Source organism: Hibiscus syriacus, unplaced genomic scaffold (assembly GCF_006381635.1).
Source record: "Hibiscus syriacus cultivar Baekdansim isolate YM2019G1 unplaced genomic scaffold, ASM638163v2 tig00112159_pilon, whole genome shotgun sequence".
Taxonomy (NCBI): Eukaryota; Viridiplantae; Streptophyta; class Magnoliopsida; order Malvales; family Malvaceae; genus Hibiscus; species Hibiscus syriacus.
This window is the reverse complement of record NW_024063263.1, coordinates 1,841,365-1,957,692: the sequence shown is the minus strand read 5'-3', so window position 1 is coordinate 1,957,692 and position 116,328 is coordinate 1,841,365. Positions and strand designations below refer to the sequence as shown.

The 116,328-nt window shown below is 35.4% G+C and overlaps 8 protein-coding genes and 5 pseudogenes across 10 annotated transcripts; 6 read left to right on the top strand and 7 right to left on the bottom strand.

Annotated features, from left to right (window-relative positions):
* The first annotated feature begins 7,983 nt into the window (after window positions 1-7,983).
* Window positions 7,984-11,227, top strand: LOC120175045 (annotated as a pseudogene).
* Window positions 11,228-15,866: 4,639 nt separating this feature from the next.
* Window positions 15,867-17,742, bottom strand: LOC120175119 (heme chaperone HemW-like). Its single transcript, XM_039181820.1, is given in 5 exon segments — window positions 15,867-16,245; window positions 16,248-16,786; window positions 16,875-17,321; window positions 17,323-17,575; window positions 17,578-17,742. Coding segments are annotated over 5 exon segments (1,410 nt in total). The 5' UTR covers window positions 17,663-17,742; the 3' UTR covers window positions 15,867-16,159.
* A 10,897-nt stretch (window positions 17,743-28,639) lies between these two features.
* Window positions 28,640-29,606, bottom strand: LOC120175202 (annotated as a pseudogene).
* A 43-nt stretch (window positions 29,607-29,649) lies between these two features.
* On the top strand, window positions 29,650-32,738 carry LOC120175041 (annotated as a pseudogene).
* A 1,859-nt stretch (window positions 32,739-34,597) lies between these two features.
* Window positions 34,598-39,391, top strand: LOC120175201 (annotated as a pseudogene).
* A 4,148-nt stretch (window positions 39,392-43,539) lies between these two features.
* Window positions 43,540-49,092, bottom strand: LOC120175142 (4-coumarate--CoA ligase-like 9). Of its 2 annotated transcripts, none has more exons than XM_039181839.1 (6): window positions 47,984-49,092; window positions 47,206-47,395; window positions 45,195-45,340; window positions 45,047-45,114; window positions 44,050-44,152; window positions 43,540-43,775 (listed from the first exon to the last, which is right to left on the bottom strand). In XM_039181839.1, exons 1-6 carry the CDS (start codon window positions 49,022-49,024, stop codon window positions 43,650-43,652), a joined length of 1,674 nt encoding a protein of 557 aa, XP_039037770.1. In that variant the 5' UTR covers window positions 49,025-49,092; the 3' UTR covers window positions 43,540-43,649. The 2 variants fall into 2 exon arrangements, with proteins under 2 accessions (XP_039037770.1, XP_039037769.1); XM_039181838.1 differs by having other exon boundaries at window positions 45,047-45,117; window positions 45,198-45,340; window positions 47,984-49,091.
* A 5,444-nt stretch (window positions 49,093-54,536) lies between these two features.
* LOC120175143 (WD repeat-containing protein 74-like) lies at window positions 54,537-59,241 on the top strand. Its single transcript, XM_039181840.1, has 12 exons — window positions 54,537-54,662; window positions 54,741-54,856; window positions 54,946-54,975; window positions 55,079-55,215; window positions 55,405-55,575; window positions 55,691-55,754; window positions 55,846-55,953; window positions 56,407-56,560; window positions 57,235-57,324; window positions 58,043-58,098; window positions 58,203-58,260; window positions 58,994-59,241. The coding sequence occupies exons 1-12, from the start codon at window positions 54,581-54,583 to the stop codon at window positions 59,227-59,229; spliced, it is 1,302 nt and encodes a 433-aa protein (XP_039037771.1). The 5' UTR covers window positions 54,537-54,580; the 3' UTR covers window positions 59,230-59,241.
* Window positions 59,242-60,868: 1,627 nt separating this feature from the next.
* LOC120175145 (mitochondrial pyruvate carrier 1) lies at window positions 60,869-62,935 on the bottom strand. The gene is made up of 5 exons (XM_039181841.1): window positions 62,802-62,935; window positions 62,063-62,185; window positions 61,865-61,919; window positions 61,636-61,771; window positions 60,869-61,047 (listed from the first exon to the last, which is right to left on the bottom strand). The coding sequence occupies exons 2-5, from the start codon at window positions 62,156-62,158 to the stop codon at window positions 61,008-61,010; spliced, it is 327 nt and encodes a 108-aa protein (XP_039037772.1). The 5' UTR covers window positions 62,159-62,185; window positions 62,802-62,935; the 3' UTR covers window positions 60,869-61,007.
* A 2,998-nt stretch (window positions 62,936-65,933) lies between these two features.
* Window positions 65,934-68,590, bottom strand: LOC120175144 (annotated as a pseudogene).
* An 18,682-nt stretch (window positions 68,591-87,272) lies between these two features.
* On the bottom strand, window positions 87,273-89,815 carry LOC120175100 (transmembrane emp24 domain-containing protein p24beta3-like). Its single transcript, XM_039181804.1, has 4 exons — window positions 89,497-89,815; window positions 88,404-88,590; window positions 88,090-88,197; window positions 87,273-87,551 (listed from the first exon to the last, which is right to left on the bottom strand). The coding sequence occupies exons 1-4, from the start codon at window positions 89,704-89,706 to the stop codon at window positions 87,418-87,420; spliced, it is 639 nt and encodes a 212-aa protein (XP_039037735.1). The 5' UTR covers window positions 89,707-89,815; the 3' UTR covers window positions 87,273-87,417.
* Window positions 89,816-101,273: 11,458 nt separating this feature from the next.
* On the top strand, window positions 101,274-103,654 carry LOC120175054 (protein IQ-DOMAIN 14-like). The gene is made up of 3 exons (XM_039181764.1): window positions 101,274-101,634; window positions 101,795-102,031; window positions 103,082-103,654. Exons 1-3 carry the CDS (start codon window positions 101,305-101,307, stop codon window positions 103,649-103,651), a joined length of 1,137 nt encoding a protein of 378 aa, XP_039037695.1. The 5' UTR covers window positions 101,274-101,304; the 3' UTR covers window positions 103,652-103,654.
* Window positions 103,655-105,737: 2,083 nt separating this feature from the next.
* Window positions 105,738-110,192, top strand: LOC120175090 (40S ribosomal protein S3a-like). 2 transcript variants are annotated; one of them, XM_039181794.1, is made up of 8 exons: window positions 105,738-105,854; window positions 105,958-106,005; window positions 106,115-106,220; window positions 107,187-107,327; window positions 107,425-107,610; window positions 107,747-107,947; window positions 108,088-108,205; window positions 110,174-110,192. In XM_039181794.1, the coding sequence occupies exons 1-7, from the start codon at window positions 105,844-105,846 to the stop codon at window positions 108,181-108,183; spliced, it is 789 nt and encodes a 262-aa protein (XP_039037725.1). In that variant the 5' UTR covers window positions 105,738-105,843; the 3' UTR covers window positions 108,184-108,205; window positions 110,174-110,192. The 2 variants fall into 2 exon arrangements, with proteins under 2 accessions (XP_039037725.1, XP_039037724.1); XM_039181793.1 differs by lacking the exon at window positions 110,174-110,192 and having other exon boundaries at window positions 108,088-108,306.
* Window positions 108,686-114,561, bottom strand: LOC120175089 (protein NETWORKED 1A-like). The gene is made up of 3 exons (XM_039181791.1): window positions 114,367-114,561; window positions 109,946-114,063; window positions 108,686-109,857 (listed from the first exon to the last, which is right to left on the bottom strand). The coding sequence occupies exons 1-3, from the start codon at window positions 114,467-114,469 to the stop codon at window positions 108,721-108,723; spliced, it is 5,358 nt and encodes a 1,785-aa protein (XP_039037722.1). The 5' UTR covers window positions 114,470-114,561; the 3' UTR covers window positions 108,686-108,720.
* Between the last annotated feature and the right edge of the window lie 1,767 nt (window positions 114,562-116,328).

Here is a 116,328-nt window from a genome sequence, read left to right as displayed (position 1 = left end):
GAAAGGACCTGTAATGAAAATTCGAACGAGTTGGCAACTCAGCTTTAGAGCATTTGGATTAGCTGCAATCAGATTGATTTCATCAATTTTAGATTTATACGTACTTGAAACATTAGTACATGTTCAAATCTCCAGTGAAACTTGGACATTAGTTGTTATTATAATGTTAAATTCATTATCTAATCGGATCGGATTGTAAAGATATAGTATGAGGATATTTTATAATTTATTCTATGGTATATAGTCATCTATGTATTCTAGCGATTTCATTTTCACACAATTATTTTTTGAATCATACCTGAAATTATATTTTGTTTTATTTAGTCACTGACTGTTAAAAGAAACAAAAATGCTGGCTTGACAGTTCATTAGTTAAATATAAATACGTGCCGAATATATCACTTTTCAGGAAATGATGCCTGAATTTTTTGAATCATACATGTGCCTGGCATTACAACGTTATTACTTTAGGTACATCGATCGTAACGATGTTATAAATCTCGTAAATGATACGTTTCACAATCTTAGAATTTTGAAATTTTTATTTAAAAAAAAAACAAAATTCTTCCCTTCCCCCAACCCGCGTCTCCCCTTGCATGCTTCTCACATTTCCATGGGCAAACGACCAAAGGTCAAACAGTCCACTAAACGGTCGACCAAATGGTCAAAAGGCCAGCTATTACAGTCAGATATCCAGTCAATTACCACAATCGACCAAAGGAATTTAAGGGATTTGATATTTGGGATATTAGGGATTGAAATGTAAGAATTTAGAAATTTTGGGTTTTGAGTTGTTAGCAAGAGTTGTGATCGGTCAGTGGGTGGTTGACAACGTATGAGTGACCGTTTGCAGGTGAATAAGTGGTCGGAGATGATCGACAATTAGAGTAAATGGAACCAGAATAAGAGATTTTAAAAGTTAGGATTTTTTTTCATATTTTAGAAAAAATTGAGGGCTTTTCGAAAATAAATTATTTTTGAGTTTTTTTAAATTAAATTTTCAAAATAACCATATTATGACATGGGGTTACTTATAGATTTTTTAATGGTCATTACAACCAATACACCTAAAGTGTAAATTTGTAACATTAGACCTTGGATGATTCAGAAAATAGTTTAGCATCAATTCATGAAAAGCAATATAGTTTGAACACTTATTTTATATTTAAACCTTATTTTTCAATAATAATATAATAATATCACACGTTAACATTAACATTAATTCTTTAATGATTAGTGAAAAAATAAAATAAAAATATAATATTATGTATAATTTTAAAATAAAATAATTAAATGATCAAAAAGGTCTAAAATATATAATTAACTAAGGCCATCTCCAGTCCTCATCTCTACTCTACATCATTTCTATCTCTACTCTAAAGATGAAACAATAATTCATCTTCAACCATATCTCTACATTACCATCAACACTATTTTATTCATAATATTTAACTATTATAATATTAATTTTACAAATATAAAAAAATTACAAAAATTACAAAAAATCCGAAAAATTATAAAAAAAAATTAGTATGATTATTTATTTAATTTTAATATATTTTTATCTATCTTATAATTTAATATACTTTAATTAAAAAAAAAACTAACGCTAGATGTGGAGCGGTATTGTAACAATCTCCACAGTAGCGCCATATCTAGCGCAGGGTTGAAGAGCTGTGAGCTCTCTACTTTGGAGAAATTCTCCAATGTAGAGAAGCAATGGAGATGCCCTATGTACGTAGTTCAACCTTATTCTACATTAATATTTGAAATATCGATGTTGTTTAAGAAATAAAATTACCGAATGTTGGTCGAATCTTCTTTGATGTTCCTGCTACAACCTACGATTAAAATCAAAGATATTAGTGAAACAAATGATGAAATGTGGAAGAACAGATCAGTAATTAAGGTACCTCGGAATCCATGGCGTCGGTGTGATGAAAATCGATTCCTTCGCGCTGGAATTAAACACCGAAACCCTAAGTTTCAAATTCTGATTGAGGCTAAAATGGAAGGAGAAAATGGCGAGATCGATGAAATTCCGAAACCTTGAGCTTTTCTGGTCCAAATCTGCTTGAAGAGTCTCTGGTCAAATCTTGGAAGGAGAAACAAACATACATTAGGGCAAAAATCGATTCGAATAAGAAAAACATGAAAGGAAACTGATACAAAAGAGGGGGAGATACAGGTTCAAGAACGGGAGTTTCGTGGTCATCATGGCGGAATTGATTTGATTTGCTCCTCGATCTTGACTTTTCGCCGCTTCTGTCCATGAATCGGCTGCGGTTGGCTCAATTGATGTGATTGCGATGATTTCAAAGGATATAACAAGGGAAGCCGAAATAGAAGCCGCCATGGCTCGGAGCTCAGAGGTAGAGCGTCTTGTGAAATGGAGGGTCAATAGCTTTATGCACATTTTTTTTATCTTGGATAAACGATAAGAATGGTCATTTATATTTTAGTTTGTTCACTTTTGGTATCTATTTTCAAAAAATTCCGTTTAGGTAACTCACTTTAACAATTTATTATTTTTTTGATCATTTACGTTATCGATTTGTTAATATTGATCACTAATTCATTAACTTATGTTAGCTTGATGATACAAAACATTAGTAAAATGGGCAATTTATAATTTGATCTCTAAGCTTTTGATAAAATATCAATTTAACCCTTAGACTTTAGGTAAAATATCATAACCCCAAAATTTTAGTATTTATAACTAAGTGAACATTTTTGTAATTTACCTTTTTATTTTTTCCCAAAAAAACTCCTTTTGAGTTTAAATATAATAATTTTAAATAGGAATTTGGATCCAAATTTTGTTTTCCAAGTCGTTTAAGGGTTTCAGTTGGAATTAATATTTCTATCATTCATTTACAAATTAAAGTATATTAAAATTAAAACTTCTACTATACTCCTAATTAATTCAATCAAGTATTATTATTCTAATTCAGAATTCATTTAAACATTTTAGTATTTAAAGGGAGGTTATTTTCCCTAAAGGTCTCGTGTTCAAGCAGGACCCTTATGTGTATACATTATCAGTTGATCGAGAGAATTTCAAAAAGATATTATCTTATAACCACTCTATAATTTACACTAATAAAAAAAAACTATTCTAATCAAAATCGAGCTAATTGACTTGAAAAAATCTAACCTAATGCGGAACTATTATTTCACGTACAAAAAAACATATTTAATCAATTCTTTTTTTTTGGGTTGAACCAAATAGATCACAAATAAATAAATGGGAAAATCACACAAATTGTCCTCTGACCATAGAACTGCTTTATTAAGTTCCTCGACTATTAAAGTTACAAATAGTCCTTGACTATAGAATGTCATTTTTTTGAGTCCCCGACTATTAAAAGTTACAAAATGGTTACCCGACTATTCATTATGTCTCAAACTCATTCTTTCGTTAAAATTTGGCGATCTCCTGAGTGAAAGTTAACCTGCTAATTGTGATATGATCAAATTTGATCCCCAAATTTCAAATGATTATCATATCTCAGTACATGTGACGTCCAAGACAAATCCACTTTTTTAACAGAAAAGACGAGTTTGGACATAATGAATAGTCGGTTGATAATTTTGTAACTTTTAATAGTCGAGGGACTTAATAAAGTTTTACTTTATAGTTAGGGAATATTTGTATACTTTGCCCTAAATAAATTTGGGAAAAGACAAGTAAAAATATTAATAATTATTATTCCATAAAATCATCTTAAATCTCTCATAATTACACAAATTCCCATCTTTTATGGTATAAGAAAATTTGTAGGAAAAATGACAGTCAATAGCTTGCAACCTTTCTTCCCATGCATTAAAATATTTATAGTTTAGGCTTAGAGAATATGGGGGAAAGGAATCCATATTTTCAAGGGATGAAAATATTTTCAATAAAAAATACAAAAAAAATCTAAAATATATGATGATTTAATTTTTTTACAGGCACCGACTACCCCCACCCATCCCCTTAAGTCTATCTTTGATTCAAAACCTTAAACCCAAAACCCTAAACCTTGAATTTATAATTCTAAATCCTAAGTCCATACACATTAAACCATAATCTAACCCTAAAAGATAAAATTATGTAAATTAAATTTACACACTTGGTATCATTTTTTTCTTTCAAATATTACAATTATGGAGACAAAGTTTACAAATCACATTTCTACTTGACTCAACAATACTACGAATTATATGCTTACCTGATATAAAGGAGTAAATTAAGCATGACATAAAAAATAGGTTTAATAGCAAGTAAATAGTTAAAATATATCATCTTTTACATTTAAGTACCTAAAAATAGTTTTTGATTAATAAAAAAAAAGAACCTAAAATATTTTTTAGTCAAAATAAGTACCTAAAAAGTTATCTTTCTGGTCAAAATAAGTACTTAAAGTATTTTTTTTATCAAAACAGGTACCTAAAGTATTCAAATTTTGTTCATCTAAATACCTAAAATATTCTTTAATTAATTTCATATGTCAACATTTTCAGAACTCATTTTTATTAATATGAGATAAATTCAATGCATTATCTATTCAAAGATAACTCTTAACCATTTGCTATTAAACGCTCACAACCCTAACATTTCTGATGCCCGAACCCAAGACCTTAAAGAATAACGATTTTATATAAATATTTCACCTACACCAACTTATAAAAGACTTTGTATATGTTTAAGGAAACAGACAATCAAAGTTTTATTTATATTCAAAACGTCACATCGCTATCGTGTCTAAAAGTAAATCATACGACCAACAATAAGTTGATCTAATCAGATAAAGTAATTAATTTCTTAAATAATGTGAAATATTCAAATATTAATATTACAAAAAGAATAAATTAAATTAAAAATGTCGCCTTCATTAATAGATATTTTTAATAGGCGAAATAATTTATTCAATTAATAGATTAAAATTGGTCATATTATTACCTGTCATATTGTTATGGATCGATACATTTTTATAAAGTATCGACACTTTATTGGCGCTATAACTTCTTCTCTTTTAAATTCCAAAAGTGTCGAAACTTATAATAAATTATCGACACTTTCAACATATCCGGTAGAGCTTTAGCTGTTTTGTCATTACGAGACCGATTTTGTCATATTTTTACCTGTTATATTGTTATGGATCGATACATTTTTATAAAGTATCGACACTTTATTGGCGCTATAACTTCTTCTCTTTTAAATTCCAACAGTGTCGATACTTATAATAAATTATCGACACTTTCAACATAACCGGTAGCGCTTTACCTGTTTTGTCATTTTGAGACCGGTTTTGTCATATTATTACCTGTCATATTGTTATGGATCGAGATATTTTTATAAGGTATCGACACTTTATTGGCGCTATAACTTCTTCTCTTTTAAATTCCAAAAGTGTCGAAACTTATAATAAATTATCGACACTTTCAACATATCCGGTAGAGCTTTAGCTGTTTTGTCATTACGATACCGATTTTGTCATATTTTTACCTGTTATATTGTTATGGATCGATACATTTTTATAAAGTATCGACACTTTATTGGCGCTATAACTTCTTCTCTTTTAAATTCCAACAGTGTCGATACTTATAATAAATTATCGACACTTTCAACATAACCGGTAGCGCTTTACCTGTTTTGTCATTTTGAGACCGGTTTTGTCATATTATTACCTGTCATATTGTTATGGATCGAGATAATTTTATAAAGTATCGACACTTTTGGCGCTATAACTTCTCTTTAAATTCCAAAAGTGTCGAAACTTATAATAAATTATCGACACTTTCAACATAACCGGTAGCGCTTTAGCTGTTTTGTCATTACGAGACCGGTTTTGTCATATTATTACCTGTCATATTGTTATGGATCGATACATTTTATAAAGTATCGACACTTTATTGGCGCTATAACTTCTCTTTTAAATTCCAAAGTGTCGAAACTATAATAAATTATCGACACTTTCAACATAACCGGTAGCGCTTTACCTGTTTTGTCATTTCGAGACCGGTTTTGTCATATTTTTACATGTTATATTGTTATGGATTGATACATTTTTATAAAGTATCGACCGTTATTGACGCTATAACTTCTTCTCTTATTAATTCCAAAGTCGATATATAAATTATCGACACTTTCAACATAACGGTAGCGCTTTACCTGTTTTGTCATTTCGATACCAGTTTTGTCATATTTTTACATATTATATTGTTATGGATCGATACATTTTTACAAAGTATCGACACTTTATTGGCGCTATAACTCTTCTTTTTTAAATTCCAAAAGTGTCGATACGTATAATAAATTATCGACACTTTAACATAACCGGTAGCGCTTTACCTGTTTTGTCGAGAGATTTTGTCATATTTTACCTGTTATATTGTTATGGATCGATACATTTTTATAAAGTATCGACACTTTATTGGCTCTATAACTTCTTCTCTTTTAATTCCAAAAGTGTCGATACTTATAATAAATTATCGACACTTTCAACATATCCGGTAGCGCTTTACCTGTTTTGTCATTTCGAGACCGATTTTGTCATTTTTACCTGTATATTGTTATGGATCGATACATTTTTATAAAAATATCGACACTTTATTGGCGCTATAACTTCTCTCTTTTAAATTCTAAAAGTGTCGAAACTGATAATAAATTATCGACACTTTCAACATAACCGGTAGCGCTTTACCTGTTTTTTCATTTCGAGACCGGTTTTGTCATATTTTTACATGTTATATTGTTATGGATCGATACATTTTTATAAAGTATCGACACGTTATTGGCGCTATAACTTCTTCTTATTAATTCCAAAAGTCGATACTTATAATAATTATCGACACTTTCAACATAACCGGTAGCGCTTTACCTGTTTGTCATTTTGAGACCGGTTTGTCATATTTTTACATGTTATTGTTATGGATCGATACATTTTTATAAAGTATCGACACTTTATTGACGCTATAACTCTTCTCTTTTAAATTCCAAAAGTGTCGATACGTATAATAAATTATCGACACTTTCAACATAACCGATAGCGCTTTACCTGTTTTGTCATTTCGAGACCGGTTTTGTCATATTTTTACCTGTTATTTTGTTATGGATCGATACATTTTTATAAATTATCGACACTTTATTGACGATATAACTTCTTCTCTTTTAAAAAAGGTAAAATTTATCTGATATGTTGAAAGTGTCCATGTTTTTTTTATAAAAATGATCTATACTTTTTTTAAAGTTATGTAATTTATGTTTCAATTTTTTTTAATAGTGTTTCATGTTTTCCACCAACAATATTAATTTAATAATTTCATTTACAAAAAATTATTTGATTGTTTTGATATTTTATAAAATATTATTTAGAATTTAAATTTAACAATATGTTTAGATAGAAAATGTATTGACACATATTTAGGTAGTTATTGTACATACCTAAATATGTATTGCGAATTTAATGTTGTACCCACCCTTTAATTACCATTACCAATACCACATCCTATTAAAAGCAGCACGATTGAAACATGTTCAAAATGAACATTTGCTTACATCTCCATCAACGAAGTGTCGATCTTTATATTAAAGTACCGACACTTTAAATATATTCGGTACCGCTTTACCGGTTTTATCATTTCAATACTGGTTTTGTCATAGTTTTACCTGTTATATCGTTGTGGATCGATACATTTTAATTTGGATCGACACGAACCGCGCTAAACGAATTTATTAATAAATATCTTTTAATATCTGGTAACGCCGTATATTAACCGTATATTAACCCGCGTTCTGAGACATTCCGTACATTATCTATTTTTAAAAAATGATCTTATAAATTAAATTAAATCAAAATTCATCATATTCAAATCAAATATGTATATTCTATCGAGTAATTTCATGATCCCTACTTATCACTTCATCTATAGTCCCAATGATTAACATTCATTAATTTAAAATAACTTTCAAATAAAAAAAAAGTCAATGAAGAACTCTCTTCCTCACCCTTTTCTATCAATCCCTCAATTACTTAGCCCAATCCTAATCCAAATCAAAACCCTAAATCGAATTTCAATTCGATTCTTACACTGTAAATTTCAACCTACGTCCAATCTTATTATGTAAGTGATCAAAATTCATTCTTTTTCTTATACTAGAAAATTTTGCGAATTGGATTCCATTTTCCCCCTTTTTAATGTCAAAGAAATTCTGCGAAGAAACAAGACAATGTTCAATGTTTCTCAGGTCGCAAGAGGAGTTAGCTAGGGAAGCTATAAAACACGCTTTGAAGGCGCTGAAGAAACGGCATTTACTCGAAGAAGGAGCTCATGCTCCTGCATATATTGCTCTTTCCAGGCCCATCATCTCTCAGGTTTTTTTTCTTTGGTTTTTGGGTTCATTTTTTTATCATAACAATGTATTGAGTTGCTATTTTTGAAACGAGAAGTTAATGTTGAAATAGGAGTTTGTGATTATTATGTTGCAAGATTGTGAAAACAAGTGGGTTTGGATTAAAGAATTGGATAAATCATTGGCTTCCCATTAGAATAGAAAGCCCTATACCATGTTTTCGGTCCGGTGTGATACGGGTATGTGTCATTCGAGTCCATTCAATTATTCTTTAAAGCTTTTGCATGTATTGGAGGGTTATTTCCTACACCATGTCTGGTATGTGTGAGACACGAATACTTAAAAGTAAAATGAAGAGTCGGCGCAATACAGATATTGGGTATTTGACTATACATGGATGTAGGCGTGAGTGGTGGATACATGTATGTGCCAACACAAGTATCTAAAATTTTTTCTAAGTTTTCCATGGATTTTCGGATGTATTATGTACATTGAACACAAGCGTCAGAGATGGATACTTAAAGAAAATTGAATAGTTGGAGCAACATAAGTAATTGGTGAATTTCTTTGTAGGGTTCAGAATGGAAAGATAAAGCTGAAAACTTGGAACTGGAACTTCAACAGTGCTACAAAAGCACAGTCTAGATTGTCCGAGCAACTAGTGGTTGAAGTAGCCGAGTGTCGAGCTTTAAAAGTTTCTCTACAAGAGAAAGAAACAACTGTCACTGAATTGGAGAGGAATTGACCCAAACCAGGTTCAGTTTGTCTTTTTAGGGTTTGGTGGGCAAGAGTGTCAGTTTTTTGGATTTGAAGTCGCTGTGAAATTAATAACTGATGGATGTTTAAATTGGCAGGGATGAGTGCTCTCAGTTAAAAACAGATTTAGAAGAAAAATTAGAGCTATGGAATTGGTGATGATAGAGCACCAGGAAATCAAAGCTCAATTAGAACAAGTGGCTATTAGAGTAAAGATTTAGAGGCTGAAAATAAAATGTTAGTTGATCGTTGGATGCTTCAAAAAATGCAGGATGCTGAACGGCTTAATGAGGTATGGTATATTGTTATTACAGAACAAGGTATATTCCGATTTGTTGACTTGGAGAATGATAAATAGCCAGCCATATATACTTGAACTTTAAGCATGTTGGGTTTAGATTCATTAAGAGTTTGTTCATTCATACAATGTAGCTAAGTTTGAGCATTATCAAATAGTTCTGTTGGCATTATTTGTGGCTTTCACGTTTCAATATCGGATGGAAAGCAAAAAATCTTAAACAACTAATTTCGGTGGCTTAGACCCATCAGTTTACTTGGAGCTGGGCCGATTTTGGGTTTGGACAAGAGAGCATATTCTTTGCTCGTGTCTTCTTGAGTAACTAGAGGAATTAGTGGTAACTTATTTGTTTTCATCAACTTCTAGGATTGGTTTTTCTTATATTCCTTCAACTTTGTCACAAACTAGAGGAGAAAATGAGCAATAATGTCATTTAGAGTTATAGAACACTCCAGTAAAAGTTAGAAACCTAAATGGCAAATATTAATGGATGATTTTTTTTAATTCCTACTCCTTAGTTGTGAAAGGGTGTAATTTGTTTTTAATATGCCTGTTTGATTACAAATATTAGTGCTTAACTTTAGTTTTCCTTTAATTAATTTAGGCAAATGCACTTTACGAAGATACGATTGAACGGGCTCAAGGCCAGTGGTTTAGAAAACTTGCCCGAGAGCAAGTAGATGGTATTGTCCGTAGAAGTGAAGAAGGTGCTGAGTTCTTCGCAGAATCAACTGTTCCTTCTGTTTGCAAGCACAGGATCAATGCCCATGAAGGTGTTGTGCTTCGATACTGTTCGAGTATAATTCTGGAAAATTGATCAGCGGGGGACAGGACCGATCGGTCAAAATGTGGGATACTAGCACGGGATCTTTAATCCAAATCTTTCTGGCTGCCTCGGTTCCGTCCTTGATCTCGCAATTACCCATGACAATAGATTCGTAATAGCAGCAAGCGGTTCAAACAACTTGTTTGTATGGGATGTCAACACGGGACGAATCCGGCATTCTCTCACAGGTCACAAAGATAAAGTTTGTGCTGTGGATGTGAGCAAAGTTTCGGTCGTCATGTTGTGAGTGCAGGGTATGATCGGACGATAAAAGTGTGGGATTTGCAGAAAGGTTACTGCACCAACACTATAGTTTTTCACAGCAACTGCAATGCTCTTTGCTTCAGCACAGATGGACTGATATGCTCGGGTCATGTCGATGGTAATCTCCGTTTGTGGGATATTCAGACCGGAAAGTTAGTTAGTGAAGTTGCAGCACATTCACTTCCCATTACATCTATCTCCCTGTCTCGAAACGGAAATGTTGTATTGACAAGTGGCAGAGATAATTTGCATAATTTATTCGATGTACGATCTTTGGAGTTTGTGGTACATTCAGAGCAACCGGAAACAAGTGGCATCTAATTGGAGTCGTCGTGTATTAGTCCGGATGACAATTATATTGCTGCGGCTCTGCCGATGGATCCATCTACATTTGGTCGATATCAAAAGCCGACATTGTAAGCACTCTGAGGAGCACACTGTTCCAGTTATGTCTTGTACTTGGAGTGGACTCGGAAAACCATTAGCCTCTGCAGATAAGAATGGGTTGTCTGTATCTGGACATGATCCACTGGTATGTTCAATATTCTCTATGTTATTTTATGTACTTTGAGGGTCCCTGGAGGGTTATATTCCAATGCTCATGTTCGAATATGTCTTGTCCATGGGTACATGAAGAGAAATTACAGTCAGAGTAACATAAACATGGAAAACCGGTATAGTTGTATATATACACGTTTAAAATGATTTTATGTATGGAATTCGGTTTTGGTGGTGTTCTATTGAATCTGGTTTGATTTCGATTTCAACAATAGTTAACATATTCGACCAGCTTGGCATTATTTCATGAATGAATGGTATAGACAACAGAATTCAGCTGCTGATCTCAATAAACAATCATGGAAACGAAATAATACTGTAAGGTTTAACTAACATACTGTTTCTCAAGAAGGCTTGCACAGAATGCCAGATCGAACCTCTCTTCCGGTGGATCTCTGATGCAATCGAACACGGCATCCACATTTAAGAAGTCTTCATCGGCTGTGTAACTGCAGCCACGGGACCACTCAATGTTAAACATGAATTGCTAATGCATGACATTGACATTATAGGAAAATCTTGCCATTGGTTGGTAAGAGTTTTCTTAGTTCTCAATTTCCTGTTTTCCGGTTGTATATGGTTGAACTGTAGGACTGGTCGGTGAAAATGGACGTGCAGCACCGGATCTTCTTTATTTCTCAAGTAACAAACAAACCTACGATTCAGGGGACATTAGGAAGTAGGATACGGTAATTGTTAGGGTACATAAAAAATGGAGTCTTGAAATTTAAAAGCAGTGGCAATATGTACATTTTATCATACATGTCTTTTGAGAAGTTAATAACCTCGTGAGAAGTGGTATCAGAACGACACTTTTACTGTTTAATTTCACGTTGAATGTTACAATGGGTGGAGTAGATACTATGGATAACCATAATGATAGTCCGCTACAAAAGTGTCACGAGTTAAGTGAGAATGTCGCATCTTAAAGAAAAAGCGGGTCACTAATCTTGAAGAAGGTGGATAATTGTGTCGCAAGTGTTGCGAGATTGAGTGTGGGAGAATGCCATATCTTGAAGAGAGAGAGAGACGAAGCACTGATCTTACATCAGAAAAGAAAATAGAGATCCTAGAATTTAAAAGCAATGGAATTATATGATAGTCCCATGACAATTGCAGGCGATTGATGCAACCAGAAAAAGGCAATGGAAACCAATTTAATCATCTAATTCAGCCTATAATTTACCAGCACAAATGTCTCATTTAGTAAAGGAATTTACCCGCTCTGTCACTATGCAAGCCATTCCAGCAGCTTTGACAGCAGCAAGTCCTATGGCACTGTCTTCTACAACGACACAGCTTGCTATTATATTGTATCATATCACCATAAATTAATGGTTCAATACTAAAATAAAACATAACGTTATGTATAATTTTAGAAAAAAATAATTAGGCGATTAAAATAGATACGGAATAGATAGAGTACCAAGCAGAGAATTAACCAAAAAAAGGTAAATTATGCGTTTAGTATCTAGACTATCAGATTTAGTCTATTTTAGTACCTAAACTTTCAATTTTTTCAAATACGTAACTAAAGCTTAGTTTTTTTCATATTAGTACCCGTCGTTAAAATTTTAGTTTTTGTTTATTTTAGTTCCAATTTAAAATTTAACGTTAATTTTTGAAAAAAATTAAAAGTTTAAGTACTAAAACGAACCAAAATTAATAGTTTAGGTACTAAATGTATTAAGTTTTTAAGATATGTACTAAAATGAAATAAAAACTAAATGTTAAATAAATTTTAAAAAAAAATTAGATACTAAAACAACTAAAATTAATAGTTTAAGTATTAAAATGCGTAGTCTATAAAAAAAACCTAAGAAGAGATTACCTTTCTTTCCCACCACCAATTTTGAGCAACTCTCCGTACAAATCCACATCCCATGTAACGCCCAATTCTTTCTGCAATTTGCACCATAAAAAATCCCTATGAGTAAAAAAACAGATAAAAGAATGAAAAGAACATGAAATTTACTTCATTGAAAGTATCATTGAACGAAACCCGGTGGCCATCCTTCTCGTATCAACGAGAACGCCATTGCAGTCAAAAGAAGAGCAGAGGGAAGAGTACTCGAAGACGAAGAAGAAGAAGCCGATAAGCATTTGATACTTAAAGAAGTAGAAATTCGCTTTGTTGCTGAAAAAGTAAACAGTGAACTAGATGGTGAGTTCTTTGCAATGAATAAACGGCGGTGGCCGAGAGCGGAAGCTTTGGGTTTAACGGTAGCAGAAGAAGAAATGATGATGATGAAGGAATTGTTGGCGGTAAAAGAGAGATAGCGGTTGAAGCCATTTGAAGCTGTGATTTTTGCTCTCAGAAGATTGATTCCGTTGGTTATGATTGGTTGGTGTTTTTTAATTTTTTTTTCTCAGCTTATCCGCCGCAATTTCCCACGTCGGTCTTTCAACCGGAATCAAACCGGATCGGGTCTAATTTAGGATATGGTAAACTACATCCCATGTCACTTTTGTTTTGGTTTGTTTTATTTTGATCATCATTTTTTAAAAGTTATGTTTCGGTCATTATATTACCAATTTATTATATTCTAGTCACTTAGTCATGAATTCTCGTTAGTTTGATGATGTAGCCTTAAAAAATGATAAATTTTTATTTGATCTCTAGACTTTAGAAAAAATCATTTGATCTTTAAATTTTCTCAACCTCTCTTTTACCTCACATCGTCATTGCTTACTGCAATACTACTCCAATCACCTTTTCCGACAATGATGAATCTGAAAATGTTCATCTTCGTCTCCTTTTCTCTACTCTCCTTAGAGAATAAAAGATCGTTTCCAGTGACCAACATATCAATTTAACACTTCTTCAACTCATTATTTTAACTTTTCAATCCACTTAAAATCTTTGTAAACTAATATTTTAAAAAATTAACTGACCCTATTCATATAATGGGTAAAGGGAGGTAGGGTAGTTGGTTACCCCACCGTGAAGACCAATTGAATTTGTTCAAACATTGCAAAAAAAATTCAAAGTTTTTAAGTTTTTAAAAGGTGAAACAAACAATTTTGGGTATGGTTTCGAAACCCCTCAAGAGGTTTTGAAACCCCTAAGGCAGAATGTAAATCTGGCCTACAGGTTTCGAAACCCTGTTCAAATAGTCAAATTTTTAAATGAAGGTTTCAAAACCCTTTTAAAGGTTTCAAAACTCTGGGCATAATTGCAGATTTTTCAGCTCACAACGACTCCAAATCTCCCCAATGGTAGAAACGGCTAGTAACTCATTCCAACATATAAAAATAAGTTGATGACACTTGAAGAAAGTTACCAACACCTATCCAAGCATTCATACACAAGAGAAAAAAATTCAATCATTTTCTTTTCAATCATTCTTTTCTTTCTTTGTAAATATTTATGTTTTGAGCTTAATTGTATATCTTTAGATTTTGTTTTATGAGCTAAATCTTTGTAAACACCAACCTAGAGAGGTCTTATTGTTTACACATTTTTTATCCTTTGTAAAGAGGTTTTGGTTTTAGTTTGGTTTGAAGTTTAACCAAGGAAAAACTTGGAGTTGTAATTACTATTGATCATTGAAAAAGAAAGAACAAACTAGTAGATTTGTTGGAAAATCCTAAGTGATGAGCTTAGGTAGTGGATATAGACTTCTTTCAGGAAGTTGAACCACTATAAATCATTATGAGAATTTTCCCATCTTTATACTCCTTACTTTTTAAATTTCAAAAAGTCAATTCACCACCTGTTAGCATATTTTGATTGATCGATTGAGCTTCATAAATCCTAACAATCTTCCATGACAAATATGACTTTATCGCTGCAGAATTACATGTACTAAGATACACTCAAATATAATGATATAAATTCTTGAAGACCTTTAAAAACATATTAATTTTTTTCCAATTATAAATTCAATTATCAGGACCTTTAAAATATAATAGAGTTAACCAGACTTTAAAAAACAACATGGAATGATGTAAAAGTTTTAAAGTTTAAAGATCAATTTAAAACGAGCATAATATCAAAATTTATTCTTAATATTTGAGAAAATAGTCACTTTAACTCTTATTTTTTAAAATATTTTGTCCTTGTATATTGGTTGTGGGGTAAAATATTTCTGATCAAATAAAATTTATTAGTTGACTGATAATCAACGTTTGTCGCTGACATGATAAGTCTTATGTGTCCAAAGTGACGACATGACATGTACCATGTCATCACTTATTATACATGTTATATAAGACCTCATCACTTATGCAAATATATGTGCCACCTCCTCACTGCACACATGATATGTGCCATGTCATCATCTACATAGATATGATATATGCCACATCATCACTTATGTACATATAACACTTTACCTCGTCGTCATTTTAAACAGTACTACATTTTTTTGGACATATATGTTTTTCATGTTAATGTCAAGTATTAACTATTAGTCAACTAATAAATTTCATCCAAAAATGAGTCATTTTTCTCAAAAAAAAAAAAAGAGTTAAGGATTAAATTGTTAAAAAAATAATTCAAGTGACTATTTTATCAAACATTAGGGGTATTTTTTGATATTATGTCGAAGTCATAAATTAGGGATCGACATAAAATATTTAAAAATTTAAAAATCAATTTAAATTATATGTCATGATTCAAAGACCTCCTACGCAATTAATTCGGTGCATATTGCTATCCGATAATCTTTGATCCGAGACATAACGTTCTAGTAGGAGCCGCATACTATTAAATTGCAGTCGAAAAGCAATGTAACCGTTGTATAGTAACGTTATTCAAGGTCATTGTAAATCACATATGCAATATAAATTATAGTTATTTTAAAATATAAATCACACCGTAACGTTTGTAATACCCGTAATTGCGATACCGCAACCGTAACCGTAATCATAATCGCGACCGCAATTTACTATTACGGTTAAAGGAGAGGAGGGAATGTCGATTCTTTTTCATAGGAAGCTGATGACATAACAATGACAATGCCTCTAGTTTGCTTCTCATCTCTGGCTTTGTTGAATATTCTTGTAAACCCTTCAGCCATGGCTGCATTGCTGCTGAAATCATATTCTTCTATTCACTCACCCATCAAATGCAACGCAAACTATACAACATGTTGACATTTGAAACTCGGAACTTCTACAGAGAAATAACCCCAAATGCAGTAGATATCAATTCGTTCGATAATAAAAAGCCATCCGGATCACTGAGACGAATATAAGCCAATCCTCGTCCGCACTATCTTCATTCAACAACAAGGCATTGTATTCATCGGCAGTTAAAGTTGTTCTTTGCTCATTTAAGCAAAGCACATGCCCACTTTCAACATAAGGCTTATAAGCCTCACAAAGAGAAGCTACAACCGAGTTTCCAAATGCACATCGGAAAGACTTCAAGTCGAGCCCTCTTGCGGTTCTAAGAGAGAGCATCACAACATCTGAGGCCAAGTCTCTAACATTGGTATCGGTATCGCCGGTGTAATCAGCTGTGCCATTCTCCAAGCTCTGAACAAAATCGATGTACCCTCTCATTTTTTTCGGTCTCGAAAACCTCATTCCACTTACATAACTAGCAGACCCTAGGCCAAAACCATAAAATGGTTTGTTTTTCCAGTATGTAAAATTGTGCTTACATTCGAATCCATCTCGGCAATAACTGCTGATTTCGTAGTGGTTATAACCAGCATCGGAAAGCATTCTTGATGCCGTTCTATAAAAATCGGCAGACTGCACATCCGAAGGTAAAGGAAACTCGCCCGGTGTGTACCTACAAGGATTCAAATATTAAGATAATGCTCCAAAACTAGATATTTCTACACACAAATTCGAATTCAGAGTATCATAGTAATGCTTACAATGTTCCGAATTTGGTGCCTTGTTCAACTTGCAAGTCATAAACGGAGACGTGGTTTGGCTGAGCTTCAATGGTTAACCGCAAGCTTTCGTCCCACATTTGTGGGGTTTGATTAGGAAGAGACGAGATGAGATCCAAGCTCCAATTCTTAACCCCACACGATTTCACCATCTCAATGGCCTCGTAAGCCTCCTTAACTCCATGAGCTCTCCCACAAGCCTTCAACAGCTCTTCTTGAAACGCTTGAACTCCCAACGACACTCTATTCACTCCCAACTCCATCAACGCCTCCATCTTCCTCACGTCGAAGGTTCCGGGATCCATTTCCATTGATATCTCGGCATCCGAAGTCACCCCAAATTTCACTCCCAACAAATCAAGAATCGATGAAACCAACCTCGGAGGCACGAGAGACGGCGTTCCACCGCCAAAGAAGACGGTTTCAAGGTGGATGGGACTTGAAATTCACTTTGGAAGCATTGATTTCTCGGAGTAGTAATTGGATGTAGTTCGATATACGGGGATCGTCATCGTCTTCGTCGGTTTGTGTCGGTGAGTGAGAGCCGAGAGCGACGATTGGGAAGTCGCAGTAGTAGCAGCGTTTTCGACAGAAAGGGAGGTGAATGTAAGCCGAAGTCGGAGCAAGTTGAGGGGCTGTGAAGATGTTGGGTGAGGCATTTTGTCGAACAGTTGCGGGGTTCAAATTACCGGAGATTGCACGAAGAAAGTCTTGGATATTGGGTTTGGCTGGAAAGTGGAGAAGATTGGAGTAAGGCTTGATTTGAGCATTACTTGATGAACAACAAAGAGATTATCATGTAATGGAGTGGACTGGTGGTGATTCTGGTGAAGAAGATGAGAATTCTACAACACCACCAGCTTGAGATATAGATGTTATATGGTCCAAGGGAATACGGGCCGGACCGATATATGTTCAATGAAATTAATCCAATCCGAAATTTTATAATTGTAATATGATTTTTTTAATATTGATTAAATAAACTTTTGATCAAATTTTGATATTAAATTACTCAGAAATTAATTATTTCCATTAAATTGATTAACAAATTTAATTCGATCTTTTTATCATATTATCATTTACACCTAGATTATCTTATTAGTATCGTAAATTGTTATATCAATATAATATATTGTAACGTCAACTTTGTTAAATGTTACCTCAACAAACAAAAATAACTTGACAATCTCTCACAAATAAGCTACAAGAAGGATAAAGTCGGGTTTACTATGGAATCCTATGCATTGTCTTACATATTCCACGAGTATACTGCTCGACAGAGTTTGCTAAAGTGTTTCTAGGCTATCTCTAGTAAGAAACTTGATAGTAAAATGCTACAACAATACCTCTCAGTGTAAACAACAACAAGATTATATCGAATAAGTCCTATTCATTTTAGTCGTTTAAATCATAACCTTATATGTAAGGCGAGTTAGGGTTTTACTTCCCATCTCAACCCCATTGTTCACATCGATCTAAACCTAACTCTCTCGATATTAAGCATCAAACATAGATATCATATATCTTTCAAAAGCTCTTACAAATCTAAGCATTTAAACAATGAATAAAGCAAACATTTAAACACGGAAAATATTAAATCATTCATTCAAACAAAAGCATATTCTTCCATAGCAAACCCACATTAAATAAGTTAGTTCATGGTGGGGTTGAAATCAAACATCTTCATGGAGCTTATAAGAATGAAAATCAACTAAAAAAAAGAGAAACTCCTAAGTGTGCGCTGCCGTGAACCACCTTAGCAAACTAGCTTCTATCAAAAGTCTAGCTTGCTATCCCCATGGAGCTTGGCTATGGAGAACACCACGAAATAAGGAATAAGGGAAGAGAAATGGAGAATTTTGTGAAGTCACCTCTTCATCTTTCTCTTATCTCATACTTTCCAAAACTCCTAAGGTATCTTTATCTATTTATATTAAGGGCTCCTAAGGTTTTGTGCCCAAGTTCCATTTGTACCCTAAGGGATCATTCTATTTACATGTGTGGGCTGGATAGTGGTAAAGGGAATTCATATGATGAAACAATAAAACATCTTCAGATTTTTGTCATTTTCTGCACTCAGGAATGCCGTCCAGAATTCTGCAGCATTTTTAGCCTAAGAATGCTATCGAGAATGTTGCGGCATTTTCCAATTCTCCTCCAGCCTCATTCACTTACAAAATTCACCGCCAAAAGACCACATTTCCCCTAAGCAACACCAATTTCATGAATAAAATGTTATAGCAAAACAAACATCACAATATGCAACTGCATGGGTCTAAATGCAACTATATGCCATTAATTGGGCTTTTAAACAATCAATAACCTAAGTAAAAATACACAAAATATAGTCTTTTTACGGGTTTATCACACCCCAAACTTAAGTTATTGTTTGTCTTCAAGAAACGAATAGTGATTGACAGAAGAATTACTATGGTAAAGTTCAGTCCAAACAATTGCATCCAATCTATGCTTAACAAAGTTAGAAAGTTTCTAAGCAAGTTCTCTATTTTACCTTAGTATTTATTTAAAATTTAAGCACACAATTATTCCCATTTCTTTATAAAATATTCATTGCTACAAGGGAGTCATCATATCACAACTATTTTCTTAGACTTGAAAATGAAGTGGAGCAAACACCCATTCCCTAGTCTATTGAGCAGAGTCATCCCGTGACTACTTTTATTCACTCATATGGTATTACTACCATTTATTCAAGAGGGGTTTCCAGATAATACAATGCAAAGAGAAGTGTCCCTCTACAGTTTATGCCATAGAATTTATTCATAATTCAAATTTTCAATAAGCATAGGGAGTTTAATTTAAGTCTTTTATGCTACCATTTAACATTAATTGTTCAATAATAAAGATTTATACTAAGGCATGCAAGAGTTCTTTCATAAAAAAAATTCTAACATGAACATGCAATCGTGTAAGAGTTAAATCACAAAGAATCAAGTCCTAAAGTTAATTATACCAATCTCACCAGTCATGTATATTCAATCACGACCATAATTTTTTTCATCATCAGACATCATCAATGTATTCATAAAATTATCTCTAAAGTAAACAAATGTCATAGCAAAATTCTGTTAACAATTACGAATGCAAATGATTAATTATGAACATTACCTACCCTAAACTTGGAGAAAATATTTTCCTCAATCCATGAAAACTAAGTTAAAACTAAGATAAATGAAATACATTGCACTGCAAAGTACCTTGGCTAAGTTTACTTTGGTGGTGGTGGGGTTGTCGTGTGCGATATGTGATTGACATGCCTTTTTCTTACGTAGTAATAGGCTAGTTAGTCTTGACTGCAAGAGGTGGTGTTTCTTCATCGGACTCCTTAGTGGGTGGTTTCCAAACATGATCGATTGTCCTCTTCAAGCGACACTTGGTCAATGGTGTTGCACTTTGCTATGGCATTGAAGTAAGAGGGGCATTATCATTCATCTCATCATTTGCACCAACAACGAATGAGTCTTCTTAAGTGGGTGCAGCATCCATGGGGGCTTTACCCTTGTCCACATGTTTGAGAGTCTGTTTTGCTAAAAAAACTAATATTAAAATTAACAATAAAGAAATAACATAAAAATTGCTATAGAAAAAATTAGAGAGGGTTAAAAGGGATACAAACTCTTAAAATCTTGAATTGATATAACAATTTTTGTCACGTTCGATTGGAGCACCAATATCGGCCAAAATTCCCCACACATATAGCAGTTCCACCTTTAGTATATTTTGCTTGGGAATTTAGCGTCTTCCATATATGTTCCCCGTTTATTAGCATTTATTACAAGATTTATAGAAATCTTTGTGGATCCTTGAAGAGTGTAGGCCAATAGAACTCAGATTTTGAGACCTTTGCAGTAGCCCTCACTCTTCCAAAGTGTTCTCCACATAAAGCTGAATGACAGTGGTATAGGATCTAGTTTTTCTCTTCTTTGGGGGTCACATCTTCTAATCATGTGGTCATCACATTTTTTGAAGAGGTAGAGGTCATCACAATGACAGTAGCAAACATCGTGCATGAACTTGTTCTTTCCATGGTTATTCACATTAGGAGACAAATATAACTAATGAGAAAATTAACAATGTTAGCATACCACAAAATTGTTATGACAAATAATAGTTTCTCATTAGGAAATTCATCCTTAATTTCTACTTTATTCCTTAGTTCTTTCATAATTTCTAACCTGGAAAGATGACCATCTACTTGGTTTACAGTGCCTTTCAAATCAATAATGGACCAACCTAAAGCCTTTTTATGTTGAGCTAAAACATTAACCAAACTACTCTCTTGCTCAAGCTTAAGATTACAAAAAATAATCATAGCCAAAGTTTCATTGCAACAAATAAACACACTTAAAATGTAAATGTAAGGGTTTTAACTCTAAAGTGGGCGGGTATAAGTGAGGGTTTGGAAGGAGTAAATTAAGTGAAATTTAAGGGTTTAAATTACATACTTGGTCTAGTTGCGAGTGAGATAGACTGATACATCTCTCTTGAATTTTCTTTGTGCTCCTCATCATCTTCATCATCAAGCTCCAAGTAGTCTTCGAATTTCAAGAAATTGCTACAACAAATTCTACTTCCTCTTTTGTTGGTGGGGTTTTTTCTTTTGCTGTGGAATTATGATTCCTATCTTCATTGGGTTCACTCGTTGAACCCTCAGCTTATTCTGCATAAGAGGTAAATCCTCACACTCTTCAGACTCTTTTGCATAGTTTTGGGTTGGGATCATAGAGTTTCTTCCCCAAACTTGTTTTATTTGTTAAGTTATGTGCACTCCTTAGGGTGAATGCACTACAATCTATTTTCATTGAGCCTTAGTGACTTCAATATCACTTGGTAAACTGCCTTGTGGTCATACATGTAATGCTTGATCAATTTGACTCATTTGGGTTCCTAAATCTCTTAAGGATTAACTATAACTTTGCAAAAATACCCTTTGGCTTTGTAATAATGCTCCTTAGCTCTTAATGTATATGGTGTGATATTGCAAGAAAGCCTTCGGGTCACCATAAAATCTTGGAGAGTAGCTTCTAAAGAGTTGGTGTTCGATGAAGATGTCGACCCCACGTTGGTATTTTACCACGACATATTTTGTTGAAAAACTAGGGGTCCAATCAGATGTTGTTGTCGATGCAAGCTGTTGGCATTGTGCGTTTCTTGATTCCCCCAAGAAAAATTAGGATACTAATGTCATCTGGGGTTGTAAGTGTTCGAGTAGGGGTTGTTGTTATTCCTATTGAAGTCCCCATGTAGTTGGTAAACTCATGATTTTCAGGGCACTTGCTCACATGATGATTGTCATGGAAAAAACACAAGAAGAGCTTGTAACCTTGACTTCCTTCACCTTATTATAACGTTGGAGATTCTATAACATGTTGGTAATTGTCGATAATTGAGCTAAGACAAAATCTTTAGCATCTAACTCAAATGTTCCTTGAGTTTTCCTCCATATTCTTAGCCTCAAATGTTCCATGATTTTATTGAACCAGATGGAACTCCACTAAGCCATGTCATAGCTCGATCTCTCAAAGAATATGCAAATAACTTTAATTTCAGAACATCTTTATGCACACCTTGTTGTCGAAAGAAGCCACACATCTCTAGAAACGCACGAATATACTATCTTGTATCCTCATGAGGCGCACCACAAAACTGTCCAATCGAGTTCAATATGTTAAACATCACCGGTTTGAGCTCAAAGTGGGTTGTCTGAATTATTGGAGCTACGATTCTAGGGTTGACATCGTCCAAGATGAGTGCTAAATAATCCTTAATAGTTTTTGTTCAAGCTATAACCCCGTCATTGCGAATTGTTGCAAACCCACACCAAATAAGTTAGTTCATTGTGGGGCTAGATAAAAAATCTTCAACATTTGTTTCATTACAAACCCACAAGCAAATATGAATGAAAATCAACTAAAGGATAAGAGAAACTCCCAAGTGTGCACTGTAGTGAACCGCCTTAGCAAACTAGCTTCTATCAAAGGCCTAGATTGCTATCCCCTTGGAGCTTGGCTATGGAAGACACCACGAAAAAGAAGAAGAGAAGAAAAATAAGAATTTTGTGCTGCCACTTCTTCATCTCTCTCTCTTATCTACTTTCTAAAAATAAATTACATATCAAACCCTAATTGAATAATAAGTTTTTAACGATGATTAATAATCAAACATCTTAAACTATAATTTTAAAAGGTTTAACGATTAAGATGCGATTACGTATCCTATACGACTGTTTTAATAAAGATATGGTCACTTTCGTTTCATTTTGATTAAGATGTGCTCACATACCCTAAATGATTGTTAAAGGTTTAACGATTAGATGATATGACACATTAATAAAATGGTTTAATTTTTGTTTCAACCCTTGAATTTTAGATAAAATTTAATTATGAACTTTTTTATAAATCTAAAGCAACTTAGGGACAAGTTTGCAATTTACCATTTTTTAATATGCTTTACTTCTTAATTCCCTCTTGAATCGCACACCCTATCTCCTCCTCCTCCAGCTATGGCAGTTGGGGAAAGCAATGGCTTTTCGTCATTTTTATCATATGTTCTGTTTCAGTGAATTTTGAGCCTGCAACCACATTAGAGCAAAATTAAAAAACAGATCTAATAGTTTGACGGAATCAAAGGTAACTTGATGACAAAATGACAGAATAAGAGATTCTTGTTGGCGTTATAGAAGCGCAGAAGATGGGTGAATGTAATAGGTTTCTATGAGTTTACAAGTGGTTATGAGTTAGTCAATAGGTAGTTGAGTTTCTGTTATGAAGCTGTTATGCTTCTGTTTTCAATTCAATTGTGTATGCTCATAAAGCTATAAGTAAGCTTTGTTGTAACTAGAGATGTATCTTCTTGAATTTGATTCATCAATAAAGTTTTTGAGAGCCTATTCTCTCATATATGTTCTCTTTGTTCATTAAGTTGTGTTTATGAACCTTGACATGGTATCATTCGCCAATCCTGGTGGTTGTTTCTTCCGCTGCTAGTTCGTTTCTTGCTCGTCATGGTTGATCTAACTTCAGATTCGATTTGAGGTTTTAAAAATGTGTCTTCAAATACTTCTCTCGTGAGTTCGATAACAGTTCCGTTGGGGGTTAATGGGATTCAGTATCCCTAAGCATATATTGTTAAGCTTACCGAGAGCACCTACCTGCTTTGGAAACATCAAGTTGTGTTGATAGTCGATGGCTATGGATTGACAAGCTTTATTTCCAATGATACAGTTCTACCAGATGAGTATATTGCAAATGTGTCTGGTCAGACTGAGGTTAATCATCTTTCTTGATCCATAGGTAGCAAGATAAATTGCTAGCCTCTTGGTTGCTCACCACGATTGGGACTGAGGTTCTTCTCACCTTACTGCCTTACAACAAGCTCTTCCATATGGTCTGCTATCTCTCGATTATTTGGTGCTCGATCTGCTGCCAAATCACAACCCTTCGACATAGCTTACATACTTAAAGGAAATTTGGACTGACTATTAGTGAGTATATTGCAAAGATTAAGTCAATATGTGATTTACTTAATGCTTCTGGCAGTATTGTTACTGAACAAGAACATGTGAGTGTTGTTCTTGCTGGTCTCTCAATGGAGTTTGAGTCGATCATCGCTATTGCATCTCGTGATAGTTTGTCTTTAGAAACTTTGACTGATATGTTAATAGATTGTGAGGCTCGACAGAAAGTATTCCTGAATGAAGATGCTATGGCTAACTTGACCTGTTTACCTAAGAAGGTAAATAACGTTGAAGTGGATGCTAAAGAGAGCAATGCGTCACAACTCTTCAAATCAAAATTGAGACCAACAAGGTGGTTATCGGGGTCGAGGCATAGGACGGAGTTTAAAAGACCTCAGTGCCAATTGTGTGGTAAGTTTGGTCATGTGGTGTAAAAGTGTTATCACCGCTTTGATCGTGACTTTACTGTGTAACTGGAGGTGAGGAGCAGACTGGTGATGTCCATAAAAGTTTGCTCGAATGAATTCAGTCAAACAACAACCTGGAGGGCAAGTGTTCTCTCATACTTTTCAGCCTTTCTCACCCTTCTCTCATCCTTTTGTTCCTTATTCTCATCCACCAGTATTTTACTCGGCTGGTCCTAGTTCATCAGGGATGACTGGTGTCCATCATGTCTCAGGGTACTATTAATTTCCCGTATTTTCTGGACAACCAGTCTTTGCTCATGCGGCTCCTACAACGTTCAATTCTTCTTTTTCTTATAATTTAGCTCGTCCATTAGTACCTTCAGAGACTGCCTGGTATCCTGATATAGGTGCTACGCATCATGTCTCGAATGATCTACAAGTTTTTGACTCAGGTATAGTTTATACTGTGTAAATACCTTACTCATGGGCAACAGCGAGGGGGTCAAAATTGATCATATTGGTCGAGGTCTTTTGCCTACGAAATAGAAGCCTTTAATTTTACAAAACATGCTGCATGTTCCTAATATTAAGAAGAAGCTATTATCTGTCTCACAGTTCATACGTGATAATAACGTTTTTCTTGAGTTTCATGCTTTTGAGTGCTTTGTGAATGATGCTCAGACCAGAATGCTTCTTCTTCGAGGGAAGCTCACGGATGAGGGGCTATATTAATTGTTACCATGTGATGATCAGCGGTCATATGACAAAAAGGAGGTAGGTTTTCAAGTCATATTGTTTCTGGTTCACAATATGTTTTGGAGCTATGGCATAGGAGGCTAGGTCACCCCTCGTTGGATGTTGTCTTGTCGGTTATGAAAGCTTGTAATATCTCTTCAAATAAAACTAAACTCAATCGTGTTTGTACTGTGTGCATGCAAGGCAAAGCACACAAATTCCTTTTTGTAAGTCTTTGACTGATATAATGAGCCTTTTAAATTGATTATGTCTGATGTTTGGGGACCTGCACCAGTTTTTCTTCAGATGGATTTGTTTATTATGTCTTGTTAATTGATGTTTATTTGCTCAAACAGAAATCTGAAGTCATGCAATGCTTTCTTGACTTTGGTAAAATGGTTGAAGTTCAATTTGGTCATAAAATCAAGATGTTGTAATCTGATGGAGGTGGGAAATATCAGGCTTTGCGATCTTGGTTTAGAACGAATGAGGTGTTGCATAGTGTATCTTGTCCTGGAACCTCTGAACAGAATGATAAAGCTGAGAGGAAGCATAGACATATTGTTGAGAAGGGTCTTGCTATGTTGTCTCAAGCCTCGTTGCCACTTAAATTAAGGAGCTATGCCTTTGTGTCAGTAGTGTATATAATAAACCGACTTCCTACCAGTGTTCTAAATGGTTGATCTTCGTTTGAAGTACTTCATGGGCAATCTCTAGATTATTCTCTGGTTCGTGTGTTTGGTAGTGTGTGTTTTCCTTGTTTACACACCTTTAATCAGCACAAATTGCAAGCTCGCTCTAAAAAATACGTGTTTCTAGGTTACAGTACTTCTTATAAAGGTTATAGGTGCTTGGATGATTCAAGCAAGATTATACTTTCTCGACATGTTATCTTTGACGAGGAGGATTTCCCTTATAAGAAAACAAGTTGTGTGGATTGTTCATGTAATCAACGTAAATCTATTGTAACTACTGCTGTGCTGCCAGTTGTTGTTCCTAGTATTACTGATAACTCTACTCCTGATATTGGTCATAGTCGGGAAGCTGCTCCATCAAACAGTACAGGAGTACTACCTTGTAATGATGATAGTTCATCTACAACAAGGTCTCTTACAACCCCTGTGATTTCAGAATACGTGGTACCACCTACTGAAATTCCTCTTGTAGGTATTATGTTTTCTGATCATGTGGGACATTCATCTGTTGTGTATGAGCCCATTCCTTCAATTGTTCATCCAGCTGTTGAGTATGTTTCAAGGTCAGTACCTACTTCAGAGGACAACATATCTGCCTTAGTTAATCCTCAGCTAACCACTCAGAATTCTCATCACATGCTTACGAGAGGGAAAAACGGCATTCAAAAACTGAAGGCACTTCAGGTTGCCTGCCTAGAGAAGGAACCATACTCCATAAAGGAAGCCATGCTTAGTCCTCACTGGGCTAAAGTTGTGCAAGAAGAATATGAGGCTTTAATGAAGAATGGGACTTGGTCATTAGTTCCTCTTCCAAAGGGTCGACAAGTTGTTCACTGCAAATGAATCTTCAAGGTAAAAAAGAAATCCCGATGGGATTGTGTCTCGCTACAAGGCTCGTCTCGTAGCTAAAGGGTTCCTTCAGCAGGTTAGAGTCGATTTCCATGAGGTATTCAATCCAATAGTTAAGCCAACCATTGTTCGTGTTATCATCTCACTTACCTTATCCAAGGGATGACAGCTTCGCCAAGTCGACATCAATAATTCATTTTTGAATGGTGTGTTGACTGAAGAAGTTTACATGAAGCAGTCGCCTGGGTACGAACAAGGAAATGAAGGGTTGGTGTGCAAACTCAACAAAGCAATATATGGCCTGAAATAAGCTCCTCGTGCTTGGTTTGATAGTCTTCGAATGTACTTGATTTAGGTGGGATTTGTTTTGGCACGATCAGATTCATCACTATTTGTTCGAAAGTCATCTGTTAGCATAATGTATGTGTTAGTATTATGTCGTGTTAGTTTATGTCGATGACATAATACTAACAGACAGTAGTGCAGATGAAGTTCAAGAGGTGATTATTGACTTGAATGGCGCTGATTACTGTAGCATAGTAGGTGACATTCAATATGTCGTAGTATACCATCCTGATAACGCTTACTCAGTGAACCGGGTATGTCAATTCATGCAGACACCATGTAATACACACTTTCAGGAAGTCAAGAGGATCCTGCGTTATCTTCAAGGTACCGCTGACTATGGACTACGATTTTCTTCATCGCCAAGGTTATCTTTAACCGGGTTTGTTGATGCTACGTGGGCCTCTGATGTTGATGATAGGAGGTCCACTTTGGGGTTTTGTATTTATTTTAGAGGGAACCTCGTTGCATGGAGCTCTCGTAAGCAGCAAGTCGTTGCACGATCTACTGCCGAGGCTGAATATAGGAGTGTTGCCTCTGCTACTGTTGATCTGGTATGGATTATGGCTTTGCTCAAGGAACTTCACGTTGACGTGCATGGTCGAGCAACCTTGTGGTGTGATAATAAGAGTGTCGTCGCTGTTTGTGCTAATCATGTCCTTCATTCAAAATTCAAGCATGTTGAGCTTGATTTATTTTTTGTGCGTGAAATGGTTGTTGCTGGAAAATTGCAGGTGTATGAGGTTCCAACTTATGAACAAGTTGCTGATGTGCTGACAAAGCCCCTTTCAGCTCCTATGTTTGTAAAGCATCGGCAAAAACTATTGGTCACCCAATTGTTTAGAAGATTAGAAGAGTATGGGAAATGTTAAACCTCAATTTTTTGTTTAGAATATTGGCAAGCATGAGGAATATTGGTCCTCATTCTGCTGCTTAGGAGGTTAGAGAAGCATTGAGAATGTTGGCGTTATAGAAGTGCAGAAGATGGGTGAATGTAATAGGTTTCTATGAGTTTTCAATTCAGTTGTGTATGCTCATAAAGCTATAAGTAAGCTTTGTTGTAACTAGAGATGTATCTTATTGAATTTGATTCATCAATAAGGTTTTTTAGAGCCTCTTCTCTCATATCTCTTCTCTTTGTTCATTAAGATGTGTTAATGAACCTTAACAATTCTTATCCAGCCTACAAACGAAGCCATTATATTTGTTTCAGTTTCACTTAAGGTAACGAACACTGCCTTACCATTTTAACATGTTGATGACGTATTTGGGCATGTCGCCGCCGTCAAGTTGTTTCTTGGACATTCAATCGCACTTAATGGTGATGGCGACCCTGCCGATCTTCAATCCCACCATGCCCACTCTGACTTTCGTCCGAGCCTCCACATTCACCTGGTAAACTTTTGCTTCATTACTGAACCTTGAACTTGTTTCTGACCTCGTCAACCACTAACTTGTTACTCATCTTTGTTTCTACCCTCAAACTCCTCGTGCTCTTTTTCCGCATAGTAAACTCTAACACCAAAATCGTTCCCAAATCGGTCTCATACACCTTCCCCCACGGTGGCATCAACCTCCGTGTTGTCGTAATAGTAAGTCAACTTTCAGTTTCGGTTCTTCACTTTCAATCTCGTCGTCGTTTCAGCATCGAGGTAGGTTCTATTGGGTCTTTTGGTCACGTTGATGCGGGAGATCTAGAACGATTGGATGTGAAATTCAAGTAATTTAAGGTTGAACCAAAGGTAGAAAACGGCGGCGAAAATGATAATTTCGAGTAATTTCGGAACGATGAGCCATTGTTTTCCCAATTGCCATAGTTGGAGCAGGAGGAGACTAAGAAGAAAAACATATTAAAAAATGGTAAATTGCAAACTTGTCCCTAAACTACTTTATATTTATAAAGAAGTCCATAATTAAATTTTATCTATAGTTCAAGGGTTAAAAAAATTAAACCATTTTATTAACATGCCACATTATCTAATCATTAAACATTTAATGGTCATTTAGGGTAAGTGATCACATCTTAATTAAAACAAAACAAAAGTAACTACGAATTAAATTTTTTAAATCGAATAATCATATATTTATAAAAAAAAAACAACAAAAATATCAACTCTGTAATTTTACTAATTTAAAATGTTAAATATACAGTGATTACTTATTTTTTTTAATTAAACCTCACATAAAAGAAGAGGAATATTTCCATCGCGAATATAAATATAGCTCCCGAGTGAGTCCCGAACATTTCTATGTTCCGCTTTCCTCCTCTCGCAAGCAAACTCTAAACGAAGCATAACTCGTTTCATTCCAACTCAGTGGTTCACTCGATCTACTCACCAATGGACGCGCAAGACGGAAATCAGCAGTCGCAGCAACTCATCCTCGGCCATAACGTCTTCCTCCTCAAGCACTCAGATGTCCCTGACATAGAGAAGGTCCGCCTCAAGGACGAGGTCCTCAACGCGGTCAAATCCAACGGTAACTCATCCGATTTGACTCTTCTCTTTTTTCCGAATCAATTATTCCGGCTCATCTCTAACCCAATGCTTCGCGTGTTTTCTTCATGGTTGTGGCGGCTGTAGAAATGACTCCATATTACGAAACCCTAGTTGCTGATAAAGTGCTGGAGCTGGATCAGAGCGTTTTGGACTCGATGCATGCCAAGAATGAAGACGAGATTAAAAAGCTCGACGAGAAGTGAGATTTTATTCAGTTTTCTTCAATTTTCTCATGTTTGCTTACTGGTTACTTAGGATTGACCGGAATTTTATTATATTTAGGTTTTATGGTTTAATTTTTAATCGGAAGTGCAAGATTTTAGGTTTGGGATTTTTCCAGTTATCTAATGATGTAGAGCTTTTAGCCTAAAGAGAAGTTAGGAGAAAGAGACTGTTTCTCGTGCCTTTGATCAAACATTTGTGTTTGATATTTTAATTATAGTGTTGTGGGTGGATTGAATTTTAGCCTAGAGAGAAGTTAGGAGAAATTAGGGTTTTCCAGAATTGAGAATTGAGATTTTAATTATAGTGTTGTGGGTGGATTGAATTTTAATTTTATTTTCGTGCCTTTGATCAAACATTTTTGTTTAAGAATTGTTACCCTGAGAGGTGCTTTATGATTATGGTTTCTTGTTTGGACCAAAACCATTTTCGAGCTGTGAATTTGAACATATTGTATTTTTTCTATTCATACAAGAATTTATTTACACCTTCCAAATTCATGACTCATTTTCAATTGCATGAGTGTTGTGCTTCTGATTTTCTACTTTTGTTAGAATACCGATTCCTGGTGAAAATAGGCTGTGTTCCGACACTTATTGTTTGAAATACTTGTGTCCAACATGTATTTTGACATAAGTATGGCTATAGGATATTATTCTTTACGATCACTTAAAATGTGTAGAAAAACTTGGGGAAAATGGAACATACCTGTGTAGAATGTATACCTGAATCAGGCACATCATTAGACTAATGATGCTGTCAATTAGACAACCAAAAGTTATAATCAACTACATCTCAGCAGTTTTTCAACACTTTGATCCCCTCTTTGAAAAGGAAAGAAACACATCTTGACGGAAGATGAATTGTTGTTGTTTCGTTTTCTTTTTTAATTATTTTAAACCGAAGCATGTCTGTTACTCTGTTGGCATTTTAGGATTGCTGATGCTGAAGAAAACTTGGGTGAAAGTGAAGTTCGAGAAGCTCATTTAGCTAAATCCTTATATTACATTCGGATTGGTGAAAAGGTAATAATAATTGTTGTTTATTGCTCTTAAAGGTGATGTCTGCTTGTATAGTTACACTTGAGTGCTATATTTTTCAACTTGACTCGTACCCATCTTGAATCTAGGAGAAAGCATTGGATCAATTGAAGGTGACAGAAACCAAGACGGTTGCTGTTGGGCAAAAGATGGACTTGGTGTTCTATACATTGCAGATTGGTTTTTTCTACATGGATTTCGATCTTATTTCCAAAAGCATTGATAAAGCGAAGAAGTATGTAATCATGTTGATTAATAATATGCCATTGATTCTAACTTTTCCTGAACTTGAGATGTATGCCTTTAAACTTGTTTCTCCTATTTTGATGCCAGCTTATTTGAAGAAGGCGGTGACTGGGAGAGAAAGAACCGTTTGAAGGTGTACGAAGGCTTATATTGCATGGCCACTCGGAATTTCAAGAACGCAACCAATCTATTTTGGATTCCATTTCAACCTTCACTACTTACGAGCTTTTCTCTTATGAGACATTCATATTTTACACTGTGCTTACCAGCATCATATCGTTGGATAGAGTTTCCCTTAAACAAAAGGTATTTTCTTCTGAGTTTTACCTCAAAATTGTTGTCCTATGACTTGTACTACTTTGTATTTGGGGCAGGCAGATTTACTGATGGCTAAATGTTATAGGTTGTTGATGCTCCCGAGATCTTGACTGTTATTGGGAAAATACCACATCTTTCGGAATTCTTAAACTCTCTTTATGATTGTCAGTACAAATCATTCTTCTTAGCATTCGGTATGTATAGCTATAGAATTGTCACTTTGTCCCAATATCTATGCCTTTATCTAGTCCCACTGCTTTCTTAACATTTGATAAAAGCTAAAATTTCTTTCATTGATCGATTTGTTCAATTTGTTCCGAATCATTTATCAGCTGGCTTGACGGAGCAGATAAAACTGGACCGTTATTTGCACCCACATTTTCGGTTTTACATGAGGGAAGTCAGAACTGTTGTTTACTCTCAATTTCTTGAATCCTACAAGAGTGTTACCATTGAAGCCATGGCAAAGGCTTTTGGAGTGTCGGTTGAATTCATTGATCTGTAAGTGTTTGTATCAAATGGTCATCTTATTCGGTTTTATACCCACTTTTTCTGTTTCTTATCATTGCTGCTAAAATCTCTATTACTTGGAATCTTCATTTTCTTTATATTATCTTATCCAACACCCCTGGCCGGTCTGTATCTGGAGTGTGTTACATTGCCTGCCCTGGCATGAGTGTTCCGTTTCTCTTCTTGATTCCAGGGAGCTATCGCGGTTTATTGCAGCGGGGAAGCTTCACTGCAAGATTGACAAGGTTGCTGGTGTTCTCGAAACTAACCGCCCTGATGCGAAGAATGCGCTTTACCAGGCAACCATTAAACAAGGAGACTTCTTATTGAATCGCATCCAGAAGTTGTCTCGCGTAATCGATCTGTGAATCAGTTTAGCACATCTTATGAATTAGAAACGGATGACCAATATTGGCAAGTTTCAAAGAAATATGGGAACATACATTCATGCTTTTTAATGTTTTCTCCTATCATGGTTTTCGATACACACTTTAATTTCTTTCCTCATTAGGCCAATGGATGTTATGCTACTGAAGTTTCGAAAGTTTCAAATTCGGTATTATCTGTTGTGTTCTTATTGCGTCTGTCTCTGATGATTCGGGCTATGGATGAGTTCGATTCGATATTAAAAATTGAGTCGAGTTTGTTCAATTACGTAAAGGATCCGAATGTTTCAGAACCACATATGATTCCCGTTATTCAAAGGTTCTATAATTTTGGGTTGGTCTCATTTACTTCGGATGCCTATTTGCAATTAAGTAATTAAGCTAAAGCTTACACAAATCAGGCAAATGTTATGTATTTTATTACATAAAACCCTTACTGAGAGTAGGAAAATTCGTACGATATAAGGGAGATTTCGAAAAGAACATACCACTAATGTCGCACAGTAAATTACTAATGAAAATAGCAAAGGATATTGCTTTACTTTTCGTCGTTGTTTGAGGGTGATCGAGAGTGGTGGTTGCAAGAGTCGATTTTGATTGGTTGAGGGTGAGTGTGATTCAATAGGGACCCAAGACGAGAGATACTTCGGTGATGATGGGCTGGCCGGGGTGACGCTTTTGGGTTGGTCGACAGTGATTGTTGGAGTTTGAATGGAGGGTGATGGTAATGTGGTGGTTGAGAGTTGAGATCGATAAACGATAATGGAGGGGGGATTTAGCCGATGGGTGCTCATGGTCGAGGGATTTAGTCTATTTTTTCTTCTGTTTTGCAGCTTATATGAAGGATGAAAAATCCATGCACGACCTTGGTGTGATGGCTTGGTCGGCTTGGGCCCGGGGCAGTAGTGGGACGCGGATGGTGGGATTACTTTTTTAATTTTTTTTTTAGAGTGATCAATATGGTTCTAACGATCCACATCAACATTATGTTATCTACTTTAATCGTTATTAAGATCGAGTGACCGATTTATTATAAATAAAAAATATTAGTGACCAATTTGTTACAGTCCGGTAATATTAATGACTAATTTGTTACTTTTGAAATTACAGTAGGTAAAATGAAATTTTAATCAAACTTTAGTGACCATTTGTGAATTTTACCCAGTATAAAACCTTTAACATGGATGCGTTTGGTTCACGGAATGTAAGATTATCAGTGGGAATAAAAGATTACCAGGGAATAGGATTACTGGGAATGTTGTATTTTGTGTTTGGTTGGTTTAGCAGGAATGTAAGATTACCGTGTTTGGTTAAAGGAATAAAAGATTATTGAAATGTATATTTGACCAAATTGTCCTTATTATATATTTGTATAATATTACAAATTGTAAAATATTTATATATTTTCTTTAAAAAATTAAAATTCATAATATTTATATAATTTTTTTATAAAATAAAAAATATAAAAAAGGTTTAATGAAAGGATAAAAAAAATTTTAACCCCTGAACTTCATATAAAATTTTAATTATATAATTTTTTTTGTAAATCGAAAATAATTTAAGGATAAATTTGTAATTTAACCTTCGAAGAATTTTTATTATTTAATAACAGAAGAAGGATATTTTTTTTAAAAAAAATAATAATTTAAGGGCATTTTAGTCCAAAACGCCGGTAATATTATAATACCTAAGGGAAGTGAGGCAATGACATTCCCGATAATATACTCAAAAAATCTACTATTGATAATAAAACATTACCGAAAATAAGATTCCCGACCAACCAAATATGAAAATGTCCCACCACAATCCTTGAACCAAACACCCCTAATAATAGTTAACTTTGAGCTTATATTTGAAATTTAGATGACTCCGCCAAGTCCCTCATTATTTTCCTTCCGTTTTAGATTCAAAACTTAAATGCCTCAAAATCATAAGATTTCCTTTCCATATCCTTAATAAATCCTCCCCCCTCCCAATCAATCCCTGTCTGCTTTCTCAAATGGCAACTTCAGCTTCAGCTTTCAAGTCAACAACTAGGAGAGCTTCCCTCGCAAGCCCACCCGCCGACTCTTTTTCCTCGAACCGCTCCTCCTCCGTCCACCGCCGCGCCAGGAGTCTCAGCAGAGTCCCCCGGCGGCTTCCCGGATCCGGCGACGATGACGCTACTCCGGTTCCGAAGAGCAGGGGAAGGTTCGTTAATACCGTTAGGGGAGCGGGGTTCCCAGAGATTAGTCTCGATGATCTCTCTATCGAGCTCTTCGACTCTTCACTCAGAGGATGTTACGCTTCACGGATTGATGACGTCACACCTCGCAGTGGTAAAGGAGGAGGAGGAGGAGAGAATGTGACCCAGAGAAGAGGACGGTCGGTGTCCAGGCAAGAATTCAGGGGTAGTGCTGGAGGAAGGTTAACTTCGGACACCGCTAGCTCCAGGAGGAGAAGATCGGTCTCTGTTGTTCGGTATCAAATTAGCGACTCTGAGGTGCTAATGTTATCACCATCATTATCTCCATTACTGTTGTTTTTATTCTTATTGGTGAGCTCATTATTTAGATGAATTCTCTGCTCACATCAGAATGCATAGGGATGTTGTAATGAGACATCATCTGTAGACTGGACTTAACTATCTGCTTGACGCTTGCTTAATTTGGACCCAAAGATCAATTTGTGTGGACAAACCAATTAAAAATTTAATCATTTGTGTCATGCACTTGTTACATCTCCTCAATGGCTTGCTTCGTTTTTAGTTTAAAAATTGGCCAAAATGAGAAAAACATGGGAGATGGGAGTATTTGATAAGGACTTCTGATTTCTCCTTTCCAGTATTCAATGACTATCAAATTCTTTATGGTATTGCAAGTGTCATTGCTAAGTTTATGTTCCCAATTTAGAATTATAAGCTCTTTCAGTGGCATTTGTTTTATGGGTGCCATGTTGCTGTGACTATTCATTTTCTTCTAGCATCCGTGTTTGACACCCGTGTTAAACACGTTTTTTTCGTACATGGTTATGGGATACTACCTTTCAAGTATGTGGAAAAGCTTTGAAAAAATTGAAAATACCCATACTAGACATATCCACATTTTAGACACTCACATCTGAGTCCAAATAACATTGTATAAATGTTCTTGATTTAGATCACAAATCATTTTCCATAATTGAATTGTAGTTCATTTTCTATACTTGAATATTAGGTAAATGTTCTTGATTTAGACCACAAGTCATTTTCTATACTTGAATAGTAGGTAGCCTTTTATCATTTTTGGAATAATTGTGTTGCGTTTGATGAAAGTAAATGAGGAACTTTAGAATTTTTGCATGTCAAATGTTTATTTTAATAATTAAAATACTAACTTGTTGATGCCTGCATTTTTTGTTTCTTAAATTGGTAGAGTGATCCAGATCATTCACAGAACTCAAGCAACCATGCTAGTACAAAGAGTTCTACTGTTGGAAACAATCAGATATCGTTCGCTTATAAGCCAACAACTTCAAATAATAGACAAAGCCTAAGAAGGTCTCTCAGCCAAAAAGACGTAAAGTATCATGATGGCTACCCTGTAAGCATTATCTATCTCTTTGAAAAAATATCATTCTAACTTTTATTATTACCATTTATGTGTGTGGAGTTTTTATATAAGGATGCTATTTTGTGGTTGGGGTAATCCTCACTGTACCTAGATATCTTTTAGAATCTTTCAAACTCATTCATTTTTAAATTTATTTTGCTTGCTTGATGAAATCAGAGCCACTCTTCTGCTATAACCGATGATGAAGGGAGGGGTGCTGGTCTTTCCAATAAAAATGGAATGGAGAGGACAATAAGAACGGTTTATGCGCAGAAAAAGGTTGCTCCTCTCTTTTAAAAAATCACAACTCTGTAATAACAACTAGGGGATGTTTTGCTAAATCTTACACGTTTGTGTTTCATGCCTGGTAGGGGGAGCACACCATCGGGGATGATGTGAACGGTGGGTTATATGCTGCAATGCGAAATGAGCTTAGACATGCTGTCGAAGAGATAAAGACACAACTTGAACAAGTTTGTGAATTTTTTAGTGAACACGTTTAATGCTTTATTTGCTCCTGCATGAGTGTAATTTGCTTCATCAATTTTGTTTGCTAAAATTTTTGGATGGCATCTTGGTTTATGCAGTCAATGGTTAAAACAAGGAAGCCTGGCATAACAAGCGATGATAGCTTGCGACCTGACAGTTCTGATGTAAATCAGTCTGTTTATGCAGCTAGAAGGAAGTGTACAACAAAATTGGAGAAGGTACAAAGTCATATCTTAAACTATTTATGCAACAATCTGCCTTCCAGTTTTAGTTACTTGTACCGGACCAATCCACCTTCCAGGTATCGTTGGTTCTGCCTTAAGTTAATACTATTGGTTTAAGATAAGCCTGAACAGATACTTCTTACGGTTTTTACTTTATATTGGAAACCAAAAATAAGGTTTCATTTTAGTTGCTTTTCATGAGAAAAGCAACTTTTCCTAGTACTTTTCATGCATATTAACATGGTTTATGCTAGACATGTAGAAGATGATTATTAATATAATATTAATTTTTTACTTTAAATCTTTGATGCTATTTATTTCCTTAATTAAACTCTGCACTTCATACTTGAAAACATTAGTGATTGGTTTTTATTTTTCGATTCGACAGTCTGAGAAGCGTAGAAAAGATTTATTAGCTGAGATTCTGTTGGAGGAGCAGCATGGGAGAGAGCTCTCTAAAATTGTCAAAGAATTGCTCCCTGAACCAAAGAACACTAACGTTGAGAAACCATTACGAGCCCGAAAGGTACAACTCCGTTATACACTCACTGCAATACTGCATGACTTTGCACTCTATATGGTTTTTTTCGAGTCCAAACCATTTTCTTTGTTAAATCCATTAGACTCTGATGTTCTTTGTAAGAAAGGTGATTTGGTCTTTCTTTTTATTGTTTAAACAACATATGAATTGTTTTCCAGAGGAGCAATGACAGATACAGAATGTCCCGGCAATTGACCGAGGAGGCCGAAAAGTATATCGAAGATTTCATATCAAATGTTGAAGATACAGATATTTCATCATTGGATGGAGACAGGAGTGACACTAGTTCAAGTATAGGGGGGATGACAAAGACACCGATTTTCTGGAATCCGGCGGCGTAAATCTGTCCCTGTTGAAATGGATGGTGTAATGCTGCCTTGGTTACAGTGGGAGACTTCTAATGATGGTTCTCTTTCATCTTGCAAGAATAAACACAATCTTTCCCAGGTAATCTTATGCTCTACTTAGACATGGTAGTTGATAGTAAAAAGTTGAATATCGAACACTATTCGATCCGTTTTTTTGCAGATTCAGATGATTTTCGAATTTGGATATTAGATTTGTTATCCAAATGGATTATGAGATGACCATTGGCTTTGGATGTTTATTATTTACCATCCAAATTCCTTTTCGGCTTTCGTTCAAATAGTGTTGGATATTCAAATTTATTAAATTACACTACAGGTCATTGAACTATGCTCAAATGATTGTCTTGATCACTGAACTTTAAAAATTACAAAATGGTTATTAAATTTATCAAACTTTTACAATTTGTTATAACGTTGTAATCATAATTTGTTATCAACCTGTGTTGTAACTACTTTTTATATATATGTTTAATATTTTGTAACACTTCCAAATTTAGTGATCATTTTATATCTTTTAAAATGATCAAAACGATCATTTTAACATAGAGTTTCATGACTTCTAGTATACTTTATTTTTTTATTCTTCCAGTCCATTCTATTTATACAAATAATGGATTCGGATATATGAATTCGGTATCCACTTTTGTGTTGCTACACCTACTACATTTTCCTTGAATTAATTATGTCTAAAATCTATTATATTCGGTTAATTTTCTAATATGGGTATGAAGTTGTGATGCATACAAGGACGTATCTAACAGTCCAAGTCTGAGTATCATTTAGGGATCGATATCTGACCTGAATTCGATGGGATCGGACTCGATTTTATAAGGTTAGGTTTTCTTTAAAAAGAGTTTAGATTGGATCGGATTGAATTTTTTAAAGAATAAGATTAAGTTAGGTCGGGTACAAATTTATGGTAAATAATAATATAATTGTTCTTTATATATTTAGGGCCCTATATATATATTTTTCAATTAAGGGGCAGTTTGAGAATGGTTATGAAAGTGCTTTTAGTCCAAAATATGTTTGAAATGAAAAAAAAAATCCCAAACAATTCATTTTTAGCAAAAATTTCACATTTGAAACGTAATTATTGACTCAAATCAAGTAGTTCGGATGGGCCAAAAACCTAGCTCGGTCCGACCCATGATCACCCCTAATGACATTGTGATGTTTGCTTCCAATTACCAAGTGACTGAGAAATGCAAAGTTGAGTTGATTGTGTGTTGTATATGTATACTGCATTGACATGATATAGGAAGCGTCGAGTGCGCAAGATATAAGTGACCGATTGACGAGCAGCAGCCGAGGGAGTTGGAGCCCTGAATTTAGCCACTGTCGACCTTCAAAAAGTATTGCAGAATCAGGCGGTGTAAATTACCAAACCCAAATCTCTTCTTCAAATAAGAAGATGATGAAGTTGGATTTGGATGATTATGTAAAGCCTAATTGTGACGAATCTTTACTCCTCGAAACGTGGAGTCAACGACGTGCAATTAATTCAGGTACGCTTCTGCTTTGTAACCAATCTTTTAGTTAAAGTCCCAGTTTTCTATATTATTTATTTTGTAGGTTAGACTTCAATAATAACGCTGTAATTTACGATTTAATAAGGGTTACTGTTGAAGGTATAGTTTTAATGTTATTTTGGATGGAAATTATAATGTATAGGGGTGTAAATGAGTCAAGTCGAGCTCGAGTATTGTTGAGCTCGACTGATTCGAAAAACTTTAAAATGGCTTAACTCGACTCGAAAATTCGCGAGTTTAAAATTTTTAAGTTCGACCCGAACTCGAAATCCTGAATTGAAGCTCGTGAGTAGCTTGAAATGAAAAAAAAAATCTTAAACTTAATTAGTTGAAGCCTCGAACTCGAACCTGAACCTTAAATACATGAAAATCTTAATATATTTTTTAAAAAATCAATACATAAATGTTAATATTATTAATAATTTATTTTTTAAAAAAATAAAATCTTAATTTATTATATTTTCAAGCTGCTCACGAGCTTTTCGAGTCGAATATTAAGTAGTTCGTTTCGGCTCGTTAAGAACTCGAGTCGAGCTCGAATCGAGTCCATTTGATCAAAGTATATATCGAGCCTTGATCGAGTCGATCTCGAGTAGTTCGCGATCTGTCGTCTTATTTACAACCCTAAATTATAGGTGTTGAGGAATGTTAAAGAGATTTGTTGAGTGAAATTCATTTATTGATCTTTCAATAAATTTTGAATAGGATATATAAAAAATTTAGATTTAAATAAAAATAATTTTGATGTTGCATGTATTAATTGATTTTTGATTTTGTATTTATATTGTATTCGAAACATCGTTTGTATATAATTATTATGTAAGGGTTCTATTTTTTAAATTCATGTTGAAATTATATTATATTTACTAATTCAACATTATTATGTTTTATTAAATTTTTAAAAAATGTGACAGTTAAAATAATGACTTATGTGTGATGGATGAGAATCCATAGGATAAATATTTTATATTCTTTTTATTAAAATAATAATTTATCTTCTTCTTCTTCCTCCTCCTCGTCCACCTTCATGTATAAACCTAGTTGTTCGAGAGATTGAAACTTCCCAACTCTTTTTGAGAATGACTTGGGCTAGTCGTCTCCTCCATGAAATCAGGCACACTTTCACCGTTGGTTGCCCTAAGCATCTCTAGGTCTTCCATAAATCGACCGTTCTCGTTGATGTCCACTGTCTTCTCCACCTGCAGATGGCATAAACCTTTATCGATACTGAAGCAACCGTGTTTGACTTACAAGGACTACGCATACATGAGAAAACAGCAAAAATAATTGAATATACCAATGAAGAATACCCACACCCGAGTCCGATAACATTGACTGACAACATGGCACCACCTCAGCTTATACATAGTATGATATCTTGATTTACCTTTAAAAGAGCCCGACGTGCGGCTTCTCTCTCCAGCTCCCTATAAAAAAAACTGGTTCGGATTATAACCGGTTTGGAGGCCCGGATGATGTAACCGGTATAATCGGTTTCGGTTTGAAAAAAATCGGTTTTTAATCCTGTAAAAAATCCGGTCATTCAATTTTTTAAATCCCAGACCGGATTTTTAAACCCCATACCGGATTTTTTTTCCAGATAAAAAACCAATTTTTTATCCATTTTTTTTTTCAAACCGATTTTTAATCCGGTCGTCCAATTTTTTCTCAAACCGGTTATACTATCTAGTTTTAAAATATCCGATCCGATTTAAAAAAAAATCGGTTTTTCGTAAATCTGATTTCGGATATTTTTTTACGCAAAATCGAATATTCGGATTTTTTTGTGCAACCTCCAGCTTCAACAACAGCTTCAGCTTCAGCTTTTTTCTTCGCCTCTTCTGCAATTTTGGCCTCCGCTTGCAGTCGTGCTTTTTCTGAAATCGGAGTAAAAGGTATCATTTGGGGTGGGGAGGGGGTAGAGAACCTACATTACCAAATGAACATTAATCCAGGAAAAAGGTCAACCTTTCTCTGCCACCTTTCAAGTTCCTCCCTCTCCATCCGCAGTTTCTCCGGATCACCTTTCTCACCCTGGGCTCCATCCAGGAAATAGATGTTAATTTTGGCTCTTTGACCATGGTGCACCTACATGCATAAGGCTAGTCCTGTAAACAAACCGATTTACAAACCGAATGTTCAGTGAATAGTTCGGCGGAAAATTCGTTTATGTTGATTTATTAATTAAACGAATGAACATGAACAAGATTTTGTATTCGTTTAATTAAATGAACGAACATGAATAGATGGCTCATTCGTTCATTTACGTTTGTGAACGTTCGGTAATATGTTCGTTTATATTCATTCGTTTATGTTTTTTTGTTTATGTGCGTTCATTTATGTTTAACTTAATCTCTCTGGACTCATTTAAAATATTAAAGTCTAATAAATTTTAATTTGATACCCATAAATATTTTAATATTCAATTAATTTTAAATACAAATAAATAAAACTCAAAACAATTAAAAAAATATAATCCTAAAATTGAAAATAAAAAAAAATCTATTTTCATTTATGTTCGTTTATATTTATTTATTGTGTTCGTTTACGTTCGTTCGTTTATTGTGTACGTTTATCATTTAAATGAACGAACACGAATAATAAATTTTTTATTCATTTTTGTTCGTTCATTTATTCGGTTAAACATCAATTGAACCTAGGGTTCACATTCACCAAATAATAGAATGTTCAATTAAACCCTAATGAAGACACCAAAATTATAAAACTTTCTTCATAAGTTCCAAATCAATTCCCTTTCAACAAGCCCTAAAGCTATTTTACTTCCCTTTCTTTGCAGCTCAAAACCTCAAAGTTGACTTCTTCTTTTTCCCTCGTTATCAAACAAATACTTGAAACGAATTGGTCTCGGCGAGGAGGAATTATTAGAGAAAATATGAAAGATTCAATACTTACCAAGTACAGAAAAAGGAAACTATAAAAAAAAAACTAATCTAAGCTCATTTCGAGCATAAACCCTTTTGAAATGCGATCGGATGAAACCAAAAATCAGCTCCACCACAATCTCGAATTTCAAAAACCTGGATTCAGCAAAAGTGCCGCTGATTCCCTCAAACAGAAACCCTAGAGAGAGACTGAAATTCCCCCTCCCCCTTCTCTCTCATCGACGAATCTTGGATTCGCAGAGGAAGCAAATATAGAGAGAGAAAGTGAGCGAAAATGAAAGAAAGAGAGAGAAATTGCGGAAGTTGATGGGCTAAGCATTCGAGTTTTCTCTGCTAAAAGGCCCAAAAACCTGCTCTACCCGCTGCTATTTCAACTCATTCCCACCATTGATATAGTTGATGAAATCTAACGGTTAGGCAATTTTTTTTATTTTCTGTATCTACGGTGGGGATTAAATCCTACAGCTGTTATAATCTTAGTCATTCTTTTTACCAACTAGTGACATCTAATTTATAAATCCATTAATTCTGATCAAATAATCATTAATCTTACTTAAAAGATTTAACGCCTTATTCTACTAGAAATCCTTGATTATTTCATGCAATTTTTATTAATTTTTTTTATAATTTAAACTTGAAAGGTGATAGAGATTTACGAAGAATTATAACAGCTGTAGGATTTAATCCCCAATAGGATGGGCATGGGTCGGGTTGGGTCGGATTTTTGGTCCACCCGACCCGACCTGAGAACAATGCCCGAAATCTGATCCGACCTGATCGACTTTCTTGAGATAAAATCCGAACCCGACCTAAAATAATAAAAAATATTATTTTTATTCATTAAAAAAAATGATTTAATTAAAAATAATAATATATAGATGGGTATTATTGTAATTATTTTTAAATATATAAGATAAAATTATATTTTTTTCGGATCGGGTGGATATTTTCACCCTGAAACGGATTCCAACCAGACCCGAACCCGAATTTTTTTTAAATACCCAACCCGATCGGGTCCAAATCCATCGGGTTTAGATCTCATTCTCATCCCTAATCCCCACCGTAGATACATAAAATAAAATAAAAATGGTGAAAAAAGAATCAAGTCTGGGGCCCGATTAATGGTGGCCTCTGTGCTGCGTGGAACCTTTTGGGTTGAGTTTTGGCTTGGCTCTGTTTTTTCTATTGCTGGTTATTCTTTGATTATTTGTAAAGGTTGGCTGTATAGGCTGTAAGAATTCTTCTTTATATGGTGTTTTGTGTTGGAATGCACTGCATGTATTCATCTAAATATAACATGAAAACATGAACTTCCGATTCCATCGAGAACTTATTGGTGCAATTCGTGCGATGCATCTAAAGAGATATGGAATGGGGTTCAAAAGTTCCAGATATGGATGGTATTACAGTTTAGACACACCACCAGATAATGAATGATTTATCAGTTCCTTCCTCAAGATCTTTCCGGCCGGATTTTTAGGAATCGAATCGGTAAAAGCAACACGCCGGATCTTCTTGTACGGCGCTACCTGCGGGAAACGGAATCAATGTCCCGGAATTAGATTCGCCGGAAAAGTTCAATTAAGTAGCCAAAGACTAATTCCCTCTTGTTATCTTAGAAACATGTCCGTTTTAAGGACCCTTGAAAATTTAAAATTACCATATATTTTAGATTTTTTTCTTATGTATTTTTATTAAAAATCTGTTTTCGCACCCTGAATTTTTATAAGTTAAAAGTTCATCCCTTATAATTTTAAAAGTTCAAATTCATCCCCTAACATAAAATCTTATGTTCGTCCTTGCCTGTTTTGCAATGTAATCAATGACTTGAGCCTCGGTGATGCTGCTTCCAGGTTTTCTCACTACATAGGCCATAGGAATCTGCCCGGCTTCTTCATCAGGGTACCTGTTTCCAGATTTAACAAATTGATTCCAGAATTCCAAGCTCCATTACTAAATCTAGATCAACTTATAAACCGTAAAACACAGCCATATTATCAAACAATGTTAATTGGACTCGTGTGTGAATGCTGGATACGAGTATGCGTCGGATACAAATGTGTTCAATTTGCTTTCTATGTTGTTCCTCCAAATGCATCCGAATATGTGAGACACTTCAAGGAAAATGAAAACTCCTAATAACAAAGCTATCAAATGGACACGAGGGATAAATGGTCAAACACCACCACAATCTTATTTCTCCACTCAACAAATGATGCAGTCAGTGTGGATGATAGTTCTATGAATGAAATAGAGAATAGTTGATCTCAAGAATGATGAACAATGATAAAGGCCAAAAAAGATTGAGATTGAGAGAGAATCTCATCTCTGGCTTTGTATGATAGTTTATATATAGCCCCTCAGTGTTGGTGTCATATTTAGGATGATCATAGCTATTTCTCCACTCAACAAATGATGCAGTCAGTGTTGGTTGTCATGCTAAGTAGATCTAACTGGCAAATAGTAGATTGTAGATCAAGTGGGTTTATTAACGATCATGTCACGGGGCTGTAACTGTCCTAAGGATACAGAGCTCCTAAAGCTTCAATGAACCCCGGAAGCATCAGGGTTCAACAGACAGAAGAATAACAGCAGAAGTATGAATTCCGAAAGAGGTCTGGAGGAGCTACAACAATTCCATGATTATCATTGTGGTTGATGTATTATACCCAACGAAATGTATCTGACATAGGTACGTTTAATTTATTTTCTTAAGATTTCTATATTTGGATGTGGGTCTAATAGATCATAAATACTTCAAGAAAAAAAAGAGTTAAAGCAACATAAATGCAATACATACGGAATCACGGCTGCATCGGTTATTTCAGGATGGGAATGAAGCAAATGTTCCAATTCAGCAGGAGGGACCTGCAATTTGGATGGGATAAAATGAGATTCTTCAGTCCATAAAAGATTATAGATCAAACACAGGGGGAACTCATCATTCACTGATATGCCTTGTATTTGATCAGTTCTTTTAATCTATCTACAATGTACAGAAACCCTTCGGAATCGAAATAACAAATGTCACCGGTTTTTAACCACCCGTCTGAATCCACAGTTTCAGCGGTTGCCTTTTCATTGCCTACATACCCTGTATTACACCATAGATTTCACTTATGAAATTGATCTTCTATAGGAGCTTCAAGTTTGTGAAATATTAAAGAGGAAAGTCTATGCAACTTTTGTTAATTGAAAGTATTCGAGTTTGATATTCGTCTAGCATATTTTCATATACGATACGAGGATATAGTCCTCAAAGATAATAAGGAATATAGTCATGTTAGATGCGTATTCACATGGAAATCTAAGCAACATATGGGATGGTGGAAAGCTTAGGGGCAAAGCATTGATCTCCACCATCCTAATTCCTACACCTTGCCCTAGAAGGAATGCATATCCTACAACTAGGGATGGTTATTTGTAGGGGTGTTCAATCGGTCTGTTCGGTTAACCTATCGAACCGAACTTTCATAATTCATTAACTGAAACTTTTTTGCTTTAACCGTTAATCGAACCGAAAAAATTTCGAATTAGCCGAAATTTTAAATAATATATATTAAATATATATTTTTAGCTAATTCAGTTAATTTGGTTAATTCGATTGATTAATTCGGTTAAAACTAAAATTTAAACACTCCTAAAGCTATTAATATATAAATAATATAAATAGTATATTAAATATTTAAAAATTTCGGTTAATTAACTTATTTCAAACATGGTTAGCCGATAAACGAACTTTGAAAAAATCTTTAACCGTTGACCGACCGAACCTAAAATTAACCGACCGATTAACCAAACAAAATTTGGTTCGGTCGATTTAACCGGTTAACCGAAATTTTGAACACCCCTAATTATTTGACCTGAACTCAATGAGTTTTAACCTGACATTATTATAGGGGGTCAGTTTTCTTCTCTCTTTTTTTTAAAAAAAAATACGAGTTCATATCCAGTTTTTTTGAAAGATGAAGTCAAATTTGGATCGGGTTTAAGTTTATGGTAAAAAAAACAATTTAACCTGACCCAAAATAATATTATATTATTTCGTATATATTTGAGATTAATAATATCAGTCTATATTTTTTCAATTATATCCCTATTTTACAAATAAAAATGATTATATATATTTGTGTCTCATCGATTCAAGTGTGAATTTTACCCCAATCGGGTCAAGAAGAGTCAAGTATGGATGAAAGGTGTAATATTTGGGTCGGGTACGGGGAGCCAAAAACCCTACCCGACCCACCATCCTACCTACAAGCATATGGAAAGGATTGGAAACAAATGTTTTTGAGACTCAAGCAGTCAAGTGGAAGTATCACATATGGGCATGCATCTAACATGTAACAGATCAAAAACAGAATTTCCACTCGATTGTATAGCATATTTATTAATGGATTGTGTATTCATCATATAGCAGCTCAGTGCTTCCAATGAAAAAAAGAATATACACAATACTCTTATTCACTCTCATTTTTAGAAAGAAACCACAACTTAGAAACATGTCACATATAATCAAACCAATGCGAATTACAGTTTTTAACTTGTGAACCAAATATGTTAAACTATTACGGAACCAAACATTATAATTCGAATCGAGTTTCGTTTTCTTTTCTTCTATTTTTCATCCCAATTAGTGGCAGATGCAAGTGTTACTTAGAACCGAATCTTTTTATGTTATCTATCTATTTTATTGATGGTGTCCACTTAAAAATTTATTTGTGTTAATCCCATGCAAAAATTTTATGTTATTAATATATTTGTGTTTATCGTTCAAAATATTTTTGAATCTGCTACTCAACCCAGCACGTTTACCACTTACCAAACATATTGAAAGCACATGTATAAGCCTTAAAAGAACATAAAACAACCAAACTTCATGGGGGGAAACCCCAACTTTCCATTGCTACTTTCTAGCTATGAGACATTCACAAAATAAAAGGCAAGAAAAGTCGATACCTTTCATTACTGTTGGCCCTCGCAACCAGAGTTCCCCTCTCTGCCCAGGAGGCAAGGCCTCTCCAGTCACCGGATCAACTATCTTAGCTTCTGTATTTTCGGAAAGACGGCCGACTGTCCCATAACGAGCTGCCTCCTCTGGCCCTTCCGCCCTGGCGGCTCCTCCTCCTGTCTCAGTCAGACCATATCCCTTTCCACAAGAAAACCAATCAAAATAATTAGTCAGTAGGATAAAGAAAGAGGTTGCCAATATGAAACAAAGACCCTAAACCCATAGAATACATATGAACTAACTGAATTTAACTTACGGACGGTATTAACAATCACCTTCATTACATCCCTAATTTATTGAATGACAATGAAATGTAATCATATAGATAGAGATCATTGCTGCACAAAAGCATAAACTAAACACAGGACTATTTTACCTGCAATTATTCAATCACAACACAGAAAATTACTGTAAAATTCAGCAGTTACGAGAATGGATATTTCAGCTAAAATTTTCGTATGATCTATGTAATTCAAGATTATGATTGGGGAATTAGTGCATAAAGGATCGCCTAATTACAGGAGCATCTTACCTCCATTATTCAACCACATCATGAACTTAGTAAAATTTAGCACTGAATATTTTCTTGGATTCTACGTTATTCAAGATTATGATTGAAATTTTCCATAAAAAAAGCAATGGGTTACTATTAAAGATTATATTCTTTGGAAAATTTGTGAATGTTGAGTGTGCATATGATCTTATCTAGATGCTACAGTTTCTTACTTGATTAAGTTCGACGGTAGGAAATTTCTCCTTGAACAGCTCAGTAACCTCCTTGCCAAGCGGAGCGCCACCGCATCCGAGCTTCGTAAGCGAGCTGAGATCGTACTTTTTAGTCAAATCTGATTTAGTTAGCGCCACCACAAGCGGTGGCGAAACTGGCATGTAAGTAACCTTGTACTTCTCTATGGCTCTCAACATTCCTTCAAAATCAAATCTCTCAGTGAAAATCGCCGTTTCTCCCATTGAAAACACCCCCACCATCATAAAGAAGCCGTACACATGAAACAGAGGCACCGTGAAAAACGACACCGTACGTGATGGTGCTCTCGTATCCTTTTGGCCGTGCCGGCTGTGGTTAAATCCGGCAATCATCGCGATTAGATTCCGATGACTAAGCATCACGCCTTTGACTCGCCCGGTAGTCCCCGAAGAATAAAAGATCGCCGCCGTGTCATGCTGACTCACCTGGACTCGGTTAATGACGTCATGATCAACATCTTGTTTAGATAAGAAAGAGATGAACTCGGGCGAGTCGAGAATGATTGTTCCGAGTTTGAGAGAAGGAAGCTTGGAAGAGGTCTTAGAGGTGGCGAAGGCAATAACAGGTTTAGTGAGTTGAACCTGGTGAGCAATCTCCGAGTCAGAACTGAGCGGGTTGACGGGAGAAATAACGACTCCTAACGACATGAGAGCGAAATAGAGCAGAGGGACATGGAGAGATGGCGGGGAGAGGATAAAAGCGACGTCGTTTCGGGAAAGGGAATAATTTTTCTGGAGCGAGTGAGCGAGGGAAAGGAACTGAGCGATGAATTCGGAGTACGAGATGCTGTGGCCGTTAGTAGCGTTGACGGCGAAAGTGGTGTCTCCGTCGGAGGCGGTGGCGGAGGAGCGGAGGAGGGAAAGGGTGAACTGAGGGAGGGAGAGAAGCTGAGAAGGCGGTGGGAGAGGTACTTCTGGTCTGAGACTATGGAAGGTTCTCGTTTGGCGGCAAAAGCCGTTGGTCGGATCAATGGAACGGCGGCGATCGGCTGATTCCCCCATGGGAAGTCAATTGTACTAGCTTATGTGGTTTGCATACGATTGTCAGAGATGGAAGCTAATCCAAAATGATGGCAAAATGATTGGATATATGGTAATAGTAAATCATATAGTATAAAATAATGCAATTCTTATTTACATTTTAAAATATAATGTCAAATTAAAATAGAGAATGACATCACACATAACATAACATAAAAGTGACTTTCCTGACCGGCTGCTTTTTTTTTAATTAATAATTGATATTCATCGATTAATTCATATCGAATACTGTAGAGGTGAGGACGATCTTCTAAATCCAATTTGCTCTATTCGTAAAAATTAGGATTCGAACCTCTGACCGGCTGCTATTTTTTTTAATTAATCATTGATATTTTATTGATCGACTAATTCATATTGAATACTGCAGAGGCGAGGACGGTCCTCCAAACCCAGTTTGCTCCATTCGAAAACGTCAGGATTCGAATCCCCTGACCTTGCTTAAAAAACCTAGTGCCTCATCTCACTAGACTAATTGATTAGTCTAAAAGTTATAATGTCAACCAGAATAGATAAATTAGTGTTGGGACGTAGTCCTACTTTAAAATTTATAAATAATATATATTTGAATTTTTATTAAAATTTAATAAAAAATAAACGTCTACATTATATCCAAAATTAATAATAAATGTTTAAAAAATTCGTTCAGGGTATTAATAATAAATGTTTAAAAAATTCGTTCAGGGTATCGACAGGTCGAATTGGAAACGATAATGTCGAGGTAACCAAAATTTGGTCAAATTCTTTCAATGCTCTTCGTTAGGACTGTAAATGAGACGAGATAAATCGTGAATTACTCGAGATCGACTCAGTCAAAGTTCGATCAACACTCGAATCGAATGAACTCGACTCGAGCTCGAACTCGAATTCTTAACGAGTTACTTAATACTCGACTCGAAAAACTCACGAGCTACTCGAAAAAAAATGTTATATTATAATTTTAGAATTTTTTAAAATTACATTATTAAAAATACATTATTGATAAGTATAAATTTTTAAAAATATATTTTTAAATGTAATATAAGATTTTTGTAGGTTCAAATTCGAGTTTGAGTTCGAGCTCAAAATCGACCTTCAATCGAGCTCGAGTCTCGAGCTTCAATCGAGCTCCTGAATTTTTTTTTGGATTCGAGACTTTTCAAGTTCGAATCGAGTTTCAATATTATATTTCGAGTTCGAGCTGAGCTTGATGATTTTTAGATTGCGAGTTTTCGAGTCGAGTTGAGTCTAATTTTAAACTTTTTGAATTCGAGTCGAGCTCAGCAATACTCGAACTCGACTCGGCTCGTTTACAGCCCCACTCTTCGTGATAAATCTATTGTGGACGCGTTGTTTGAGTTAAGGGAGCGTAATATTTGTCGAGAACAGAACAGTGTTGCCGATTGTTTGGCTGCTCTCCGCCGTGCTGCTCCACCAGGAGTTAACGAGTTTTTAGTGTCGCCGATAGAGCTGTCTGCGGTGCTACAGCAGGATATTGTGAGCTCTAGCTAAGTCGGTGTTTCTATATTAGCAACAAAAAAACATTCAAAATAGGCGTTTAACGTTTCTGATTTTACATTTTTAAGTGCATCAATTATAACATTTATTAAATTCGACATTTTCTAATACGTGTCAAATTAATAAAATTAAAAAAATATTTTAAAATAGAAAACTTAAAATTATAATTTATTTATAAAAATCCTCAAATTTCTTTACAATTATAAAATAACCTTAAAATTTTTAATTTCAAACTCATTTTCAGTCATCAACAGTCGTCTTCGACTACCATCTCTGTTGTCGAAAGACCACATACCTATCACCGCTCACTTATTGACTGTTCATTGCCTTTGCCGTTATCTCAAATCCCTAAATACTTGTTCTCAGGTTTTGCCTTCTGCGATACAGCAACAACTATCGTGTCAACATCAATTAACGATTCAAAGAAGACAAAGGTGTTCGACAATAATGGGAGATCTGGAAAGTGAATTAAATAATTTAAACCTGGACGAGGAGGAAGATGACGCACTAACGATACAGTTAAACGATAAAGAAGTTCACAGTTGACAATTTCAAATTCACCGAAAAGAGATTCTATGAGTGATAATAAATCTGTATCGGCAGGTCTGAGGACCCAGGCCAGCCGGGCACAATGAAGCTCCTAAGCTGGAACGTCCGGGGTTTAGGGAAACCTCGGACGGTTGGCCGTCTCCGGCATATACTGAGAGACATCAACCCGTCTGTAATTTTCTTACTTGAAACAAAATTACAGAGTTCGCGAATGACAAACATACGCAAGTCAGCGGGGTTCGTGAATGGAATCGAAGTAGACTCAATTGGCAGTAGTGGAGGATTGTGTTTCGCCTGGAAAAGTTCAGTTCAAGTAATACCAAGATCTTTCTCAAGATCTCACATAGATGTAATCATAAAGGAGGATTCTGAAGGAAAGAGATGGCGTTGTACTGGGTTTTACGGGGCTCCAGAGGAAATTAAAAGGAATGAAATATTACTTTAATTTAGGGAATATTCGATTTGGTCCTCGCATTAAATGCATAAAGGTTCTCCTCGATTATTCTATTCAAACAATTGGTTAAATTGAATAGGATTAATATTAGATACTACATTTTTAGGTTTAGTCCCTTAAGTTCTTTGAATTTCATAATTTAACACTCTAGGTTAGAGGATTATCTTAATTAACCATTTAGTGTTATTAGGTTTAATATTAAATTGTTTGATTGCATTTCGATTTTAAAATCAAGAAAGTGTTAATTTATTTGGGTGATTAATAGTGTATCCTCCGCCATTGCTTGGGGGTGACCGCTATTAACCTCCGAAGTAAATCGACGTCCTTTTTAACCTCTGCATCATATTTTTTAAATTAAGGCAATGTTCATTTATTGAGATTGATAACGAAGCTTCGACTTATGCTTAGGGGTGGTCATTATTGGTCTTGGTAAATCGACATCTTTTTAAAATTTTGCATACATAGTGGATTTTGGATTAAATAAAATTTTGAACTCAAAAATTTCAATTTTAAAATATAAGGTAATCGACTAGGTACCAATTTTGGGCGTTGTGGGGGTGTTAATCATTCCCCACGCGTAACCAACTCTCGAACATGATTTCTGATTTCACATACCAAAACTGGGTATTTTTTATAAAATAAAAATGTTTCATTAAAATTACCTAATTTTAGGAGTTCCAATCGCTCCTTGAAAATGATTGGTGGCGACTTCTAAATTTTTATAAACCGTTTTCAAAAATATCGATAGTTGGTTTTCCGCCCAAAAGCCGATTATCACACTCTAGATTAGGAATCTTACCTCTATATTTTGGATTAAAGAAAGAGATGAAGAAAGATGAATCATTTTTCTTTTGTTATTGTTTAAGTGGAGAGAAAGAGAAGAAAGAAATAGAAGGAATAGGAGAAGAGAAAGAAGGAAATAAGTCATTTTTTACTCATCACAAACCCTACAGCTAAAATAGGAAAGAATCACCCCAAATCAACCATATTTTTCTTCAAAGGTAAAATTACACTATATGTCCTTTTATACTCTTTCTAAGCTTAAAAATCATCTTTTTATCTTTTACAAGGCTAATTTCTTACCCGATTAAACTCAAATTCGAACCAATGGACTTTCATGCTATAATAAATCTATTAAATAAATTATTAGGTCGACACGAAGCTATTAGACCAATATTCGGGGTGTTAACATGTATTCCTAAAAGTATAAATTTTGGAACACTGCTCATTTTAAGTACTTTCTCTTTTATTTTTTGGTATAGTACACAAATGGTCTCCAACAATATAGTAATGCTTTATTAAGTCTGTCGACTATTAAAAGTTATAAAATGATTCTTCAACTATAGAATGTTACTTTGTTAAGTCTCTCGACTATTAAAAGTTACAAAATGGTCACCTCGACTATTTATTATGTTCCAAACTCGTCTTTATTTGTTAAAAAAAATTGACGGTTGTCTAAGCTGGATGTTAATATGATGGATGAGATATGATAGTCATTTGAGATTTTGGGATTATATTTTATCATTTCACAGTCATTATGTTAACGTTTAGCTCAAAATACCATTAATTTTTAACGAAAAAGGACAAGATTAGAACATAATAAATAGTCAGGTGACCATTTTGTAACTTTTAATAGTTGAGGGACTCAACAAAGCAACACTCTATAGTTAGAGGACCATTTTGTAACTTTAATAGTCGAGAGACTTAATAAAATAATATTCTAATTGGAGGACTATTTGTGTACTTTACCCTTTATTTTTCTACTTTTTGCATGTCATTTTTTTTTATAATTTTCTTCATCTATGTGATAGTTTATTCGAATAGTTTTATGATATGTTATCAATCAAGGCTAAATAACATTGTGCACGTTTAGAGCTTGGTTTTTAAGGGTGCAAGGTGCACTGAAGTGTAAAAGGCCCCTGGAGCTAAGGCACAAGGACAAGGAGCCTAGCGCGCACCTTTCGTAGGGAAGGTGCACCTTTTGTGCTAAAAAATTATAAATATCCATACATATCACTTATTGATTCACTCTTAAATAGCATGCTACTTATAAGTAATTAATTTTATAATACGTGAATATAATAATTAATTTTAAAGGAAAATATTGGAATCTCTTATATTTTATCTAGAAATTTATATAATTTTTATTTAGTTAATATTTCATATCAATTTTTTCTAGTTATAAGTAATAAATTCTAATGATATTTTTTAAAGTTGATAAAAGAATATGAGTATATTAATAAAAAAATATAAAATATATTAATAAAAAAGGGTATATCATGCTTAGATATTATTTAGAAAAAAAAGTCTCTACGTAGTTGGAACTAGTAACAAAACAATGTACAATATTATTTGTCTTATAATTAAAGAACAAATTTCATCTCCTTTAAATTTCAAAGGAAATTATCTGATGTGAGCTTTTCGTAGTTACTACTTCGAAATTAAGTAAAGATTTTGATATTTTTATCGTAATTTTTACATCAATGTTCATGGGTTTAGTTGGACTATTCATTCGTTTAATTGGTGACTAGTGATGGAAATCGATGGTGACCGATAACGGTAATAAGTAACAACCAAAAACATGAATTCTGATTGAATTCAATGGTTAAATTGATATTTTTATATAAAATTTAGGGGTTACATAAGTATTTTTTATAAAATTTAAGATCAAATTAGTATTTTATCTAAAATTTAGGGGTCAAATTAAAATTTAATCGTTTTTACTAACAAGCCACGTCAGCCCTAGTGACGAAAGTGACCCAAAAACAAACTTTTTAAACCTGATAACCAAAATCGAATAGAAAAACAAATAAGGGACAACCAGTGTTGTTTACCCAAAGAAATGAATTGTAGACTAAATATATAGAAAAATAATTTGGTGAGCAAAGTAAAAAGAGGTAATAGTTCAATGACTAATTATGTAGTTTAACTTAAATTTGGTTATAATGATATTGTCCTAAACATCAAGGTTTTGAAGGGTTTTCAGTCACAAGGGTTTAGGGTTTAAGGAGGAGTAAAGGATGCCACGCACCACCACCGTCGACTGCCCCGGCTGCCCTCCACTTCGAGCCCTAACTTTCGATTCACTCGGTCTCATCAAAGGTTTCCGATTCCTATCATCTTTATCTAATTTCATTCCTACAATTGAGATCTTCACTAATTTTGGTTTTAATTGAATAGTAATCGAAGCTCGAGGTAAGGGAGGAGGAGTTCCCAAAGTGGTGGAGAGATGGGGAGATCCTGATGCTTCTGAATGTTTGGTTGCCGCTTCCCTTAATGACCGCAAAATCGACCCAGTGAGTTTTGTTTTGGTTTTTTCAATAGGTATTGCGATTTGAGAAATTTTTGTCTCTTTTCTTTTTTGAAAATTTCTTTTCTTTTTCAGTTGTTAGCTGTTGCACGAAAAAATGGTGCGGTGAGTTACTTTTTTTTGTTGTTGCAATTTTCTGTTTTATGAAGGTCTGGCTTTAGTAGGATTCGTGTTGAAATTTTCCTTTGTTCAATTTTATATACTGCAGATTGAGATTCTTAATCCCCTCAATGGTGAACTTTCCTTTTCGGTTTCTGATGTTAGTAATGTTGGTGTTAGACCAGAAGATAATGCTATTGTTGGGCTGCATTTGTTCAGAAAACAGAGAGTGGAGTTAACATCGAGGTATAATCCGAGTTACTCCTTTTTTAGTGCTAAATGAAAATTAACTATGCTACTCCGATTTTTTGTATTTCTTAAAGTATCTTTGTTTGATAACTTAGAAAATTTGATTATATCCATGTTGAACGCTTACTTGTATTTGACTCTCACATCCAAGTCTTAGTTTAATCTCTATAAATTCATTGTTTTCAGTTCATGCACTTTGCTTGCATGTACAACAAAAGGACATGCAAGCATAAAAACAATTGATATGGTCGATACTAAAGTGGATTCTGGTGCCCCGAAAACGTGGAATGTATGTGCCTCGGGAAATATATCATTTTCAGAAGTGGATGGAAGTGAAAACTATGCCTTATTCGGAGGGTGAGTGTGTTTGTGTTGTATGATCATATACGTGAGCCTCATACTTGGATTTTCTGCATTTTGTGATAGTATATTTTGGTGCTTGACTGGAATATTTATTATTTTCCTAATTCAGGAAGGGTGTTGAGGTTAATATGTGGGATTTTGAAAAATGTACAAAGATTTGGACTGCAAAGCCTGTGAGCCTTTTCAACCTCACTGATTTTAAAATATTTATGTTTTATTACCTTCTGTGTTTTCATTTCTCTTAATGCATCCCATATTCAACAGCCTCCTCCGAACAGCCTTGGTATTTTTACCCCTACTTGGTTTACGGCTGCAACATTCCTCAGCAAAGATGATCACCGTAAAATTGTGGCTGGTACCAATAATCATCAGGTAGCCTTTTGAGGTTATCAGCCTCTCCTCGAACATGATACTAACATGTTAATATACCTTTGGTTGTATAGACATATATTTTCCCTTTTTCCTCTTCTCTGAAGGAACTTTATACTTGATCATCTTTTACCAGTTTCTAGAATTACTTCTGTAATGAGAAGCCATGCCAGTTTCAAGATATTTAGTAGTTGATTTCAGTTAAACTTTTGAAAATGCAGTTTCTAGACAGTTTTAATTTTAGCTTCATGTTTGTGTGATTCATGGTCTAGACCTCATTGAATTTGCAAGAATGTGAAAAGGCACATTTTTTTATCAATTTTATTCGGAATTGTGACTATGTAAGGACTACGGGATTGAGTTGTAGCAATGCATTTCATCCTTATCAGTAGCTTCTATCATATTGTATTTCCCTGATTCAAGATAACTTTTATCTTTCAACCATTTCCGTTACAGGTTCGCCTCTATGATGTTTCTGCCCAACGGAGGCCAGTTATATCATTTGACTTCAGGGAGACCCCTATAAAAGCAGTTGCGGAAGACACAGATGGTCATACAATCTATATAGGGAACGGATCTGGTGACCTTGCTTCGGTGGACATACGGACAGGTATGGGGTTGATACTACGTGCTTGTTCTACAATTCTTTATGCCATTCTGCTTTTCCGGTTCTTGGTAGCTCAGTCATTAGTTGAAGAAATTTAAGTCCACGTCTGTTATTATATTTATGATCTTGTTCTGGTTAAGTTATTGAAGTTTTTGGAGCTCTAGGTTGGAATTTTTGTTTATGATGGTTGCATGTTACGTACTTTATGCTAAATTTTCCCTCAAGACCAAACTCAGTCTGTTTGCAGATCTCCTCAATTCATTATTTTCTCCATCAAACGCGGGCTTAAAGTGTTCTTTGAGTTCTAAGTGTAACAGATTATAATTGATGTACAGTTTATCCTAATGCCTTGGCTAGAAATTCAGTTTTTACATATTTGTAAGTTGAAATCTTGTGGTTCAACTATTACATATTTGTTAGTTGAAATCGTGTGGTTCAGCTATCTGTATGTACTTGATGTTTCAATCCCTTTTCTTTGATGTTTCTGCCAAAATTCAAGACAGGTTATGGAACTAAATAAAGCATAGGTTGGACTTGCTGGTTTCCTGTAGAGCATCTGAAATAATTAGAAACCACTGACCTCTTTTGTGTGTCATTTCTTGACTAAGCTTTTCTTAAATGATTTGAGGTCTATTTTTCTGTGAAATTCGGTTAATGGTGAAAGTTTTTCCTTATAGGTAAATTGTTAGGATGCTTTTTGGGGAAATGTTCTGGAAGCATTCGATCCATTGCCCGGCACCCTGAACTTCCCGTGATAGCATCTTGTGGTGAGTATATGCTGTAGTGTTTATAAAGCTAAGCACTAAGCTAAGCACTTGTATAACCTGTGTTTGCACTCATTCTGTACTTTCGTAATGGGAAGCTGTATTTTGGGACGTGGAGACGATTTTGTTGCTTGAAGAGCTAGAATAGGATTGGAAAAGGATTTCTAATGTGTCTCAAATGATTCTGAAGTGATTAAAAATCCGGATCAACCGGGAACCATTAAGACTTAAGTTCAATGGTTCAACAATATTAAGATTGAACCAGAATTGTTAATTATGTTTTGGGACTTTTAACTACCCAATTTGATTGATTTGTGCAAAAGGAAAAAAAAAAGAATTGTTCCTTTTCATCTGTACTTTGCTGTCAATATAATCAATCCCTATTTTTTCCCTTTTTGCATTTTTTATGAATTTTTCATTGTTATTTATTGTTCTTATTTGTTGATCTGGCTGGATGAACTAGGAACTGAAGGTCCAACCGGTTTGACCTCCAAATTGGTTTTTAATTCCTCATTCTTTCCATAATCTTATCATACTATTAATGTTTTCTCCCACTATTTTCATGCTTGCCTTTTAAAAATATGAGTGAATTTGCAATTGTTAGCTTCTAGGCTTGTTAGGTTGGAATTATTTTGCTTAAGCTTTATGCATTGCTGTTGTATATTTTGGGGTAAATCTATTTATAGATACAACAAAACTGACAAAATTCGATATTTTTCAGGCTTGGACAGTTATCTGCGCGTTTGGGATATCGGAACAAGGCGACTTCTATCGTCGGTATGTTCTATTTGAGAAGTAGAGTCTAGATGTGGTTAATTAAGCTGCATAAAAATACACTGCAAACAAATCACCTTTATCTGCCTACAATTTTCTGGGTGCAGGTTTTCCTAAAGCAGCATCTTACAAAAGTTGTTTTCGATACAAATTTTACTGAAGAAGGTCAGTTCTTTCCCGGGAATTTTTATTGTTCAAGTGTAGGGGTTGCCCTTTCCGACTTGTAGACTATGTTGCCTCGATTCTTCATTTTGCTTGAAGTACTTGTGTATGGCATCCTTGTCTCAAAAAATATTAGGACATGGGTATGGGATAGTCTCCTATAGAGAGACTTCAAATACATGGAAAACCTTCAAATACATGGAAAACCTTCAAAAAGAAAATTGAACATGTTCGAGTAACATAGCTTTCAGGTATGGATAGAATGCAGGATCATTAGCATCAGCTGCGAACTCGAGAATGTTGCCCTTTCCGCCTTGTAGACTATGTTGCCCCGATTCTTCCTTTTGCTTGAAGTACTTGTGTATGGCATCCTTCTCTAAAAAAATTAGGACAGGGGCATGGGATATGATCCTCTAGAGACACTTCAAATACATGGAAAACCTTGTAAGAGAAAATTGAACATATCCGAGTAACATAGCTTTCAGGTATGGGTAGAGTGTAGGATCATCAGCATAAGCTGCAAACCCGAAAACGTTGCAATCATGTGATTCATGCCTTTACATCGAGGTGGAAATCCCCATGCATCTAGGCTTGATCCTTCGGGGACCGATGGGAGGATTAGTCGGAGTGGGGAGGTTGGAGCCATTAGAGTGTGAATTTTATGATATTAGGTTAACCGTACTGCTTTACCGGGTGTTGTTGCTGCTAATTTTGAATGTAATTCTCTTATATGCAGAAGTTAAACACTATGCAGCCGATACGGCCGCACCTGATGCCCCGAGCATAGATGAAGTTCAAATTGCAGACGAAACCGAAAAACCACCGATAAAAAGAAAGAATTCGTTGTCTAAAGAAAACAAAGAGGGAAAAAAGAAAAAGAAGGCGTCTAAAGAAAAAGAGGGAACGAAGAAGTTGAAATCCAAGAAAAGAAGCAAAAGTCAAGGACATGACATTGCTGATGATGATGAATAAACTTACGCTGATTACCAGTTTGGTCCGGTAGTAGGGAGGGTAAATGGGTATAATTTCGTGGATTCTACATCGTATTCGTTCTAATTGGGGTGGAGATGAGTATAATTTTCGTGGATAGTGGACGGATATGGATTTAGAAAGTGGTGTCCGTCGCGGGTATTGGGCGGGTGATGGGTTTGAGACTTTACCCGCCCTGCATCCGTCCGCTCAGTAAATACCCATTAAATTTTGGAACATTATAAATTTATGTATAATTTTAGGGTTTGTCATTTATGTGCGTCAAAGAACAAAAATATTATGTTTTGTTATTTATGTTTCTAGGCTTTAATTATGTCTTTTATTATGGCGTTTTATGTACTTTAAGATCAATGTTAACACTTAACTCAGATAATTCTTAGTTTATTTTATTATGTTTCTTAATGGACGTGTTTGTTTTATGTTTGTTGCTTATGTATAATTTAAGGTTGCTGTCAGGAGGGTCTAGCCGGGTACGTCTCCAGTTGGATAGTGGGTGTGGAGATGAATTTGAGGATGTACCCGCGTAGACGGATGTGGATTTGAAAAATTTTACCAATCATGGGTGGTGGGCGGGTGGTGGATTTAAAAATATTAGGTGGGTATGGGGATGGGGAGGGGTTATCCGCACCCGACCCGTCCGTTTTCTATCCCTATCTGATAGTTGTAGTGTTTCAACTGTATTAACGTAAGGGTAAATTACAAATCCGTCCCTCAAACCTTCTTCTTACTCCTATTTTAGTTCCTAAAATTTAGAATTTTTAATTATTCAATGAGTTTTGGGTTTGTTCCTATTTTAGTGTTAAATTATAAATGGAAACGTGATATAACAACCACATATGTTGGTGCATATTTTTTTATTGATATGGAATCCATGTCATTTATTCTATTTTTTTTCAATTTTTTTGAAAGATAAAAATTTTACACTTTCATTCTATTAATTGATGTTGCAACTATTATTCTTCGATATTTTTTTAATTAATTGAAGTATCAATAAGTTGTCTTGATCTCCTATCATTCTGTTAATTTAAATTTATCTAAATTACAGTAAAACTCAATTCTAAATTCAAAACTTATAAAATCTTAAATCATTATAATCTATAATATCCATTATCAGATAAAAATAAATTCAAATCGCTTTCTATTTAGGTATGACAATTTAACTCGAGTCCAACCAGATATGATTGGATTTTTTTAAAAAGAAATTCGGGTAGGGTCAGATTTTTTCAGGGGTGAGATCGGATTGTATTCGGATGGATGATGAAAAAACTAACCCGACTTGATCCGAAGATAATAATGTAATTTAAAAAACATATTTTTAACTATACTGGGTCTAGTCGGGTCGGAGTCGGATGATATATATTTTTTGAGTCGGATTAGACATAATGAAAAAAATAAAATTTTCGGATTAGATCTAATTTGGGAGAAAGATACATATTTTCGAGTTAAGATTTGAGTTGAGTCATATATATTCATTCAAAATGTTATCTAAATTTATACGTAATTATATATATATATATATATATTATATATATATATATAATATATATATATATATATATATATGTATGTATAAGTTGAAAATTATACATTCATGATCGGTTAAAGCGATTCGAAACCCCAGTGGTTGCAAAATCAAAAACAATCATTTTCATAAGAATGCTTATAGGGTAAGTCCAGAATGCATTCTTCAGGGTCATGGTAAAAACTCACAGAAACATGGAATTGAAAGAAACAAAAAGCAGCTCAGACCCGAGCTCGCTTTACTGCGATGAAGCTTCCTCTTTCTTCCCAGACAAATACCTTCACAACATCGCGATAATAGTATGTTAGAATCCAGCAAAAACACGTCCTTCTCCATAAGAATCGGTGCGTTTTAACAACCGATAACGATAGCAACCACACAGAAGGGGAAAAAAACGAAAGTCCAGATACTATGGAAACATCGACTAAGATGTCTACAGCTTACCATGCTTTCTCTAAGGCAAAACCACATTTTGTTTATAAAAACAGGAATATAATATCGGAAGTTCAACTTTGACAGTAACAATCTGGTTCGATCCCTAAGATGGTAACTGGTAAGCATAAGTCAGCATTAGCCAGTGAAAGGGCAATGCATATGCAAAAAGAATGATTGCAAACTCGATAGCAATCACATAGAAAAGAAATTAGCTCAATGCAATATTGCTCCTACTTTTCATTCTCCCTAACATACGTGTATTCGAAACCTGTATCCAGCACATATTCTATCATAGGTATGAGGGTGAGATTCTCCAGATATATGGAAAATCTCGAAAAAGGTTGAGCATACCCAACACATACATGTATCTGACACTCACCCCTAAGTACGAGTAACTTAGGCTCAGTGTGAACCACAAAGACCATACTTACCCTTGACCTCTTGCCCAACGAGAAAGTTGGTAGAGCTGTACTGTCTCGTTTGAAGCATGGCATGCCAGCAGCAGATAGTTTCGTGGTTGTACCATCCATGCAAACCTCATGAACAATGCAGAATAGACGCACATTGCTACACGGCGGAACAGAAGAGAATAATTAGAATCCTGGGCAGGCAATAAATGCCAAGAAAAATCGGTAGCTTCTTTGAATTATATTCTTTTACCTGATGTCATATTGCCAGAAATCATTTCCGGGGGCTTCTTCATGTCCACCAATCCCTGACACATTCATACAAAATGTTCAGACACGAGTCATAAAACAAAAGTTGTGTGTGTTTCTCCGATCCAGCATAACTTTGTCCGAAGGGTGAACAACTGAACATTTTAAAAAGCTAACTTAAAGTGATGGTGGTTAAACATACAGCGACAACAAATCCCCAATTTGCAACAGGCCCCCAAAAGTGAGTTGTTTTGGGGCCAACTGGACTGTTTAGGAATGCTCGGAAGGAAGAAGCCATTTGTTACAAACGACGCCGAAGGTAGCTCTGCAATGGTTGAGAGCTTATAAGTAGTGGAATTATTATAAATCATCAAATTTCAAATAATAAGTAAATCCGGCTACAGAAAATCTAAGGATGTGTTGATCATTTGAAACTACAGCCAAACATATAGCTATGGAAGCTATGTTATCGGAAAACATCAGGCAAGTCCAGTGTAAATAATCAATCAGATTTTATCTGTAACACACTCATCATAGAACTGAAAGAAAACACCTTTGACATATGATCAAATCCCAGCTATACGTAAAACTAAAAGACGAAAAGAGAAACATTTATTATTCAACAAATATATTTCCCCAGAAATTTAATTTGGAGCTAAAATCCCTAATCCTACCGGCGTCAGCATAGAGGGACTTTTTTTATTTTTATTTTAAAAACGATGACCATACATTTCAACTTATATGGAAGCACAAAAGAATCTAACTTTAAACCCAATAAATAAATACGCATACTGAAATAATTGGATCGATGAGCGAATCGCGATTCAGCTAAGAACATCAGTGAATCAAATATCAGATGGCGAGGAAGAAGATGATGGCGGTGATGAGGTGTGTGTGTGTGTGGAGGTAGATGAAGAGGAAGTGAATCAAAAGGCGATTACCTTTGTAAACGATTTCGCCGGAGAAGTCAGCCGACGGTCGGTGACGGTGGAAAGAGTGGAAGATGGAAAATGTTTGGTGGGAGAGAAAGTAATTTGATTGTTCTACTTTCGAGCTCTGTGAGGCAGAGTTTATAACAAAAATTTAAGCATAAAATTCCCCTAAACTTAGGATGGGCATGGGCATGGGCATGGGTTGGGACGGTTTTTTGGTCCACCCGACCCAACCCGAGAACAAAAAATTATCTACCCGAAATTTGATTTGATTCGACCAAAATAAGATTTCATTTGACCCGAAATAATAATAAAATATTATTTTTATTAAATAAAAATAATATTTTATTATAAAAAATAATATATAGAGGAATATTATTATAATTATTCTTAAATATATAAAGTAAAATTATATATTTTTTTCGGGCTAGGTCGGATGGGATATTTTTACCCTAAATCCGAACACGACCCGACTCGAACATTGCATAAAAAAACTCGAACCCGACATGAATCTAATTTTTTTGATCGGGTCAGGTCAAAACCCGACGGGTTCAATCCCATGCCCATCCCTACCTAAACTTTTGCAGAAAAAACCCAACAACAATTCAACTGCTATTTTTTATATCTAATTAAATTCTTATATTAAGATATTAAATTAATTTAAGAATCAAATTAATAAATTATATTAATTAAATATTGTGGTCAATTTTAACAGTTAGTTTTTAATCATTTTAAGCTATTTATCAACTTTACTCTTACGAGTAATATTTTTTATTTTCAATTTTATTTAAAAAATAAACAATCAATGTACTAAAGAGTCACATTGTTTTTAATATAAAATATTAATTGAATGCAAAAATAAAATTAAAAGTTAGATTAATTTTTTTTAAATTAGGGGCTTCTTCAACCCTTGAAGTTTGACACTTGGTTAATTTAACATTTGTTGACTTTGCATTAGATTAGGATGTTTGAAGTAATTTTATATTGGTAAGTCATTAAATATTATATATTTTTTAATATGTGACTTTTAAATATTACAAAATGATTACTAAAATTTTTAAATAATTATAATATATTCATTAAATTTTATTAAATTAAAAGAATGATTTTAAATTTATCAAATTAATATAAAATGAGTGACTTTTCAAAATTTATTTCTATTTTAACATTATATAAGATCATTTTGTAACAATTAAAATTGTTAAATTGGTCATTTTATAAATTTTACGTGTGAGTGTACTATATCTGATAAGTAATTTGTGCGAGTATATACATCGAAGAAGTAATATAATAATGAGTGAGTATCGTCTCTAGAGATTGGAGGGACTTCGAGTGAAGCTAATGCACTTAAACTATAAACAAAAAAATGTAAATGGAATGAACAAATGAAATAAGTTAACTTGACAACCTCTCACAAACAGGCTACAAGAAAGATAAATGACCGGGTTTACTAAGGAATCCTATGTCTTGCCTCTAGAATGGTTTACATCTATCATGGTATGCTGCTCGAAAGAGTTTGCTAAAGTGTTTCTAGCTATCTCTAGTAAGAAACCTAATGCTACAACAATAACTCTCGGCGTAAACATCAACAAGATTCTATCGAATAAGTCATACTCCTTTTAAATGTTGAAACCTTATTCTTATCTCTAAGGTTAATTAGGGTTTTGCTTCCCAGCTCAACCCCATTGTTCACGTCGATCTAAGCCTAACTCTATCGATATTAAGCATAAAAAATGAATACCGACTAGCTCTTGAAAGCTCTTATAAATCCAAGCATTTAAACATGAAAAATATCAAACCATTCATTTAAACAAAAACATATTCATCCATAGCAAACCCACACCAAATAAGTTAGTTCATGACGAGACTAGAATCAAACATCTTCAACATTTGTTTCATTAACAAACCCACTAGCAAATAAGAATGAAAATCAACTAAGGAGAAGAGAACTCCCAAGTGTGAGCTGTCGTGAGCCGCCTTAGCAAACTAGCTTCTCTCAAAGGCCTAACTTGCTATCCCCATGGAGCTTGGCTATGGAGGCCACCACGAAAGGAGGAAGAAGGGAAGAAAAATTAAGAATTTGTGTTGCAGCAACCTCTTCCTCTTTCTTATCTCATACTTTTCAAAACTTCTCTTAAAATGAGTGTATCATTATCTATTTATATTCCATGAACCAAACGCGTCTTAAGAAATATTCCCTTCATATGTGTGGGCTGGGCGACAGGTTGAAGGAATTCACACGTGACAGTTGAAAAAAAAGGGATTCACGTGAACATCATCAAATAAATATCTTCATCGTCTTTATCCTTTTGTAAGCCCAATAATGTCATCTAGAATGCTGTAGCAATTCTCCAATTCTCCTTAAGTTTTAATCACTGCACATCATGAATAAAATGAGCTTAAATGATGTAGCAAAATAAAACAACCATATACAACTACATGGTTTAAATGCAACAACATGTAACTAAACAAGCTTTTGAACCAATAACCTAAGTAAAAAGACGTGAAATATAACATTTTTAAGGGTTATCAATACATTTTGAAGAAGAAAAACACTTATAAATTTTTTTTATATATAATTAAAACTTGTAATGCTATCCTTTTTTCTATTATAAACTTTTATAAAATAAAGCCAACTTTAATTATCATTTTTTTTAATTACACAATATACGATTTCATTGAAAATCGTATAAAATAGATTGAAGCATTCATATGACTCTTTGAACCATAATTATTCTAACATCTAATTAACCAACCGATTAACTGAACTAAATTTATGTTTGATCGATTAATTTGATTAAGACCGAAAAGTGAACACCCCTGTATTCTTATGTTCATGTATCAAACATGAGTATTGAACAAAATAAGTAATCAAAGCAACATATACCCACACACAGCATACTACATTTTGATTTGCAATGAGAGAAACATAAACACCTTTCAGATGAAAAATTGTCCAAAAATCAACTGTTGTCAAGTATAAGCACCATCCTCATCAGTACTTGAACAAACAGCACCTGATATTAGGGCCAAAATAACAATGACATGTACCAAAACATGAGAGAACTCTAAAATCTTTTGTCCCTGTTTGTAAGTTAAAAAGAAGCAACATTCATGAGACCACCCAGCAACGAGGTCTCTTCAAGAAAGTACTTTCTTCACCTCTTCCGTAACCTCTTTCGGGGGCTTCTCGGCGTGGAGCTTCGCGACTTCCCCTTCTTGGAATAATAATCTATCACCTGAGTTTTGAATAACACACCATTTAGAATGTTAATGACAATTCATAAAACATTTAATTAACATCATGGAGTTCATACAAGTTTTAGAAAAACAGCATTTATTAGTTTATGATAATCATGTTCCCTCATATACGAGCTAAAGATTGAAGTATTTGAGGTTGCTTAATTAGGCTCATTTACCTACATGATCGACTTTAAAGTCAAGCATGGGAATCGAGCCTTTAGGTAACGAGCCTAATTAAGCAAGATCAAGTACTTCAATCATTACCTCGTATCTAACTCTCACTTTAATAATAAACTTAACCGAGCTCGAGTTGAACTTGAGCTTGACTTGGCTCATGTACACCACTACATATGGTACAAAACCTATTTATCTCCCTTGTGAGTATAATTTTACTGCACCTATATAGTTAGTAACTATCCAATTCCAGTTAACTTGTTAAAACCGATACTAAAAATATATTGTTGGGTCTTTCACAATTTGAACAAGGTTGGGAACAGAGATAACATACCGGTTTGGTTTGCCTGTGAAATGCCTCTAGCCTTGACTTGAGAACTTCCGCAGTATCATCTTTACGCTGAGTCAAAGGCTCCCCAGTCACCTTGAAGAGAAGTAAAACACGAAAGTATGGTTGTTAATGTAACTGCAACTACTTTGAAAAATCGGTAATGATGTTATATACAGGTAAAGGTTAAGAGATTGAAACAAGTCACCAATAAATTGCATAAAATTAGTGCATATAAACTGTTGCGAAAAATTGCTTAATATACCACTCACTCAGTCAACTTCATCAACTGGTGAAAAAGGTGAAAAGGCTCTTCAGCAATGGAATGAATTTATGGGACAAACTGAAGTAAAATTGTTCGACTTGCATCATCAACGCCGGGAACTTTAGGAGGTGCGAATTTTGTATGGTAGGTCCTACCACTAGAAGGGTGGATCCAGCGAGCAGTAATCCGCTCCTCCAAGATTGAATCATCAATTGCAAAATCAAGCACCTTATCGATTTTAACTCCTTGCTTTTCAAGCATCTCATCAAGCTGCAAGCCAAAGATCAATAATACATAATAAGAGTGGGTATACATACAAATTTTAAAAACCCAAGGTGGATAAAGATTTGAAAGAAGGCAAAACCTTCTGTGCTTGGCCAACAGTCCTTGGAAATCCATCAAGAATGAAACCTTTTTGACATGAAGGTTTCTTCATTGCTTCATCAATAATGCCAACAACTAGGTCATCGGAAACAAGCTCTCCCTAAGGAAATTCACAAAACACCTCATTAATCATTACTCATTACCAACCTACTAAGAACATTTAAAATATTCGACACATGGTGAAAACGAATTTGACCTTATCCATAGCCTCCGGCCTTAATACCGAGAGGGGTTTTAGCAGCAACAGCAGATCTCAGCATATCACCAGTGGCCAAGTGACACAGGCAGTACTCATCCTTAATTATTGGTGATTGAGTACCTTTTCCCGATCCGGGTGGACCTGCCACTCATAAGATTCCACAATGATTAGAAACAAACCATCATTCTACAAAATGCTAAACAATAATAGACAAATACCGGCTATCACTAATAGTGTGCAGCCTGAAACTTCACCACTGACGGCATACTTATTTCTTAGTAGGTCATGAATAACCGGCCAGAAAATTGATTTCATTTTATCGTAAGAAAATAATGGGCAAGGCTTTGTTGCAAAAACCATAAAATTATGAATCACATAAGAACAAGTCTATGGTCTTTACAAAGTAACAGTAGGAACAAAGGGAAAAAAAACAGTTATCCAATGTTCATTGTTATAATGTCTGTTCAAGGAGAGATCCATGTTTTCCCCCTAAATGTAAATAATGGTTATTTGTTTACATTTTCTGAAGCTCACAAAATATAAATCATTGAGAAAACATTATAAATCCCCCAAATATGGAAATGGGGCATAAGAAAAGAGGTATTGACCGATTAACTCAACCGACCATAGAATTGTAATTAGTCATTAAAAATCCCCCAATTTTGGTCATAGAGAGATACAGAGGGTGATCCACTTTTTAAGGATGAAAGCCACTGCCAGTTCGGCCATTCGGAGTAGATCGGTGCAAAATTACAGGTCAGAATTCGCCATACCAATTCCCAAAGGCCAATGCTCCCACTTTGCCTTCACAGATATTTTAATTTACATAAATTGTATGATAAAGTAATAAAAAGTTCAAATTTTCGATTGATTTTGGAGATCTAAAAGCTGAAACTACGTTTCCATGGATCCCTCTAAAAGAATATAAGAAAACCCTAAGACAAACCAAATTCAACCAATTCTCGGACCTAAAAACACCAACAAAAAAGCCAAACCATGCAGATGAAAAAACGAAAAATCAAATCCAAAACAACGCGAGATAGAAAAAAAGAAGAGACGGCACCAATGAGGATGAGACGCTTCTCGGGTTTGGCGGCGCATTTCATGCGGCGAAGAAGCTCAGTCATCAGCGATTCAGATGGTACATCTTCCAACTTGATTGAATTGCTCGCCATTTTCGATATCTCTAACCTTTTTATGGCTTTTGTCCCAATGGATTTCTGGGTTCAACAGTGGCTTGAGATTTAAGTCAGGTTTTTAAGGTTCGAGATTTTGGTGTTTGGTTGGGAGACTTCGGAGCCACCAATGCTTGAAACACAAGCAGCGGCCTTTTCCAGCTTCTTCTTAACTATAAATTTGCCGTTCCGTCCTTCATCTTTACAATATTTCATAAATATCCCTACTTTTTAGAGTTGGTTTTCAAAGTGTTTATTTGGAAGTGTTTAGGATAAAAATTCTTTAATATAATAATATTTTTTACATATTCAAAGATAATTAACATAAAATACTTTATATCTATATATTTAATTAAATATATATTTTATTAAATACAAAGATTAAACAACCCAAACACCTTATTGCCCATGAATTGAAAAATATCTTATATAGGATAATAATTTGACTTGAATATGATGAAATCTAACCCTTTGAATTTTTACAGTCAATCTTTTCTAAAAGACTGAATTTGAATTTGGTTAGATTTTGAATTTGAATTTGGTTAGTTTTTTTTTTTGAAGGATGAGATCAAGTCAGGTTCAGATTTAGAATAAAAAAAATTTTATCCGAGAATTTACATAGGATTAGGGATGGGCATGGGTCGGATTTTTGGTCCACCCGACCCGACTCGAGAACAATGACTCCTCCACCTGAAATCCGACCCGACCTGCATTATATATACCATCCACTCGACCCGAACCCGACCTGACTTTTTGAAATAAAAGTTGAACCCTAAACGACCGACCCAAAATAATAAAATATTATTTTTATTCAATAAAAACAGTGATTTAATTAAAAAAATAATATATAGAGGGGTATTATTGTAATTATTTATAAATATATAAGGTAAAATTATATTTTTCTGGATCGGGTATTTTATACCCTAAACTCGAATCTGACCCGACCCGAACCCGAATTTTTTTAAAAAACCTGACATAATAATTTTATTAGCTCAAGTTACTAATTGATCTCTACTCGTCAAATGTTTCACAGCAAAATTTTAGCAAACCATCAATCAAACACAAGTTTGATCACATTTGTAGTATTCGTCAATAAACAAACTAATCAGGTTAGCCTAAAGCCTTGATTTAGAACCCTAATTCATTTTTTCCCATCTGCTAACATCATACGATCCTACTTTAAGATTAATCTCCTAAGCTATTAATAACGCATGGCTTGATTCAGTAAAATTACTCCGATAAACACACAATTTCACACTTATCAATGGACATGTTTTTTTCTCAGCAACATCAAAATAACAATTGGGGATTAAAGATAAGAAAAGGGGGAGAACCAGATTGGAGGAGATGACGGTGGCAGAGAGGTGGCCGTGAGAGGGAAGATTAGAGAGGAACTTGGAAGCGCCGGGAGCCGTTTGACCATGATCAAAGGGATGGGAATACGAGCCCTCCATTAGCCTCGCTTGAAGGACACCGTACCCTGCCCCGCTACTTTTCATTTCTCGCTATATATATCCAGGAATTTCCATTGGATAATTATATGAACTGTTTGGCTTGTTTGATAATTTGAACGGAAAAAACTGGAAATAGATATGAAAAATGGAACGAACCAAACAGGACACTAGAGTATGTAACTTGATTTATTATATATTTAAGATTAAAATATACTCCAAGTCCCTGTATTCTTCTTAAATCTGAAATTTAGTCCCTATACATTTTAATATAAAAATTCATGTACAACTAATAAGTAACAACACTATTAAAATTAGGCTTAAATGTACCATTACCACCTAAATTATACCTTTTATAATTATCTCAGATTCTACAATCATCTCATAGTACAAAAATATTATTATACGATATTTTTTAAATAAATTTATTTCAAGTATAATATTAAACTTTAAAGGAAAAGTACACAAATGGTCCTCTGACTATATGGTATTGCTTTATTAAGTCCTTTAATTATTAAAAGTTATAAAACAGTCCTTTGACTATAGAATGTTGCTTCGTTAAGTCCATTGACTATTAAAAGTTACGAAATGGTCCTTTGACTATTCATTATATTTCAAACTCGTCCTTTTACATTGAGAAATTGGCAGTTATTTAAGTTGTACATTAACACGATGACTAGGATATGATAATCATTTGAGATTCAAAGATCAAATTTTATCATATCACAGTCAACAAGTTAACGTTCAACCCAAAATATCATCAATTTTAACGGAAAATGACTAGTTTGGAACATAATGGATAGTTGTGTGACCATTTTGTAACTTTTAATAGTCGAGAGACTCAACAAAGTAGCACTCTATAGTCAGAGGATCGTTTTGTAGCTTTTAATAGTTGAGGGACTTAATAAAGTAGCATCCTATAGTCAGGGGACTATTTGTATACTTTACCCAAAATTTAAATCTCTTATTTGACAAACCGACCTAATATATTAATGATATAAAAACTGAAGAAGTTGGTAAGAGAACCTTATTTTTTATGTTGGCCTGACCTCAAGAAAGGTCAAATGGCATAAACTACTTTTATCTGGTTATATCTTAGGTATGAGGTCACCTATGTACCCTAAAAGTGGGAAAAATTTCACGTGCGACAGCTTTAATATACGACTAAAGAAAGACATTATCGGTTTTGTTATTATTTTAACAAAACCGATAAAAATTTACCGAAAACATTATTATTTCTACCGTTTTTGTTATTATTGGGTGCTTTACTGGGTTTGATAAAGCGCTACCTAAAATATTATTTTTTCTACCGATTTTGTTATTATTGGGCATTTTATCGAAAATGTTAAAAACATTAATGTTTTAGATGGAAATAATAATGTTTCCGATAATTTTTTTACAAGAAATATTAAAAAATGATAACAAAACCGATAACGTATTTCCTTAATCATATATTAAGGCCGTCGCACGGTAGAATTTCCCCTAACTAAAAGTGGGGAAAGTGAAAACACAATCTGGCATTTCATGGGATGGCATATACAAGATATCAGAATAATCCAAATTCATGTAGGATACATATACACGATGAGATGGGATTTGAAATTCGTTCAATCTTATTGAGTTAGAGTTTTTGAAGAAAAAAATTATAGTTTGAGTTATGTCAAATTTTATTAGAGAATACGTCTAAATTGTGCCGGATTTAGAGTTTAGAGTAAAGATATCCGACTCGACTAAAAGATAATGTAATTATATCTTATATACTTAAGGATAATTGTACTGATTCTCCTATTTTTTTTCATATAGATCTCTATTTTATCAAACAAAATTAATATATATATATAATCTTAAAAAGACGAGTCGAATTTCGAGTCAAAAAAAGTCATCGTAAACCTAAATTGAATCAAATTCCAAATGAAAGATATATTTTTCTCACAACCTCAAGGATGGGATGTTGAATCACTGAGTTTGAAGCTCTTCATTGCGAAGAACAAATAATTTCTTTTGATTTTATTTGTTTGATAAGGTAATGCAGAATAACATGTGGACTGCTAACGAGGAAATGGAAATCATGTGAAGATTTTAAAAATCATAATATCAGTGATGATTTTATAAATTTATTTAATTTGTAGGCCAGAATATAAAAGAAGAGATAGATTGATAGCTAATGGTGTAGTTTACCCAAAATTTCACAATTCTTTAATTTAGTCACTTATGGTCACATTATGAGAATTCAAAATCACGCAAAATCAGTAATGATAGAAAATACAATACTTTCAACATTATTATAATTAGGACAGAGACAAGATTTTATGTTAAAATCAATAATTTAAACTTTTGTTTCAATCGTATTTTTGTACGTGTTGTATTTATCATGATTACAAACATAATAGATTTTATCGTGATCATCATGAGTATTGCAATTGTGATTTTTTATTAAAATTTGATTTTTTGAAGAAAAAAATAATGTAACAATAGTGGCGGACCCGACTCGCTATTGTCGCAGTTGGTAGTTACCCGTTAAACTGCAGTCGCGGTTCACCGCTATTAGTGTGATTCCGTTTCGTATCACTATTTTCTACAATAACGAGCCACCACCGCGACCTTTATATAACGACTGCTACTATACTACTTGACCATTAGATGAATCTCTAGTTAGATTGAACGAATTTATAAAATTATAGGGACGTAAAATTTTATTAATAAAAAATACTTAACTTATATAAAAAATTATATTCTTTTATCAGTGTGACCATCCTCACCGATCCTTCATCCATCCCTAACTGTAAAATAAAAAAATTAGAATAAATTTTGAATTTGGTCACTCAACTATTCCAACAATTTCATTTTTCCATCTAACTATTATTTTAACATTATACCTAAAGTTGCATTTTGATCATTCACCATTAAAAAAATTATAGTGATGCTAACGTGTCATCATAAGTAGGGGTGTTCACTATTCGGTTTTAACCGAATTAACTGACTGAACTGTATTAGTTCAGTTAATTTAGTTGGCCACTGAATTAGTTAGGTCGGAGAACGGTTAATAATTTTTTATAATTCGATTAACGATTAATGCGGTTCGAAATCATTTAATTAACCAAAATTATTAAATATTAAATATATTATATATATACTAAATCCATATTTTGATCAAATCCATTAAGAATTAAAACTCAATTATTTTTTAATCACACTAAATTCATTAAATTATCAATACCTAATTAAATTTTAACCCAAATAAAATTATATATATTATAATCAAATTAATCTAATTTAAAAAATATATAAAAAAATTTTGTTTGGTCCGGTTGATATTTTCAAAAGAAAGTTCGGTTCGATTTACGGTTAAAGAAAAAAAGTTCTATTAATTTGGTTAATGGTAATTCGGTTCGGTCGGTGGCCGAATTAACCGTTTGAACACTCCTAATCATAAGGTAATGTCACACCATCATTAAAAAATAAAAATTATTACATCGACGGTTCTATTTATTTTTTTTAATAACGGATGACCGAAACAGAACAAATACATAATTTTAAGTATGGTTTGGAAAAACAATTAGGTGACGAAAATAAAATCACAAAAATATTTAAGTGATTAAATACATAGTTTACTAAAAAAACAATAATACTAACAGATTCGACACGAGACACGAACCCCAAGTTACAGCCTTACAGGTAGGGCGAGAAAGAAACATTCAGTTGTAGGAAACTACCCTAGCAAGTTAGGGTACGCAGCAACTTTGGGGCCACCCTAGACAGAACACAGGCAGCTAACTCGATATTTCCCTATCGGAGAATGGAGTGGAACCATCTTTAAAGAAGAGGCAGTGATTAAATGATTCAAAAACCACAGATGTAGCTTTAAATGGAAACTTAGCAAGTACTTGTCAACAATAAATCCTTCTTCTTCATGCATGATAGCTGACACATGAAAAACGCAAATGACATTTCTGGGTATTTTGATGCTTATGGAAACATGAGAACTGCATGGAATCTTGTCTACATTAAGAAGAATAGCCTAATTCCAGTAAGCAAAGTAGATGCAAAGAAAGCAACATTCAAGATGGAGGGAGAGGAGAGTGTTTATTGTTCTTAATAATAATAAACACTCTTATCACAGGCCAGATCATATATTTTTCAACCTAAACTCAATATGACCTCACACCTTACAAAACTCAACATTAAACTTGAACCTAACCCGGTTTTTTTAAATTGACCCAATAGGATTGAGTCTGATCGAAACTCATCAGATTCGGATCAAATTACTAACCTACTCATGCTTGAAACAGATTTAATTAAGTTCGGTTGAGAACATGCTGCAAATTAAGATCGTAAATATATATGGCTATGTCATTCATTCACACATATACTTCTGTTTTTGAGATTACGTGATGAGCAGCTTGTACAAATAACATAGAACACAGGTGCATAAATGCTACAGTTGTCCATTGCAGTAGATATCTGATATTGAAGGTGTATAAATGCTATTTAAATCTATGGTTCAAACCATCTAATCTCTTAATTTCTTACTTTTGTCTCTCTTATTAGGCAAATCTTCTGTGGACTTTGAGAATCCCAACAACAGACCTTAAAACAAAACTTGGTACTTGAAAATCTGAGCTGAAAACTCTTGGATGATGCCGTTAGGGTGGTATACAGAAGAAGAGAAAGCTGGAGTGGATATTAGGGTTTCGTATAAAGAAACAAGAGAAATTAGGGTTTTTTTTTTTGGATTTGTGCAATCAGCAACAGGTGAAACTGCCACATGATCTGAGTTTTCCTCCAGAAAACAGAAGGAAATTAAGATCATGCTGGCAGCTTCATCTGATGGTGGAGCACCGTAAGAGAATACGTAAAACCTCTCCTTCAAGCTTAAGCAAATGGCCTAAAGAAACCAGTTAAATCAGAAAAAGGAGAAAGTACCATGAAACTATAACTATTTAACTCCAGAGAAGAGCATATATATATATATATATATATAATTCTTATAGGAGTGGTAGAGCTAGAGACTCCAAGTTGAGAAGAAAGGATATAGAGGTGGTTTAAATAGGAGGAGGAGAGGATTGTGGGGAATATTCTAATATCATTTACTTCCATTCTATTTTGCTAGTAAAATGAATATGAAAGAAGGATTACATGGTATTTTCAACCTTGAACTTGTATTTTATTATAATTTAAAAATAATCGTAAAAATTATGTAAAAATTTTCAAGAAAAATATTTAAATATTTTAAATGATATTCTTAAAATTGAGTTTTTATTTGGAATTTTTAAAGTTTTTTTTAAAACATAGAAATAAGCTGAATAACATATATCATAATTAGAGAGTTAGAAAGTTAAGAGTCAAATTGGATAAAAAAAAATTAAATGTTAATTTGATAATAAAATATAATTTGGTGGGACAAAAATATCAATATTTTTATAAAAAAAAGTGAAGGTATTTGGATTCAAATGTAAATGTACATTAATCTGATATAATATGTGTTAGGTATGGCTCATAAATATACCAGTAAAGAGGACAGGAGATGGAGCGGAGTGAGCGAAGCGAACATCAACTGTCCTTACCCCGCGGTACGGTATAGGGTTGATTTTGTAATTATGTACCAGGGTTTTCTATTATAAATAGAGATGTAACCTAGACCTAAAAAATCATTGAATAAAATTCTAGCGCCGCCTAGGCACCGAGGACGTAAGCACATTGCCGAACCTCGTAAAATTCTCGTGTTCTTTCGTTTTCTTTACCCGTTTTCGTCAACAATTGGTATCAGATGTCAGGAGCAAAATTCGAAGTCGCGAAATTTGATTGTCAGGGTAACTTCGGATTATGGCAAACGAGGGTGAAGGATCTATTGGCGCAGCAAGGGATCTTGAAGGCTTTGCGACCTACAAAGCCGGCGTCGATGGATGAGGAAGATTGGGAAGAATTGCAGCAGCGAGCGGCAGGAACCATACGATTATGCTTGGCGGACGAGGTCATGTATCACGTCATTCATCTATCGTCTCCAGACGAAATTTGGAGGAAGTTGGAAAGTCAGTTTATGTCCAAATCCTTAACGACAAAACTGTATCTGAAGCAGCGGCTGTATGGGCTGAAGATGCAGGACGATCACGATTTGGCGCAACACGTGAATGTCTTCAATCAAATCGTTTCTGATCTGGCTCGGCTTGATGTGAAAATTGAGGATGAAGACAGAGTGATGATTCTGTTGTGTTCGTTGCCTTCCTCTTACGAACACATGGTGACTACTCTTACATATGGGAAAGAGACTATCAACGTTGAGGAGATTACTGCAGCCTTGTTGGCTCACAACCAGCGGAAGCAGAATGCAGGGGAAAGCTCTCAAGCCGATAACTTATATGTCAAGGGTAATCGAGATCGTGGACGGAAGCCAGAGAAGGCAGGGTCCGGGAAGCGGAATTCCAGATCCAAATCCAGGGATAAGAAGACGATTCACTGTTACAAGTGCAAGGAGGCGGGACATATGAAGCGAGACTGTCCGAAGTTGAAAAAGCAGACTGATGAGAAGCGTGATGGCTCATCCAAGTCTGTGAACGTGGTCGAGGATGATACTTCTGATTGCAGTGAGGGTGATATGCTTTCTATTTCAACGACATAATTGACGGATGCTTGGATTCTTGATTCTGGATGTTCTTATCACATCACGCCAAATAGGGAATGGTTTTCGACATACAGGCCGGTTAATTCTGGTTCGGTTTATTTGGGTGATGATCGATGTTGCAATATTGTTGGTATTGGTGATGTCAGAATTAAGATGCACGATGGCTCCGTTCGGACGTTGAGTGGTGTTCGACATATCCCAGACTTGAAGAAGAATTTGATTTCCTTGGGCACTTTGCACAAGAATGGTTTTATCCCTAAGGCTGACGAGGATAGGGAAACCATTCGGATTGTTAAAGGAGCATTGACTGTGATGAAAGGCAAGATGACTGCAGGGAATATCTACAGATTGTTAGGGAGTACCGTTGTAGGTGGAGTTCACTCTGTTAAGTCCTGTGATGATACGACAAAATTGTGGCATATGCGCCTTACTCATCTTAGTGAACGTGGTATGGCAGAATTACACAAGAGAAACTTGTTGCATGGTGTCAAAAGCTGTAAGCTCGATTTTTGCAAGTATTGTGTTCTTGGTAAACAGACTAAAGTCCGTTTCAAGACTGCGAAGCACACAACTCAAGGGATTCTTGATTATGTGCATTCTGATGTATGGGGGCCTTCCACGACATCGTCTTTGGGTGGATCTAGGTACTATGTTACTTTTATTGATGATTTTTCACGGAAAGTCTGGGTGTATTTTTTGAAACAGAAATCTGAAGTTTTTGAGAAGTTCAAGCTGTGGAAAGCTGAGGTAGAAAACCAAACAGGACGAAAAATCAAGTGTTTGCGGTCTGACAATGGTACGGAGTACACAGATTCACAGTTCCTACAATTCTGTAAGGAACATGGGATTCAGAGGCATTTTACAGTGCGCAAGACACCACAACAGAATGGTGTTGCGGAACGAATGAACAGGTCGTTGAATGAAAGAGCCAGATGTTTGCGGTTGAATGCGGGGCTTCCCAAACACTTCTGGGCTGAGGCTGTTAACATGGCGTGTTACCTTATCAACAGATCGCCAAGGGCATCGCTGGCTGGGAAAGTTGCAGAAGAGGTATGGACTGGTCATGATGTTAGTTTTGATAACTTACGGATTTTTGGTTGTCCTGCTTATGTGCATGTACCTGCTGATGAGATATCCAAACTTGATGCAAAATCGAAGGAGTGCATTTTTTTGGGTTACAAGAAAGGTGTCAAAGGATTCAAGTTCTGGGATCCAGTTGCGAAGAAAGTTGTGATTAGTAGAGATGTCGTTTTTGATGAACAATCTATGTTGCAACAGAAGCAAGACACGACAGTGGTGGATTTCGAGCAGTTTCCAGTTGAGAAACCAGAAACTTCTCAACCGACTTCTGGTGGTTCCACTACGGATGATTTGCAGGATTATAGTCTCGCCAGAGACAGGGTGAGACGGACGAATATAAAGCCTCCGAACAGATTGGGTTTTGAAGACTTGGTATCTTTTGCACTTATTGTTAGCAGTGATGATCCGGTTACTTTTCATGATGCCGTTACTAGTCAGGAAAACGACAAGTGGATGGCAGCCATGGTTGAGGAGATGGAGTCTTTGAATCACAATCGCACATGGGAGTTAGTTCCCCTTCCTGAGGGTAAGAAGCCAATTGGTTGCAAATGGGTGTATAAGAAGAAACCAGCAGTAATAGAAAAAGAGGGGGAGAAGTTCAAGGCTCGTTTGGTAGCGAAGGGTTTTTCACAGCAGAAAGGAGTTGATTATGATGAAATCTTTTCTCCTGTGGTCAGGCACACTTCAATCCGAGCAGTACTTGCATTGGTGGCTAGTTGGGATTTGCATTTAGAGCAGATGGATGTTAAAACTGCTTTTTTGCATGGTGATTTAGAGGAGCAGATCTACATGCGGCAACCTGAAGGTTTCACTCAACCTGGAAACGAGCATTTAGTTTGCAGATTGAAGAAATCTTTGTACGGGTTGAAACAGTCTCCGAGACAGTGGTATAAACGGTTTGACTCCTATATGATCAAGATTGGCTACAACCGATGTGAGTATGATTGTTGTGTCTATGTTAAGAGCCTTGATGATGGTTCTTTTATTTTTCTATTACTGTATGTTGATGATATGTTGATTGCTGCGAAGAACATGGATGATGTTATCGGTTTGAAAACTTTATTGAGTCAGGAATTTGATATGAAAGATTTAGGTGCTGCAAAGAAAATTCTTGGAATGGAAATTTGCAGGGACAGAGACTCAAGGAAACTGCGGCTATCTCAACGGGGTTATGTTGAGAAAATGCTAGAAAGGTTTGCGATGAGCAGCGCAAAACCAGTTAGCACTCCATTGGCGAATCACTTTAAGCTCTCATCAGAACAGTGCCCCAAGACAGATAAGGAAGCTGAAGATATGGCAAAGGTTCCGTATTCTAATGTTGTTGGCTGCTTGATGTATGCGATGGTATGTACTCGTCCTGATTTAGCTCATGCTATTAGTCAAGTTTGTAAGTACATGTCTAAACCTGGTAAGCAACATTGGGAAGCAGTTAAGTGGATCTTTCGGTACTTAAAGGGTACTGTGGGACATGGAATTGTTTTTGGGAGTCAGCGGGATAATCCTTTGGTTGTAGGATATGTGGATTCAGACTATGCAGGTGACTTGGATAATAGAAGATCTACGACAGGGTATGTCTTTACTCTTGGTGGAGGGCCTATTTGTTGGAAGTCTATTGTTCAATCTATTGTGGCTCTATCTACAACTGAAGCTGAGTACATGGCAGCGGCTGAAGCTGCAAAAGAAGATTTATGGCTTACTGGTTTAGTGAAGGAGTTGGGTGTTCAACAAGGTGGAGTTCAGTTGCTTTGTGATAATCAAAGTGCTATTCACTTGGCTAAGAATCAGGTGTATCGTGCTAGAACTAAACATATTGATGTAAGGTTCCACAAGATCAGAGAGTTGGTTGCATCTGGAGAGGTTTTGTTTCAGAAGGTACATACTGATGAAAATGCCGCTGATATGTTCACTAAGCCAGTTACGACAGACAAGTTCAAGCATTGCTTGGACTTGTTGAATGTTTCGAGTTGTTAAAGAATCAAGGTAACCTAACCCACATTGAATTTTCAAGAGGCAGGATATTCGCCAAGGTGGAGATTTGTTAGGTATGGCTCATAAATATACCAGTAAAGAGGACAGGAGATGGAGCGGAGTGAGCGAAGCGAACATCAACTGTCCTTACCCCGCGGTACGGTACAGGGTTGATTTTGTAATTATGTACCAGGGTTTTCTATTATAAATAGAGATGTAACCTAGACCTAAAAAATCATTGAATAAAATTCTAGCGCCGCCTAGGCACCGAGGACGTAAGCACCTTGCCGAACCTCGTAAAATTCTCGTGTTCTTTCGTTTTCTTTACCCGTTTTCGTCAACAATATGGAAATGGATAATATAAATGAATATAACACAAAAATAATTAAAATATATAGTAAGAGGTTAAATAAATTAAAACAAACGAGACATACATGTAAATATATCAAAATATTACATATGATGGTTTTATAACTATTCGAAATACAACTAATTCAGACTCAGGTAGTGCATAAATGTCATGAGAATAATAATACATAAATAAATTAAAATATTACATATTATGATGTTTTTAATAATTTAAAATACAATTATTTTATATTCGGGCATCGTTTAAGTGTATTATGTGAATGATCTTTTGAGTTTAACTTGCTCCAAACATAATATTAAAATTCAACATTTAAAGTTTAAGTGACCTAATATTATATCTTGTTAGACCATCTAATATTTAATACTATAACAAAAATTCATATATATAAAATAAAAATATTCTTAAAAATTAAGAACCAGTTATTTTAATGAGATGATATATTAGATCTGTCAAGTAAGATCAGAGGTTTGAATCTTAACGTTGTGAATAAAAAAGTAGATTGGGAGGAGGGAGTGACGTCGTAGGATTTAATATTAAGCGACGAACTTCTAAAATTTTAAGAAATGATAAACTTATAAAATTTTAGGGGACGTAAATAAATTTTCAATATAAATTACATAGAAAATCTAAAATATATTTAAATTTTAGGGAAACGACTATCCCCTCGATCCATCTCTGATTGAGACGATAGTCTTATATATATACATTTATAATATCTAATTTAAATTAATCGATTCATATATCCGATACGAATGATAAAGAAAACACTCTTGAAAGTCTAAATGGTAAAAATGGAGAATTGATTAAAGGAAACAAAAGAAAATGTGTAAGAAGGGGAAGAGTGGTCCCTGAAGAAATGCAATTAAATTGAATATTGTCACGCCATGCAGTGTTATTGTGGAATACATTTGTTAAGAGAGAAACATTAAATAACTTTCTAGGTTAGGGGCAGGGGCAGTGGCACTGGCACTGGCACTGGCACTGTTGGGGGACCTAATAATTTTTAACCCTTTTCCACTTTGTAGCCTGTGGGGAGGAAGGATAACCCAACTAGTAGTATTCATAGGGGACCATTTAAGATTTCAATAAATTTTGTATGGTTTTATATTACGGGTGAATTTATGAAATTTTAAGGAGACGGAAATAAATTATCAATTGAAAATATAATGAAAATATTTAAATTATATGATATTTTAAAATTTGTATGGACCAACTATCTAGGACAACTCTCTTTCGATCAATCCCTAATTAGACCTCTACATAAATATCCTCTTGTAGAAGATACATAATATATATCACATCATTACTTTTGATATGTGACATGACATAGTTTTTTGGACATGTGACATATGATATATCATCCCTTAGACACATAACAATGCTTTGTCATCATTTTAGACATGTGACATATGTTATATCATCATTTTGGACATGTGTAATTTATCACATTCTCACTTTGATATTTGTCATGTCATTATTTTAGACATATGACATGTTATCACTTTTGAACACATGTCATGTGGCACGTCATCATTTTTAGAAACATGACGTGTCGTATCATTACTTTAGACATATAGTACTTGTCATGTCAACGATAAGTGTTAGCCGCTAGTCAATCAACGGTTTCCATTCTGCAAGGGATTATTTTTCCTAAAATAAAACATTACGATCAAAGTGTTCTAAAAGAAAAAAGAATAAGAGTCGAATTATCATTTTACCGTTTTTTTAACTTATAATTTTATAATTTTTAAGGGAAATTAGAAGTAATTTTACCATTTTAGAGTCCTAACCACTATTCGTATGTGACTCATTAATCAATTCACATATGATTTTTGTATTAATTTAAGAGTGTATAAGATAATATTTGTTTCAAAGATTCTCAACTCATTTGACAATAAACTCATAAAATACGATATGCTCCAACTCGATATCATATTTAACAATCATCCCTATGACAACGTAATGAATCTATGATACCCTAACAACATCTAGGATTAACTTTTCTATTAATTTAAGGGTGATTATAGGTAGTATCTGTTCGAAAGGTTTTCAATCTATTTGACAATGAATGTTTAAACACCCTGACATACGATATACTCAAACATAAGATCTCTAGAGATAACAACAATCCCTTTAACCATTGAAGTAGCTTGATTCATGCACAAATCTCTCTTTAAAAGTTTATATTAGTGAGTGTTAATCCGAGCAACCCAAATTAAAATACGAATTGATATATACAATGATATAATTATTATTCAATGAAATAGTTGAAGTATGTCTAATTCGAACGAATCTAGATATGAAATAATTTAATTTGAATCAACAAGTCAAGTTTATATACTTAATTACAAAAAGAAAAAAAACTAAGTACCAAATTGAACTAAAGCCAAGTACAAAATTGAAAAGAAAAACTTTAAAGCTGGTGACATGGGACACAAAATCTTTAATTTTGCAGACAACTTATAGTAACTATCAGTTGCTACAAGAATGAAATCAAAAGGGTAAAACCTGCAATTTTGCCTTAATGTGGTCCAACTGCTACAACTAGACGTGCTTCATTTTTGGTTGATTTTTGCACCTTAGATCTCCGACTTTTCATTTTCTCTCACATATAGTTCCAAATAGGTAAAAGTACTTCTTAGGCCCCTCTAAATTTGAAATTGGGCTAATTGGTCCCTCTAAAAAGGAGTAATTTTTTTGATTAAGTTAAGGTGATTACAAAGTAGTATCTGTTCTAAATACTCTCAACCATTTGACTATGAACGCTCAATCACCCTACTACAACCGCTGGTGCTCGAACCCGTGATCTCTAGGAACAACAACGATTCCCTAAACCACTGTGGTAAGTTGGCTCGTGCAAGGAGGAGTAATTTAGTTGTTGTCATTTAGAGATTGCACTTTAACTCAAATTCGATGGATTTCGACTTGACTTAATATAATCAAATTAAAAAAAAAATTGGGTTCAAGTTGGACTTTATAGAGGGTGAGTCAAGTCGGGTTCATTTTTAGGATAAAAAAGCTCTAACCCGACCCGACCCGACCCGACTTGGGATAATAGTATAATTTTTTTCTATAAATTTATGGATAATTGCTATTATCTCTCTTTTTATATATTTTCAATTAGGTCCCTATTTTAACAAATAAAATATATTTTTTATATTTATATCAGGTTAGATGTAAAATTTTATCCTAAAATTTGGGTTAGGTTAGGTTTAAGTGGAAGAGATATGCTTCTCGAGTCAGGTCGGGTTAACAAAAAAACCCGACTCAACTCAACTCAACTCGTTGCCACCTCTATTTTCAATTATGAAAGTAAGCAATTAAGATAATTAATCACAATGTTAATATTATCCATTTATTTTACATAATTTTAATTGATAGCTCTTAACATTTGTACATTATGTAAACTTAGTCTATATTCTAAAAGAATAAACCTATAAATTTAGTAGTCAACATTTACAAAATGTGTGAACTATGAATTATTTTTTTTAAAAATAATCAAATTAATATAATATATAAATATTAAAAACTAAATTTATTATTATGATAATTAAAATTATACAAAATTTGGCCGGAAATTTTTGGGTAAATGAAGGAGAGTAAAACTAGACTAACTTAAACAATGTTGTCTTATATTCCTAATGTCGTCTTGGAGCTTTAGGGCTACCAGTCCTGTAGACTCGAGGAAAGTTGCTCCCTCAAAATCATTTTTTCACCATTCTTGTCAATGCATCGACTACTCTATTCGCTTCTCGTCGGGTTTGCGTGACGGTTACTGTCTAGTTTCTCTTAGTCAATTCTCTTATATATTATTGCAGGATGGTCAGTATCAACACCACTCTTATGTTTTTTAGCATAGTTTAAAACCTCTTGCCTATCATCGACCTTATCCTTTACTAGGTAAAAGAACTCTAGGCCATCTCTATTTAATTTATTTATTAATTAATTTAAATGAATTATATCATTCTTTAAAGTTTATTATTTATTAAATAAAGATAAAACTAATGTTTAATTACAATATGATAGATTTAATTTAAATTTTGGCATACTTTTAGTGTGATGAATGCAAAAAGATAAAAATTTCCTTAATACGTGTAATTTGATTTAATGAGACTTTTACACGTTCAAGTTTGTAATTAGTTTGAATCTATTGAATGACGTTAGTGGTAAAATGAAATATTATTTTTTTAGAGGATATGAATTTAAGCAATTGAGTCTGTAAGATATGATTTCATTGTTATAGCAATAAAAAAAATTAACTCAAAGATGAGGCCATTAACAAATATATATTATAGTAAAATTATGACGCCAAAGGGTGGAGTAGGGATGGTAAACGGGCGGGTCGGGTGCGGATACACCCTCCCCCAATCTCATACTCACATAATATTTTCAAATCCACCACCCGTCCACCACCCATGATGGGTAAAATTTTTCAAATCCACACCCTGCCACGCGGGTACATTCTCAAATCCATCCTCACATCCACTACCCAACTGGAGACATACCCGGCTAGACCCGCCTAACAACAACCTTAAGTTATACATAAGCAACAAATTAACATAAAACAAACACGTCCAATAAGAAGCATAATAAAATAAACCAAGGATTATCTGAGTTAAGTGTTAACATAGGTCTTAAAGTACATAAATTATAAGTTATATCTTATACAATATTAAGATTTATAAATTAGTCTCTAAAATTATACCTAAATTCATAATGGTCCAAAATTTAATGAGTATTTAGTTGGCGGGCGGATGTGGGACGGGCGGATGCGGGGCGGGTAAGGTCTCAAACCCATCACCCGCCCACTACCCGCGACGGGTACCACTTTCTAAATCAACACCTGCCCACTACCCACTAAAGTTATACCCATCCCCGCCTCAATTAGAGCGGGTACGATACGTAATCCACGAAATTGTACTCGTTTGTCAGTGATGCCGAAAGATTTGTTGAAATACGCGTGCGATTGAGGGTCTTCACTTCACAATAAAAGAAAACATAGGGACTGACTGGTATAGCCTTGGATCCTACTTAATTAAGTAGCATTAAGTGGGGTTGGAAAGAGTAGAAGTGGTCCCTTAATGGGGAGTTTCTCTCTTTACTTCTTACACACACATGACATGAAAGGAGGAAGCTTACTACTGTGACTGTGTATTGTTGATGGGGAAACAATAAAGCAATCACACTTTCTCATGAGACCCCCACTTGCACATCGTATAGGCACAAAAGAACAATTTCTGAAGCAACAATGACAGTGATGAGAGAAGGGTGTAATTTGGAAGGGAGAAGGGTGGTATCTCTCTCTTATCTCATGAATCTAGTGGGGGATCGAGAAATAATTTCGTGGGCACATGTATATTGATAATAGAAAATTTTCATATGAAGTGAACGTAAATGAAATTTCATGATGACAACTACTAGTATAATGGACAACTAACATTAATAAATTTAGATTTTAAAGTGGGCATCTACCTACCTTATACTCCACGGACATCGGTTTCAACTGTCTTCATAGACATTAGGGTTTGCCATGATGCAATTAGGGATTAATATTTGACTCAAACTATTGAGTTTTATCTAACCTAATTTGATATATTTTTCTTTTAAAATTTGGGTTCAAATCACGTCGAATTGACTTTTTTGAATGATAAGTTCGAGTTGGGTTAAATTTAGATCAAATTTAATGAAAAAAATACTCGACCTAAAAATAATAGTGCAGTTGACTTTTATATATTTATGGATAATTGTAATAATACATCTCTTTATATATTTTTTCTATTGGATCCCTATGTTACCGAATAAAAATAAGAATTATATATATTTCTATCATATCAATTCAGATCGAATGTAAAAATTTATTTCAAAAATCAGATTGAATTTTAAATTAGATAAAACTTTCTTAAAATCGAGTCAAATTAAATGAGAAATAAAAATATTATACTCAGATAAAATTTAAGTGTATCAAAATTTGACTCACCTATATTTATCTATAAATACTATATTATCATGCATAGTTGTAGATGTAATAAATGCTATTATTGTCGACTATTATGTATGTATGTATATATGTATGTATGTATAAAATGTTGCAAAACCGTAAAATAATTTCGCTTTATAGCCCACTATGTAGATCAGCAAACCAAGAGAGTAAGGGGAATGGCATTCTCTATTTGGGTGAGTTTAGGGATCCTCAAAATACCCGAATTTAAAGGGTTTTGATTTGACCTGATTCTATAGGGTAATTTTTATTAATTTTCGGGATTTGAGGCATGATGGGGCGGGTTTTATAATAGGTAGGTTCGGGGCAGGCCGAAGCCGAGTTTAATGTGAAAAATCAACGACCAGATCCGACCCGGTTTTATATATATATATATATATATATATATTTAAGATTTTAAATATTTTCATTTTTATAATGTTAAAATATATTATTTAATTATTAAAAATATAATAAGTTATTATAAAATATATTATTTTAATATTTTAAAAAATAATAAATGATTATAAAATATATTTTTAATTATTTTAAAATATTAATATATCCGGATCGAGTCAGAGTTGGGGTTTTAGTTTAAAAATCGGGACAAGAGAAAAGCTAAAATTATTGGGGCAAGGTCGGGTATAAGCGATAGATTTTCAGGTCGAGGTTAGGGCAGCCAAAAAATGACCCGTCCTACCCGTGCCCATCCCTAGGTGATTTTGGTTCCATCATAAAAGTTGGGATAAAGTATATAAATAGTTTCCAAACTTTTAAGGCACTTGCATTTTGGTCACCCAACCTTCAAAACTTGCATTACTATCATCAAACTTTTAATTCTTTTTCAGTATAATCCTTGACGTTACCTCCTATTAGTTGACTTTGACGCCACGTTACTATCCCCGTTTTCAATTGAATAAAATTTAAAACTTTAAAACATAAATTTCCAAATGATGTTGTATTAGATTTGAGAAAGTTAAAATGGTTTAACCCTAAAACTTATTCATTCAACAATAAAATTGAAGGGAGTCAATTAGGTTTAGGGTTTTTTGGTTTAGGGTTTTTCTAGATTATTGGTTGTTGCGGGATGAAAATGAGGGAGATGAGGACTCGATCGAAGGTTTGTTCAAGTGTGGTGAACGGAACTGTAAGTTGATGTTTTGAACTAGTGTAACTAAATTGTGAGAACATAAATGGTATAAAATTGATAAATGTCGGTCTAAAACATAAATGTCAAAAGCCTACACTGAAATTTAAGTACAAGACTTTAATAAAAACATACAACAACAAAATGTTTGGTTGCATAATGTTTGTAAACTCGTATATAGGATTCTCCCATGATCCTCTGGATACTGAAAAACAAATGAAATTAGTACTCGGCCATCGAGTAGCTCAAACTCGATTGTATGCGACTGATTTGCTGAAGAGATGGCGGATATAGATAACTTGAAGTGTACTAACTAGAGTAAGCAGAATGTACTCTCCAACTGCGTATCCTATAACTCGCTTTCTTGTGCTCTCATTTGCTGCCATCCAAATAGTACACAACTCTTAGAAAGTGTTTCCCATAATGGTCTAATTAGCTATGCTACCTGGACTCGTCAATTTTTCATAAAGTATAAGTGTCAAAAAGCTTCGTCTGACACAAATTCGAACATGGAGTATACTCCAAATCAATAGAAAAACATAGAATATTTTTTAATATATCCGTGTTGGACCTGAGATAAGTAAGGGGTTGTTTGTTTAGCTCTGAATGTTGAACCATTCAGCGTTGAATGCTAAACCATTCAGCGTTGAATGCTGAACCGTTCAGCATTCAGTGTGTTTGTTTCTCACCTCTGAATGATTCAGCATCAAAGTACATTCTGAATGATTCAGAGCTATTATCAAACAGTGTGACATAGCTAATTCATACAGAACCTCTGAATCATTCAGCATTTGAATCATTCTGAAATAAACAAGCAGCCCCTAAATTACGACTATCCTGCCTAAAAAAGAACATTTAGCTACTAAAAATCAATAAAATCAACTGATGGGCAAAAGCACGAAATTGAAACAACTTACTATGACGATGCCGGGTATCACGAGCTTTCAAATACTTCTGTTCTGCTGTAACAGACTCCAAAGCCTCTCTCAGCTCCGCGATTTTAACATTAATTGGGTCCAAATGTTCTGCACAGAAGAAAACCAAAGAAAAAATACAAAATAGCAAGGAAAACAATAATAACAACTATAACAAAATGTGATTTACACGTACAGACAGGGTGTGGAGAAAGCAACTTAAATGCTAGAATCGATGTATAATGCCAATAACAACAGCAAGATAACAAAGAAATCGGATATAGACTTAAAAATATGTCGGGAAAAATATAACAAACCGTCTTTGGCAAGATCATGCTCAGTGGGAATGTGGCCGATGTGAATATAGAAAGAAACAGACTCTGGTGTAGAGTAGGGATTGTGAAAACAAAATTTGTACATTCCACTTCGTGGGGCCTTGAATTCGAACTTGTCCCCGGATGTCCCCTTCAAACTGTGAACTGTATTACCCCCAGGAGAAGTCACCTGCATTAAGCGAGAGATTAAACAGATAATAATCATCATGAAGCCTTAAAATAGTACCATAAATAGACATAACAATCAGTGTACTCATGTTATTTTTCGTATCACTATCATCGTTAAGGCATAATAATGTGTGATATAGATTTTATAATGTTATGCTATTCTCCACATTGCACCAATTTGTGTTGTGTTATACTGATTCTTTTGTATCGCATTCAGTCTATCTATCAACGATCGACGTAAACACGGCTGGACGGTAACAAGAGCAAGGGCACCCCAGTGTTTGGGGAAATTTGCATTTTGCTACTCAATTTTTTAGAAATTTCAACTGGGGCCCTTCAAAATTGTTAGAAATCATCATGAAGTATTTAAGTATTTGAATATTTTGGACTAAGCCCCCCTCAAAATTGTTAAAAAATTCATTGAGCCTCTTAAAAAAATTGAAATTTTAATTAGACCTTCAATTTCTTTAAAAAAAGTTCTCATGAAGTCCCTCGATCTTTTTTAAAATTTTGAGTAGCCCCCAAACTATCCCGCTAAGATCCCCCATGGCCCATAGGACATAAGCCTAAAATTAAACCGAAACAAATCCCACATATCAATTCAATTCAAAATGCATGGATCTAAACAATAAACCCCTTTCCACCACTAGAACCAAACAACCATAGGCCATGGACCAAAGTTTTCCCACTTCAAAAACACCCAAAAACATTAAGGAAGAAATGATTCCACCAAAGAAAATACAACACATACCTCAACATATCATTAAAATAAATAAATCTTTACTAAAAGAATTAGGAAAAAATCATTAAAAATCAACCTTCACTGAAATTCAATACCCAGCTATCAAATTAACCCAAATTTCACCCATAAAAGACATCAAGCGTAGAGATCGGACAATAAACTTACAGTGAAATCGATGCCAGGGTGGTCGGAGCCCCAGAAAATGTCGTGGTCAACGACGACAAAGTTTCCGGAAATCGTGTCTCCCTCGTAAATCACATACTCGTACACGCATTCGACGTCGTTTACGGTCACCGAAAGCGATGAAACGTTGAACACCGAATTCAAAAGAAGCAGACCCATCAAAGCCCACGTCTTCCCCCATATCTTCTCCATTTTTTAGGGTTCAGATTTGGGGATTTTTCTCTCTGTTTGACTCGATTTCTAACAGTAACAGTTGTGCAGATAAGTCAAAACTCTTGGGGGGTTTGATTTTGAACTTCCACGACTGCTTCAGTTTTATCAATGCATTTATCACCCCAACTCCCCCCCCCCCGGCTTTATACGACGCCGTTTCACATTTTTTTTATGGGTGATTATAATCCCTCGCAAGAATAATAGGAGTTTCTTTTATAAGTGTCGTAACCGTCTTTCGATTGGGCCCAGAATTGGGCTTCGACTTGGGTTAAATGAATTGGAGTCGTCACCGAACATTTTAAAACGAATTTAGGCGGGCCGGGCACCATCTTACCTGATTTGCGTTTTACCAGAAACGTGTCGGGCTCGGGAGTCGATTACGGTCAAGGAAGGATTAGCACCCTTGAACCGCCCTTTCGGTACCAATTAATTTATCGGTTGTCTTTAATTGCGAGAAATTAGAAACTTAAATTAAAATTTAAAAACCGATTCAGATTACTTACATTTGATCAGTTGAAAAAGACCCTTAAAAAAATGAAAGTGTTAGATTTGTAAAGAAGTGAAAAACCAACTTAAGATAAAAAATGCATAAATACGAAATAAATAAACAACATAAAAAAATGATAAAGTCAAATAGAAGGGAACAAAATAAATAGAATGATAAAATAAACAAAAATAAAATAAAATATATAAAAAAGGACCGAATTGAAATAACCAGAAATCAGAGGGTTAATTTGCGAAATGCAAAAAGCATAAACGGTGACCAAATTGAATAACTCGAAAGTTCAAAGGCCAAATTGCATGTAGTGACCAGATTGTAAAGCGATTTAAGCTCTTAGGGACGGCGGAGAGAGTTTAACAATACTGTAATTGCACTATGGTCCTTGGTATATAAATACCTAAAAATCCCTTATTCTCCTTCATTCTCACCATTCACTCAAGCTCTCCTCTTTTAAACGAGAGAAAGCTCTCTCGATGCCCTTCACCGGGCGATATCCGGCCACCGTCTGGTGGCCCACTCAGACGCACCACCGCCGTTTCGGCCGTCGCCACCGGCGGTCGGAAAAAACCCAATCCCACCAAAATGCTTCTCTCAAGCCCGTCAACCTAACCCCGAGCACCGATCACGCAAAAACAAACCTCCAAATGGCGTAGATCTAGGCTTTAAACCTTCGATTTTTACCTTTCACTAAAAACCGCTCGTCTTCCCGGCGTTTTGTTTTGGCTTTTGCTTGTTGGTTTTGTTGTTGTTCCTTGGTTGTTGATGTGGTTTCTGTTTGTGTTGGTCGATGGGTTTGTGGTTGGTTCTGTTTTTACTTGTTGTTGGTTTGAACTCTTGGTTTACTGTTGATCCGTTGTGGGTTCTCCTTGATCTTGTTTTGGTTATTTGGTTTACTGTGTTTATGCTTCTAAGATTTGCGTGGCTGTCCCCCCTCCCTGATGGCCGTGGTGGGATATTTATACCCACCCCACCGGGGGTCTGCTCCGATGATAACGGTAACGTGCTCGTGGTTAGTTGGCCGGGGATTTCGGGATGGGTCAGTCCCGATCTCCTCGGCCGGAAATCTCGGTGGCCGGTGTGACTGACCCTTGACCTCCTTGGCTTACGCTGCGCCTGTTTGAACATACGTTGGAACCCTAATCTGAGCTCTGGGCTGGATCAGGCCCTCGAGACTTATTGGACTGTTTGGACCCTGAAAAAAACATAAAAAGAAAATAATAAAAAGAAAATAAATAATAATAATACTGATATAATATAAATTATATAATACATATATTTCAAAAATATTTTTTAAACTATATATTATATTTAAAAAAGTTTTCAAAACTATATTATATAGTTTTCAAAATGTTTTAAAAATATTATATAAGTTTTAAAAAACGTTTTTTAAAACTATATATTATATAATTTATTCAAAAATGTTTTTAAAACTATATATTATATAATTTATTCAAAAATGTTTTTAAAACTATATATTATATAAGTTTTTAAAATGATTTTAAAACTATATGATATATATATTTTCAAAAACCGTTTGCAAACCATATAATATATATAGGTATATATGTATAAAATAATAATAAAAAATATGGACAAAAATTAGTGTCTACAGCTGCCCCTCTTTATCCTTTTTCGTGGAACGAAAAATAGGACAAAGACAAAAAAGACACAAATTTTCGTTCGGTGGAGTTGAAGAATAACTCCCTGTCGAATTGAGTTGTAGATGGTTCCTCCGTCGTGAAGTCGAGTCCATATTGAAATGATATGGAATTGAAGCTGCAATTCGGAATTTGAATCTGGATGTGGCTTCTCATTTTCAAATTGTAGTCAACTTCGGTCTTCTTCTCGGTTTAAAGATCTGGGTTGGAAAATTTGACTTGAATGTAGTATCTTGACTCCACCCTGTGGTTGATAGGCCCTCGAGCTGAATAAAATCGAACTCCGAAGGTCTTCGTTGACAAATAGCTTTTCTCGTCTTAAGCTATACTGCCGGAAAAACGGTTTATTGTCACTAAGGCACGGTTAACCCAGGTGTTATTCTCGACTTGAAAACCTTGATTGCAGCCGGACAATAGTGTGATTGAGGTGTCATCGAGTTTATTGGAATCGAACTCGACAATTTTATTGACAGATAACCCTTCTTGCCTTGAGCTATTCTGTAAACTTGATTTGCCTCTAAGTTGAATATAATCGAACTCACAGGTTTTTAGCAGATAACCCTTCTTGACTTAAGCTATGCTGCAAATGATGTGCCTTGGAGCTGAGCGGAGTCGAACTCGAAGGTCTTTTGGTCACAGATAACCCTTCTAGCCTTGAGTTATGCTGTAAATGATGTGCCCTCGAAGCTGAGTGTAATCGAACTTAAGGGTCTTTGGCAGATAGCCCTTCTCGACTTAAGCTATTCTGCAAATGTTGTGCCTTGGAGCTGAGCGTAGTCGAACTCAAAGGTCTTTGCTAACAGATAACCCTTCTAGCCTTGAGTTATGCTGTAAATGTTACGCCCTTGAAGCTGAGTGTAATCGAACTTATGGGTCTTTGGCAGATAGCCCTTCTCGACTTAAGCTATTCTGCAAATGATGTGCCTTGGAGCTGAGCGTAGTCGAACTCAAAGGTCTTTGGTTGGCAGATAACCCTTCTCGACTTAAGTTATGCTGCAAATGATGTGCCCTCGAAGCTGAGTGTAATCGAACTCGGGGGTCTTTGGCAGATAGCCCTTCTCGACTTAAGCTATTCTGCAAATGATGTGCCTAGGAGCTGAGCGTAGTCGAACTCAAAGGTCTTTGCTAACAGATAACCCTTCTAGCCTTGAGTTATGCTGTAAATGTTACGCCCTTGAAGCTGAGTGTAATCGAACTTAAGGGTCTTTGGCAGATAGCCCTTCTCGACTTAAGCTATTCTGCAAATGATGTGCCTTGGAGCTGAGCGTAGTCGAACTCGAAGGTCTTGGTGGCAGGTAGCCCTTCTGACCTTGAGCTAAGCTGCAAATAGTTTGTTTAAAATGGCTTCCCTTTACGGGTCGAAAACGGTCATGATTCTTCCGGTGGTTCCTCTAAGCTGGTCTGGGAAAACCTACTGATAAATTCTGACAGCCGGATATCTTCCGTCGTGGAATTGAAATCTGGCTTGAAAGTGTTAACTGAAAACATGTTGCTCCTGGTGGGTTTGAACCGAACTAGATTTGATCTGAACTGGTTCTCGAACCCATCTGAAATTGGTTCTGAGATCTGTAGTTATGTAAAGTCGGTTGAGGTGTAGCTTTTTGCTGCTGAGTTACACCATCATTCTTTAAAGGTGCTTGCAAGTCGAGTAACCTTCATCCTGAAGTCGAAGCTTGCCTCTGAAAGCTGCAAAATTATGTACGCTAAAATGATGAATGTGATGCACCTAAGTATGTCTAAGATGCATGCAACATGAATAAATTATGTGTTATTTCTTGGACGGAGTCTCGTGCTTTGCCTGCCAATCTGGTCCATGGAATCGATCGTGCCCCATTTGCTTCTCGAGCTTGGGCTTTACAGACATTTCATATCTGAGATTGTTCTGTTTGAAAACGTTTTTTTCCTTTTTCCTGATTCAGGAGAGAGAAATGATAAAAATGTTGTAAAGTATTGTTCGCAATTGAATCAAATTGTAAATGTGATTTCAAAAAATATCAAAGGAATCAAGAGCTCTTTTAATGCTTGCAGAGTTACAAATCTTTGACAAATGTTCAAAGGGACGAGTCGGCTTTAGGTTGGCCTCCTTTCTAAGGTTTTTTGGTAAAAAAATGTCATTTTTTAAATATCGCAACATGCTTTGGCACTTTAATTGGGTGCGGACAAAATGACGCAACTAGCATGATCAATTACTAGACCTTTTATCTCAGTCCTCTGAAATCTTTCATTTGTTCAAGCTTTGTAGGCTCTTCCAACAAAGGCAGTGCAAAAAATATCGGTCTAAAAATGAAATTCTTGAGTGCTCGTGTGTAGTTGACTATAACAGGTGTTCCTTAACTCCCTTAGTCCATTTTACCGAAAATTTCTTAGATAAATTTGATTTAATTTGTCATTATCTAGCTAGCTGAATCCATAAAGCCGGGGCATTTAACCAATTGCCTTAGAGGGACAACTTAACATTATAATCACTCTTATCAAGTCAACTGAAGGGTTCATCTCATCACAGAGTCTTCAACCTGACAAGAGCAGTGGAGCAAACACTGAATTGCCAAGTGTCCGAGCAATGTCATGGTTTGAACGTAATCTACTCATAAGGCCAGGGCTTTCAAGTTTCCTCTATAACCAATTGCCTTAGCGGAATAGCTCAGTTTTTACGGATTTAATTTCTTAAGATTGTTAAGAAAAACCTGTTATAGCCTAGGTATTTGTTGAAAGTCAACAATTTCATCTTTAGAGTTCAACTTTCAAGCAACTGACCTAAACTAGATTCACTTACTCGACTATTCCATCTGTGAAGATCATTATCACCACTGAACGTCTTAAATAAAAAGTATAGTAATCTTCATATGCAAACGATGCCCCATGTTGTCCGCACCTTATGAAAGGAAAATTGGTTAATTCCAAGAACGGGGTATGGTATTTGAGGGTATATTCTGGATAAGGTCAAAGTCCTTGTTTTAAATCATGTTACTTCGTCAAAGATTCGTAACTTTGAACCGTTTACAGAGTTTCTTAATTCAAATGATATGCAAAGAATTGCAAATTTGCAAATATGATCCATTGCTTAACATCTTTTAAAGTAACATAAATTTGATTAAAATGTCTTTACAAAAACTTGAGAAAAAATGGAAGAAAGACAAAGTCAAACAGAATGCCTCAAATGATGAAATGATATTCCTCACTTGGATGCCCCCAAGTTGTTGAAGTCGATCAAGTTCTGGTTACGCATCTTTTGTACAACCCTCTTGAATGCGTAACAGTTCTCAATTGTGTGCCCTGGGACTCCGCCGTGATATTCACAATACGCATTCTCATCATACCACTTGGGGTATGGGGGCTTCATGGGTTCTACTGGATATGGTGACACCACATGGGTGTCAAGAAGTTGCTGGTAAAGCTCTTTGTAGGTCATGGGAATTGGGTCGAAATGTTCCCTTTCCCTCCTGGAATCTTGTTTAGAAGTACCTAACGGTACAGCTGCAGTTGATTTTGGGCTGGAGATTGTAACACCTTTGCTGGAGTGTTTGATGTTATTAACCTCTCCATCCCTCTCCCTCATAGGAGGCTTCTTACTGGCTTCCCCATCCTTAATCTTGCCTTGCTTTATGGCCGACTCAATCATTTCTCCGGCCATAACCAAGTCTGAAAAGCTTCCTGATGTGATCGCCACCAGATGCCCGAAGTATGGAGCCTTCAGAGTCTGCACGAAAAGTTTCCGAGTTTCCTTTTCATCTAACGGTGGATGAACTTGCACAGCCAAGTCCCTCCATTTTTGTGCGTACTGCCTGAAACTCTCGTTATGCTTCTTTTCCATGTTTTGTAGCATAACTCGATCTGGCCTTATATCATTGTTATGCTCGTATTGTTCCAGAAATGACTTGGCCAGGTCCTTCCAGGTCTTGATATTTGATCGGCTGAGCTGGTTATACCACCGAATGGCTGAGCCCGACAGACTATCCTGAAAACAGTGGATCAGGAGTTGGTCATTTCCTCCATATCCTGTCATCTTTCGGCAAAACATGGTGATGTGAGCGGATGGGCAACTATTCCCGTCAAACTTCTCGAATTCTGGGGACTTAAATTTTGGGGGAAGAACCAAGTCCGAGACTAGACTAAGTTCCGTTGCATCGATTTCATGGTAGTCACGGTCTCCTTTGACTATATTCATTTGGTCTTCCAATTGTTTGATTTTTTCCTCCATCTTCTTCGCTTTGTCCTCTTCGTCCAAATCCGGTACATGGTAATAACCCGGATTGTCCTTAAGGTTAAATACAGAGGACGAGGGCTTTGCTTTTGCCGTCGATGAGTCCCCTCGGGGTTCTGGTAAGATTTCAGGTGAGATAACCACTTGTGGGGTAGGTTGTATAGTTACCCCTTCCGATGAACCTGCCCCAGGCGCACTGGTCTGTTGTAGGCCAATTAACTTGGCAACGATCTGATCAACCAAGGACTCTTGGTTCTTTGTGATTGTTTCTAGAGTATTTCGACTGTTCTGGTTTATCTTGTCTTCTAGCTCTTTTTGTAGTTTTAACATTGTAGACACTAATTTTCGTCCATATTTTTTATTATTATTTTATACATATATACCTATATATATTATATGGTTTGCAAATGGTTTTTGAAAATATATATATCATATAGTTTTAAAATCATTTTAAAAACTTATATAATATATAGTTTTAAAAACATTTTTGAATAAATTATATAATATATAGTTTTAAAAACATTTTTGAATAAATTATATAATATATAGTTTTAAAAAACGTTTTTTAAAACTTATATAATATTTTTAAAACATTTTGAAAACTATATAATATAGTTTTGAAAACTTTTTTAAATATAATATATAGTTTAAAAAATATTTTTGAAATATATGTATTATATAATTTATATTATATCAGTATTATTATTATTTATTTTCTTTTTATGTTTTTTTCAGGGTCCAAACAGTCCAATAAGTCTCGAGGGCCTGATCCAGCCCAGAGCTCAGATTAGGGTTCCAACGTATGTTCAAACAGGCGCAGCGTAAGCCAAGGAGGTCAAGGGTCAGTCACACCGGCCACCGAGATTTCCGGCCGAGGAGATCGGGACTGACCCATCCCGAAATCCCCGGCCAACTAACCACGAGCACGTTACCGTTATCATCGGAGCAGACCCCCGGTGGGGTGGGTATAAATATCCCACCACGGCCATCAGGGAGGGGGGGACAGCCACGCAAATCTCAGAAGCATAAACACAGTAAACCAAATAACCAAAACAAGATCAAGGAGAACCCACAACGGATCAACAGTAAACCAAGAGTTCAAACCAACAACAAGTAAAAACAGAACCAACCACAAACCCATCGACCAACACAAACAGAAACCACATCAACAACCAAGGAACAACAACAAAACCAACAAGCAAAAGCCAAAAACAAAACGCCGGGAAGACGAGCGGTTTTTAGTGAAAGGTAAAAATCGAAGGTTTAAAGCCTAGATCTACGCCATTTGGAGGTTTGTTTTTGCGTGATCGGTGCTCGGGGTTAGGTTGACGGGCTTGAGAGAAGCATTTTGGTGGGATTGGGTTTTTTTCGACCGCCGGTGGCGACGGCCGAAACGGCGGTGGTGCGTCTGAGTGGGCCACCAGACGGTGGCCGGATATCGCCCGGTGAAGGGCATCGAGAGAGCTTTCTCTCGTTTAAAAGAGGAGAGCTTGAGTGAATGGTGAGAATGAAGGAGAATAAGGGATTTTTAGGTATTTATATACCAAGGACCATAGTGCAATTACAGTATTGTTAAACTCTCTCCGCCGTCCCTAAGAGCTTAAATCGCTTTACAATCTGGTCACTACATGCAATTTGGCCTTTGAACTTTCGAGTTATTCAATTTGGTCACCGTTTATGCTTTTTGCATTTCGCAAATTAACCCTCTGATTTCTGGTTATTTCAATTCGGTCCTTTTTTATATTTTTTATTTTATTTTTGTTTATTTTATCATTCTATTTATTTTGTTCCCTTCTATTTGACTTTATCATTTTTTTATGTTGTTTATTTATTTCGTATTTATGCATTTTTTATCTTAAGTTGGTTTTTCACTTCTTTACAAATCTAACACTTTCATTTTTTTAAGGGTCTTTTTCAACTGATCAAAGGTAAGTAATCTGAATCGGTTTTTAAATTTTAATTTAAGTTTCTAATTTCTCGCAATTAAAGACAACCGATAAATTAATTGGTACCGAAAGGGCGGTTCAAGGGTGCTAATCCTTCCTTGACCGTAACCGACTCCCGAGCCCGACACGTTTCTGGTAAAACGCAAATCAGGTAAGATGGTGCCCGGCCCGCCTAAATTCGTTTTAAAATGGTCGGTGGCGACTCCAATTCATTTAACCCAAGTCAAAGCCCAATTCTGGGCCCAATCGAAAGACGGTTACGACAATAAGAATAATAGGAGTTTGAATATATTAAATAGGAATATTATTATCTAAATATAAAATAATTAAATTATCTATTAAATATTAAAAACTATTAAACATCTTTACTTTTTCTTATAAAAATATTTTTATTTTTTTACTAAACATAGCTTGGAAAGATATTTTTCATTGCATAAATTTTTAAACACATCAAATCTTTTATGTATGGAAAAATCTCTAAACCTAAAATATGATATTAATGAGATAATATAGTGACTCGTTAAATAGGCCGTTTGCTACAGTAATCATTGGAAAGCGTCTGAATCACTTGGTGTCTTCTGAAAGTCATTTAGACTATTCACCGACTTCAAGACAATATAATTCTCGATTCTCAAAATCTCTTCTATCAAACTAAATATAGCATGAAAAAAAGTTGTATTTTTCGTGTGTCTTTTTAAAGATGTTAAGTGATCCGGACGACTTCCCATTTTCATTTTAGCATTCACACTGTCTCAACAATTAATTTCTTCAATACCCCACATAAGCAGAGGTTGAACTTCCTTAGGACTAGTGGTGGCCATGTCCCCTAAAATATTAAAAAAGTAATATTTATAACTACTAAATTTAATTTTATAATATATATAATAAATTATTAAATTTGGTTGTTCCAAAAAATATGTAAATTATTTTTAAGTGTTTTAGTGAGAATTTGGTATGTTTAAGAGTAGTAATTGATGACAAGTTGATTTGAACGAAAGAAGTTTAGTTTAAATGCTTAAGAAAGGATGTTATAATAGATTTGAGAGGATTTTTGGGTGATTTTCTAAGTAAAAATGGTAATTATGGGCTTCGAGTATCGGTACCGTTAGAACAGTACAGACACTTAAAGGGAAAAATATGTGAAATTATTAAGGGTAGTATCAATACCGGTTGAAGGGGTATCGATACTGTAAGGGTAGTATCGATACCAGAATGATGGTATCGATGCCATTTTTAAGATGCAATTACAGAATGTCATATCGGTATCGGTACCATGAAGAGGTATCAATACCCCTTCATGGTAGTTGCACTATTGGAGAAGCACTATCAACAAATGAAGAGATATCGGTACCATTTTAAGCTTGTCGGCTATTCCATTTAGAATTTGCGAAGCACAAATCCTCCATAACACATTGGTAAGTTGCACTATCAACCTCTTGTTCAAATGCCACATGGTAGTCCTCAACATCCTTCAAATGAAAGTAGCGATTAATCGCAGAAGGTATGAAGTGAATAGAGATACCTCGAACAAAAACTGTATGTTGATTCGGTATAAGCTGAAATTATATTTGAATATATGAAATTTTTAAAAATTGAATCTTAATATTCTTCTGTCATTAGAATTTATGAAGGCTTAGAACTAGGGTAGCGGAGTAGTGTTGCCTTAGTTTAGGTTTTAACCCATTTGACTTTATTCATTCTCGTAGCTTGCTATCGTTGATTATTGTGTATCCTTATCTTCATGTTTCATCTTTTTAAATTTAGTCGGGTCTTACGTTTTCTGTCTATATGCAGAGATTTTCACGCAGAGATTTATTTACAGGGATTACTCCCCATTACAGACGCGCATATGTAGACTGCATATGAAGACTGTTCAGCTATGTATTTATTTATTTATTTATACATGCATTGCATTTTATCTTTCTTTTTAATTTTCTGATTGCCGGAGGTCTTCCACGGAAGCTGCTCTCAATCGTGACGTTGGGGGCAACCTACTACCCTACCTCCCCTTTACCCATTTCATATGTGAATAGAGTATTGTTGTTGTTGTAATATAATCTCGAGATAAGCTTAGATTTGTATCTTAAATTGATCTTTTTAATTGTATTAAAAAGTGAAATGACTTTTTTGTTTGAATTATAAATCAAATGAGTCTTTATATGAAAATTATAATAAAACTATTATTTTAAAAAATGATAAATAATTATAACCACTTAACTATTTAAGTGTTACAATCAATATTCAACGACGGAACTGACGTGACTGTTAAAATAATGTAATTATATATTTAATCATTAATATTTACATAATTTATCAATTTAATTATATTTTTAATTTAATTTAATAAATTCAATCTCCTATTAAATGATGACATGTGTCATCACCTAATTAGAAAACATTTTCTTAATTTTAATTAATTGTTTTTATTTAATTAACTGATAAAACAAGTGTTAACATCTAATTAGATAATGATATATGTCACCATCAATATTATTACAATTAAATCAGTAAATTACGAATAAATAAGAAGAATCGTGTTATTACATTGCAGCAATGGGGGACCATGTCCCATGACAAAAAGAACATGGCGCAAAAGACAAGACTGCACCAGCTTTGATTATCTATAAGCATGTGCTCATCAGTCCCTACAAAACAATCCCGAGATAAGAGTGGATCCAAATTATCTCGAATATCAGAGAAGAACGTATGATTTTATGTTAAAAGATATTAAATTTGTTTGTGTTGTTTTCCTCGTGTTTGTGACAAACAATTAGTTATTGCTTATTGCAATCAGGGTCGTGGCTAACCCGACGCAAGGTGCGTGACCGCGCAGGCCCCCCAAAAATGGGGGCCCAAAAAAATATATCTATAGTGGCTTTTTTCCAATAAACGCCACTATAGATGGACCTATTACGGTGTTTTCCAAAAAACGCCACTATTGTTGCGGCTTTATTGAAAGAACATCACTATAGATGGACCTATTGCGGCGTTTGTCAAAAAAACGCTACTATTGTTGCTCCGAAATCGAATATATCTAGAAAATAGGATCACTTTATAAGAATTTATACAGGACCCCGAAAACCTAGCCACGACCCTGATTGCAACGACAATAAATAAGGGGAGATGAAGACGTTTAAAGGGGAATCCGATCCTTTTCACAAGGCAGCTTCCTCTTGCCTTCTTTTTAGCTAAGATCTATATGATGTTTCTCATGATGTTTTATCTGTGTTCATCAATGGCGGACTAGAAAAAGAAAGGGGATTTGCAGTGATGGGAAAGGCTGGGAAATGGCTGAGAAGCCTGTTGACTGGCAAGAAAGTTAAGGAGAAAGTGAAAGGTAAATGCACGAATGATCAGAATTGTTCGGTTGTTCCCGAGAATCCGAGTACTACTCCCGTGTTGATTCAGCCGCCGTTGCCGCCTAAAGAGAAACATAGATGGAGTTTCCGGCGATCTTCGGGTTCTATAGAACAAGTTGCCACCACCCCGCCACCTACAGCGGAGGTTGTGATCCGATTAACGGATGACACCAATGAGAAAGCAGCCGCGGTTGAAGACGCGGCTGCGAAGATCATTCAATCCGTGTTTCGATCCTATTTGGTATGTTAACTTCTTTAGTGACTATTTTGTGCACGGATTTAGTACATTTTGATGAGATCTGAACTCGATTTAAATCCTCTTTATAATTTTTATTAATGATTTAATTCGCGACATAAAATTTTAAATTCGTCATTGAAATTTCCATGCTCTTTGATTACAGGCGAGGAAGGCTTTGAGAGCATTAAAAGGACTGGTGAAGTTGCAGGCACTGGTGAGGGGTCACTTGGTGAGAAGACAAGCCAGTGTTACGCTGAAATGCATGCAGGCTCTGATCACCGCACAGGCCAGAGCTCGAGATCAGAGGATGCGAATGGTTGAGGATTCCAGGCCTGCTGGCCAAAGGCAATCGCCCCACCGCAGGTCAACACCGGATCATCGGATAAGGCATACTTATCATGTAAGTTTCACTTCCTTCACCCAATTATGATTTTTTTTATAACTATCGGTACTTGATATATTGATGGATTAATTCATATCATATATTATAAAGTCTTATTATAGAGATTACTTAAGAAATTTAATATCTCTTCCCACTAGATCAATTAGTTGTCGAATATGATTTCTTTATATATATATATATATAGTAAAATTGCCCAGATAATATGATGAAAAAAATTATTGACTGATGTGGGAAGTTCTACCGTGCGTTATTATTTCTGCATAAAACATTACCTAAAATTTTCTTTATATATATATTATTTCTTAATATTCAGCTAAAGAAAGACATTACCGGTTTTGTTATTATTTTTTTAATAAAATCGATAAAAAATTTATCTAAAACATTATTATTTCTACCTAAAACAATAATGTTTTTTAACATTTCCGGTAAAGTGTCAAATAATAACAAAACCGGTAGAAAAAAAATAATGTTTTAGGTATCGCTTTACCGGATATGTTAAAGCGCCCAATAATAACAAAACCGGTAGAAATAATAATGTTTCTGGTAATTTTTTACCGGTTTTGTTAAAAAAAATAATAACAAAACCGATAGCGTCTTTCCTTAGCTGTATATTAAAATTGCCGCACGTGATACTTTCTCGACTGATGTGGGGTGCATGAGAAATTATTTTCTCAAGTGGGATGAAATGAACATTGTCATATAAAAAACGCCAAAAATACAGTGCGTCTTTTGAAAGACACGTTGATCATTATGTATCTTCTGTATGAACTTGTTGATGTAGCTGGGGAAGATGAAGAAGGCAAGACTCCTAATACCGAAAACGCGTTGCTATCCATGCGTCTTTCACGGCCGAGTTAAAGACACGTAGTATTCTATACGTCTTTTTCATTGCACCGTAACAATTGTTAAAGTCCGAAAAATAATTCTCGAGTGGATTATTTTGGGATTTTTCCCAGCACATTATCTTAACCATTTTTCCATTATATATATATATATATATATATGATTTGTAAAACTGATTTGCAATGTGGGCTTGTGAGCACGTAGGAGATTGATGTTGGAATGGAAGAAAACATTAAGATAGTAGAAATGGATAGCTATTCACACCATTGTTCCTCAAATCAACCATACTCCAAGCAAGACAATCATCAGCTATCTCCGGCAACATCAACTTTGACCGATATAAGCCCCGGAGTTTTCAGTGGTCACTTCGATGATTGTTTCGTCATGGCACATGGCAGTCCACGATACGTGGAATCCGAATCGTACGAGTACCCTTTGTGCCCCAATTACATGGCCAACACTGAATCTTCAAGAGCCAAAGTGAGGACACAAAGTGCACGCAAGTCGAGGCCGGATTCGATCGAGAGGCAACCGAGCGGCAGGCGAAGGGCATCGGTGGAAGGCCGCAATCATGTCCCAAAGGCGATGAGGATGAAGCGATCATCGTCACATGCCGGTGCTGCAGCGGATAACTACAAGTACCCGTGGTCGATCAAACTCGATAGATCATCGATTTCGCTTAAAGAGAGTGAGTGTGGTTCCAACAGTACAGTTCTCACAAGCACCACCAACGACTGCAGATCCCATTTTGGATATGATGTAAGTGTGAAATAACACCAAATGGAACCACCAAAATCTCAAGGGTAGAGATGTTTTACTATATGATAAAGCAACATTTAACCCCTGAACTTAGTAAGTTTTCTAAATTGGTCCTTGAATCTTTTGGTTCATATTAGAACTTGTATGTGTGACATGATATCAGAGTACCAATTCAAGAAAAGGTCCAAAAATATTTAGGGACTAAGTTGGAAACAGTTACCAAGTTCAGGGGTTAAATATTACTTTATCCATTTTACTTTTCTTTTGAATGTTTAAATCATACGAGGATATCGACTTGAGTCTTTATATATGTAAAAAAAATCTATTGGGAAATTCACTCAATAAAATCAGGTGTGTGACACGAATTGATCTAAATTCAAAGATTTGGAATTAATATATTTTAATTATGTCCCACTCAAATTTGAAATTGATACTAAGGACCCGAAAAGGTTTAATCAGTATAATATTAATATTTCAAGTGTCTAAATTCAAAGATTTTGAATTAATAAGTAGGGTATATTATGCGTTTAATATCTAAATTTTTATTTTTTTTCAAAATCATACCTATCGTTTAGTTTTTATTTCATTTTAGTACCAGCCATTAGAAACTTAACGGATGAACTCGTATCCCGCCGCGTCTACAGTCGTTGACCTTCACATCTGTCGGCCGATGAATCTCAAACTTTTCAGCTCATACCTTTTCAATCTCCTGAATGTGATTTCGACCTTCATTTCATCGAGAAATGCCTCAATCTCCCTAAATTAACGATGGATTATTTGACTTCTTCGTCCTCCAATCTTTGTTGTCATCCGTTCGATGGGCCTGAAACTGGACTTGTTGGTTGACTTGTCCTTCTCTTGTGGTCCACCTTTCGGATTGGTCTTCCGTCCACCTAAGCTATGCCTCGTTAGTTCGTCCGTTAAGTTTTTAATGGCGGGATACTAAAATAAAACAAAAACTAAACGTTATGTATAATCTTGATTTTTTTTAAAGTTTAGGTACTAAAATAAATAAAAATTAAGAATTTAGGTACTAAATGTGTAGCTTATCTTAATAAGTATCGAGTTTAGTTAAAAACATATTACATTCTTAAAAGGATAGCTTGTATTTGAATCTTAGGGCGTGTTTGGTTTGGGGAATGTGAGATTCCCATGGGAATGGAATCCATATTCCCCGTTTGGTTGGCCGGGAATGTCATTCCCGGTAATCTTACATTACCAATACTGGATTTTTGGGGTATATTACCGGGAATGTCATTACCTCCATTTCCTTAGGTATTGTTGGATTACCAGCGTTTTGGACTAAAATGCCCTTAAAAAATTTTCTTTCAAAAATATTCTTATTCTAGCATTGAATAATAAAAATTCTACGAATGCCAAATTATAAATCTTTAAACTATTTTTAGATTTAAAAAAAAGTCTATAATTAAAATTTTATATGAAGTTCAGGTGTTAAAATAAAAATTTACCATTTCATTAAACCTTTTTATATTTTCAATTTTGTAAAAAAAAATTATATAAATTTTATGAATTTAATTTTTTTAAAGAAATATATAAATATTTTCCAACTTGTTAAAAAATATATAATAAGGACAATTTGATAAAATATACATTCCAATAATATTTTATTTTTTTAACCAAACACTGTAATCTTACATTCCTGCTAAACCAACCAAACACAAAATACAACATTCCCAATAATTCTATTCCCTGATAATCTTTTATTCTCACTGGTAATCTTACATTCTGTGAACCAAACGCACCCTTAGAGATGATCACATCGAGTGAGATGAGAAAAATAGTGCATGATTTTATATTTAGGGTAAACTTGTAAAATTTTAGGATGATAATTATAAAATTTTAGAAGGATCAAAATAAATTATTAATAGAAAATAATTAAATCATATAAAAATTTAAAATTTTAAAGAAAATAACCATCCCTGTCAACCCTAATGGTAAAATGGACACGAAAAAGATAACCAAAATTTTTTATTTTTTAAAATTTAGGACCAAATTGAAATGCCATGCTATAGTTTGGGGGCGACTGGTGGAATTAACCCTAGAAAGATCAGCACAGTCTGAGAGAGTCTCCATATATAAACAGCTAAAATTAGGGTTTTTGAGTCTCTCTCAAATCCTACCCTTTAAACGAACTAATAAGTTGCCGACTGCTCTGCCCTTCTAAGTTAACAAGCAGAGTTTGAAGCATGGCTGTCGGGTACTCCTTTCTTCTCTTTTATACCACTCATTTTTAAATGAATTTCCATTATTTTCTTAAATCGGATCTGTTTTCTGGGTTATCTCTTTGTTTTGTAATGCAGGAAGAACAAGAGGATTTCCAAGGGAAAGAAGGGAGGAAAGAAGAAGGCGTGAGTAGTTGTTTTTTTAATTGAGTTTAGCTTAAATCAGTTCCTGTGTACTTTAGCAACAGATCTGTTAGTTAAATGTTGATTTACTTTTTGTTTGGTTTTCTTTTAGATCGGATCCCTTTGCTAAGAAGGATTGGTACGATATAAAGGCTCCATCAGTTTTCACTACCAGAAATGTGGGAAAAACTCTCGTCACCCGTACTCAGGGTACCAAGGTTGTTTTCTTTCTCTTCTTCTTTTAATTTATGTTTTGTATTTCTTTATATGCTAAAAATGCTTGCTTTTCATTCTATGTTAGATTTTTGGATGTTTTGAACCTGATAGGATATTGGGTATCTTTCAGATTATTCTTTGTTATTTCTTTACCTAGCTTAAGCTTAGGCCTTTAGCTTTTACTGGGATATTAACGAGAATTTAATGATAGATATATATATGCGTGTGCTTTCTTGTTTTGTTTGTATTGAATGGTAATTGCAGTTGTAGCTCAGCCATGCTTATATTGCAGGTTGTTTTGTATGGCCATGATGTTATTTTTGTGTGTTGAAGTGCTGTATTATCATTTTCTTTTTTGTGTAGAATTTCTGGGCATCTTTCAGATTATTCTTTGTAGTTTCTTTACCTAACTTAAGCTTGGACCCTCTTTAACTTTTACTAGAATATAAACGAGAGTTTAATGTTATATATATATATATATATTTGTGTTATTTTTTGTTTTATTTGTTTAAATGGTATTGCAAGTTTTAGCTGAGCCATGCTGATATTGCAGTCTATTTTGCATGGCCCTAATGTTATTTGTGTGTTGAAAGTGCTGAATTATCATTTCCTTTTAAAATTTTAATTGTCTTATGTCTAGAATATTGGTTGCTGAACACATAAAGTTCTTCATTTACCAAGGAAATCTTGTATCTGGTGTCATTTTTAAATTCATGTTGACCCTTTTTTTCATCGTGAGGAGGATGCAACGATTGATCCTGCTAGGAATTCTTGAAATAGCCCGAATGCAATAATAAGATCATTTTCCTTCAATTATAATTCAATGGTCTTATTTGTTGCGAAACTTGAAAACTTGTTAACTTGTTTAATTTTGCATGTAGGTATGGTACGATGAACTTTGATCTGCTTGATACATTTATTCAATGTATAAATAGTTTGAATTTTGAACTTGGCTATTTTCTTGACAGATTGCTTCAGAAGGTCTCAAACACCGTGTGTTCGAGGTCTCACTGGCCGATCTTCAAGGTGGTGATGAGGATCATGCCTACAGAAAGATCCGTTTGAGAGCTGAAGATGTTCAAGGAAAAAATGTTTTGACCAACTTTTGGGTATGTAAATATAAATACCCTTGTTCACTACATTATGCCAGCTGTTTTAGTGATAGAAATTAAAAGATTTGGTTTGGTTTCCTTTTCAAATTTTCAGGGAATGAACTTTACCACCGACAAATTGAGGTCTTTGGTACGTAAATGGCAAACCCTGATTGAAGCTCATGTGGATGTGAAGACAACCGACAACTACACTCTGAGAATGTTCTGCATTGGATTCACTAAGAGACGCCCAAACCAGGTTAAGAGGACTTGTTACGCACAATCCAGCCAGATTAGACAGGTAATCTACGTCAATTTACTGCCAAGCATCTAGACTTGTTACTTAATTCTCTCAACTTGCTTTCCAAAATGTCAAAGATCCTTAATGTGAATTCGTCAATACAATGATGACCGAATGAAGTTACTTTGTTTTGCAGATTCGCCGAAAGATGAGGGAGATCATGACTGCCCAGGCAACATCTTGTGATCTGAAGGGATTGGTTCAGAAATTCATTCCCGAGATGATAGGAAAAGAAATTGAGAAGGCAACATCTAGCATCTATCCTTTGCAGAATGTGTTCATTCGTAAAGTCAAAATTTTGAAAGCTCCCAAGTTCGATCTCGGAAAGTTGATGGAGGCATGTTCCTGAACACCCATTCTTTTCGATAAAAATATCATACGGACTCCATCTTAGGCGATTTACTGAATAAGATATCAATTATACTCCATGTTGTGCCATGGTAATTTATTTATTTTTGTTGTTTTTTCGCCATTTAGGTTCACGGTGACTACTCGGAAGACATCGGTGTGAAATTAGAGAGGCCTGCTGATGAGACAATGGCCGAGGCTCCTGCAGAGCCTGTTGGAGCTTGAACTAAGAGGAGTCCTTGAATTCGTCTTGTGTGTTTTTTTAGGCGTCAAAGAGATTTGTTGATCATTTTGCTTTTTGTTAAATAACCTGCAGAGTAGAGAATTTATCCATGGTTTTGGTGTCAAGGATGTGATTTTGCTACTTGATTTTGAGTAGACAATATTTTACTCTTTGGTAGACTTGTATAAGCGTGATATGAATCTACGGTCAATATTAAAGGCTCCTTTCGATCGACTGAAATTGATTTTTTAGAATATAATTCACTTAAAATGAATTAGCTGAAAATTATAAAATATTAATCTAAAACTTGTTTAAGCATTTATTTTTATATTAAGCCTATTTTAATTATAAAACTTCACATAACGATTATTGTAGAAAAATTATAAAAATATTAATCTAAGTTTGACATAAGAATACCATGTTCTAAAAGCTTATTAAATGAGAGGCCTAATTCTTACAATGTTCTAAAAGCTAAAGATGTAACAATCTCCTCTAAAAACGTACCCAAAGCTGGGAATTCTCGTGTGTGCATGCTGCCCTCAGTCCACATTACTAGAAGGCCTTGCACACCCACAAAAGCAAGCCTTCTTCCGCCTTCCGCCGCTGTAGATGAAGTCCCTCAAGTGGACGACTCCCGTTCGGCTTTTTCCTTTGCTCTTCCTTCCATCTTCCAATTTCAGCATGACATACTCTATGCTCTGCACCTCGAACTGCAACCTCCCGATCTTTTCAGACCCTTTTTGTGCCTGCTCTCGCATTTTCTTCAAGTCGCCATTTCCGGGCTCTTCTGACTCGGTCGAGGTTGTCCCGTCGAAAGATGAAGAACAACACCCTTTAACATCCTTTACCAGTTCACCATTGGCATTCAACAACTCCGTGATTGCATCCTCCACCTCTTGTAATTGCTCTTTGACTTGTCCGTACTCTAACTTGAAATCCTTCTTCCTCTTCTTGATCTTCATTCTCTTTTTCAGCTGTTTCACATTAGTTTGGAGGGTCATCAATTTATGAGCATCGGAATCGAGTCGGTCTAAGAACCTTCTGCTTTTGGTTCTTTTCTTCGGCTCTCTGTTGCTGGTGGAAATCTCCAGCTTATCGATGCTCAGCTCCTTCTCCACCAGTGCTCCCAAAGAACTATCGGTTTTTGACTCTGCATCGTTCAACTGATGAGAAGCAATGATCTCCCCGGGTACGATCGCCCGTTCTTGCATGTCATTGAGTTTCAAATCGACATCGCATTCATGCTCCACAGACTCCCATAGCTCGAGCATTTTATCATCGGCTGTGCCGGTGTCTCTCTTGCTCTTGCTCCTGTATAATGAAGAATCGGAGACTTGATCGAGGGGAATATCTTTCAACAAAATCCCATTTCTCGTTTCGGGAATTTTGGGTTTCTTTGACTCGAGATTCCAAGCAAGCTCGTCACCAACTTGCATGCCTTTCTTCGTTTCTTGATATGGAGGCTCAATGCCGTAAGATGGAGCTTCGATTTCATGTCTGTTCTTATTACTCTCTTGTTTCACAAGTCTGTTCATCTCTTCCACCACTGCCTTTTCAACTGCTTTAAGCCTACCGTGCATCTCCTGCAAGTCTGAAATCCCGGCCGTCAGAAAAGCACTTTGTCCTTCGAGTTTCTCGGAGCTCATTTCATGAAGATCATCTGCCATTTCTACGTCCTGGTGTTATATTAGAACGTACAAATGCAATTAGAAAGGTGGAATATAAGCATGTACAAATGCAAATATCAAACTCGAATTGAGATACCTTATCTTCATCGTCATTCGGAACACGAAGCTTAGGCTGAATAAGGGCATTATGCTCGAGGGATGTTATACCGTCTCTAAATGAAGCTATGACGGGACCATAGGCAGACATCTGGACCTTCGACCATCCGATTTCACTTTCCAGGAACTCAACCCTTTTCTTCATCTGTCCTATTTGTGCACTCTTTACAGCGTTTTCTTCTCCGAGAGTCCCGCAAACTTCAGTGAGCTCGTGTACTTTGTTTTCGAGTAGAACGTCACAGATGGAAGAAGCTTGGAAATCGAAGTAAAATGATGCAGCCTCAGCCTCCAACAGTTCAAACTCGTTGCTTCTTTCTTGCAGCTCTAGACTCAGGTTTTCTCCATACATCCTTCGTTCTTTGATTTCATTACGTAATGTAACGACTTCGGAACCCAAATTGTCATTTTCTTCACGAAGGTGTTCAATCTCCATTTTCTGTTCTTCGCTATCTTCGGACAGTTCAAGAATCCGCTTCTCTAAATTTTCTTGAATCTGTTTAGATTCCTCACATTCCCTCTTCAGCACCTCAAGCATCCGGTACAGTTCTTCACTTGATTCATGTGCAGCCTGAAGCTTTTCATCTGCTTCCGAAAGCTCAATGGACTTCCCTATAAGAAAATCATTACCGATAACAATTTGACGGTTTAATTCGTCGTTTAAATCTTTGACAGCATATAGCTCCTTGTGCAACTTTTCGACGGCTTCTTTTAATTCCGAGATTTCAGCTTCTTTCTTCTCCAACTTCTCCTCCAATTTTGCAATTTCGACACCAAAGGTCTCTAAAACGAGAGATAGACTATCAAGGGCTACTGCTTCTTGTAGGGCAATACTGTTCTCGTCTTCGAGAACATGCATATCCTCTTTGAGGTCCGAAAAATTCTTGAGCAAAAACCTGTTTTCTTCGAGCTGCTTGGAATTCTCCTCTTCTAATAATAAGCAAGTTCCGTGCATGCTCTCAAGATCTCCACGTTGACTCTCGAGTTCGGAGTTTAACATTTCTTTCTCCATCGTTCCATTACTCTCTTCCAACATCAACTGCTGGTTCATCTCTAGAAGCTCCTTCTTGTCTTTCTGCAGCATTGCATTCTGCTTCTCTGCAATCTCGAACTTATACTCGAGGGCTAGGTTCTCCGACACAAGTTCATTTCCCTCGAATTTAAGTTGCCCGATTAAAGTTAACAGAACTGAGTTCTCAACTACCAGCCGTTGCTTCTCCTCCTGGTTTCTCAATACTGAACTCTTTAGGTCTTCAACATTATCCAGAATGCATGAAAACGGAACATGATCGGATTCAGTCATATCTCGTTGTCCGTTAACAGGATCAAACTGAAGAGCCCTGAAAACTAGATAAATCCCGGATCTTAGTTTTTCGATTTCATCCAACAGAAATTCACCTTCAATCTGCTGCTCCAGATTTTCACTCTCCAACTCCCTGATTAGTTTATCCGACAATTTGGATGCCTCCACATGCTTCTGACATTCGATCAATAGAGACAAGTTTTTTTCCTCGAGATCTTTTACGATTTTTTGGAAGATGAAGATCTCAACCTGAGCCTTGACAGCTTTACCAATTTCTTCTTCAAACTCCTTTCGGAACATACTTTCTTCTTGCATTAGATGGACATGGTTTTCTAGATCCGTTAACCGAGATTCAATCGACCGAACATAACTGGCACACTCTTTTTGTTCCTCGCCAAGGGAATCCCGTAATTGCTCCACCTGAGAGAGTGTCGATTCTTTATCCTTCTCCAGGTCAGAGCATTTCTCCTCCAGTTTATCAAATCGAAATTCCAGGATGCATAGCCTCTTTTCAACAGTCTCTAGCTTCAAGATCAGGCTCTCTCTTTCACCTGCAAGATTGGATTTCTCATCTTTGAGATGCTGACAGAATTCTTCTAAAGTCTTTGACTTCGATCTCAAGCCTTCGAGCTCGATATTAGCACAAGAAATGGAACTTTCCAGCATTGAGTTTTTCTCCAAGAGCTTCTGCATATTCTCAGTCATTTTCTTTAAATGACAAAGAAGGGTCGATTTCTCAGCGTGGAGGGAAGATTTTTCTCCCTGAAGAAATTCATGGGACTTCTGTAATTCCTCGACAAGCTCCTTCGACCCTTCCAATTTTCCATTCAATTCCGACAGCGAACTTCTCAAAACGACATTCTTCTCCATAAGGTCATCCATGCTTTTCAGTTTCTCATAAAGAACCTCGGTCTCGCCTCTTTGCTTACTGCATTCCTCCTTCAGCTTCGAGTTCTCGTGTTTCAATTCCTTCAACGATGATTCTAGACATTCCGGATTTAAACCTACAGACAGCAGCTTCTGAATCAATGCCTGGTATGCACTACTCAACACCCCGATTTCATCCTTCAATTTGTCGACCTCTTGCTGGAGGATATTACTTCGTTCAATTTGCACCACAACCTCACTTTCCAGTTTTTCTTTCAGTTCCTTCAAGCCGAAAATTTCATCTTCCAAACTGTTTATTGAAATGGCAGAAGAACTGTTTAATTCATTGAGGCTTTGGTTTTCACCCTGCACTTGCTGAATTTCATCCTCCAATTTTTGGTTGCTTACTTCCAACTCCTTCAACTTTTGAAGCTTATTTAGAAGCTCCGATGTCAAAACTCTCTGCTCCTCCTGAGATTGCGAATTCAACTTTTGTAATGTTTGCAGTGTAGCTTCGATTTGCGCAAACCGTAAATGCTCTTCCTGCAGTGATGTCTGAAGTTTCTCCAACTTGTGTTGCTTCTCTGAAAGTTCTCGATCCTTGATTGCTATTTCCTGCACCAGATTATCGACTTCTGCTAGTAGAGATTGATTCGATGCCTCCAGCAGAACACGTTGCTCTTCCACACTCCTTAATTTTTCGGCATTGACTAGAATCTCGCTGTTTAGTCGTTTTGACTCCTCTTGTGCACAAGAAAGTTCACTCTCCAGCCTTGCAATTGTTTCCAAGCACTGCTCATACTGACGGGCCACGATATCCTTCTCTTCTTTCAGCTTAGCAAGAGCATCTTTTAGTGCTTCAACTTCGGTTTCAGCTCTTTCAATTTGCATGTTGAGCATTTTTGTGTTTTCTTCAGCAAGCGAGATTTTATTTTCTAATGAAGATATCATCTCGAGACACTGCTTGTATCGAAGAAGACCAGCCTCCTTTTCAGCCTCTGATCGAGAAAGATCCATCATAAGATTCCGAGCTTCAGTTTCTGCTTCGAAAGCCCTCTCGTTAAGCCCTTTTGCTTCCTCTTGGGATTGGGAAATAGTATTCTCCATGCTGGATATTCTTTCCAAGCACCGATTGTACTGATGAAGACTGGCATCTCTCCTGGTTTCCCATTTATTTAACGCTTCCTTCAATACTTTGATTTCAATTTCAGCTTTGCTGGTTCGTTCATCAAGATTCCCGGCATACACTTGCGCTTCACTAAGTTCACTCTCCAGGCTAGATGACTTCTTTAAACTCTGCTGGTACAGCAGAGCGACGTCTTCCTTTTCAGCTTGAATCTCGGCAAGAGATTTCTTCAAGAATTCTACTTCGGTTTCAGCTTTACCTGCACGTTCAGACTCGGAAATAACTTGATTCTTCAGATTTTGATTTTCAATTGACAACTGAGAAAACCCACTGCACTCGCTTTCCTCGGCTCTGTCTCCATTTACCCCCTTCATTCTTCCTTCAGCAATGTTGGCATTTGGAGGCACTTTCCCGGTCTCGAATATCTCATTCAACTGCTTTAAACCCCTTTTGCTTATTCCGAAGTTCTTTTGCAAGTCATCTGAATCAAAGAATGCATGAATTTGGTGTGGCGTTTCTGGCGTGCAAGGCTCGGCCTCGGGGCCTGAAGAGCCTAAGGGTAATTCATCGGCTAGTATGAAAGGAACCTGGTTGGGGAATGCTTCAGCCATGGTTTTCTGGGCATGGCGAAGCTCCCCGGTTGCATGGTTATATCTCTCGGCTAATGCACGGTAAGCCCTATAAAACTCCTCAACTAATTTCATGAGCTCCGGCCGTTTTTTATAGTACATTTCCGCTCTTCTCGCGAAAGAATCCGCATCTTCTTCGATCAGTTTGATCATTGCTTTAACTTTAGAATCCATATCTGTCGAAACAGAATAATTCAAGTTGAGTAGATGTGCCAACAGAACGGTAACAAGCATGAAAACAAAGAAACTCAATAATGCACAAAACAACTCTGATATCGGAATACCGCCTTTTTATCGTACATGAAGATCGTACTTCGGAAATCCAAACCGGAAAAGCTAATGGAGCAAATAGAGATCTAAGTGAACCTTGAACATTTCACTATGGTATGCCAACCCATATGCTGGTTCTTTTCCATATAAAGCATGAACATATATACACTAAACCGATGCAGCGACGTATTTAGAAAGAAAATTCATACCTGTAAGATTATCCTGAAGCCATTTAGAATTCTTCGGGCTAATATGGCTGTCCCACCACCAAGAATACATGCGTCTAGACTCCGAGTGCGACAAAGTTGCCATTACTCCCGCAAAGAACAATAGCGCAATCAGTTTCGATTTTGCGAAAGCCTGCTCCTTATACCAGTCACAAAAAAAAAAGCAATGGATCCAGGCCAGAATAACACAATCTACTCCAAAACGAGCATTTAGAGACCTTTATTCCGAAGCCCTTGCACCTATACAACCAATATAATCAAGTAAAGCTACTCCAAATGCAATCCGAAATCCAAACGAATACTCGAAAAGCTGTTAATCTATACAGTTTAAAGTTACCTACTCGGTCAAGATGACTCCAATGGTAAGCAATGGTGACTCGATTCGAGCTTTTCGAAGTTAACAAGAACTGATACAACAAAAAGAAAAGGATCATATCAGATCTTCAACTTTACAAACAATCAATTGAACAAATTCTCAAAAGGCAGCATATCTTATACATCACTTGTACTTGCAGTGAAAGTGAATCAACAAAAAGGAATCAATATTAGATAGAAAAAAAAAGGAAAGTTGTTTGGACCCAGTGGTCCAATTTACAAAAGGAATTCATCATAGAAATCAACAAGAAAAAGCACATGATCCTGGGTTTTTTTTTTGTTCTTTTTGGAAAGAAAATTCATGAGCTTTTATATGTAAGAGTGCTCTCAAAAAGGAAGGAGAAAGGAAATCATATGTGTTGACGAAAACGGGTAAAGAAAACGAAAGAACACGAGAATTTTACGAGGTTCGGCAATGTGCTTACGTCCTCGGTGCCTAGGCGGCGCTAGAAGTTTTATTCAATGATATTTTAGGTCTAGGTTACATCTCTATTTATAATAGAAAACCCTGGTACATAATTACAAAATCAACCCTGTACCGTACCGCGGGGGCTGCGCCCCCACACCTCCAACCCACATAATTCGTAACCCCCACAACGAGACTTTTTATGAGCCATACATAACAAATCTCCACCTTGGCGAATATCCTGCCCCTTGGAAACTTCAATGTGGGTTGGGTTACCTTGCTTCTTTAACAACTTGAAACATTCAACAAGTCCAAGCAATGCTTGAACTTGTCTGTCGTAACTGGCTTGGTGAACATATCAGCGGCATTCTCATCAGTATGTACCTTCTGAAACAAAACCTCTCCAGATGCAACCAACTCTCTGATCTTGTGGAACCTTACATCAATATGTTTAGTTCTAGCACGATACACCTGATTCTTAGCCAAGTGAATAGCACTTTGATTATCACAAAGCAACTGAACTCCACCTTGTTGAACACCCAACTCCTTCACTAAACCAGTAAGCCATAAAGCTTCTTTTGCAGCTTCAGCCGCTGCCATGTATTCAGCTTCAGTTGTAGATAGTGCCACGACAGATTGAACAGTAGACTTCCAGCAAATAGGCCCTCCACCAAGAGTAAACACATACCCTGTCGTAGATCTTCTATTATCCAAGTCACCTGCATAATCTGAATCCACATATCCTACAACCAAAGGATTATCCCGCTGACTCCCAAAAACAATTCCATGTCCCACAGTACCCTTTAAGTACCGAAAGATCCACTTGACTGCATCCCAATGTTGCTTACCAGGTTTAGACATGTACTTACAAACTTGACTAACAGCATGAGCTAAATCAGGACGAGTACATACCATCGCATACATCAAGCAGCCAACAGCATTAGAATACGGAACCTTTGCCATATTTTCAGCTTCCTTATCTGTCTTAGGGCACTGTTCTGATGAGAGCTTAAAGTGATTCGCCAATGGAGTGCTAACTGGTTTCGAGCTGCTCATCGCAAACCTTTCTAGCATTTTCTCAACATAACCCCGTTGAGATAGCCGCAGTTTCCTTGAGTCTCTGTCCCTGCAAATTTCCATTCCAAGAATTTTCTTTGCAGCAC

Bases quoted from the DNA above. Each gene is read 5' to 3' on its own strand.
- LOC120175100 (XM_039181804.1), bottom strand. From the start codon at position 89,706: ATGGAGAAGATATGGGGGAAGACGTGGGCTTTGATGGGTCTGCTTCTT. The intron at 88,591-89,496 runs GTAAGTTTATTG...CGCTTAATGCAG, and splicing joins ACCCTGGCATCGATTTCACT to GTGACTTCTCCTGGGGGTAA. The intron at 87,552-88,089 runs GTAAGTTGTTTC...TTTGGATGGCAG, and splicing joins TGATACCCGGCATCGTCATA to CAAATGAGAGCACAAGAAAG.
- LOC120175145 (XM_039181841.1), bottom strand. From the start codon at position 62,158: ATGGCTTCTTCCTTCCGAGCATTCCTAAACAGTCCAGTTGGCCCCAAA. The intron at 61,920-62,062 runs GTATGTTTAACC...TGAATGTGTCAG, and splicing joins ATTGGGGATTTGTTGTCGCT to GGATTGGTGGACATGAAGAA. The intron at 61,048-61,635 runs GTAAGTATGGTC...GATGTTGTGAAG, and splicing joins CGTTGGGCAAGAGGTCAAGG to GTATTTGTCTGGGAAGAAAG.
- LOC120175090 (XM_039181794.1), top strand. The intron at 106,221-107,186 runs GTTGTTTTCTTT...TTTTCTTGACAG, and splicing joins CCCGTACTCAGGGTACCAAG to ATTGCTTCAGAAGGTCTCAA. The intron at 107,948-108,087 runs GCATGTTCCTGA...TTCGCCATTTAG, and splicing joins ATCTCGGAAAGTTGATGGAG to GTTCACGGTGACTACTCGGA.
- LOC120175054 (XM_039181764.1), top strand. From the start codon at position 101,305: ATGGGAAAGGCTGGGAAATGGCTGAGAAGCCTGTTGACTGGCAAGAAA. The intron at 101,635-101,794 runs GTATGTTAACTT...CTTTGATTACAG, and splicing joins CCGTGTTTCGATCCTATTTG to GCGAGGAAGGCTTTGAGAGC. The intron at 102,032-103,081 runs GTAAGTTTCACT...GTGAGCACGTAG, and splicing joins GGATAAGGCATACTTATCAT to GAGATTGATGTTGGAATGGA.
- LOC120175089 (XM_039181791.1), bottom strand. From the start codon at position 114,469: ATGGCAACTTTGTCGCACTCGGAGTCTAGACGCATGTATTCTTGGTGG. The intron at 114,064-114,366 runs GTATGAATTTTC...CTGTTTCGACAG, and splicing joins GCTTCAGGATAATCTTACAG to ATATGGATTCTAAAGTTAAA. The intron at 109,858-109,945 runs GTATCTCAATTC...ATATAACACCAG, and splicing joins CGAATGACGATGAAGATAAG to GACGTAGAAATGGCAGATGA.
- LOC120175142 (XM_039181839.1), bottom strand. From the start codon at position 49,024: ATGGGGGAATCAGCCGATCGCCGCCGTTCCATTGATCCGACCAACGGC. The intron at 45,341-47,205 runs GTATCGACTTTT...GGTGTAATACAG, and splicing joins AGGGCCAACAGTAATGAAAG to GGTATGTAGGCAATGAAAAG. The intron at 44,153-45,046 runs GTATGTATTGCA...ATCTGGAAACAG, and splicing joins ACCGATGCAGCCGTGATTCC to GTACCCTGATGAAGAAGCCG.
- LOC120175143 (XM_039181840.1), top strand. From the start codon at position 54,581: ATGCCACGCACCACCACCGTCGACTGCCCCGGCTGCCCTCCACTTCGA. The intron at 54,663-54,740 runs GTTTCCGATTCC...TTAATTGAATAG, and splicing joins TTCACTCGGTCTCATCAAAG to TAATCGAAGCTCGAGGTAAG. The intron at 56,561-57,234 runs GTATGGGGTTGA...TTTTCCTTATAG, and splicing joins TTCGGTGGACATACGGACAG to GTAAATTGTTAGGATGCTTT.